Below are 144,179 nucleotides of genomic sequence, written 5' to 3'. Positions count from 1 at the left end.
CCTGCGGAAGGCTTGGCTGTGATTCTAGTGGTGAGTGCGGAACATGCGTACCCGTACGAATTGTTTTATTCCTGGGTGACATTTCCGGAAATGGACGCTAATTCGGGTGTCTATCATTCATACACTGCCTCGGCTGTACCGGCGGCTTATGCTCCGTACAGGGCACTGGAAGTACCTATCGATGCTTGGCAGCACGGAGTTTGGTTTGGTGGCGTCCTACCCCATTCTTTAACGGCTCCAAGGTTAGGTCCGTTGTCCATTGCGGGCACGGCCTGGCCCGCCTTGGGTGGATTTACTCCACATCCTAATCGCACCACTTGTAGTGTAGCTGACCTGCGGCGTCTTCATGAGGTCGCGGTTGGAGTGATTAGAGCGCTTGTTCATTACATTGGTCGTAATATTCATGGCGCAGCCCCCGCAGGTGCGCAGCTTCGGGCAGAACAGGCTGGTTTGAAAATCAGTCCTGTCTTGGTGAATTCCGTTATGGGCAGAAAGCCAGACAATAAGGATGATTTTCCTTACTGGCTTGCCGAGAAATTCGACCAGCTGGAGGCTGTGTTTCCTAATACGACTCCGAGTGAAAAACACCGGATTCTTACGCTTAGTTTACCGAAAGATTTAGCCCCGGAACTTGCTGACTGTGAGACATGGGGTAAGACTTTTGCAGCGGTTTACTCGAGGTGCTTTGGCACACCGACAGTGTCGAACCTGTCTGCGATCCTCAAACGTGTTCAAGATGATCACGGACCTGAGTCGGCGGTTGAGTTGGGTATGCGCCTGAACGGTTCATTTGAGACAGTTTGCAGTATTATCCTTGCCAATGTAAAAGGGGATGCTGTGAACTTTCAGGTGGCCAATGGTCTGGCGTTAATTCCCGATGCCGAGAAACCCCGTCAGCTGGCAAGAATTATTGTGGCGGCTTATAAAACGGTTGGCCGCAATTCTAAGGGTGCAAAGGTTTTTCTTGAAAAAGAAAAGAAGCAGCCCCAGGGACAGTCTTCGGAAACAGGTGGACAGCCCAAGTCCAAAAAACAAAATTGGCCTAAAAAGCAGAATCAGGGTAAGCAACAACAACAACAGACACAGGTTTCTAGTCCGGCGCCTTCACAACCTGCGCAGTCGGATAGAGTTTATGAATTGCGCGATCGCGCTACGATTAAATCGCCTGAGAGATATCAGGCATCTGACCAACGCTCTCCTCGTTCCTTTCAGGACTCATCGGCTCCGTCGACCGGTGGTGGAGGGGGCGGCAGGGGCAGGGGTGGGCAGCAAGGACGTGGCCAGCCCCGCACGCGAAGTGAAGGGGATCAGCGGGACGACTCTACGCCAAAGAGACCGCAGTTTGCCAAGAAGAAAGTCGCAGCCTTAACGGCGCATCGATATGCCCCAGATAGTGAGAACGCGGCTTCGGAATCTGACGTGGGCTCTGACCTTGCTGGACAGCGCGGCGGAGATTACCATAGTGAGAGAGGCCCTCCGTCCACTGTTGAAGGTGAAAGCGACTGAGACTTTTATTGTGATTGAAACAGCTGATACACGTGTTGCTCCCCCTGAAAGACTTTTTGAAATTGTCCTGTTAATTGAAGGTGACATGCAGCGAACTGTAAAAGGGGTATTTTGGGAGAATCTTTCGGATACGTATGACATTTTGCTTTCGGAGGCTGACTGGCCCCTACCTTTTGTTCTCGCAGCTCCGCGAGGGGAGGAGGTAATCCTCCCCAGTTTCGCGCACACTGTATCGAGAGTGGAAGCGCTGCATTTTGCAGAAGAGTGGGCTCTGGCGCTTGCGCCGGCTGTGTACCGAAATCAGTGTGGCTGGGATAAATTGTCCCCTAGCCATGAGATTCCTTTACGGTCACAGCCGCAGCCACAACCCCAGTATCCCATACGGCGTGAAGCTAAAGCTTCGGTTGCGGCTATCCTTGAACAATTGGAATATCAAGGTGTAATTGAAACGTGTGTGTCACCAATGAACAATCCCCTTTTTACTGTGAACAAGCCGGACGGTTCATATCGTCTGGTTTTGGATTACCGGCATTTGAACTCGCATTGCCGTAACTGTGCAGTACAGAATACTCACGGCTCTGCCCTAGTGAATAGTCTTGAGCGTAAACGGTTCAAAACCACGCTTGACATTTCCAATGGTTTTTATGCACATAGATTAGATGGTCTAAGTTCCCAATGGACCAGTTTTACGTGCGGCGGCGTACAAAAAAAGTTTAATCGACTCCCAATGGGATATAAAAATAGTCCTGGAGTGTTTTCCGCCCGCATAGTCTCTCTTTTAGAGAGTTTCGATCCAGTTGCATGTTCATATGTGGATGATATTTATCTCACAGACGACGAGCTTTGGGTGCATCTGTGTCGAGTAAACAGCATAATTTGTAACTTTGCAGACATGGGTTACAAGTTTAACTTTGCAAAATCGCACATTGCGGAGTACACAGTGTTGTTTCTAGGTTATGAACTTAACCATGAAGGAAAGGGATTGGCTCCTCAGTTCCTGGAGAAGTGCGCGCAGTTGCGCTCTCCGACAACGCTGAAAAAATTACAGTCTTTGCTGGGTTTTTTACATTTCGGGAGGACATACATTCCGGAATATGCCCAGCGTATCAAGCCTTTATATGCCTTGGTACAACCATCTTTTTCCAAATCATGCTGGCTGCCTGAGCATTCAGCCATTCTGCAGTCCTTGCAGGCTGATATGCTAGCTTCTGACTACTTACAGACTCGTGATAACCAGACCAACCTGGTGATAAGAATTATCCCTGGGACGGTGGGTTTCACGTACCTGACTTTTAATGAAGGGGATACTGTACCTATTGCTTACAAGTCACACTTGTACACTTCGGCTGAACTGCGTTTTTCCACTGTGGAGAAAGTTTTAACGGCTGTGCAGATGGCAATTCTTAAGGAACGTGCCCTGTCGCAGGGAAAGCGCATGTTGGTTGTCACCCCGTGTCCAGCCTTGGAGGCGGTCACGAAAGCCAGTGTACCGAATTCTAAAGCTTTGCACCCTCGGTGGATTCAGTGGGCTACATCCTTGACATCTCAGGATGTCACGTTTATTTTTGACGCCGCTTTACGGTCGCAGGAGTATTTACAGTATGAATTTGTTCATCCTGCTCCTTTAGCAATGCGGCCGTTGGAGGATTTCCATTGTATCATTTACACGGATGGTTCGGCGCAGGTTGCGCATGGCTCTAAACACGCCTACGTTTCCGCTTGCGCCATTGTGGTCGGTGCCATGGTGAACGATGAGTTCAAGTCCAGTGTTGTGCACACGCAAATGCTAGGGGACTGCACCGCACAGTTGGCAGAGCTTCGTGCTCTTATGCTTGCATTGGAGTACGCTGATCCTTGTGTGACGACTTTAATCGTAAGTGATTCTTACTACTGTGTCCAGTCTTACAATGAGAACTTGTTCTTTTGGATTCAGAATGATTTTCGTGATTCCAAGGGTAGCACAATAAAACATAAAATGATCTGGGTCCGAGTGGCGGAACTTAAAGAGAAACTGCCGCTCGTGTTTGTGATTCATACTCTCGGCCACCAGCGCGTGGGGGTCCACGCTGTTGGCAACTCGCTTGCTGATGAAGCAGCGAAGTCAGCGGTATCAAAATACTTAGTTGCAGCGGTCACGAGGTCCAAAAGCAAAATAGATGATGACATCTTGGCGGCTGTTGCTGCCACGGAGAAGGGAGGTAAATATCCTGCGGGGTTCCCTTCGAAGTACACATACCACTTAAGTCCCGATAAGGTTCCTTATGTGAAAATTCCTGAAGTTGGAGAGCGTCTAGTTCCCAACTCGGATCGCAGAGCTTCTCTGATTACAGCGGCTCATGAAGGTGTGGCGTCTGCGCATGCGGGCGTCTCAGCCACTGTATCTCAGCTACAACAGAGGTTCTGGTGGCGGGGGCTGTACAAACAGACGCGCGATTATGTCCTTATGTGTGACATTTGTCAGCAGATCAAGCCTTCTACTGCTGCGCGTCCGCCTCAGACACAGTTGTACATCTCTAATAAACCACTTGGTTGTGTTTATTTGGATCACTGCGGTCCTTTTTCTTCTGATACTGCGTATAAATACATCTTAGTAGCAGTTGACTCATGCACACGCTTTGTATGGGTATGGCCGCATCGAAGCGCTGATTCGCGAACTGTCATTAAGGATTTGCGTGTCTTTGTGGGAATCTTTGCTTGTGGTACTTTCCATTCGGACCAGGGTCCGGCTTTCGCCTCTAAGGCGTATAAGGATGCTATGGTTTCGTTGGGAGTACAGGTGAAGTTTTCAAGCCCCTACAGGCCTGAGGGCAATTCTGTAGTAGAAAGAATGAACCGCGACTTAAAGCAATCTTTGACAGCCCGTGTTATAGGCACTGGTAGAAACTGGCTGACCCACCTCTATGGCGTGCAGCGTGCGCTTAATAATCTCCCTAGAAGGTCTCTGGGTGGGCGGACCCCATACGAAATGCTCTTTGGTATCAAGATGTATGTACCTGACCTTGATGGGCCGGACTACAAGGCCCAGGCCGGGGCCTTTGACGTAGATGAACATTGCAATGTTTTACAGAATCTACAAAAGACCAGAGACAGTCTTGCAAAGGAACACTTGCCCTCCACGTCGGATGATGCGTTGCAGATCCCGGTAGTTGGCTGGCTACCCCAAGTTGGAGAACTGGTTCGAGAGAAGATCGATAACAAGAAAGAGTTTGGTCCCTCATATCGAGCACCAGTCCGAGTACTTGGAGTGAAGGGCACAAGAACAGTCATTTTACCACCACTTCCAGGTCGTAAAGAAAACAGATTTATTTCTATTGACAATGTCAAGAAACACAGGGTGGCCGATTCTTCATAGCATGACACCGGCTGTATCCTGTCCTTCCATGGTGAGGCACTCTGTGCTGGCTATTACATCTGGTGCAGATCAGGAGGTGTCCCTCGAGATGCCTGCCATGACTAGTCCTTTATTAAATACTATTCCTGTTACTAACATTGATGAGGTGACCTATGCAGATCCTGCTGATTTATCCATATCCGATTTACAAGCTCGTTTGGCTAACCAATCCAGATTCTCTTTTGACTCTGATTCGGAACTTTCAAAGAAACCATCGACTATTGCAAAATATGCCACGTTGTTTAAAAAACATTTTTTAATTCCACCTTGGACATACATTTGGCTGATACTATTTTTATTTCATCTTTTTATGTCGATTGGTTTTGTGTTTTACTTTTTCAGACTGATCGATGGCCATTATGTGAAAGAAAGAACAGGAATTCGGTACCTTAATGGAACATTGGCCCCTCTGTCCTCCTCACATTCAGTACACAGACTAAAGAGAGACTTACATTCAGTACAGATTACTGCTTGGCCAGTCCTTGATGGGATTGTGTGGGATGCGGTTAAGTTTCAGATACATGGCCCCACAGAAGTTATTAATGTTCCTAATGTGCTTAGAGTAAACATGGGAGATGTGATTAAGCAAAATGTTCGTTCTGATGACTGGGATCTTCAGGCTGTAGAAGCATTGTTCTCTGATTTGAAATATTATGCGGCCTTTGATGCTGAGGATTTGTACTTAGATTCTGTCAATTATGGTGATTTGTTTTGTTATCAACATTATGGGAATCATTTCTTACACAAGACAAGTTCCAGGAGGGTTCCTGTGAATTACACTCAGTGGGAACATTGCCCTACTCCCTTACAGGGGAGCTCAAGTACATTTCTGGGAAAATACTCTTATTTTACAGATTTTAATCAATCAAATCCTGAATCGTTTTATTTTAAAGTGAACCAGAAATTCATGCCCAAAGTTAGACTTACAGATACAAAATTGCTGTATTCAAAGTCCTTTTTAGATAGGTTATCTGTGGATGGCTATGAGTTATGGAAGGATGCTATTGACCTTAAATCGGTTTGGGGTACCAAAGATTGGCAGGTACAAGGCACTGAGGCTTTGCATCGTGCATGTCTCATCCCGAATCACATGTTGTTTTTAAATTCTACTGTTTCTCAAACAACGTGTTTTGGATTGGCTACATCTAAAAAATTAAATACCCCTACTATCCCTGACTTAGAAGAATATTCAGGTTGGAGTAATTTCACTACAATATCCATCAGTGGGATACAAGCGCTTTTGCAGAATTCCTCCTTTAATATTTCCCATTTTGATCCGGAGGGGTGGCTTTTGTGGCAAAGAAGCACTGATGCTTGCCAACGTAGGTTTTTGGGTTTATCTGAAGGTTTTACGCACATCAGGCCAGATCCCAGGTTCGAGACAGATCACACTGTTACCACTTATTCAGTAGGTAAATTGTGTCAGAACTGGTTACAACATTCCACTTTGGCTGCAGTTAAACTACATCTGTCCCAGTTGAATGAGAATATAGAGCTAAATGATTTGATAAAAGGCCCGACTAGGGGTAGATCTAAACGCTTTATTTATGCTGTATACAATGAAATTTGGAAATTTTCACAAGTTGAGGCAGCTAAACGCCTGAGAGCTATTGATCAAGCAAATTTGGAAAAGGTGCTTGCAGTGGTCGATAACAGTATTAACATGCTTTCTTCCAGAATTTACACATTGGATAATATTGTTTCTTCTGTTGTTGATATTGTACATGATGAAGTGTCCACGTTATACCATGGTCAAAATCAATTGCGTTCTGTAATGCAGTTTGCCTGGACTCTACAGACAATTAAGGCTGGTCGAGTTCCCTGGACCTCATTGAACGTTTCATCCCTTTTCGCCCCTTTTAATCTTACTGAAAAACAGCGCATGCTTTCAATGCGTGATGCATCATTTTCTATGTTACATATTGAGAAGCTAGAATCCTTGCCTTTTTCTGTTGCTGAAACCACTACTGCCACGTGGCTTATTCATGGTTTAATTACATTACCATTTCCTTTATATAAATTTACTAACTGTATGCGGTATATTGCTATAGGACGATATGAACCACTAGGCAATGCATTCCTACATGAGGCATGGTCATTACCATACACATACAGATGTCTGAAGGATGGGAAAGAAGTGAATCTTAATGGTGAGGAATGCACACAGTCACCTGACCATTCATTAATATGCAGACACATTCAGTTACACGGTTCTTGTAATCAGGACCGCCCAAATTTAGCATGTGTTTTAAAAGGCACGCCAGTTCCAGCAGTGGTTCCCACATTTACATTATTAGCTAATGGTAGTTATTTGCTTTTAAACAACGAATTATGTTGTGGTTTATTAATTGGTGTGGCATATGTGGTAACTGTATCAGAGCGTGTAGTGTGCTGCAAGAATGTTCTATACCCACCCACGCATGGTTCTTCAGATGTCTCCATCTGGCCACGGATTCCAACCTTGGAAGCAAAATTCAATGGTTTAAGCAGAATAAGGGCCCTTTTGTCTCAAAAACAAGTGACCCTGAGTTCGGCCCGGGAAACTTATGTCCTTCACATAGCCAACACCCGCACAGAGGTGCAGGCGCTTTTAAATACTGATTTGCCGTTTCATTTCTGCGAGCTGGTACACCAGATATTTAATGCTTCTTCAACGACTGGGCTGGCACATTTTTTCAAGTTAGTCAGCAGTGGCCTCGTGACTACGTTTGAAAAGGTTTTTGGTATCATTCCCAAGTTTTTCCACACTATTTTTTCGAGTTTGTTTGGTGGACTACCTGTGTTACTGGCTGTAGCCGCAGGCATTCTGTTGGTGTTTTTCTTCATAAAACATGGATGCCCATCCTGCGCAAGACGCCGTTCAACGCCTCCTGACACTGTGCCGTAATCGGATGCTCAATTACTATGGAACATTGCCGCTTGCAGCATTAAGCACGGCCTATAGATTGTCATTTCGGTTCACCGACTTCACGTGTGTCCAACCTGTGTTTCACTGCCTGAGCTGCGAGTTCGATTGGGCCATTGATTTGTGCCTATGCTTGAGGACTGCTCCTGACGTCGATTTTGATCAGCTAATGCGTCCCGTGGTGGCTCACGAGCTGATCTGTTCTGGCGAGAGAGTTATGGCCTTGGCAGCGATAAATGGAGTTCTGGGCCAATGGGAGATCTCTGCAGCGGCGGATGCCTTTCTGACACACAGCGATCTGATGAACCCACCGAGTTGTCCTCTGACGTTACAGGAGGATCCGATGCTGGAAGAGCACGTATGTTCTTTCCCATTGCTAAATTGGATTGCTGAACTATTTTTGGATGATGGCAGTGATTTCATGCTGGAGGCTGTGGCAACTTTCTTTGCATATACTTTCCAATAGTGAGATGCCTGGGAGAAATGCTTTGTTGTGAAATATGACTTTCCCCTCGCTGGAATGGAGGGATGAACTATGTTCAGCTGATGGAGAGTACAATCATGTGATGTCACTGGGGATAACGTCAATGTGGCACATGACTTTGGAAATCGGATACGTGCCTTGTTTTTTCTCTTACAAACATTTGAATTGATGAAACCTGGTCCTACGTTTCATATTTTTGAGACCTGATGGTTGACTTTTGGTTCAAAAGTTTTGTTTTTATTTTTTAGATTTGAGGCCACTGTAGGCATTCATACATATTCATTCATACATATTTTTAGCTTATTTTAGCTCAAGATTATTGAACTTTGCTTTCAATTGTTGTGTCTGATTTAGTATTGCCTTTTCCCTTATGTTTGACGGTGCTCGGACCAATGGGGGGGTGTCATATGGATACTTCATTACATATATTGCGTTAAGTTAGCATGAGTGTATTACATGTTTAAACAGCCGGTTTGCCTTCGGCTTCAGTTTTGCACACGACACATACTTGTTGTTGTAGCTTTCACCCTAGAAGCGATGAGGTGGTTTATTTGAGAATAATATGTTATTTCCATGCTATCAGCTTTGCCTGGTACACTTGGTACAACTGTCTGCACACTGAGAGCTGCACACTCTAAGATTAACCTAACACAAGGTTGCTGGGAGGCCTGATCCTCGCACCACATTAGACATAACACAAATAATGTTGATGCCAACATCTTGGGCTCTACGCGGGTTTAAGATAGAGTTACACGGAATGAACGTAGACACTTGGTGCTGCGCATGAAGAGAGCTGGTAGCTGTTGATGTGAACTGCTCCTACTGACATTGAGAGGTATGGGGCCGCCCTGCTAAAGCCCGAATGAGACCTTCATATATATAAAATAATATGCTAGATAGGGTGCGCGAAATATAGGTGCTATCGATTTCTATAGTTTTTGCATTAAACCATGCTAGCACCTTTTGCTTACTATGGATTAGTGACTATGCTGCTGACTCTGATTATTATAATCTGCATTTTGGTATTATACAAGATACTGCGTTTGAGAACTTTGCATTGAATAATAAATATTTCAAACTTGCATTTGTGTTCTTTGATTCTCAGTTTTGGTTTGAAATGATTATATAACGAAAGGGTGTTCATGTGTTCCACGATTCCTGAGGTATTCTAAAGATCATGTTCTGGTTTGTCTAAGACATGGTTCATTCCATAATGATCCATGAGACACTGTAGCTAGCTAGGTAAGGAGATTTCTGACACTGAGATGAGTTTTGGATCATCCTAACTCACTGAGGTTCTAGATCTCTATGCACAGTTCTGTGGGAGAACGGAAACCCTGCTACAGCATCAAACAAAGTAATGACCTTACGTGTATGGTAGGTGGTACCCCTTCCAGGAATAAACCCATGCTGATTGCTACTCACAAAGTTTCCTATTATTCTGGCGAACCTTGTTGCCAATGCCTTAGAATAAATGTTTGTGTCAGTTTTCATTAGCGTTATTGGCCTATATGATCCAGGCTTAGTGGCAGGCTTCCCCTTTTTTAAAATGATCACAATTTCCTCTCCCCCCATGACCCAGGAATAGATTCCCCTGTTTGGGCTAGCTGCATTGTTTTAGCCAGATCTTCTCCAAGTATTTCACAGAATGTTTTATAGAATTCAATAGGCAATTGGTCAGGGCCAGCTGATTTTCCTGAGGGTAGATTTGCTATAGCTGCTTTAATCTCTACTACGTCCAGAGGTTCTTCTAGCCCTTCTGCCTCCTCTTCCATCAACCTTTCCACTGGGATATTCTGCAAGTAATCGCTTATTTCCCCAGAATCTCTAAACTGCTTATCATCGTACAATACCTCGTAAAACTTCCTAAATACTTCCCGTATTTCGTCCGCATCTGAATGTAGTCGACCTGTTATGTCCCTATTTTCCCTTAGCATTCCTGATGCTGCTATTTGTCTAGTACGGATGGCTAATGTACGCCCTACTGTCTCACTAAACTCATGGCATCTCTCCCTTTTTACCATAAAACTCTTAGCTGCCTTATTCGCAATGTCTTCTTCTGCATCCATTTTTGCTTTCATAACCTTGGTAAGCGCATGATCCACTGAAACCCCTGCTAATAAACATTGATGCAACTCCTCCTCAGCATCAAGGGCTGCCTTAGCCAAATTACTATTCCTGAGCTGTTCCTGTTTACGCTTGAATGTATTAAAGCTGAGAGTCTCCCCATGTACACCTGCCTTAAAGGCATCCCACACCATCCCTGTTGCCACACTTCCTCTATTGATTACAAAGAAGTCTTTCATCCACTTTGACATATGTTGTATGTATTTATCATCCTGTAGAAGCCCTCTTTCAAAGGTCCATACCCTCAATTTTCTAGTCACTGTTGACACTTTCAAGGTTAAAATAAGGGGGTTATGATCACTGAAAATCCGTGGGAGCCTATCTATCTTTGAACAAGAGAGAAATGCGTTCGATACAAAGAAGTAGTCCAGCCTTACACAAATATGATGTGGAGCCGAATAATATGTAAACCCTTTTTTGTCTGATCTGGTTTTCCGCCAGACTTCTGAAAGAACATTATTCATTATTAAACTGGTTAAGGCTTGATGTACCCTTTTTTGTCTGCCGTGATATCTACCAAAGGAGACTACACCTAATCCATCCGCCCCATTAATATTAAAATCCCCAGCCATAATGATACAGGGGGCCCAAGTAGCAAGTTCCACATCTAGAAATTCTAGGATCTCTGGGTCATCCTCTGTAGATCCATACACCACCCCCAAGGTGGTCCACTCACCCTCAAGAAAACATTCAACAAGTGCCCACCTCCCCCACTGATCTTCCAGTTTCTTTTTAATTATCACATTCTTATTTCTTGATAGTATGGCTACCCCTCTATTTTTGGCACCCTGCCTAGAATATACTAACACTTCAAAACCCAGCTGCTCCAGTAAGGATAGCCGCGAGGCTATGATATGCGTTTCTTGCAAGAATATAAAATCTACATTCATCTGTTTTAACGTAATAGAGACCATTTGTCTTTTCTGGCGATCGTTCAGCCCACAGACATTCCAAGTTACTAGTCTAATGCCCATGGGAATTTTTACTAATTTTCCTGACTGAAAAATCCATAAAGAAATTTGGAAACGATTTTAAATCTAAGCTCTCTGTATTTGTATTTATTTTAAACATGTTGCCAATATCTCTTCCCCACCGCCCACTCTTCCACTCACCAAGGTCTCCTGTTTCACCCTTGTGTTTTCCTACTGTGCCGTGCCCTGTACCCCTTCCCTCCCTCCCTCTCCCCTTACAGCCTACCCCTAAGCACCCTCCCCCCATACCCGCAAATAGGTCCAACAGACCTATATCTGACAGCCAAGGTCCCGAGGTTATTTAATTTCCATTGATTTTATGTTTTCATGCTATGTAAATATTTTATTGTTACATTGTTTACTTATCTAATTATTTATTTCTGTTTAAGTTACTTATCTTTGTGTAAAGAAGGGAGATGTTGTGGTAATCTGGCTGCATTGCATCATTACGCTCTGTCATTGGAATCTAGAATGTTTCATGTGATTGCTGTTACTGGGTATTCTATGTTTCACAGTTTCTTGTGACTGCTACAGCTGTGACCGATAAATCTGAATCCTGAAGTATACATATCTAGTGATTTGATACTTCATTACACTGCCTCATTGTCAGCGAGAGGGCCAGCTCTCTGTTTTCTACCCATGATGCCATATGCCGTGAACCAGGCTACATGTGGCCCACGCAGTGGCAAAGTGGGAGAAAAAAAAGTAGGGGAACGGTGGGCGGAGAATCAGAGGGCGGGGAATAACCCAAGGATTGGATCAGTGGGCGGAGCCAGAGGTGTGGCCAGAATGCGCAAACATCCCAATTTTTAGTATTTTTTTGGCATTTCGCAGCCCAGTTTAATTAACCAATGGATACACATGATTATTTAAGTTTATAATGAGTTCTTGACATTAGAACACATTCACAAAGTGGGATATGCTCCTAATCACAGAATGTGCCAAAAATGATGAAGCACAAGCCATTTGTCGCCGAGCCATTGAGTTTGCCATCAGCACTTCTCCCTTTTTCCACAACAGCAGTTAAAACATGAATGGCAAAATATCCTAGTTTGTAAATGTTTTCTATATAATTATGGCTCTGCCATATTTGCCTCATAATGCAAGATCTGCTGCATGATCTGACCATTTAAACTAATAAATTGTTTATAGCTTAAACGTATCAAAAGTTAATAAAAAATGTGACATGTTTTGCAGCGGAGTGGATCGCTTATTGCAAAGGTTGACTGATCATCTTTCTCACTGTTGCATTTGTATGTCACACTGATACTAATAAGGCAACATTTTTCCAGAGACTGCGAGCATGTGTACACATGTTAAAATAATAAAATATCAGAAAATATACTGCATTACGCTGCAGCCTTTTTTTAATGCATAATTTAGTCACCACTGCTGCATAATTTTATCCTCCGTTGCTGCATAATTATTTCTAGTGGCGCCACAGAAAGCAACACATGTTAAAAGTGCTTGTGAATAAAGCAGAGAGACTGTGAAGTGTTTTAACTTAGTTTGGGGTGCGTGTAAATTCTGCATTGCCAATCCCTGATGAGTTGCAGCTACTACTTATGAAACAAGGCCAATGGAGGTACCTATGGGTGAGGCAGACTGGCCCCAAGGGCAGGGCTGGGCCAGGCTTAGCACTGGTGGTGCCCTGTGCATTAAGGTTTGTTATAACACCCCAATGACAACCTCTGCCATGGATTCCCTCACTACCACTCTTTAACAGTGCCCCTCAAGTCTCCATAAACACACTCTCTCTCAGATGCATTTAATTTGATTTACAGCACCACCAATACCAGTTTAGGTTGTCAGAGAACTTTACATCACACACATTACTCAGAGACAATAAATATGTGTGTAAATCACTGTATAGAAAATGTTACATAAGACTAAGGACTACAAGGTGTAGGAGTCACATGAAAACCATACTAGTAGGCCATAAAGTTTAATAGTGATTGGTCTGGAGAAATACAAACTCAGAATTTAAAACGTAATACCATGGTTGGGGGATCTCTTTAATAATCAGAATTGTTTCCTGCCCAAAAGAACACACTTTGCAACACTAGGATTATCAATGACTGGGTAAAAAACGTAATGATCTGATGTATAACTTGCAGTTTGTATACAGCTCTTAGATGAAAGTTAATAGCTCACTGTTCTATGTTAGGAATGTAACTTATAAACTGCAAGTAACAAAAGAATCTCTCTGACAAAAGCAGTAGCCCACTGACCTATTTACATTTTGTGCACTTTGTGATCTGGATGGTACGTGTTCTTTGCAGCAGGAACATTAACCCTCTGAGCTACCTTTCAATGCATCAAAAACGTCCACTAGACAAAATGATCTCTCTCTAGGAAGAACATTAAACACCAGAGCCATCATGACATTTTTATTGTTGCCAAAAATTGCTGGAGGCCAGGAAGGAGGCAGCAAGCGCTTTTAAAACCTTAATATACAATCATAATGCCCCCACTAAAAGTTAGCACCCTGTGTGGTCACACCTGTTGCACTGCCCTAGAACTGGCCCTTCTCAAGGGTCCTGTGACCACAGTGATAGAGTCACTGTTGTTCTGGCTGTGCTGCTTCATAGGCCTGCCCGCAAGACAGGATGTGAACTTCAGTATGGATTGTGGTGGACAAACCTTGAATGTTAACCCACACTTGCCACTGCTAGAGTCCAGCTGCTGGTGCTAAGACTCCAGGGCTTCTAAGGTCTGGCGAAGCCTTCTAAGGTCTCGCATGGGATTGTGCTCTCTCAGCAGAGTGGTCTGGTGGACTGATTATTAAGGCTGAACACGTTTCCCCAGTTCCAAATTCAGCAGCTCTGGCCGTAGTGCCACATCCTCTCCACCACTGAGCACAATACTGACCCACTGAGAAAAACTCACACTGCCTTCAACTACAACCCAATTGCTGCCAGCTATAAACACCTGGCTGCGACTCAATGTAAATGACACACTAGACAAGAGCAATATGCAGCCTACTAAAAAAAAGTAACCACATCCTGGAAAAAGCAAACACTCATAGGTAATTCAAAATTTAGCAAACCATGTGAAATGTAAGCAGGAACAACATGGTTTCCTTAACGCTTTTACACTCACTATTCAGAAATCAGTTAGTGTTTTTGCCTGAAAAAGTGAGGACATGACTACAGGGCCCTGAATGGACCCATTTCAATGTCCATTGCTTATATTATGACAAAACTGAAGCAGTATGGTAAAAAGACCACATCCCTGGATGCAGAGCCGCAGTACACATTTTGTTTTCCAATCCGCACTTTGCAGTACCTCCAGGATTGGTGTACTAGTTGCAAGCCCAGGGAAAACAAAGACAAGAAAAGAAAAATAGTGCATCACTGGCAAACTCTGTAAAAGTGACGCTAATGTGTTTGGGTGTGAATAAAATCAATCTGGCCAGTTTGCTACCACTCTGTCTTACTTTATTCAGTTATTTTTCATATTTTTAACCTTTTATTCCAGGTGCTGCACTTTGGAATTAAGATAGGACATGCCAAGCAAAAAAGTCTTTCTTTTTTGGATCCATTACACAGGGGAGCAAACAAATGAAAGGAGAGAAAAGAGAGTGAGAACCCCGTCTTGAAGTCACGGTTTTCAGTAAGAGAAGAACTGCTAGACCGAAAGAGAGGAAAGAGTGGGGGGGGGGGCAGCTGAAGCGGCAGAGCAGAAGTGGACACTGTATTTTTATTGGAAAAAGGAAAATACAGAGTCCTGTTACCCACCCTCGAACGAACGCCAGGAACGCCAAGCTTTATTTATAGGTGATAGTGATTTCTTGGGACGCATTTTCAAAATAAAAAAGTAAGGAACGGAATCCTTGGAATTGAAGAAGTAGGGGCACAGCGTGCCCTGACGATCCCGCCCACTTCGACCACTGGGCCCACAAACATGCCAGTGCAAATGTTTCCTTAATTAGGTGTCTTATCTCCAGTGGGCAGCCTCGCATGAGGCTGACTGGTTGTGCCTTTTTGTTAAATGGTGTACATCTGTTCAGTAGTTTTTTTTTTAGATATTAAAGGAACAAAATACATATATATCTGGGCGGAGCCTAACCACACATCCCATTGTGAAATATGATTGGCTGTCAGCACTTCATCCAAGAAGTGTTGGCAGCCATCCTGGGACCCATATACATGATAGCACCTCATTAAAAAGCATTGCGGTTAATAGAAGGTTTTAAGACTTTAGTTACATTATAAATCATTTGATTGAGTTTATTTACTTACTTACTTTGTTGATGGTACCATACTCATTTTAGGAATTGTGTTGTGTTCTGAGGTGATTTTACAATGTGAAAAAGCCTTCTGCTGGGATATCATGAATCATTTATGGGAGAAAACTATTTTCTCATGCTTATCCCACAGAGGTTTGGAAGGTGATCTATAAGTTAAACTGAAAGCATATTTTCCGGAAATTCACATTATCTTTCTCAGTCATGAGAGAATGAAGACTGACATTCTCAGTAAAACATGTACATCCAACAAGGGCAGAAACTGTCAGTTGATTCCTTTGTGTTCTACTGCAGCTTCCCAGAGTGTTCTAAAGAACAACTAGAGGGCTAACAGTCCTACTTATGACAAACGTATGGCACACCTGAAGCAATCTTGATTGGAATAAAGTGGTAAATCTTAAAACATTTATTTAAAAAGGAACAACATGAGGGGGTTCATTTTGCCATAGAAAGTATGATAAGTGCTGCATAAATAACAATTAGGGCACATTTTAAGGGACTTCTCATATCCTCTTCTATTTAATTACAAAATTCTGACATGCAGACTGAAACATGCACTTTCAATACCAGCAGCAGACTTCCCTGGTGAGCAGTAGCTTTACTATAGTGATCTAATAAGCAACTAGATTGCGAACATTATGAATTTATGGCAAATGTGTGACACATATAAATACCTTCTTGATGGAACCAAAGAAAAAATCTGAAAGTATTTCCTTCTGAGGAGATTGAAGTAAATGAGGAAATTAGGAAACTTCATAACAAACAAGTCTCCCAAGATGGCGATCAGAGACACAAGAGACCAAACGTAGCACAAATATCACCCAGATGCAGCCAAAGTATAGCCCAATGACAGAATGTCCCAGAGTGTTCTAAAGAAGAAGAATAGCGCTAACAGTCTTACTTATGACAAAAGTATGGCACACCTGAAGCATCTTGATTGGAATAAAGTGGTAACACTTAAAACATTTGCAACAGAACAAAATGAGGGGGTTCATTTTGCCATAAGAATTATGATCAGTGCTACAGAAAGAAACATTAGGGCACATTTTGACTTCCCAAATCCTCTTCTATTTCTTTAAAATATTCTGACATACAGACTGAAACATGCACTTTGAATACCAGCAGCAGACTTCCCTGGTGAGCAGTAGCTTTACTACAGTGATCTAATGAGCAACTAGAGTGCCAACATTCAGAATTTATGGCAAATGTGTGACACATCTGAATGCCTTCTTGATGGAAACAAAGTAAACAAGCATTGAAAATGCGATAGGTCTCTCCCTCATTTAATTTAAAGCAATGCTTTTTATAATTAGGTGGCTTTTTAGCTTTGCCTGTATTAGTGTTTTTCAAACTGTAATGCACATAACATGCATATGTATGCATATATGTATATGTATATCTGTGCATGCATTCATATTTGTATTTATATAGATATGCAGATTATATATATGTTTATATATGTATGTATATATATATATATATATTCACTGAAAAAACCATAGGTTTCACACCAGTTATAGTTATCTGGAAATTTTACTTGCATAAAACCATTGAAATTCCCACGTTATAGTTAGTTGGACTCACTATAACTTGCGAGTGCAATGCACTGCTGATGACGTCACATATTACAACACTCATGACATGGTCAGTGACATCACTCATGACATCACTGATGACACCATCCAGTGAATGTGTGTCTTTCTGAAAAATAAATATTAGTGACTAATGTTTAAATATTTAAATATATGTATTAGTGTTTTACTTTGTGTTTAAGTGGCTGCATGGGTTGGTGAGTAACTACATGTGTATGTATATGAGTTATTAGATTTTTTTTAGTATCAGTATGAGTGTCTGTATTGTTTAGTGTGGGTATTACTTACAACATTGATGCATGAGTGACTGATTCTCTTTTTGTATGTATTTTGAAGACTGCATATGTGCAGGACTGTATGGTGGAATAGTGTGTATATGTGTATGTTAGTGAGTGAATGACTGTCTCATTAGTGTCTTTATCAGTAACTACATATCTTTTAATCTAGAAAATCTGAATATTGATTCATATAAGTGAGTATATGTGAGAGTAAGCGATTGTAAGATTTCCTGTTTAAATAAGTATATGTTTCTATAAGTGATTGTTTAAGAGAATAAATATGTGTAAATTTCCATAGAAGTAAGGTGGTAGTGTATGTACAGCGCTCTATGCAAATAAATGGATGTTCAATAGTTTAGTTGCATGTGAGAGTATGTGTGTGAGTAACTTATGGGTGACTGTCGGTGTGTAACAGGATATATAGGTGTATCACTACATATGATGAGTGAGTATACGTATGAGTGATTATATAGAACTGTTGGGGAATAAGTGGATGTGTATATAGATGGTGAAATTACTGTATTTGTAAATTTAAGTTTCTATTTTTGAATATGTGTTTCAAGAGTTACATTACAGTGAAAGGAGGTCTGTCACTCTGTCACAAGGATGGTGTCATCAGTGATGTCATGAGTGATGTCACTGACCATGTCATGAGTGATGTAATATGTGACGTCATCAGCAGTGCATTGCACGTGCAGGTTATAGTGAGTCCAACTAACTATAACATGGGAATTTCAATGGTTTTATGCGAGTGAAATTTCCAGATAACTATAACTGGTGTGAAACCTATGTTTTTTTCAGTGAATTTATTAGGTTTTTTAAATGCTAATTCCTAACTATAACTGGTGTGAAACCTATGGTTTTGTCAGTGAATTTCAATGTTTTTTTAATAGCAAATCTCTATAGGTATGAAAAGTAATATTTTTTATAAAGAAATTTATATTGTACAATTATGTAATAATATTTTTTATATTTTAACTTTTTTTTTTTTTGCCCCGGAGCGCTCCCGGGGAGCGTACCGGGGAGAACCCCGGTCAGTGCACTTTTGCCGCGCGTACCGGGGAGCGTCCCGTTAGCGCTATTGCCGCAAACAAAAACAACATCGTGACGTTTCGCGCAGTCGCGTGATACGTCATATGATGAACTGCGTAAGCGCACCCGGAAGCACACAATCGCATACAATCACGCAACGTCTCGACGTGCTTATGCCGCGCCCCCCGGGGCGCGCCTACGGGGGGCGCCCCGGGGCGCGTAGCGTAATCGCGTCAGGTCATGTGATTGTAAAATAACACTTTTCATTGGTGCAGATCAGTTTTGGTTTCCAAACGATGAAAGTCTGGGCCATGTGACTTGAAAATAACACTTTTCATTGGTCCAGAACAGTTTTCTTTTCCAAATGATGAAAGCCCCCACCTTTTTTCCTTATTCTGACTTTGTCATCTGACTAAGGAAGACCTTTTAGGAGTTCTATCTCTACTCTTTACTAGTTTCAAATGGCTACATTAGCAGCAGCAGCTGGAGGATCTGCCCCACCACCACCACCACCACCATCTAAAAGACCACCAGAAGATTACATTGGTGGTCAAGAGGATGAGGAGGAGAATGATGAAGAGGAGGAACAGAGAAGGGAATTCCTGCCTGAAAATAAACAGCCCTACCAACCAAAAGAGCACTTTATTTGGGAGTTCTACAAAATCCCGAAAGGTTTTAAAAAAGTCAACGCTGCAAAGGTGACTTGTTTAATTTGTGGTGTTGAGTTGTCCAGGGGGAACCCTAACAAAAAGAATTCCTTCGGGAATCATACAATGATTCGAAACATGATGCGTTTGCATCCAAACAATTATTCTAAGGCAGAGTTAAGGGACCTCTGCAGTAAGCTACCCCCATCTTCGTCTAGACCCTCAACATCAAAACAACCCACTCCATCGGGTCCGTGGGCAAGAGACACATTGGCAACTATTCAACCTAAGTTTGTCAATTACAAAATCTTGTGCAAATATTGAAACAAGACACTTTGCTATGGTGAGCAAAGTATCGAACTTATCATGGTTGCTGGTGATGACCATAAGTGTCCAAGAAAACCCTAAATGTTCCTGATTTTTTTTTTGCTCCAGTTGAGCCATTTACAATTCCCTGTTTTTTGTTTCACCCCATGAAAAATACAAAAAAATATAAAAGTGTTCAGAAAAGCCAAAAAAAGTAAAAAAAATAAAAAAAATATAAAAAAATATAAAACAACAAAAAGAAAAAAAACAGTTCTTTTCAGAACTACCTCCAATTTATAAAAAATGCTGGATTTTTTGAAAACTCTATCATTCTTTTTTCCCCATGGTACGCTCCCCGGTCCGCTCCCCGGTGCACGTACCGGGTGCTCCCCCCGTGCAAATCGAAAAAACTATATATATTTTTTGCCCCGCGGGGCCCTTTTAATGGCCCCCACATCAAACCTAGGGGGTCAGGGGGGGTCTACTCTGCCCCCTTATGGGCATTTCCCCCTTTGTTTTTGCCACCTCTTGTGTCTTGATTTTACCGAGACACAAGATGGCGGCCGCTCCGGACTGTTTGGAATGTTTACAGACACCCGAGAGCCAATCAGCTTGCCGTGCGCAAGTCGCGTGGCGCGCCCGGTGCGCTCCCCGGGGCGCGTACCGGGGCGCGCTTATAGATATATATATTTTTTTTAACCTAAATTACTCAAAATCCACTGGAGCACATATCTTGAGACATAGCAAAGGCACATTGGGCTACCAGTCCCTACAATTTTGCCAAGTTTGGTGGAAATCCATTCAGCCGTTCGGGCTAAAAGTGAGGCCAACTGCCCTAGTGAAATTAACATGGGGAAAACACGTTTTGGGACCCCCCTTTTATCTCAGCTTGACAAATCCCCCCACATTTTCAGGGAAGGAGCGGAGCGGAGCAGAGCGGGCCACGAACTTTGAGAAGTTCGCAAAGATTTGTCCATATATATATATAAATGCATATGTATGTGCATATGTGTGCATGTTGAGAGATGTAGAGAGAGGTAGAGAGAGAGAGGTAGAGAGGTAGAGGTGTGGAGGTGTAGAGAAATATAGAGTAGAGACTGAGTAGTAGAGATTAGTATCGGAGTAGTAGGGAGTGAGTAGTGGAGAGTAGTAGAGAGTGAGTAGTAGAGTGAGTAGTAGGGAGTAGTAGAGAGTGAGTATTAGAGTGGGTAGTAGAGAGTAGTAGAGAGCAAGTAGTAGAGAGTGTGTAGTAGAGAGTGAGTAGTAGAGAGTGAATAGTAGAGAGTGAATAGTAGAGAGTAGTAGAGTGAGTAGTAGAGAGGGAGTAGTAGAGCAAGAGTAGTAGTGAGTGAGAAGTAGAGTAGTAGAGAGTGAATGATCGAGAGTAGTAGAGAGTAGTAAAGTGGGTAGTAGAGAGTAGTAGAGAGTGAGTAGTAGAGTGAGTAGTAGAGAGTAGTAGAGAGCAAGTAGTAGAGTCTGAGTAGTGGAGAGTGAGTAGTAGAGAGTGAGTAGTAGAGAGCAAGTAGTAGAGAGCGAGTAGTAGAGAGTGAGTAGTAGAGAGTGAGTAGTAGAGAGAAGTAGAGAGTGAGTAGTAGAGAGAGGGTAGTAGAGAGTAGTTGAGTGTGTAGTCAAGAGTGAGTAGAGTAGATAAGAGAGAGTAGTAGAGAGTGAGTTGAAGAGAGAGAGTAGTAGAGAGTGAGTAGTAGAGTAGTAGAGAGTGAGTGGTAGAGAGTAGTAGAGTGAGTAGTAGAGAGTGAGTAGAAGAGAGAGTATATGAGAGTAGTAGATAGTGAATAGTAGAGAGTGAGTAGTAGAGAGTAGTGGAGAGCGAGTAGTAGAGAGTAGTAGAGAGCAAGAAGTAGAGAGTGAGTAGTAGAGAGTGAGTAGTAGAGACTGAATAGTAGAGAGTGAGTTGTAGAGAGAGTAGTAGATAGTGAGTAGTAGAGAGTAGTAGAGTGAGTAGTAGAGAGTGAGTAGTAGAGAGAGAGAGTAGGAGAGAGTAGTAGAGAGTAGTTTGTCAGTGTCAGTCAGTCAGTGTCAGTCAGTGTCAGTCAGTCAGTATTGGTCAATCAGTCAGTGTCAATCAGTGTCAGTCAATCCGTGTCAGTCAGTGTCAATCAGTCAGCGTCAGTCAATCAGTGTCACTCAGTGTCAATAAGTCAGTGTCAGTCAGTCAGTGTCAGCCAGAGCAGCTCTGCCGACCTGTTTTTCTAGCTTTAAAGGAGCTCTGCTGACCTGCTTCTCTGGCTCTAAAGCAGCTCTGCTGGCTGACCTGCTTATCTTGCTCTAAAGCAGCTCTGCTGACCTGGTTCTCTGGCTCTACAACAGCTCTGCTGCCCTGGTTCTCTGCCTCTAAAGCAGCTCTGCTGACCCTGTTCATGGTTCTCTGGTTCAGGGCAGCTCTGCTGACCTGGTTCTCTCCCTTTAGAGCAGCTCTGCCAACCTGGTTCTCTCCCTCTAAAGTAGCTCTACTGACATGGTTTATCTGGCTCTACAGAAGCTCTGCTGACCTGGTTCTCTGGCTCTAGAGTAGCTCTGCTGACCAGGTCCTATGGCTCTGAAGCAGCTCTGCTGACCTGGTTTCTATGGCTCTAGAGAAGCTCTAATTACCAGGTTCTCTGGCTCTAAAGCAGCTCTGCTGACCTGGTCCTCTCCTGCTAAAGCAGCTCTGCTGACCTGGTTTCTCTAGCTCTAGAGTAGCTCTGCTGACCTGGTTCTCTGGCTCTAAAGCAGATCTGCTGACCTGGTTCTCTCCCTCTAAAGCAGATCTGCTGACCTGGTTCCCTGCCTCTAGAGCAACTCTGCTGACCTGGTTCTCTGGCTCTGAAGCAGCTCTGCTGACCTGGGTCTATGACTCTAAAGCTGCTCTGCTAACCTGGTTCTCTGGCTCTAAAGCAGCTCTGCTGACCTGGTTCTCTGGCTCTAAATCAGTTCTGCTTACCTGGTTCTCTGCCTCTAGAGCAGCTCTGCTGACCTGGTTCTATGGCTCTAAAGCAGCTCTGCTGACCTGGTGCTTTGGCTCTAAAGCAGTTCTGCTGACCTGGTTCTCTTCCTCTAAAGCAGCTCTGTTGACCTGGGTCGCTGGTTCTAGAGCATCTCTGCTGACCTGCTTCCTAGGCTCAAGAACAGCTCTGCTGACCTGATTCTCTGGCTCTACAACGGCTCTGCTGACCTGGTTTTTCTGGCTCTACAGTAGCTCTTCTCAACTGGTTCTCTGCACTCACGATGCACATACCCGACTTCATAAAAATATATTTAAAAATTATATAAGTTTATTATAAGTACAAATATATTATTTTTATGAATACCTTAGATAATCTCTTGCCCTAATATGTATAATAATTAAAACAATGTGCGGGAATCGCACACCCAGCACGCCCCAGCACGTACATGACATCACGCGGGACCCGCCACCGTGCAAGCGTCTCGTACCGTAAAGCGCATGTGTCATGAATGAGCGGGAGCAGGAGTCACGGACTGGTCGCATACCAATCACGCACATCACGTAGCATTTAATGTACATAGTGTAACTGAAAAACACGTAGCCGTTGCACACTGTACGCGGATCCTTCACGACTTTTCAGAAATGACGGCTAGAATCTGCGCACCCACCGTGATGTGTGCGCTTTGAGTGCGCGACCCCGAAAATAAATTGGGAATTTGTTTTTTGTTAAAGAAAATATTATAAATATATTAAAATAAAAAATGAAAACAAAAAAATGAATCAATATTTCAGTTTGAATTTTTTTTTGCAATTTTCAGAAAAATATATAATGTGATTTATTGAATAAAATATTAATAAATAAACAGTTACAAAACTGTAGAAAATCAGTACAAAAAATAGGTATAACTACTTTCTCACTTAATAATTATCATTTGAAAAACCTTTGATATTCACTGCAAAAAAACATAGGTTTCAGAGATGTTATAGTTAGAAATTAGCATTTAAAAAAGCTTTGAAATTTACTGAAAAAACATAGGTTTCAGAGACGTTATAGTTAGAAATTAGCATTTAAAAAAAACTAGAAATTCACAGAAAAAACCATAGGTTTTAGACGTGTTTAAGAAATTCCTCTGTTATAGTTAGTTCTGCTAACTATAACTCGCGCGCCCGCAATACACTGCTGATGATGTCATATATTGCATCATTCATGACATGGTCAGTAGCATCACTGATGACATCTCAAATGACATCACTGATGACATCACCGACGTGACAATCTGATACACCTCATCATACATTATTATAACCTTTCATCACTCACTGTAAAATACAGAGTACCATATTTGAAACCATTGACACACCAATACCAGTTACTACATACCCACTCACTGATTTCTAAGTCTACACACACAAATATCCATTCAACAACAGAATCATTTATACATGCAGTCACTAATTATTAGAACACTATCAAAATGCACTTTTACACATTTATAGACATTGACACATATGCAGTCATCCTACTCACTCATGAAAGATCTTAATCAAACTTACATTTACTCTCTTACACAATAATCCAACAACACCTCATTTATTCAAACACATAGTAACTCAAAGTTAATATGTTAAAAAATCACCATTACAATTATACACTCATTCATATAGTTACTCTCACAATCACTGACTCTTAGTATATACCTATTTATATACACCAACTCTCACATACAATGCCTTTTATTTTTTTACTTTGTTGAAGATGTACAACTAAAACATATATTCGCTCACCAACACACAAATAAATTTACTCAGTCACCAAAACAACTGTTTTCACATGCACTCTTAAACCTATACACCTAGTCAATCAATCATTCACACATCTATGCATAGAGTTACACACACCCCATCCAACCACACACAAACTCAGTGTCCCATACAAATACTCACCCAACTAATCAATAACTAATATACACACTCATGCAGTTAGAGACCATGTTATACAACAACAGAGACAGTGATGCACACATTCACATAGTTTAGGTACTAATCCATGTATTAAGTGATACACTTTTAATTACTCACTTAAACAGACAGTCAGACAGCTTTCATTTCAATTCAATAATGCTTTATTCGACTTCATATTGCAAAATCATAAAAGCACAGATTAAAAAAATTAAAAGAATCTTAACGAGATTAAAAGTTATTGTATAAAAAACAGGTGATAAATTCATTAACTGATTGAAATATACTGTGAACGAGCTTGTAGCCTCTATAATAGAGAAAAGACATCATATCCAGGTTTACACGTTCAATTCAAATATAAGATGGTATATATTCACTACATGCAACCACTCACATTGTGTTCCGGATAAGGGGCATCATAATCAGGCTTACATGTTCGGTACAAATATGGAATAGTGTATATTCGCTGCTTACAACCGTTCACATTGTACTCCGGAACCTAAAAGCTAACTTTAAAAAAGAGGAAACTGCCTTGATACAATTTCAGTCTCCAATTGTTGTAATTTTAAAAATGCGACCCTGCACCTGTTTAGCCCCCAACTTTTAAAGATAGGAATCAGAAACCTTTTCTTGGAACCAAGTAAAATTTGCAAAACAGAGGGCTGTGCATGTTAGTTTGGTGGGATATATGATCTGATGGGCACTTAGGCAGATCCTTTGACCAGTCATTGATTTCTGGGAAAGTTATCAGTCTATAGAAGGAGTCAGTATGGAAGCGTGCCAATAGCATCCGCGAATAGCTACTTGGTTCAAGTAACAAATAGGTTTGAAAACCCTCACAGGTGGTCATCAGCTGATTTTCCATGACTGAGCGTTTCACCTTTTTTCGGAAAGCCACCTTTTATTCTCCAGATATTCCAAGGCCACCTTTTTAAATGTATTTCTAGATACTGATTCCATACTTGTTGGTGTTTCAAAGTATTCGTGGTGTCCGATCTTATGCATCGTGTTTTTAATATACATGATCCATTTTATATTCGCAACTCTATCTAGGTTAAGGCAGTCTTTAATTATGTCTGTATTTAGGCCTGTCTCTGGTGTAACCCATATTTTGTGCCACATCAGTAAGGGGGAAATTTTTATGGTTTCAGTAATGTGAGTTAAACCCAGATCAATATGGCAGCTGTAAGTAGCCGTGGATCTAGGTACTGCTAATAAGTAACGGGCGAAGTAATTTTCGCATACTTGTATCAATTCCACATTTCAATCCCCCAAATTTCTGCTCCATAAGTACCGGTAGAAATGCACTTAGCTTTATAAATCTCCAGCAGTTCTGACTCAGGTCTCCCACCCAATTTCTTAGAGAAATATATCACAGCTCCTATTGCCCTGGAGAAGATTAATTTTTTCTCGCTGTCATAGCCGCCTGCCAGGTTCCATTCCTATCAAAGTTAATTCCTAGATAGGAAAATGTATTGGTACTCTCGATCTTGTTCTTATCTAGGAAAATATCACAGGTGCTCTTTGTCCTGCTTCTACAGGTCATAGAATAGGTCTTTGTAACATTTACTTTTAACGCTCTATCTTTCATGTATGCTGCAACTGTTTTCACATACACTCTTAAACCTATACACCCAGTCAAAATTCAAATTCAAAATACTTTATTCGGTTTACTTTTTCAGAAACCATAAAAGTTATATATTAAAAATACAATACGAAAACATGATAAAACACAGAAAAGATCGTCACCCTAAGACGAAACATTAACAGAGAATTAATTTCTTCATAGTAGTGATTTGGATGGCATCACATTATCATGTTAAAAAGAACATTAAAAGCGCGATTTCCAGTTAAAAGTCTAGGCTTTTTCTACATTTCATTGCACATTTTAGAAAACCGGCCACAAAAGGGATACAATTATGGTTCAGCGGTTGCAGATAAAAAAGAGCTGGACGTACTTGCCTAAAATTTAACTTTTTTAAAATAGGTTTTAAATAAAGGGATCTGGGCATTTCATAATATTTACAGAGGAACATAAAGTGGAGCAGATCCTGAGGAGACTTATTGTCGCAGCCACAGGATGCTAACACTTTACCTTTATGACTTCCCTTTAGTACTACAAGTAACAGATGAAAAAGATTTAGTCTAAACCTGGTGAGTAGGAATCGCTCAAGTGCAGATATTGGCAGAGTCAAATATGGTTCCATATCTGGGGAGGTTTTAAGCATCAGGTGTAACCGGACACTAGGCTTCAACAATTCTTTCTCCTCCCTATCCATAGTTTTGTTGAGAAGAAAAGAGTGTTTTACGAGCGTTATATCCTTTCTGGTTATACCTTCAGGTTTTATGAATAAATCTAGACGTCCCAGATCACTAAAACAGGTTATTAGATACTTAATCCAGGGATTTTGGTCCTGTGGTCTAAGTTTAAAATATCCCTCATAAGATTATGTGTAAGACCTAGGTGCTTGTTGAGCCAACATTGAAGCCAAAAAGTCAACGGGCGTAAGCCAGGGTATCACTTATGTAGGACAAACCAGTTTCTTCATGGACTGACAAATTCGCTGTTCCCGTAGGAACGCTCAATAATTGTTTTAAAAAGTTATTTTTAGTCACCTGAAGGCCTACAAGGCCAGTGTATCCCCAGATGTCACTCCCTTAGCTGGCTATAGATAAACTTTTGGTTCGATATATTTTTAACAATGCTACTACTGGTCGATTGTCCATTTTTCTGGCAAATCCGAAAAGTGCTGCATTTGCCCTAGTGAATATGCCCCTTTTTTTTATTTAAAAGTGCTACCCAGTTTAGCCAGTGATCTAAAAGAACACCCAAATAGGAGGAAGTTGAAAAGTTGGGCACTTTAGAACCATTCACCACAAAGGTGTACTTCCTATTGGAACTCGACCCCACCTGCATCACATAGGCTTTGGTTTTATTAATGGCCAGATCTCGCTTGGTCATAAATCCGGTAATGGTGTCAAGTAGGGTTTGTAGACCCTTGGGGGTGCTGGCGAAGAGGACTGCATCGTCCGCATAAAGCAGAACGAGCAGACCTCTCCGTCCCAAATAAAGGTAATCGGCACCTGTGTCCAGTAGGACTCCTTCTAGGTTGTTAATGTATAAGTTAAAAAGAAAGGGTGCTAAATTGCACCCTTGTCGTACCCCCCTTTCTGTGTTAAAATTCCTGGATACCTTCAGGTCTTTTGTATATCTGATATTGGCCTTAGTATCTCTGTGAAGGTCCCTTAGGAAGTCCACCAGGGATCGCTCCACCCCCATGGCCTCCATGGACTGCCACAACTTTATTTATTTATTTATTTTAAGAACTTGTAAAGCGCGACTGTCACCATTACAGGCATCCTGGCGCTAGTAGAATCCAAACCCAGATAGAGACAGAAGCAGTAGAGCAAACCAGTGAAGAGAGGTTAGCCAGGGAAAAGCCAGGTTTTTACCTTTTTCCTAAACTGCAAAAGTTCATTAGTGGCCCTAATCTCGAGGGGGAGAGTGTTCCAGAGTCTGGCGGCAGTCACCTGAAAGGATCTACCACCAGCTCTGACCTTCCTAAATCTAGGAACGACTACCAGTTTAGCATCCGATGAACGAAGGTGTCTGGAGGGAGTGTACCAGACAAACTTGGACCTTAAAGGGGCTGGACCGCATCCGTGGAGAGCCCTGAACACTATACAGAGGGCTTTAAATTGAATCCTCTGTCTAAGAGGAAGCCAATGTAATTTTGCCAGGGCGAAAGGTCCATGAGATCTCCTAGGCAGTCCCAACGCCAATTTCGCCGCCGCAGATTGGACCCTTTGGAGTCTGTCCAGTAGATACTCAGGGGACCCGAGCAGGAGGGCGTTACAGTAGTCCAACCTGCTCAGGATGGTACATCTAACCACTTGGGCCTGGGGGGGTAAGAGGGGCAGAACCTTCCTGAGTGAGCGAAGGATGGCAAAACAGCCGGCCGATGTTTTCTGTACGTGAGTGTCCATACTGAGCCAGTGGTTCAGCATGACTCCTAGGTTGCGGACAGAGTCCGCAGGCCGAACGATGGAGCTGGATTCCGGGGGCCAGAAATTGTTGGGAAACGGTTGAGGGATCCTTGTTCCAGCACTGAAGAGCACTTCAGTTTTCCCGGCATTAAACTGAAGCGAGTTTGCCTTTAACCAGCTTGCCGTGGTCCTTAAGCAGTTATGAAGGACCTCCACAGAGATGGACTCCTCTCCTTCCAAGGAGAGGATCATCTGCGACACAGTCAAAGGCCGAGGAAAGATCCATGAAGGCCATGTAGATGGTCCCAGGGCGGGCGATGGTGTATTTACCTAACATCAGATAGAGGTTAAGGCATTGGGCCATTGTCGAGTGACCTGGGCGGAACCCGTACTGGATGTCCGAGATTATCTTGTGCTCCTCAGCCCAGGTACTCAGTCTCTTTAAGATGGCTCCCCCTATAACCTTTGCTACTGAATCAATAAGTCAAATCGGCCTGTAGTTCACCACACAGTTACGGTCCCCTTTCTTATAAACTGGTACTATTGTGGAGACTCACCAGGATATTGGGCATCCTTCCTTGGCCGCTGCGTTACCCATTGCGGTCAAGTTCAGGGCCCAGAAAGAGGGATTAGATTTAAAAAGGTACTGTGGAATGCCATCCCGACCAGGGCCCTTTTTATTTGTAAGTAGATTTATAGCCACCTCTATTTCCTTCGAAAAAAACATCTCTACTTCGCTCCCTAGTTTCTTAACAGGTGTGACTGGCAGGGTAGACGTGTTCTTAAATATAGAAGCAAAATGGGACACCCATTCTTCCTCTGTTATATTGGAGCCCACTACTCTAACTCCTTCCGCATAAAAAGGTGAATGGTTGATTATGCTTCAAAATCTACTGCTATTAGATAGAGTCAGGGGGTATAAAAGCTTCCTCCATAAAGCTTCTTTTATTTCCATTTTACTTTTAGCCAGTACATTTTTATAAGTCTTCCGCAAGGTTCTGATCTGGGAGCTGTCTCTAGGCGTGGTTTTTAAACCTGCCTTTAATTCTCTTGCCGATTTTGAACATAAGTGGCAAAACCATCTTGGGTCTTTAGGTGGACCGGGATTAGCTGGAACTGATACCAAGCCTTCTACTTTAATAGCAATGCCCTCAAAGGATTTTAATATTCCTGGAGCCATGGAATCTCCATTAAGGCAGCAGGAAAATGCTGCTGCACAGGTAGCCTTTAATATATCATGGATGGAATTATTTGGCTCCATCTAATACATCGCCCTCCATCAGATGGTTTTAAGGTGTCACCCCTTTGCACTTGTCCCTTTTTTTCCATATGCTCCCTCCTAGTGTTACACAGACAGGGTTATGATCACTCTGTGCGGTTGGGATTATAGAGAAACCCTGGAGTAGGGGTACAATGGATCTGGACAGGAGGATGTGGTCAATGAACGAACCGCAGCCTCTACCTTTAAACGTAGGGTGGCTTTGTTTGCTGAGTGGTGGAGCAAAGTTTAGGGCAGAGAAAAGATCCAGCTCAATGAGCATCGCATTGAGGGCATTACCTTGTCTTGTGTGCTCAAAGTGAAGTCCTGTTATCATTGGGCAACCCATAGATCCCATGATAGTCAACTTGGGGTCACCACAATGATGAACATTAAAATCTCCTACAATAAGCAGGTTATTAATTTGAAGGCCGCAGCCCTGTTATATAAAAGTACTAGCAGCCCATCCCGACGTTGTCCGGGTATGAATTGCTGCCGGCCAGTAGTATATTGTTTTGTAGGATTTCGTTTTGATAGCATTTCTTATCTGTGACAGGCCTGTGAAACGCTCCGATTCACAGTGCACTGCTGATGCACTTAAGAGTGTGCGTTCAGCAGTGTGTGAACTCGAGTTTCCATAATTTATTTTTCCTTTCAATATTATATAGCACGAACTCGACAACACGGCATGAGCACAATTTACATTACAGAAGAACACATTCATTTGTGGTAGGCAAGGGGGAGACAAAGCGATTTTCCTGGAATCACAGGATGTTGAGCTGATGCCGAGATTCAAATGTAGTTCCCCAGCTCTAAAGTTCGCAATTCTAGAACTTATGGCGGGACGTGTGTCTAAAAGTGTTTGTCGGTGCTGGCCATCAATGAGGGAGACCTGTGCATTTTTCAAATGGGTGGTGAAAAAATATGAGTATGTTGCTGGAGATGTGGGCCGCCGTGCCACTAATGTACTTACCGGGGTGGGGGGGGGGGGGGTAAACACCCATTATTTTGAACTTTCTTTCCGCATACCATCACTCTGCATACTTTCATTACGAAAGTACCATGACTCCACAATGCCATTATAACGCATGGCACTACATTTTAAATGCGTTTACCACGCATACATTTACAACGAAATTCGTTGTAAATGCATGAATGGTAAAAACATGTTTTTTTATGTTTGGATAAGGTAAATATGGGTATAGGGGTATATGTTTTGGGGCACTGAGGTATATGTGTTGGAGTTTTTGGGTCTTTTAAGTGTTCGTATATAGTTTTGGGTTATGGAGTACAGGGGTAGTTTTAGGGTTTAGGGATAGGTATGGGTTTTGGGGTATAGGGGTATTTTTAGGGTTCAGGGATAGGTTTGGGTTTTGGGGTACAGGGGTATTTTTAGGGTTCAGGGGTAGTTTGGGTTTTGGGGTACAGGGGTTTTTAAGGGTTCAGGGCTAGGTTTGGTATACAGGGGTATTTTAGGGTTCAGGGGTAGGTTTGGGGTTTGGGGTACAGGGGTATTTTTAGGGTTCAGGGCTAGGTTTGGGATTTGGGGTACAGGGGTATTTTTAGGGTTCAGGGTAGGTTTGGGTTTTGAGGTACCGGGATATTGATAGGGTTTAGGGATAGGTTTAGGGTTTGGGGTACAGGGTATATTTATAGGGCTAAGATGGGTTAGTGTTTAAGGGTGTTAGGGTATTTTAAGGAGTAAAGGTGCGTTATGATTATGGGGTGCAGGGGTATTTAAAGGTAGCAGGGTGGAATTAGTTTTTAGGGTGTAAAGGGGAGCGCGGGGCAAGCACACCCTGAGCTGGAATGTACAGAACCTGGGAAGAAAAAACAATGAAATATTGGGTACAACGCTTGCTTTTCTTTCCACAATCCCACGCCCCACTCACGCCCACGCCCCCAGCACACAATATGAGACATGGCATGAAAGGCGGAACGTACCACACGCATCTAGCGTTTGTCACGCCCCAGGACACGCCCACAGCACAACTGAGACATGCCCACAAGGGACTACTTTGCTGGCACGGTTCTTTTACATTGTAAATGTATATGGTGGGCGCCTGCATAGCCTATGTCCTTCTGCTGCAAATGCCCTTTCCAACGCTGTATTGGGTGTTGTGATTGGTGTTGTTGTTCCTGAGATTACCCGCTTCAAAGATTTGGGCTCTCTCTTTATTATATTAGCATAGATTCAACTTAGTGATCCCACAGCTCTCATCTTTATGGGTAGCATTCTAAAAATGTATCACATAAAGGGTACTGTCTTTGTGTCCCAAGGAGATGACCTGAATATTTCTGTTATCGGAGGGAATGGCCCTAATATTACATCTAAGTGCCAACGATACAAAAATTGCCAATCCACCCCTGGCCCTTCCACTGGTGGCTTTGAGCCCTGGGACAAAGAGGCGTTTAAAACCCTCCAGTGCAAAATTACTATTAGAAAGCCAAGTCTCTTGTGGACATATTAGGGAGAAGTTAATAACAAACTTCACCCACAAGTGGTCAGTATCCTTTCCTGCCAACCCCGCAATGTTCAATGAAATTACATTGTCTACAATTCCCCTTAATACCAGAAGAGGCCACCCCAAGGGGGGCAGACAGAACTATTTCAGTGGAGTTAATTTCTTGGAGCCTCAACCGCTATAACGGAGACTTGGTAATCTTGTTTGTCTCCCACTGGTACTGGTACTGGCTCCGACCCTGGGCTTTTAACCTTGGAACAATTGTTTTTTGATAAAACATTTCTATTATAAAGAGTGGGGATTACATTTGTGCCACACAGTCAATCACAGTCGTTAAGACCAGAGAGTGCTGCAGATCTATTAGACCCCGCGAGGAGCTGGGTAAACCCATATCCGCCCCTGGATGGTTCATTTGGTTGTCTCACCCATGGTCGACCCAATCCCTGTTGTATTCTATGGTGAGATGTCCTGTTGTTTTGCCACCCGTTCCATGTGTCCAATCGTGCTCGGTTTGGTGCCCCATAGAAAAAACCTAAAGGTAAAATCTCAATACCCGAGCCCAAATACCCCCCACCGCACACTACTCCCCCAGTATCCTTTCTACTGGGGCAGGGCTGTTGAAATTGATCACAATACAATCTCCGTTTTTAGATTTTATTAACCTGCCCAGCCAAGACACCTGTCGTACCATTATAACGTTATTCCCTACCGTATTTCCTTCTGTAGTGTTACAAGACAGCCAATGAACAACCATATTTTTTAGTTGGCTGTAGTCCTCTTTAACTCCCTCGTTGAGGGGTGGTACATTGCCTAGCACTAACACCTACAGGGTGGATTCGGGGGGTAGGTCAATAACTGGAAGAATGGGCGTGGAATTGATGGTTTTATCCTGATTTCTTGCCCCCTCGATCTGTGCAGGTAAGAGTGTGGAGAAGGGGGTGTTCTGTCTACGGTGTTTACTACTTTCCTCTACAGTAGCTTGTTTGCCTAGGACCCCCAATAAGTTATTAATTTTTAAGATCCTCAGCTTACTGACTACACTAGATGTAGTCAAACAAGAGGCATATGGAGGAATGTTGGCCTGTTTGCTTGGGTCAGTAGGGGCACCCCCAGTCTGTAGGCTAGGACTTAAATTCACCAACATGTGAGTGTTTTCTGCAGTTGTCTTATACAGGTTTCCATTTTCTCGTTAATTATCTTAAGTCTCTCAATAAGTGGAAGCATTAATGATTTAAGCAGCTGTTCTCCTTGAGATACAGTGCAAACCGCGTCGCGGGGACAGCTACAGCGGGAATAAGAGACTGAGGGATGGTACTGTATATAGATTTAGGTGGTACAGGCAAACATATGACAGGTGTATTAAATGTTACGGTTAATTTGGATGTGATGGTCTTCGCCAATTTATTTGTTAAGTTGGATATTTTTGGTTTTCTACCTAGTTGACGGCCCCCTCCCCTCTTTCTTTTACCCGTTTGTTTGGGATATATAGCTGGGTTTTTTGGTGTATCAACAGCCTGAACAGTCTTGGTAGTTAGAGCAATGGGATAGAAGTCCTCAGAAGATAGGCTGCTACATGATGAAATATTCACAGAGGAGATGGGGATACATCCATCTAAACCATTGCTTGGGGATCTTGAGCTGGATACACTACGTCTTCCGCTGTCAGAATAGTCTGGTGTAACAGCGTTCCGTATTTCACCCATGGAAGATCGCTTAGAGCTCAAAAGTTCCAGGAATAGCCGCTTCTCTGTGAGGGCTATCTCCCGCTCTAACACAACAGCAGCTCCAGTGATAAAGTTGTCTAGAGTTCCAGTAATACTCCTTCCTCCATTATACTAGTTGCGCTCTTTCTCTTCTTCCCTGGATGATGGGCCATTTCTGTCGGGATGTCAATGAGAAACGCTGACTGGTTTGAATCAGGATACACTCTAGGACACACAAATAAGTTGTACCAAACAAGGGTGATTATCCAGATCCCCCTCGTATAGTCTTAATGGCTTAAAGGTGCAAGTTGGGGGGGTAGCCCTGACCGGCCTCGTCTGGCCCCGGATGGTCACAGACTGCCCAACCCTTGTGCCGGGCTTCTCCCGGCCCACTCCCGTGAAGCGGTTATTACAGTCGATTTTATAGAGAGGTAGGAGTCATCTAATGGGCCTCAGATGAGAGGGCGCAGGTCTCCTGGGACACGTAGTCCTCACAGGGAAATATCGGCATTGCGGGCTCCCACTGGTGCACCCGTTACAGTGTCCAACGTGATCCTCGGAGAATCAGGGCTGTTATGCAGTCAGCAGATTTGGCAGCACCTAGTCTATCAACCATTCATGCATCTATGCATATAGTCACACACAGCCCATCCAACCACACACAAACTCAGTGTCCCATACAAATACTCACCCAACTAATCAATAACTAATATACACACTCATGTAGTTAGTGACCAACTGATGCAGCATGTTATACAACAACAGAGACAGTGATGCACACATTCACATAGTTTAGTTACTAATCCATGGATTAGGTGAGACACGTTTCATTACTCATTTAAACAGACAGTCAGACAGCCACTAAATCCTCCATCCAGACAGTTATATACCCACTCAATCTTCAATACAGATTGGTGTATATATATATAATACATATTTAAATTTCAAACTTAACCACATTCACTGGATGATGTCATCAATGATGTCATTTGAGATGTCATCACTGATGTCATCAGAGATGTCACTGACCATGTCATGAATGATGCAATATTTGACATCATCAGAAGTGCATTGCGAGCGCGCGAGTGATAGTTAGCAGAACTAACTATAACAGAGGAATTTCTATGGTTTTTACGAGTAAAATGGCCAGCTAACTATAACATCCCTTAAACCTATGTTTTTTCTTTGAATAGAGACATATATGTATATATATATATATATATATATATATATATATATATATATATATATATATATATATATATATATATATATATATATATATATATATATATATATATATATATATATATATGCTTCAAAAGCTCGCCTCAGCCACAACTTTACCACAGACTTGTAATAAGACGAGGTAGACCCAATTTTGTGCTGATTTTAATTTATTTTACGAGTGCCACCAGCCATCACGACGTGTTTTGGCGGATCCCTGCCTTGATCACATGACAACAATGTTGTGAGACACACCTCTATTTAAAGTGACTGTGCATTATTAAACATAAAAAAATAGTTATCATTTTTCCTGTTATCTCTGTTCAACATTTGTTTAAAATGTAATTAACAATTGTTGTATACTAGTAAAATACAAATAAAATACCTGTAAAATATACATAAAATACATTTGTGATTTTGTTGTATTTGCTTAAATGCCGTTGCAAACAAACGCAATAATGATTGTCTAATACATTATTTCATTGTATCGAATTGTCTGTAATATACTTTTCAAGTGTGAAAATTATATTTCTACACAACTAGAATATGTTTAAACAATAAATAGTTATAAGGCGTAATTACATATTTCTATGTACAGAGTATTTTCCAGGATGCTTATATATATGTAAATATTCTTGTACTATGTGTGTCCCCAGAATCCCCTTATTTAAAATACCCTAGTGTATGTTTTGAAAAAGTGCATGAGTGAAGTGTAAAGTGTCACTATGTGACGCCATTTCTTTCTATATTGATTTGTATCAATTGTTGCAAACTATTCAACAACTCCAAATTTAGTATCCACACATTTGTTTTTAAGAGATAGTTTGTTAGTGGGTGACTTTGATGTTGGTTTTATGACTTTTCTTACCATGAATGATTCCCACAATAAATTACTCCATTTTCAAGTCTTGACATGGCAATAATTAATTCATTCTTAAATATGTTGCAATCATCATAAAATACCCTCATAAAAAAATCTTAAAAATCCCATCTTCAAAAGGTTTGTTGTAAAAAAACTTGATTATACATTTATAGATAAAACTTTACAATGTATAAAAGTGCCATCTTCTTGTATGTAAAAATTAATGTCATGATTGTACTTGATGTATATAGCAGCTAAATATTAGGAACAGGTATTGTTGATTAAAGGATGACGTATTGTAGTTATTGTCTCATAATTGACCGCTGGCTCAGTGCCATGTATCTTTGTTTTCATAGTTGTAAGCCTAGTTTAAGACAGATAATCCAAATAGGTATATAGATCCTAACTCATCTTTAATCCATTTGGTTGCTTGGTGTCTAATATTAATATGTAGTGGGTCTCTAACCGTCTAAGTAAGGCCTCCCTATCCCCACCTCTTCTATGTATTGGGATGGTGTATATGAGAAATTATCTCACATCCTTTGGTTTACCCCAGTGAGTTTCCTGAAAGTGCCGTGCTACTGGGTAACTTGGGTCATTGTTGTTGATCACCTGATGTGTTGTAGCACTCTTTTGTGGCCTGGTAATTTGGTACTTCCTACGTACAGTAGATTACAACTGCACTGTAGGACGCAGACCACATATTCACTTCTGCAAGTAAGATGATATCTAATTGTCTGGGGTTTTGAACCAAATGCTGTCATGTAGGTGGTTTTATTGACACCATGTGAGCAGGCTTTGCAACTCGGACATTTATAAAATCCCTTTCGGGCCAATGACCATCCTGTGTTATCTTTATATTCCGGACTGCTTCTTACCAGGATATCGGCCATGGATGTGGCCTTCCTGTATGTTATTGTCGGATGTTGAGGGGTCATCTTTTATTATGTGCCAATTGTGTTGTATGATTTTACGCAATTCCCTATGCTGTCAGCTATAGGTGATTATAACTTTGGGAATATCAGCTGATGTCTCTGTGTTTCCATTCACATTGTCTTGAGTAGTATCTACAGTCTTAAGTAGGCCTGCCCTTGACTGCAATCTTGATTTTCTGATGGCTGTGTCAATGGTTTTGGCACTATAACCACGATGCAAGAACCGTATCTTACTTTCTTGTTGGTGTTTATATAGTTCCCCCTCATCACTGCATATTCTGCGCAGCCTGAGCATCTCCCCATAGGGGATACTATGTATGAGGTGTCGGGTGTGCACTCGTTGCATGTAGCAACGTATTGTCAGCAGTTTCTTTTCTGTATAAAGTTGTGTTAATCCGTGCTTTATCAATATTTTCTTGTACGTCCAGGAAGGATACCTGATGACTACTAATATGTGATGTGAATTTTAAGTTTACATTGTTTTCATTTATGCATTTTATGAAAGCTTCTGCTTCTTCTAATGTACCTTTCCAAACAATTATCAAGTCATCAATGTATCTTAGCCAGGATACTATTTTGTCCCTGCAAGTGTTATGGTATTGCTTTCTGAGGACCAGCTCCTCCCACCATCCCATAAAGAGACAGGCATAACTGGGGAAGAAGCTGGCCCCCATGGCTACTCCCTGTACCTGACGAAACATTTGTTTATTGAAAAGAAAGAAATTGTGTTCTAAACAAAAGATTAACATGTCCATAAGCATTTTGTTGTGTTGAGTGTATTCAATGGGCCTTTTGGCGAGGAAGAATTCTACCACCCTTAATCCATCTGAATTCTTAATACATGTATATAGCGAAGAGACGTCGAGAGTTATTAAGTGGTAACCCTCTTGCCACTCAAATTTTCCAATTTTTAATAAAAAGTCTCCGGTGTCTCTCACATATGATCCTAGTCCTCGCACATGTTCCTGCAAGAAGAAGTCTATGTATTAAGACAAGTTCTCCAGGGGGCCGTCACATGCTGCAATAATTGGTCTGCCTGGAGGCTTATCCTTGTCCTTTTGTACCACAGAGCAGATGGGGATACACCCATCTAAACCATTGCTTGGGGACCTTGAGCTGGACACACTACATCTCCGGCAGTCAGAATAGTCTTCCGTATTTCACCCATGGAAGATCGCTTAGAGCCCAAAAGTTCCAGGAATAGCCGCTTCTCTGTGAGGGCTATCTCCCGCTCTAACACAACAGCAGCTCTAGTGATAAAGTTGTCTAGAGTTCCAGTAATACTCCCCCCTTTATACTAGTTGCGGTCTTTCTCTCCTTCCCTGGATGATGGGCCATTTCTGTCGAGATGTCATACATATTTAAATTTCAAACGTAACCACATTCACTGGACGATGTCATCAATGTTGTCATTTTAGATGTCATCACTGATGTCATCAGAGATGTCACCGACCATGTCATGAATGATGCAATATGTGACATCATCAGAAGTGCATTGCGAGTGCGCGAGTGATAGTTAGCAGAACTAACTATAACAGAGGAATTTCTATGGTTTTTACGAGTAAAATGGCCAGCTAACTATAACACCCCTTAAACCTATGTTTTTTTCTGTGAAAATACACTGAAAAAAACATAGGTTTTCATTTTCAGTTAGTTAGGAATTAGCATTTAAAAAACCTTTCAAATTCACTGAAAAAACATAGGTTTCAGGGCTGTTATAATTAGCTCAACATTTCTTTCGTACTCAACCACTGAAATTCCTCAGTTGTAGTTAGTTCTGCTAACTATAACTTGCGCGCCCGCAATCCACTACTGATGATGCCACATATTACATCATTCATGACATGGTCAGTGACATCCCTGATGACATCACTGATGACATCTCAAATTTCATCACAGATGACACCACTGATCACATCATCCAGTGAATGTGATTTGGTTTGTTATTTAAATATGTATTATATTACCTACTGGCGGTCGCCAGTAGGTAGTTATAGTTAGGACCTAGTTTCCATAGGAAATCCTCAACATTCTATTTGGAATAACTTGGGCCCTGGTTGAAGAATCTTAGCAAATTTCTCAAAGAAGATGGCTCGGTCCGCTGCGCTCCTTCCCTAAAAGTTTGGGGGGGATTGGTCAAGTGGGGGCTGAGATAAAAGGGGGGTCCCAAAACGTGTTTTCTCCATGTTATTTTCCATAGGACCTTTAGACTCGGCTACAGGTCGAACGGGTGAATGGATTTATAAGAAATTTGGCAAAACTGTACAGTCCGGCTCGCAGATTACGCTTTTTTTAGAATGGTGTAAATCCGTTCAGTAGTTGCTGAGGAAATTAAAGTTAAAGTCAATTATATATCACACATGCGCGCACCCAAACGGCTGCGCGCGCGAGCGGAATTTTGCTGCGTGACGTCTGTTAACGTTCGATTCGAAGGAAATCAGGAAGTGTTGACCGCCATTTTGTCATTGCGAGTAAATATATTGTTGATTTCAAAGCGTTGGAATATGGAAAGGGGAGAAGGTAGAGATTGTTTTGCTGCGTAGGTTTTCTCAGGGTGTGCAGTAAGGCCCTTAAAGGCAAAAATATATATATATATATTTTTTTTAAGTTGCGTGGTGCGCGCACTCGGTCGCGCACACCTTTTTACTAGAGTGTGAAAATGGAGATACATCAGTAGTTTGAGTGCTTAGATATAAGGTGGCTCTGAAAAGAGCCCTTGTGTTAATTGAGTGTTTTCTGCATTTATAAGTAAGTACCGATGCAGAGCCTGATGTTGCAGAGGAAGATTCTGTTTCCCTCATTCATGAAATGAACACCGTCTCTCCTATAGACGTCTTGCATGTGGTATCGCAAGTTGTTGTGGTAAATAGAACCCATGCTATAATCTCTGAGGAACGCAGAAACAGATTTATTTACATGTCTCCTTGCTTTCTCAAATTGTGCACAATGTTGATTGGACCAATTCCATTTCTGTCTTTGGCATATATTGGAATATACCAAGGCAGATCAAGGAAAAAGTGTCATCAATTGTCGAAAGGTGTCTTTTAGAAGCATTTCCAGACCTACCCCAGTGATTGTGCCTAGATCGTTCCCACCACAGTGCACAATTATAAGGTCTGGTTCTGGGAGATGCATAAAAGTTTTCACCAATGGAATCAATTGGTGACATTTCAATCCTCTTTTGGAAGTCCATGTTATGTATACATTTGGTAAGCTGAGGTTGCAAATTTGTCTGCTTACTGCATATTTTTCACTGCAGTGAATATAACTGTGTCCTATTAGCCAGACCTTCATTTTCAAGGGATTTGTAGTCGTCCTCCGATCGGTTCTGGAAGTGGAATGGTAGTTAGAAGTTGAAATTCTAAATAAAGAAAAAGGAAGAGGCTGGGTGTGGTTTAAAAAATAAAAATGATTGGTTGATTGTAAGAAGTGGAGATTGAACAGTACGTTGCATGTTAATGTTTATGTTAAACGAAAAGTACTATTGGGTGTGAAAAAAAAGACATGTAACAGAGCTGTGGATTGGCAGGTGTTTCTGGAGGGAAAACAGTGTTGTTACTTTGCTGTAGAACGTTGAGATATGAACTTTTGACCTGTGCCTTCAGCCAGGTGCAGAATGAGGTGTTACCATGGAAACAGCCAGAGATGGCAGTGGGTGATGGGTGACTTTTATGTGACATTGAAAATATTGTGAGGGAGAACCAACTGAAATGTAAATGCTTAAGTTACGCGCTCCGCATTGCTTCCGGGAAGCTGCGCTTCGCGCCTCGCGCACCGGAGCACTTCCGGGTACGTTAACGCGGCGCGTCATATGACGGATTACGCAACAATGCGATACGTCGTTGGGGCTCCACCGGAACTGATCGAATTGGTAGTCTACAGTGTTTCTGGATGTTTCAGACTGAAGCTGGCGTCAGCATGAGAGCACCCCGTGGCTACGTCGTGGCCATTCCGCGAGCAATCATGGCAGTCGCTCCCCACCGGAAGTCTGCAGGAGTCGGGGGCCTCGGTGACTCTTGTAGAATCTTCAAGGCTGAGGGGACGCTTTTGGGAATGGGGCTCATGCCCTAGCAGTCAAGCGTCCGAGTTCCAGGGTTGCCCAGACCCATCCTTGCAGGCCAGGCCCAAGTCTGTGGAGCCGACCGCCATTTCCTGAGCTCCGTGGCAGCTGCCTGTCGCTGTATCGGAAGAGTGGGTGCAATTCAGCCGGATGGCGGGTGAGACGGTGTAATAGCAAGAGCAGGCGTAATTCAGCTGGCCGAGCGAGGCACTGTGCCGCAGGAGCAGGCGGAACTCAGCTGGCCGAGTGAAGCGCTGGGGTGTAGCTAAGAAACCTCCACCTGGTGAGGTGGGAGAGGCTCGTTCGCGCCGCCTCTCCCTTCCAGTGCACCCCACGCCGTCTCCTGGCGCAGGTATATGTGATGGTCGGACCAGGGCACCGCAGGACGTGTCTTCAGGTCAAACGGATTGTGGGACAAGGTCCAGAATGGAAGAGGCATCAAAAGGCAAGAAGTTCGGCCTGACCCCGGGAGCCGGCCGCCTATGTCGGGGGGATCTCAGGCCATACCAGGGGAACAAGACTTGGGGAGGGGGCAGGAGCCAAGCGCCCCCTCCGAGTCTGCGTATCTTGGACCCTGAAGTATGGCACTCAACATTCAGAACTTATGACATTTGTGCAAGGCAGGGACATCGAAGCCTCTCAGGGACCAAGTATATCCAGCGTCCTTCCTACAGAAGGTGGTGGGGGTGGCGGCATTAGCAAGGCATCCCCCCACACAACTTGTCGGACCCTGAAGTATGGCTCTCAACATCCAGAACTTATGACATTTGTGCAAGGCAGGGACATCGAAGCCTCTCAGGGACCAAGCATATCCAGAGTCCTTCCTACAGAAGGTGGTGGGGGTGGCGGCATTAGCAAGGCATCCCCCCACACAACTTGTCGGACATGACCTCTGGATGTACTGGGTGTTCAATTTCAGAATTGAAACTACTAAGAAGCAATTAGAAGTGTTGTTTTCATGTTGCAGTAGGCTGCCATGTAAATAGTTATTTAATAAAAACGTTTTATCCTGTTACTTTGCTGGTGTGTTGTATATATTTATAATATTTGCATAGTGTTTGTCGTTATTTTGGGCGGGGTGGGCGGCGGAGCCGAGCTGTCTTGCAGCTATCATGGCGTCGAGCTCGGTTCCTCTCTCTAGTTTCATGTTTTTTCTAACGATTTATATGTTATAGTTTGCTAGCACGATACAGCGGATAGTCCGCATTTTATATATATGTCCTTTTTATTAGGGGGGGTCCTCCGGTGGAGTCGGACGATCTACCTCTAATAAACGGTCTGGGTTGAACCAACTACCAACAAACGGGGCAGAGATAGGCATGACGGGTTACAAAGGGGACAAAAGTGTGCACTACCTATCCTTCACTATCTGCAAAAACTAAACAGAGTATTGCGACTTTATGCTTATTTGTGAACAGAGAATGACCCAAAGAGAACCAATTTCGAACAATCATAGGCTATTGGTAGTGGGCAGAGAGGCCATGACACAGAAAATGGCTGTTACTTACGTGCATGATGGGGCCTAAAAGGGACTAGATGGCGTGGCTACTGTTTCGCGACTTTCACTTTACTTTTAACAATGGCTGTGGTGAACATAAATGAACGCCGCTTATGTATACCTAATTTTAGTCATTTTCCACAAAAAAGCTTTTAATATTTGCTATTAAAAAACCAAAGAAAATCACTGAAAAAACCATAGGTTATAGACCATATATAGTTAAATATCTGAAGTCCATCTCTGCACTCGATGGAGATGCAGGTCGTCGATCAGAAGATGTGCTGGCCACCTCTAATGGTAATAGAGTGGCCAGGGCTCTTGTCGTTGCCTCTGCAAATTGCAGAGGGTGCACTTGTTTGACATGCCGCACCATGGTATGTATGGAAAAGGAATATTTTTTTGCTGGATTTCTTCTTGAGAGAACCAAGTCACATATCGTGCAGGTTACTTTTGGTGCATTCACTTTCTTTTGATCTTCAGGATAAGTGAAAAATTGCCAGATGAAAGATTTTTTTTTTTTTATTAAAGGTAGTCGATCATTTTGGTCAGATTCGGAAGATGAATGAGATACGGTAGCCATTTCACCAAAGTCTTCCGAAAGATGTAGGACGTTGTTCTCTCTTGAGAGTAGAAAAGATAGTGAGGGAAGTGGGTGGAGTGCTGCGTGTAGATTCCAGAATTGAAACTATTAAGAACCAATTGAAAGTGTTGTTTTCATGTTGCAGTAGGCTGCCATGTAAATAGTTATTTAATAAAACGTTTTACCCTGTTACTTTGCTGGTGTGTTGTGTATCTTTATAATATTTGTCGTTATTTTGGGTGGGGTGGGCGGCGGAGCCGAGCTGTCTTGCAGCCATCATGGCGTCGAGCTCGGTTCCTCTCACTAGTTTCATATTTCTCATGAGGGGTTGTTCCTAATTTTTCTATTTTAGCGAGGTCAAAAAAAGATCTCATCAGTGGCCTACTGATTTTGCTCGATTCCTTTTGTTTTTTCTAACGATTTATATGTTATAGTTTGCTAGCACGATACAGCGGCTAGTCCGCATTTTATATATATGTCCTTTTTATTAGGGGTGTCCTCCGGTGGAGTCGGACGATCTACCTCTAATAAACGGTCCGGGTTGAACCAACTACCATCCTGATTTTGAATATCTTCTGAGCTGGATTTAAGCACACAATTGTTAAAGTATGAAACGTTTTATATTTCTAAAAAAAATACTAAGGTGTGTACATCCGGTAACGCACGAAAGTTTAAAAAGACATTCGGCTCCATTTACTGAAAAGTTTCATAAGAATAAAAAAGAAGTCTAGGTACAGTCTCTTTGACGTACTATAAGTTCTTTGAGGGGTGTATGAAGAAATTCAATAAGTTCAAATCGCAAGGTTTTTACGAAATATATAGGCCGGTGCGCGCACTCGGTCGCGCACGAAAGCCTGGAAATGCGATATCCATTTTATTGACAACTGTTGCCGAGAGTGCGCACACCGGGTCGCGCACGAAAGTTTAGTAAGGCTATTTTTATTTACAGACAAATTTTAATGTGTTTAAAAAAAGGCAAGGTACAGACTTTCGAATTCTGTATTGCTTTACAAGGAGTGTCTATGCAACTTGAACAGTAAAGAAAACGGCTTGTTTTCGAAAAAAATATTGCCAGAACTTTATTGCCAAAAGTATAGGTTGCATACACGACATTTTTCTGAATTAGCATTTTAAAAACCAATGAAATTCACAGAAAAAACCATAGGTTTTACACACGTTATAGTTAGGAAGTAGCATTTAAAAAACCTATGAAATTCACTGAAAAAACCATAGGTTTGACACATGTTATGGTTAGCTGGAAATTTTACTGACATAAAACCAATGAAATTCCACGTTATAGTTAGTTGGACTCACTATAACTTGCGCGTGCAATGCACTGCTGATGACGTCACATATTACATCACTCATGACATGGTCAGTGACATCACTCATGACATCACTGATGACACCATCCAGTGAATATGTGTCTTTCTGAAAAATAAATATTAGTGAGTAATGTTTAAATATTTAAATATATATATTAGTGTTTCACTTTGTGTATAAGTGGCTACATGTGTTGGTAAGTAGCTACATGCGTATGTATATGGGTTATTAGATGTTTCTCTTAGTATCAGTATGAGTGTCTATATGGTTTGGTGGGGGGATTACTTAGCACATAGATGCATGAGTGACTGACTCTCTGTTTGTATGTGTTCTGAAGACAGCATATGTGCAGGAGTGTATGGGTGGATGAGTGTGTATATGTGTTTGTTAGTGAGTGAATGACTGTCTCACTAGTGTCTTTATCAGTAACGACATATGTTTTAATCTAGTATATGTGAATATTGATGTATATAAGTGAGTATATGTGAGAGTAAGAGATTGAAAGAGTTCCTGTTTAAATAAGTATGTGTTTCTATAAGTGATTGTTTAAGAGAATAAATATGTGTAATTGTCAATAGAAGTAAGGTGGAAGTGTGTGTATAACTCTATATTCAAATAAATGGATGTTCAATAGTTTATTTGCACGTGTGAGTATGTGTGTGAGTAACTTTTCGATGATTGTCGGTGTGTAACAGGATGTATAGGTGTATCACTTCATATGATGAGTGAGTATATGTATGAGTGGATGTGTATATAGATGGTGGAATTACTGAATTACTTGTTGTAACTGATATGGGTATCTGCATTTTTTTTTAAATTTCAGTTTCTATTTTTGAATATGTGTTTCAAGGGTTACATTACAGTGAAAGGAGGTCTGTCACTATGTCACAAGGATGGTGTCATCAGTGATGTCATGAGTGATGTCACTGACCATGTCATAAGTGATGTAATATGTGACGTCATCAGCAGTGCATTGCACGCGCAAGTTATAGTGAGTCCAACTAACTATAACGTGGAATTTCATTGGTTTTATGTCAGTAAAATTTCCAGCTAACTATAACATGTGTCAAACCTATGGTTTTTTTCAGTGAATATATATATATATAGCAATTTGCATTGAAGAATGAGTGGATATATAAACATATATATCTGGATGGATGATTTAGTAGCAGTGTGATTGACTGTTTACTTGACTAATTTACAGTGTCTCACTAACTATATCGGATAGTGACTCAACCGTGTTGAATAGCTGTATCAATTTGTTAGTTTTTGTGTATAACATGCTGCACCAGTTGGTTACTAGCTATATGAACGTCTATATTAGTTATTGATTACTTAACTGAGTATTCGTCTGGGAGAGTGAATCTGTGTGTGGTTTTTTAGGGGGTATGACTGCCCAAAGATGTGTTATAAGTTCATTCAGTAAGTATACGAGGTTAAGACTACATGTTAAAACAGTTGTTTGGGTGAGTGAATATCTTTATGGGTGTGGTGATGAGCAGATCTATCTCTCAATGGTACACGTCCAACAAACTAGAAACATAAAAGGCAGTGTATGTGACAGTTGTTGCACATAAATAAGTATACATGAGACTCAGTAATTGTATGAGTGACTGTATGGATAACTGAATACTTGTAATAGTGATTTTATAACACACTGAGTATGAGTTACTGTCTACATGAATAAATGAAGTGGTGTTTGTATAAATGTGTAGTTGAGTAAATATAAGTATGATCCATTGTTTGCATAAGTGAGTAGGATGACTGCATAAGTGAATAGGATGTGTACTTGCGTGTAATGTCGATATAGGTGTATAAGTATATTTGATAGTGTTGCATTGATCATTGACAGCATGTTTGAGTGAATGTATAGGTAAGTGATTAGATGAATGTGTAGATCTAGGAATCACTGAGTGGGTTTTTAGAAACGTGTATTGGTGTGTCAATGGATTCAAATATGGTACTCTGTATTTTACAGTGAGTGATGAAAGGTTATGGTAGTGTATGATGAGATGTCATCAGTGATGTCATCAGTGATGTCACTGACTATGTCATGAATGATGTAATATGTGACATCATCGTCAGTGGATTGCGGGTGCGCTAGTTATAGTTAGCAGAACTAACAAAGAAAGAGGAATTTCAATGGTTTTGTACGAGTGAAATGTCCAGTTAACTATAACAGCCCTGAAACCTATGTTTTTTTTCAGTAAATATATATTACCTACTGGCGGTCGCCAGTAGGTATATATAGTTAGGATTTTTTTCCTATGGGATTTTTGAAAATTCTATGTCGAATAACTTTGGCGTTTGTGGACGGAATTGGCTGAAATTGTCAGGAAAATTGCACATTTTGTTTCTGAGCAGCCCCTGAAAATTTGGAGGAGTTTCGTCAAGGGGGGGCCAAGAAAAAAGGGGGGGTCCCAAAACGCGTTTTTTAACATTGAGTTTTCCATAGGGCGGTTGGACTCACTTTTAGCTCGAACGGCTGAATGGATTTACACGAAACTTGGCAAAATTGTAGATACGGTTTGCCTGACGCGCCTTTGCTATGTCTCAATATATGTGCTCCAGTGGATTTTGAGAAATTAACATTTTAAAAAACAGATATATCTGTGACAGCGCTCCGGTTAGCGCTCCGGTTCGCTTACCTGACACGTAACGGAACTTCACGAAGCGAAGCTGATTGGCTCTCGGGTGTCTGTAAACATTCTAAGCAGTCCGGAGCGGCCGCCATCTTGTGTCTCGGTAGGATCGAGAAACAATAGGTGGCCAAAACAAAGTGGGAAATGAGCGTAAGGGGGCAGAGTACATCCTCCCTGACCCCCTAGGTTTGATGAGGGGGCTTTAAAAGGGCCTCGCAAGGTTAAAAAATAATAATTTTTATATCGTTTTTTTGCGGGGGGAGCGCTCGTTACGCGCACCGGGAAGTGTCCGGGAAGCGTAATATTGGGAAAATAGGATGAAAGAATGTTCAAATATTGCATGTTTATTGATTGCTATTTTTGTTTTTTTTATTTATTTTATTTAAGTACCAACATGTAGGTATCAATGCAGAGTCTAAAAATAAAAATACATTGTTTCCTTTGTAGATATCTTGCAGATTGTTTCAGAAGTTATTGAGGTATATGGAATTCATAGCGTAGTCTGTCAGGAAAGCAGAAACACCATGGAGGCAGGAGTTGATAAAGAGATGTTAAATCCACATTCGAGATGATATGGTGGAAGAAAGGAAGTAACTATGAGCAAACTTAAAGTTGCACTGTATATTTAAAGTCTGATTTTACATTAAAATCAATTTGCTACCAGTTTAAAAAATACATATAAAAATGAATATTGTCTCAAACAATTTTTGAATTATTATATATAAATTTATTATTCTGATTTATTTTCAAAATTAAAAAGGAACGTCTAATAATTCTTGGTCAGATTTTGACTCATTTTCAATTAACAAATCCACAGCTTCAACACATTGCAGAAGTTCTATGTCCATTGATTGATCAAAGAATTCTGAATCATTTTCTTTGTCTTGGTTGCATTCTGCAATTTCCACGTTATTTTTCTGCTCTCCTTCCATTTCTATGCTGTAAAATGAATTTTAAAAAAATATATCAGTACAGATAGGGCACTGTTGGGTTTAAGTACAGACAGGTAGTTTGGTTTTTTAAACAGTGATTTTTTTCTTTGGGCAGTGTATGGTATCAAACTGGAAGTAGAAATATGAAAACATTTATGAAATAAACTCTAAGTCAATCCTTAATTATACAAGACAAGTCTAACTCCATCCATAACTAAAACAGAGAAGTCTATTTTATTCTATAAGTATTACAGAGGGATAGTATTTAACTATCAGAAAATGTTTTCCTAATTAGCTTACAGTACAGAACATACTTCAGTTTTTAAAATAACATCTTACCTTTCAAATAGAACTTCAAGTTATCAGTTGAAATGTACTTAATATGTACTTCAAGAAGTAGTAGTCAAAATGGCTGTGTTTCTCTCTCTTTCTTTATATATATTCAGGTACATAACCAATCAAATGTCATGAAATAGTAGAAGATATTGAAAGTAGCATTTTCATTGGTTGTCAATTCTAACACTTCATAAGTGTTTAGGTTAGGTAATTTACCTCAGGATATTTAATCAGACTTACAGCATAATTTTCACTATGAAATTCCATCAAATTTGGGGAAATGGTAGGGACTGCTATGTAGTAGGGGCTATTCTATATTTGATGAAAGTGTCTGTAGTGGTTTTTCTGTAAATTACTTTCCCACCTTTTTTAATCGAAACGCTTACCGGTGCGCTCCCCGGTACGCGAACCGGCAGCGTTACGGGAGTCCTCCATTTTGTGTATTGGTAGAATTAAGACATGAGATGGAGGACAAACAATGTACGGAATGGATAGAAGGGGGCACGGTAGACACTTTGTGACCCTCTAGGTTTTCGGAGGGAGGATTAGGATGCTGATACATGCAAAAATTAAGAAAAACATTTTTTTTAAATTTCGCGGGGGGAGCGCTCGGTACGCGCACCGGTAAGCTAACCGGGGAGCGTACTTTAGTGAAGAAAAAAAAAAGAATACATTTTACATCTTTTGATATTTGCTATTGAAAAACCATTGAAATTCACTGAAAAAACCATAGGTTATAGACCATATATAGTTTGGAATTAGCATTTACAAAACCTTGAAAATTCACTGAAAAAACCATAGGTTATAGACCATATATAGTTAGGGATTAGCAATTACAAAACCTTATTTTACTTGCACAAAACCATTGAAATTCGCATATATAGTTAGTTGCACTAATTATATATCGCGCACCCGCAATCCACTGCTGATGATGTCACATATTACATCATTCATGACATGGTCAGTGACATCACTGATGACATCACTGATGACATCTCAAATGACATCACTTATGACAACATCCAGTGAGTGTATGTTTCTGTAAAGTTAACTGAGTGGATGTATAAGTGTCTGGATGAAGGATTTAGTAGGTGCCTGACTGTACAAGTAACCCAATCCCCGTAATCTCCAGAAAAAATGGCAATGATTAAGGCATGGATGGCCATTAACTTAAAATACCACAATTTACATTGCCAAATTATGTTAAACCCTAAATTAATAGAGAACAAAGGGGTGGCGGGGGGGGTTATTTCTGTAAACCAAATAATATCAACAGCATTTCAGTGTAAAGTGAGTGTACTACAGACAGTGACGCAGTTCAGGAATCGGGGATAGTGTGTATAGGTGTGATAGTAGCTCTTCCCCTGCATTGAGTCCTCCTGGTGACTTGGTTTGGAGGTCGATAATATATCGTGACTCCAAACGTCTAAGTCGCCGTTTAAGATCTCCACCCCTGATATCTTGAGGGATGCAATCTAAGCTGAAGAAGCTCAGTTGTGTCCTATCGCTGTTGTGGTGACTCGCAAAATGCCGGGCCATCGGATAATTTTCATCTTTGTTAGCAATGGCCCGTTGATGCTCTAAGATCCTAAGCTTAACTGCTTTCGTGGTGCTTCCTACGTACATCCGTCCGCAGGGGCACTTCAGGCAGTATACCACATAAGTGGTTGAACAGGTGATGAACTTATTAATTTTGATCCTAGATTCCCTATGTGGCACCTGATAGCTCAATACCCTCTGGCTGTTACTGCAGGCCTTGCATTTCCCGCATGGTTACGAGCCATGCATTGTCTGCAGTTCTCCTTTTGACTTACCCTTCTGTAGGTGGCTAGTGACCAGCCTATCTTTTAGTGATCTCAATCTTCTAAAAGTTATCAAGGGATGTTGTTGTAGGTCCTTCCCAATTACATTGTCAGATTGGAGGATCCCCCAATTTTTGACCATGATGGCTCTCACTTTGTTTGCTGCCACTGAATAGTTGGTGATAAGTCTTATAATGCCACTCCCACCTTTGGGAATGTCCACCTTTTTGTCTTGTAGGAGGGTATGTCTGTCGACTTGCTCTGCCTTCTTCTCAGCTTGTTTGAGGGTAAATGCAGAGTAGCCGCGAGATTTAAAGCGTCTCACGCTTTGTTGTGCGGCCTCTGCGTAATCTCTCTCCAGAGAACTGTTGCGCTTGATCCTCAACAGTTCCCCGTAGGGGATGCTCTTAACCAGGGAGGTCGGATGGCTGCTGCGTCCGTGGAGGACAGAGTTACCCGCCGTCTCTTTTCTGTAGAGGGCGGTCTGGATTGTGCCCGATTCAACGAAAACCCTGAGATCTAAATAGTTAACCTCTCTCTTACTCATTGTACAGGTGAAGTGCAGGTTAAGGTCATTTTGATTAAGAATCCTAATGTACTCTAGTGCTGAGAGTTCAGACCCCCTCCAGATAAGGAAGAGGTCATCAATATACCTCCTCCAGCATATCACATTGTCCACCCAAGGGGTTTTGTCGTCTGCCCAGGCCACCTGCTTCTCCCACCAGCCCACGAAAAGGTTCGCGTAGCCACCAGCCTCGCACCTTACACGGAATGTCCAACCACGAAAAGACGAGCGTAGGATCAGATTTGGTGCTAATTTATTTGGGGGAAACACCACCAGCCGCCATCACAACGGGTTTCGGCAGATCCCTGCCTTGATCACATGACAACATTGATGTGTACCACCTCCATTTTTAAAGTGACAGTGCATTCATAGACATGGAAAACATACCATAATCATGTATAGTAAGGGATCAAATGCTTTTTTCCTTTTTCCTTCTTCTCACACCACAAAGTTCATATTTTAAGTATAAATACATTATATAAAGGGAAAGATGAGTTTTTCTAACATGATACTTTATGGCCATGTAATTTTCCAACAATGTGTGAATTGATTATCTGTAAACCAACTGATCTTGACAATTTCTTGCTCAAATGCATAGAAGCTCTTTGATGCCCCATAATGTTCGTTTCCATGCTAATGTAAACAATTGAAAGTGATAATGTGGAACCCAAATATTTCCCAAATGAGAAAATAGTAAAGTGCAAAATGTGTTCGAACTATAGCTACCTCGCTTTACTTCTAGATGTGCAAATTTACAAACTAAAAAGTGCTGTAGTGCCTGTTGAAAGTATATTTAAACTTATTACACTCCTTCCTAAATTTAAATGGCCTTTGACTTTAAGTTTTACCACTATCGCAGGATTATGTGCAAAAGAACAGAGTGTGGAAATTGCCTCTTGGTTTCCTATATTGGATGTTTCAACTAGAAAAATACAAATTGATAAATGATTCCCATAATTATAAATATGATATTTTCTAAAATCAATCATTAGTACTTTTTAAATAAATACATACAATAAAAATCACATAAATATAATTCATTCATCATAAAAATTTCCGTAAAAACTAGCAATATTAAAAGTACTCATAGTAAATAAAATATTGCATTCAGTATATCATGATTTTCAAAGTGCAAAAGTGGTTGTAAGGCGTAAATATTTCCTATTTCAAATTTGTATTAGTCATTGTAATTCATTGGATTTAAACCAAGCAAAAGAAAGGAAAGGAACTCTTCTTAGTGCAACGTAATATATTTAGGTTAGCTATCAAAAATAGGGAACAGGGATTTTTATTTTAGGTATGTATAAAAGTCCTCGCTCATATTAAGCCCATTTGGCTGTTTTGTGTCGAGCTGTAATATGTAGTGGGTTTCCAGACGTCTAAATTTCCCTTCCTTGTCACTTCCTCTTCTTTGAATTGGGACAGTGTCAGTGACATAATACTTCAATTCTTTTGGATTCCCACCATGATGTTCCTTGAAGTGACGTGCTACCAGGTAATTCGGGTCATTGTTGGTTATGGCCCTAATAAGTTGTAGCACCCTTTTATGTGCTGCCAACTTAGTGCTCCCAACATACATTAAGCTGCAACTATATTCTAGTACATATACTACAAATTCACTTCTACAGGTCAGATGGTACTTTATCATTTGCGGTTTTACACTAAAGGCTGTCAGTGTAATGGTTTCCAGGATGGTTCCGCTGTAGCGTCAGGGATCTGGAGAATAGTCCTCAGCCTTCCCCTACGGCCTTCCGACTCTATCAGACTCTAGAGTATGGAATGGCACGCCAGGGGAAAACAGGGAAACAAAACAAGGAAAGGCGGGGAAAATAACAGGTCTTGACTGTGGACTTCAGTGTGGACTCTTGATGCAGAAGACAGGCTGTAAGGGAAGGAACAGATTACTATCTATGCCTGGTTACAAAAAGTGTATATGCACAATGCCTACTTATATACATAAACAGCACCTACCACAGCTAATCATATGGACCTTGAAATATTGCTGGTGGGTAGAAATTTGGTGTTCGTTTTCTGTTCACAACAAGACAAAAATATAGTAAGTACTCTATCCCACTCTATGCTAACATGTGAAGGTAAGTGGTTTGGAATTCTCACCCCGCTATTCTATGGAGAAACCTTGAAGAACAACCAATTTCTATTTCAAGGTGAGATGCGTTTGTGCGAGCCTCTCCTTTGAAGTATGTACAAGGTTAAAATCTGCCAGACGATATCACAATTAGTCATCTACCACAGTAACCACACAACATTTATATAGAGAGGCAGCGCAACACGCTGTTACCATGATTCTTAGTAGCTGTGCCTTGAAACACACCACACACTGGTCCACGCAAGTGCCCCAAACAATAGTATTCCAAAATGCCAAAGGGAAGGCTGGTGGGGTGATTCACCCAACGGGAGACAGCTCCGGCCAGTGAACCCAGAGACAGACGCTGCAGGCAGCGCCCGGCCAGGTGGTGGGAAAAGACCCGGCCGCCGGGCTGAGCACCAGGAGAAGGGAAAACCTGGAATGGAAGTACCCGGCCGGATGGCGGGGAAAACCCGGCCGCCGGGCAGAGTACCAGGAGAAGGAAAATTTGGAATGTCTGTGCCCGGCCGGATGGCGGGGAAATATGAACGGAACAATGAAATAAGGAAAACAAACACGAATTACACCAAACGTGTTTGTACGGACTCCCAAGTAGGTAACAGAATACGCTGACACCAGATTGAAGAGCGTCAGCGCGGAGGTGTAATCAAACGAGGAAGGCCACAGATTACAGCAGAACAGAACGCCTTAACGGAGGGGGCGGAGAACCAAAAACAGGAAACAACTGACCAAAGATCGTAAGTCAGGCAAATCCTACGGGGACAGAACACTCGGAAGAGAGGGCTAGACGCTAGAACGCAAGCGGTGTTCCGTTGGTGTGATGCGTCCTATATAGTGCTCAGGCAATTGGAACTTCTTCGCGAGTGGGACAACGGGGCATGACAGCCAGGAATGAAGTTTTGTTGCACCCGTAATGACAGGCCTTAGAGTTCGAACATTTAAAAAATCCCTTCCTGGCAGTAAGCCACCCGGCTTCTTCCTTGTATTCTAGACTGATTTTAACCAGTGTACCGCCATGGAGATAGATTTCCTATATGTTATCAAAGGGAAATCTGGGAGCCACCTGCCTATAATAGGATTGTCTTTGACAATGAGCCAATTGTGCAGGATAATCTTGCGCAATTCCTTCTGTTGTCTACTATAGGTCAAAGTTAGTCTAGGTGGGTCTCAAGGGACTGCCAAATATTTCTCTAGGGTGTTCTGGGACAGTACCCTGTTCTGTAACAGATCCTCCCTTGCCATGAGCCTAGACTTTTTGATAGCTATATCTACGATTTTGGCACTATATCCTCATTCAATAAAGCGCAATTTACTTTCCTGTTGGTGTTTTTCTAAATCCACCTTACTGCTACATATCCTCCGCAATCTAAGCATCTTCCTATAGGGGATGCTCTGTATTAAGTGCGGAGAGTGTGCACTTGTTGCATGAAGCAAAGTGTTGCCTGCAGTTTCCTTACGAAAAAGGATGTATCAATGTTACTGTTGTTTATGGTAACCTTAACATCTAAAAAAGGGACACTGTGGTTACTTATACAGGACGTAAATTTCAAATTCACATCATTATTATTGATACATTCAATAAAATCCTCTGCTTCATTCACTGTCCCGTTCCAGATAATAATTAGGTCATCTATATATCTTAAACAAGACACCACCTTTTCTTTGTATGTGTCTTGATATTGCTTTCTGAGGACCAGCTCCTCCCACCAGCCCATAAACATACAGGCGTAACTGGGGGAGAAGCTGGCCCCCATCGGAACACCTTGAACCTGTCGGAACGCTTGTTTTTGAAAAAGAAAAAGGTTATTTTCTAAACAGAAAGTCAACATGTCCATCAACATTCTATCATGTTGGGTGAATTCAATGGGTCTCCCTGATAAAAAATATTCTACAGCTTTCAGACCGTCACAATTCTTTATACAGATGTATAGAGAAGATACGTCTAAGGTAATGAGTTGATAACCTTCTTGCCACTTTACCTTACTAATTTTGCATATAAAGTCACTTGTATCTTTAACATAAGATTCCAAGCCTTGAACATGCTCTTGTAGGAAAAAGTCTATATATTTAGATAAGTTCTCTAATGGTCCATCGCAGGCTTCTATAATTGGCCTGCCAGGCGGCTTCTCCTTGTTTTTATGAATCTTTGGTATAAAGTAGGCTTAGACTTAGAAAATGCTTTATTCGGTTTCAATTTTTTTAAAACCATAAAAGCAGCAATTCATTTGAAAATATACAAACATGCTTCAATTAAGAACAGCTAATACATTTTCTTTTCTTTAATATACCTTTTAAAAAACCCAACATGATTCCATAACAATACTCATCATTCAATGACTGTACAAATAGAAGGGCCGGTCGGCATTGCTGCCATAAACCCTGCCTCAAGAGAGGTTTAATCCATCTGGCCCGTTCAAATTGAGTAATATTTACAAAAGAAAATCACATGTAATAATGATTGATTTGATAGATTATCACATGGAAATTTGAAAAGAATTCTGGACCAGTCATTAGTGTTCGGGAATGAGACCAGGCGAAAAAAAGAATCAAATCTAAACCTGGTCAGAATGCACCTGTCATACCCCCTTATACACCATGCAAGATAGGGCTGGATAGTGACAGAAGTCAAAATAAGTTGATGTTTCATCACTGAGTTTTTACTTATCTCCAGTCCCAGTCGTAATTGATCAAAATGGTTCATACACAATGCCTTAAGATCTTTTCTAGAAATATTGAGTAAGGAATCAGGTTTACTAAAACATTCTGGTCTACCCAGGTCATTAGAAAGGTTACAGATGTAATTCAACCATAGGATCTTTCTTGCCTGATGCAAGCCCATAGCATCTTTGATTATGTCCAGGTTCAATCCTAGATCAGGTGACGTCCAGGCTTTATGCCATAATAGCATCGGTTGGATTTTTATAACATCCGTAACATAGCGAATGCCCAATTCGCTATGAAAATTAAAAACAGAAATACTTTGGAGAACTGCTAAAATAAATCTTAAAAAAGCATTCTCTATTAATTGGATTGGTCTGACGTCGCTGAATCCCCAAACTCCTGCTCCATATATGGCCACACTGATACACTTAGCTTGATAAATTTTAAGTAAAATTTCCGGTGGCCTCTTACCCATCTTTTTAGCGAACAACATCAAAGCCGTTGTTGACCTCTTAAATAGGAAGGCCCTGTTCTTAATTGCAGGTCCCCAGGAACATGAGTCCTCTAGTAAAATCCTGAGATAGGAAGAGGTTTTTGTGGGTTCAATTTTGTCTTCCCCAGCTACTAGAGTACAGGACCTACTCTTACCCTTACCACATGACATGATATATGTTTTTTTTACAATAAGCATCAAACCCCTATTCTCCATAAAATCAAGATAAGTGCTCACGGCCTTCTGGAGACCGAGATGGGTTCTAGCCATTACGACTGCATCATCTGCATATAAATGAGAGACAATATTAGCGTGATATCGGCGAATCTCTCACTTTGGCCACCAATGTCTCCTCCATTTCGTTAGTGTATAGACTGAAGAGGAACGGGGCAAGTACGCAGCCTTGTCTTACTCCTTTTTTTACATTAAAAGGGTTGGCACATTCTCCTTTTAACCCAAACCTCACCTTGGCAGAAGCCCCCGCATATAGTTGTCTCAAAAATAATATAAGGGGTGTCTCTACTTTTAATCCTTCTAGGATCTGCCATAGTCTACTGTGGTCCACGAAGTTGAAAGCTGCAGTGAGGTCAACAAACACCGCAAATACATTGCCTTGCTTGGTTTGAGTATATTTTCCATGTATCATAATAAAATTTAAAACCTGCTCTACAGTACCCCTCCCCTCCCTGAATCCATATTGAACCGGGCTTAGGAACTTATTATCTTCTGCCCATTGCTGTAATCTGTTCAATTCTCTACCTGCTACTTTCATAAGGGAGTCGAACAGGGAGATAGGTCTGTAGCTTGCCGGGTATTCCCGGTCGCCTTTTTTAAAGACAGGAATAATTATGGATTCCGACCATGATTCAATAAAACCCCTTTCACAGCTAGCATTCAATACTCGTGTCAATAGTGGGGACCATAACTCATGCTTATACTTATACAGGTCAATCCGAGTCCCGTCCGGTCCTTGAGCCTTATCTCCTTTACTCTTTTTTATCGCCGTTCGAACTTCCCCATGCGTAAATAGGATACCGATTGGCACAAAATTAATATGGTCATTTTATACTACTTGGTTGTTTGCTTCAGCGAAGTCTTTATCCCGCAAACCATAGACAGAGGAAAGAAAGTTGACCCAGGTATTTTCGCTTATTGCCACCACGATCCTTGCTTCCCCGCAATTCGAGAAAAAAGGGGCCTTCACTGCCTCCCAAAATAATGAGCAATCCCTCCATAGGGATACTTCATACAAATTTGTCCAGGGCTGCTCCTTGATATCTTTCTTGCGCTTATTACTTGCTAAGCTATAGGCCTTCCTAAGCCCTCTAATTTCCTCGTAACCCATTACTGGTTTATGAAGGGCGGCTTTTAGTAGTGAGTATGCTTTTGTGCAATGCGAATCAAACCAACCTTTTTTTAAAATATTTTGGTTCCTACATGGGCGTTTTAAAATATTTTGTATTATCCCAGTTATTTGGGAAAAGGCACTTAGTAGCTCGCAGGAGGAAATATCATCCTTTAAACACTCACCTATTGGGATTTTTGCCTGCAGCAATATTTTAGAACTCAAGGTCTCAGGATCACTCTTGGCCCAACATATTGAGTATCCATTCTGTCGACCCAGCACACAACCTTGAGTCCAGGCTAAACTCTGAACCACTGAGCCTATGCCTTTATCAGGCAAGAAGATAGTAACGCTTTGAGGCAGATGATCACTAATCCCAATTGGGTGGGTAATAAACTTCTCCAGCCATGTTGCATAACAATTGGGAAAATTGATATAATCAATCAGTGTACTGTAGCCACGACCTACAAATGTAGGACTAAAATCAATAGGTGGACCACATAACACATCAGCAAAGCCAAGATTGTGCATTACCATGACTTCATTTAAACTTTCTCCCACTGTTGAGTGTATAAAGTGCGGCACTTGGCCTATGTCCTCTTCATCTCGGTCCCCAAAACCGCACGAGGACTGTGTACAAACATTAATAATAAAATCCCCACCCCATATTAAAAGAGAGTCCTTCCCCGGTATTACACTTAGCCTCTTAATTTCCTCATTAAGCCCAGATAATACATCACAGAAAATACCCCTATTCATATTATTGTAAAAGTTGATAACAACAATCTCCCCTGCAGGTGAAATATCAACAACAACAATTTGATAGTAACTGGTTGATTTTAACATTTTTATCCTCAACACTTCCAGCAGATTAGAAATGTACAGGCAAATCCCCCCCTTGTTTCTCCCATGAGTAGAGCGACATTAAGGAATATGGTAGGTTTTAAAACCATTGATATGTATTTCTTCTATCAACCAGGTCTCCTGTAAACATAGGATATCAAAATCCTTAATAAAATAAATCAATCTGGGTTGTCGACCTTGGAATGGAGCCCGGAAATATTCCAATACATTAACTCACCTGTCCCCCAGCATACTTATTATGGGACCCTGTGGCCCTTACTCTCCCCTCCCCATTTTTGCCCTTCCTATGCTCTATTGTGGCACTTATACTTCTATCCTTACATTCTACTATTACCGGGTCAGATCCCACTTGCTTACTCACTGGGGGGTCATATCCCACAATGTCATGTCCTATTGTTGAAATATCTCTCATTTTGAATATACTTGGGTAATTAGATGTTTTTACGCTATCTTTAGGGAGCAGGGGGGATGTGACTGCAGGAGGGATCCCAGGTTGTACCATATCATCTGTTTCCATAATGTCTACTACTGATACCCCAGCACCATCACCATGGGGGACTTCAAAACTTTAACTATTAACAGGTATTCGGGCAGCCTTGTTCGACATTTGTCAATCCACTTCCTCCAATGAATACAGTGGGCCAAACCCGTTTGAGACTTGTAAATCATACCTCGTATCGTTACTGTAGGAGCTATAATGACAACCCATCAGAGCTACATTATGATTAACAGGCAGTTTGGGCTGGTAGGAAAAAACCAGGGTCAGCACATTTATCCCTATATATATATATATATATATATATATTACCTACTGGCCAGTAGGTAGTTATAGTTAGGATTATTTTCAATAGAAAATCTCAACATTCTATTGTGAATAACTTTGGCGCCGGTTGAGGAATCTGCCTGAAAATTTCCTCAAATTTGCCTTGCAGCGCCCCGGTCCTTTCCTGAAAGTTTGGGGGGGATTTGTCAAGCAGGGCCGAGAAAAAAGGGGGGTCCCAAAATGTGTTTTCCCCATGTTAATTTCCGAAGGGCGGTCGACCTCACTTTTAGCCCGAACGGCCGAATGGATTTCCACCAAACTTGGCAAAATTTGTAGAGACTGGTAGCCCGATGTGCCTTTGCTATGTCTCAAGATATGTGCTCCAGTGGATTTTGAGTAATTTTTGATTCAAAACAATATATATATCTATAAGCGCGCTCCGGTACGCGCTCCGGGGCGCGAACCAGCGCGCTATGCGAGTTCGCGCACGGAATGCTGATTGGCTCTCGGGTGACTGTAAACATTCCAAACAGTCCGGAGCGGCCGCCATCTTGTGTCTCGATAGGATCGAGATACAAGAGGTGGCAAAAACAAAGGGGTAAATGACCAAAAGGGGGGCAGGGTAGACCCCCCTGACTCCCTAGGTTTGATGTGGGGGCCATAAAAGAGCCCCGCGGGGCAAAACATTTTTTTTTTCCGATTTTCGTGGGGGGAGCGCCCGGTTCGCAAACCGGGGACCGTACCGGGAAGCGTACCATGGGGAAAAAGAATGACAGTTTTTAAAAAAAGTAGCTGTTTTAAAAAAATGTTCTTTTTGTTGTTTTATTTTTGGTGCCAATGTAAAGACTAAAATTTAATGCACACCGTCTTCTCTGTAGATATCTTGCATGTTGTTACAGAAGTTATTGTGGTATATGGAATCCATACCATAGTCTGTCAGGAAAGCAGAAACAGATGCTTTAAGCACTCCCTGAGAAGTCCTAGGGGATCATGGGTAGTCTATCCTGCTCCCTTATGATGAAAAAGAGATGTAAAATACACATTGGAGATAATATAGTGGGAGAAAGGTAGTAACTATAAGCAAACTTACTATGTAACACAAAAAAAGTTGCACAGTATACTATAAGTCTCACTTTATATTATAATCATTTTGGTAATATTTCATGAATTACATATGGTAATGAATAATGTCTAAAATCATTTTTAATTATTAAATATAAATTTATTGTTGTGATTTTTCAAAATTTAAAAGAACTTCTAACATTAGATCATCTGGAATGTCCTCATTTTGATTCAATGATTCTATTGTTTCAACAATGTCAAGTAATTGTTGGTCCAGAGACTGATCCATAAAGTCCAAGTCATCCATATCTTCCTCAGGATCGTTCTCAACAACAACTTCGAAAGAAATATTAATTTTCTCTTGTTTTCCTTCAATTTTCTTGCTGTAAATTGCATAAAAAATAACTATATCAGTAGAGTTAGGGTATGGTTGGGTTTAAGTTCAGACAGGTACTTCTAAGTTTTTAACAGTGAAGTAATTTTTGGGCAGTGTATGGTTTCAGGCAGGAAGTAGAACTATTAAAAAATGCATGTGATGAAGCCTAAGAAAATTCATAATTATACCAGAGAAGCCTAACTCAATCCATAATTATAACAGAGAAGTCTATCTCAATCTCTAACTCTTACAGAGAGACAGTATATACCTATCAGAAAACGTTTTCCCAAATTAAATTAAAGTGCACAACATAGTTCCCCTTCCAAATTAACAACTTACCTTTTTCAAAGTAGTTGAAGTTTTCTGTGAAAATTCTTTCAATATGTACCTCAGGTAGTATTAGTCAAAATGGCTGTGTTTCCCTGTCATTTTTCATATATATTCATGTACTTAACCAATCAAATGTCAGCACATAAAAGTACAAAATGTAAGTAACATTTTAATTGGTTGTAAATTCCAACACTTTCATATGTGTTTTTGTCATGTAATTTACCTCAGGATATTTAGACAGGGCTACAGCCTAAATGGCTCAATGGAATACCACCAAATTTGGGAAAATGGTAGGGACTGCTATGTAGTAGGGCCTATTCTATATTTGGTGAAAGTGTCTCCAGTGGTTTTCATGTAAATTAACTTCCCACATTTTTTAGGGAGTGCCCACCGGTTCGCGCTCCGGGGTGCGCCGGAATACTGCGCATACCGGTGAGTGCGCCGGTACGCGCACCGGGAGCGCTCCAGGGCAAAAACATTTTTTTAAAAACAAAAAATATGTATATACATAAAAAAAAACTATTACATAAATATAGAATGTAGGATTCATTTTATAAAATATTACATTTCATAGCTATAGAAATCTGCTATTCAAAAACCTTTGTAATTCACTGAAAAAAACATAGGTTTCACACCAGTTATAGTTAGGAATTAGCATTTTAAAAACCTATGAAATTCACTGAAAAAACCATAGGTTTCACACCAGTTATAGTTAGCTGGAAAGTTTACTGACATAAAACCATTGAAATTCCACGTTATAGTTAGTTGGACTCACTATAACTTGCGCGCCTGCAATGCACTGCTGATGACGTCACATATTACATCACTCATGACATGGTCAGTGACATCACTCATGACATCACTGATGACACCATCCTTGTGACAGAGTAAAAGACCTCCTTTCAGTGTAATGTAACCCTTGAAACACATATTTAAAAATAGAAACTAAAATTTTCATATAAATAGAGATACCCATACCAGTTACAACAACCAATTCAGTAATACCACCATCTATATACACATCCACTCATTCACCAACAGTTCTATATAGTCACTCATACATATACTCACTCATCATATGTAGTAATACACCTATACATCCTGTTACACACCGACAGTCATCCAAAAGTTACTCACACACATACTCACACATGCAAATAAACTATTGAACATCCATTTATTTGCATATACAACTATACACACACTACTACTTTACTTCTAAGGAAACTTCCACATACTTACTCTCTTAAACAAACACTTATAGAAACACATACTTATTTAAACAGGAACTCTTACAATCTCTCACTCTCACATATACTCACTTATAAACATCAATACTCGCATATACTAGATTAAAACATATGTTGTTACTGATAAAGACACTAGTGAGACAGGCATTCACTCACTAACACACACATATACACACTCATCCACCCGTACAATCCTACACATATGCTGTCTTCAAAACACATACAAACAGTGAGTCAGTCATTGATGCATCTATGTGCTAAGTAATACCCCCACCAAACAATACAGACACTCATACTGATACTAAATAAAAACATCTAATAACCCATATACACACACATGTAGGTACTTACCAACCCATGCAGCCACTTAGACACAAAGTGAAACACTGATACTTATATTTAAATATTTAAAAATTACTTGCTAATATATGTATTCACTAAGATATACTTAATAAGCCAGTTAACCAATCATTTTTTTTAAAACATCCATTTAAGACACTTATTTAAAAATGTATTCTTCCATCGACCTTTACAAATACATGTATAAAACATATTTATTTTACAGAAAGACACACATTCACTGGATGGTGTCATCAGTGATGTCATGAGTGATGTCACTGACCATGTCATGAGTGATGTAATATGTGACATCATCAGCAGTGCATTGCAGGCGCGCAAGTTATAGTGAGTCCAACTAACTATAACGTGGAATTTCAATGGTTTTATGTCAGTAAAATTTCCAGCTAACTATAACTGGTGTGCAACCTATGGTTTTTTCAGTGAATATATATATATATATATATATATATATATATATATATATATATATATATATATATATATATATATATATATATATATATATATTTTTTTTTATTTTTTTACCAAGCACACTTCCTCACGATGAAGGACGGCACCGACTGCGTGAGTTTACTCAAGATTGAAGTTTATTTTTCAAAGCTGCTGAAAAGACGCGTTTCGGCGGAAGCCTCCGCCTTGCTCACTTCACCTACTCAAATGTGATAACAAAACATATATACCTCTTAACAAACACAGTTGCCTCACTGTGATTGGTATCTAGTTACTCTGGTAACACATTGTATGGTCATGTGATAAAGCAACAGACATAGAAAAGTTCCTATTGAGCAAATGTACATTTTTAGATAAGGAAATACAATCTGCCATAGCAATTCTAAAGCATAAACTTTCTTGGCATTGCATATCAAATAAACAGAATAATTGCATGTATGTCTATTTAAGAAAATTAAAGTGTTGGCTTTGCAGATACATGGCATTATCCGTAAACAACAACCCGGGTGAAAACCAGCAAGGAGTCATATCACAATTAATACAATAACCAACCGGAAATTCAGGGCACTCTATATTATACCCTGTGAATATAATCAAACATAGTCCTGGTTACACGGCTTCTAGAGCATGTGCGTAATTCTCTCAATATAACAATGATATTCTTATGCAAATAAAAATGGGTCATTACATGAATGACAGAAATACTCTCTTTCACCATCATGAGTTTCATTAACCATGTTTAAGGGAAAAACACAAAGGTTGCTACACGAGCCTCGTCTCCAAGTGGATTAATATATGTGTGTCTTACATGAAGTATGAACCATGATCATACGCATATTTGGAATTAGCATCATATCATGCCTAGATGTGTACATCTATTTTAAGGACCCCAAAGTTTCACCCGGATTGTTTAACACCTTTACTGCTAAGGCAATATTTTACTGCTCATTTAATTTCCATTGAAATCAATGAAAAGTGCCTGACGAGTTACCCTTGTCATTAGCAGCCAAGAGGTTAAAACCCTGACGTTACCAAACTAGATAGGTGCCACATTGCTTAAAATAATTAAACACAAGTTACAGAGGAAACAAAGTATTTACACAAGTGATGGTGTAGGTGTATCACAAGCGGGAAGAGGAAAACTGCTAGAGTATGCTGCAATAGTTTATAAATGTACTGTTAATGCTTCATCGGCATTAAGCCCATTCGGAATCTTAGAATCCAACAAGATGATGTATCTTGATTCTTGATTCCAGACGTCTAAGGGCAAGTCTGCGATTCCCCCCTCTGATACTTTTTGCAACGTTGTCGATGACAAAGTATGTCGTTACTGATAAAGACACTAGTGAGACAGGCATTCACTCACTAACACACACATATACACACTCATCCACCCTTACAATCCTACACATATGCTGTCTTCAAAACACATACAAACAGTGAGTCAGTCATTGATGCATCTATGTGCTAAGTAATACCCCCACCAAACCATACAAACACTCATACTGATACTAAATAAAAACATCTAATAACCCATATACACACACATGTAGGTACTTACCAACCCATGCAGCCACTTATACACAAAGTGAAACACTGATACTTATATTTAAATATTTAAAAATTACTTGCTAATATATGTATTCACTAAGATATACTTAATAAGCCAGTTAACCAATCATTTTTTTAAAACATCCATTTAAGACACTTATTTAAAAATGTATTCTTCCATCGACCTTTACAAATACATATATAAAACATATTTATTTTACAGAAAGACACACATTCACTGGATGGTGTCATCAGTGATGTCATGAGTGATGTCACTGACCATGTCATGAGTGATGTAATATGTGACATCATCAGCAGTGCATTGCAGGCGACACACCTAAAAAAAAGCAAAACCCAAAATAGAACATTTTAAAAGTCTGTAAATATAAGGAAATGGAGGCGAAAAAATAAGTTGAAATGCTTATCTTGGTACGCATACAGCAAAGAGCAAAAGGAGTCCAGCATGGACGATTGCTGGCCTCAGTTGTAGCACAGGCAGCCCCTGGCTAAAAGGGAGCATGCATTTATGTTGTGAGATTAAAAATTTAGCAATTATTTAGACATAGTCTCCGCTACCAGTAGTAATTCAGTGGGTTTCATAGAAGTCAAAAGATTAAGAACCGCTTGTATAGGTTACTGCTCAGTGATACTGACCAAGGCTGTCTGCACTTACTCAAAAAACTAACAAGCCAGAGCCTACCAGGCAAACACAATAACAAGAGGAATATATTTCTGTATGCTATGTAAGACATATCTGGATGGAATATATGTATGTAAGGAATGGATGAATGCGCACTATCCTCTGCGCTTACTTTTTAACACAAAAATGCCTAACCAGAGCATTGAACCACATCGGAGCCTTGCCCACAGCATCAAACTCAGCCAATCTGTACTAAACCTCAGCAACATGCTGCTTCAAGCACTCATGCAGGCTGCTCTCGGCAGAGCGAACAAGGTATACAAACTCCTGCCTACAACCCTTCAAACACAACATGCTGGGGAATGCAACTAATTGGATCAGGAAAGAGCTCACGAGCCAACTCCAGGTCTGGACAATAGGCAATATACAACTGATAGTAACACATGATATTGAGGTTAAAGTATAATCAAAGTCTAAAGTGTAATCAAATATAGAATAAAGAGAATTGGATTTTTATAATGCAACCACCCCTTTCAAATATCAGTGCCACTCCATTGTTCTTGTTCATCTTTGAAGTGTTTTTGATATATTAGCAAAGTCGTCATTGATATATAATTGAAAATGTAAGAATTCCCATAATGAATCCTTGCACTTTTATTTATTCTCTGTGTTTTGAACATTGGACAAGAGGCTTATAAGAATACTAGCAGCCCGTCCCGACGTTGTCCGGGTATGAATTGCTGCCGGCCAGTAGTATATTGTTTTGTAGGATTTCGTTTTGATAGCATTTCTTATCTGTGACAGGCCTGTGAAATGCTCCGATTCACAGTGCACTGCTGATGCACTTAAGAGTGCGCGTTCAGCAGTGTGTGAACTCGTGTTTCCCTACTTTATTTTTCCTTGCAATATTATATAGCGCGAACTCGACAACATGTCATGAGCACAATTTACATTACAGAAGAAAATATTCATTTGTGGTAGGCAAGGGGGAGACAAAGCGATTTGCCTGGAATCACAGGATGTTGAGCTGATGACGAGATTCGAACGTAGTTCCCCAGCTCTAAAGTTCGCAATTCTAGAACTTGTGGCGGGAGGTGTGTCTAAAAGTGTATGTCGGTGCTGGCCATCAATGAGGGAGACCTGTGCATTTTTCAAATGGGTGGTGAAAAAATATGAGTATGTTGCTGGAGATGTGGGCCACTAATGTACTTACCGGGGTGGGGGGGTAAAACACCCATTATCTTGAACTTTCTTTCCGCATACCATCACTTTGCATACTTTTATTACGAAAGTACCATTACTCCACAATGCCATTATAACGCATGGCACTACATTTTAAATGCGTTTACCAGACATACATTTACAAAGAAATTTGTTGTAAATGCATGAATGGTAAAAGCATGTTTTTTTTATGTTTGGATAAGGTAAATATGGGTATAGGGGTATATGTTTTGGGGTACTGAGGTATATGTGTTGGGGTTTTTGGGTCTTCTAAGGGTTCAGATATAGTTTTGGGTTATGGGGTACAGGGGTAGTTTTAGGGTTTAGGGATAGGTATGGGTTTTGGGGTACAGGGCTATTTTTAGGGTTCAGGGCTAGGATTGGGTTTTGAGGTACACGGATATTTTTAGAGTTCAGGGGTAGTTTGGGTTTTGGGGTACAGGGTTTTAAGGGTTCAGGGCTAGGTTTGGGGTGCAGGGGTATTTTAGGGTTCAGGGGTAGGTTTAGTTTTGGGGTACAAGGGTATTTTTAGGGTTCAGGGGTAGGTTTGGGTTTTGAGGTACCGGGGTATTGATAGGGTTTAGGGATACGTTTGGGTTTTGGGGTACAGGGTATATTTATAGGGCTAAGATGGGTTAGTGTTTAAGGGTGTTAGGGTATTTTAAGGAGTAAAGGTGGGTTCTGATTATGGGGTGCAGGGGTATTTAAAAGGTGCAGGTTGGAATTAGTTATTAGTTTTTAGGGTGTAAATGGGAGCGCGGGGCAAGCACACCCCGAGCTGGAATGTACAGAACCTGGGAAGAAAAAACAATGAAATATTGGGCACTACGCTTGCTTTTTTTTCCATAATCCCACGCCCCGCTCACGCCCATGCCCAAGCACACAATATGGGACATGGCATGAAGGGCAGAACGTACCACACGCATCCAGCGTTTGTCACGCCCCAGCACACGCCCACAGCACAACGCAGACACGCCCACAAGGGACTACTTTGCTGGCACGGTTCTTTTACATTTTGAATGTATATGGTGGGCTTCTGCATAACCTATGTCCTTCTGCTGCAACTGCCCTTTCCAACGCTGTATTGGGTGTTGTGATTGGTGCTGTGGATCCTAAGATTACCTGCCTCAAAGGTTTGGGCTCTCTCTTTATTATATTAGCATAGATACAGGTAAGGTGCAGGTATTTTCTCTTCCTACGATAATTTATTCATGACACACACCCAGCTTTTCTTTAATTTGACACATTGAATACTTTACGTAAGAAATGTATTCATTTCACCCATCTGTTCTTCAATTCAAATCACTTTATATACGTTTTCGTTTCACATGATATATTAAACTATGAATGCATTATCTAAATAAATTGAAACATTTAAATGTAGTTTTTTGAGTTTAGGACAATCCAAGCGTGATTTTATGATTATATTTAAGAAACAATATGTGACTCACAAAAAAAACCAACCTAAAAGCATTCAGAAATATACATTTACAAACAATAAGCCTCTGGCAAATTAAATATGCTTCACAATCGTTTTTGTGCATTGGGAGCCTTTCTGTGCATGTTGTTATGCACCATGATTTTCACTCCCCAAGGATTACAGCATTATATTTATGGAAATTACAACTTTTGTAGTCCACCTCTATGTGTTCGCACTTATACTGTACAATATGATAGTCTTCTTTGCTACCATTCCCCAACATAGGATGGCAGAAGCGTCTTGAAATACTGGGCATGAGGTGCAGTTCATCTGGTGTGATTTTTTTTCCGTTGAATGTCATGTTACCTTCTGGTTCCTTTGAATGGAAATGCAACACATTGGACAATAGAGTTTCTACATAGAACAGATAAGCTTTAATCAGTCTCTGGCGAACATTGTTAGATGCCTCGTCCGCTGAATTCTTGATTCCCTTCACTTTTGGTCAAAATCAAATCATCTCTGACCTGGAAGCATCTGCAAATATGGGCAAGCATATGTGGGACGTCCGCTGGATGAGTGGCAGGATAGCCTACCTTACGAGATCTACATGACCCTTAAAGTTTTACTGGCACCCCGAGTGAGGTTGTTTGAGGTAAGGGAATGGAATTGTCTGCTCAGAATCCCTGAGGTCTCAGCAGAAAGAACATGCTGCAACAAACACCGGCCATTGTGCCATCTGTCTGTTAATGAGTTCATGCATATCCATTATTGCTAAGAAAACTAGGGCCCGGATTTTCAAAGCCTTGCTGTCCTTGCGTCATGCAAGGACAAGGCCAAGGTTTCAGTAAGATTAAAAAAGCCATGCAAGGGGCGGTTTGCACCAACTTCTGTAACTTTGTAAAGAGATTCAACACAATGACTTGCACTGCTTGCATTACAATTCATTGGGGTAGGGGTTCCCTGGGGGAGAATGGGCGTTCCCATGCATTCACCCATAGAATTTGGCACAATCCCAGATATACCAAAGGCAGTAAACCTGGGATTGTGCCAAAAACCTGCAACTTAATAGAGAGGCATAACAAGGAGAAATGTATTAATTTCTCCTTTTTCCTTCCTCTTTGTATGTGTGATGCATCCTGCATTCCGCACAAAAAGAGGGAATTGCCCCTAAGGATTGTTTTTGTGGAGGAAGATTTGTGTACAATATACCAGCGCTAGCAGGGAGGACCAGAAGTGCCCCATATCTTAGCACATATGGTGCATTACTGCTCTTTCAGGGCCTCATTTACAAAGAATGATGCAGCACTGCACCACAAGTCATGTTGCCGCACCGAGCTGTGTCATTTTGAAAGCACCGAGAAGCATTGCAGTAACAAAAATATGACGTATCATGTGCTTTCCCCTGCAATGGTGCACAATTGGCTTCCATGTGCTTGCCCAGGCACCCTTGCGTCATGTTGTAAGGGGGCCTGTAGTGTGGGGGTGATTGCTTTTGTGCAGGAAGGGACACTTTCCTGCACAAAACAATCATTGATGGCATTTTCCTCTTTCTATGCGTGCTGCAGAATGCAGCACACATAGAAAGAGGAAGGAACAAGAACAAATAAAAGTAAAAGCCACTCCCACCCCACTCCTGGGAATGTGTCAGGTTCCATGAATGTTGATTGGGAACACCCACAGCAACTCCCATGGAATGCCCCTTTCACGCAGAGCTATGTTTGAAAGAGTCCCATAATTACAAGGCCATTAAAAATCACACAGGGTCCCCACATAGCCGTATAAATATGGACAGGCACAGTCTGCCACTGGTGCATCAAAAAAAGGGATGCAACAGCTTTTTTTCCTTTAACAGCATTTTATATAGCGCAAACTAGACCTGAAGGTATCAGAGCGTTTTACACGAGCCCCAGTTGCGTTACATGAGGACACATTCATTTTTGTTAGCCACAGGGAGATTAAATGATTTGCCCAGAATCACAGGATGTTGAGCTTCTTTGCAGAGACTCGAACCCAGTTCCCCAGATTCGAGGTCCACCGCCCTAGCCGTAAGGCCAACAACTCTCAGGAGTTGGCCTAGCTATGAGATCATCAGTTTTGCAGAATTGCTTGTTGCCTAGCATTGCATGAAAAATAGTATAAGTGTCCTGAATTGTCGAGACCACGTAAGTCATTGAAAGCTGAATCTCGAATAGCTGCATTTTCTTAGGATTCTTGTTGCACAAAATGCAATACAAGTACTGACTAGAATTGTCACATAGGGGCCGATTAGGATGGTGGTGAATCTGCATCCTCCGGGCCGGCGGAAGCCACCGCCCGCCTGGAAGATGCGGATTCACCGCCGCGGACATTTGAAATACCCACCGCCACATTAGGATGGCGGTGGGATCAGCGGTGGACGGCAAGTCCGTCCGTCGCTGATTCGCAGTGTATGCAGGCAAATATGGTGGCGGCGTCTGCAAGACACTGCCAGCCATATTAGGATGCCGGCTGAAACGTGTTTTTCCACGGCGGCTTCTCTGCCGTGGAAAAGCATGTGGTCTTTTGTGTTTGGGGGCCTGTTGCAGGCCCCTAGGGTGTCGGGGGTGGGGGTGCACATGGGGGGTACCTATGGTACTCCTCTGCATTTACATGCACAAAGCGGTGCCTGCCGCTTTGTGCATGTAAATGCAAAGCATTCATTTTCAACCTTGCAGCGGGTGCTGCTTCAAGCAGCACCCGCTGCAAGGTTAAAGATATGGGATGTGACCGCAAGGGTGGCGGTCACATCCTTATTGGTATGGAGGGACCGCCGCTGCCCCTTTTGGATTGCAGCACAAAACCTTTTCATGTCTATGATGTCCTTACTGATCTACAGATCTTCAGGATCAAACCCCCATCTAAAGTAGACTATCAGCAGAAAGTCCTGAAATAACAGGCGGAAGTACAGACTGTATTGGAAAGGGTACCAAAACTAGATGTACTGCTAAAATGTGTCTCAAACTGCAAATACAGCAATCATAGCTTTCTGTATGGTAGATTGAAAACCCTTGAAAATAGGCCCTGATAAGAGTGGGTTAGCTTGCTAGCCGCAGTCATCGCTCAGTGACTTAAAAGCAGTTTCAGAGCCTATAACTATGGTAAAATTAGGAAAATACTGCTATATTCCAATTCTTCGCTGCCTACTCAAATCAGACAAAAGAGATAAAGGCAGAATGCTATTGTCTATAATTGTAACTATCCTCTCAAAAACTTCTACAGGTGTGGAGATTCTGCATTCTGCTTCGTTGTTCATACTTTTTCTGTCAGATTCCATTTTGGCTTCCGCGCCGCATTTCCTTATCCAATCCCTTAGTAAAGAGGAGTATTTCACTTCTTGTGCTGCAGCTCATTGAATTCTTTTCGTAGCTCTCCACCTACCGTTAGGTAGCTCTCCTGTGTGCAGCCCAGTCAACTAAAGTAGAAGCTTTTGCTTCAGGGAATTATTTTATGTATACCAAAATTGAGAGTGTGTATTCAAAGACGAAAATTGTAGTATTTTCAGCACTCATAAGTTGATGTTTGGGGAAAAAGTGACATCATTTCCAAAATCTATTTAAAGTAGATATTTGAGTGCTAAACTTTGTGGCTTGGGGAGACACATTACTCATATCATGCCTTAGGTACATGGGGCATTGCATGAATGTAGGATATTACCCATATAGAGGAATTGAAAGGGGCGAAGCCTTTTTTACATTACCACGGGTGACCTTGCCTGATGCACTGAGGTGATGATTCCTGGTAATATTGCATGCAGTGGTTTCAAACGTAATCATGTCCGACACGGTCACTACTACAATACTAATAATAGTAGCTCTATATGAATTTCATTGAGCATGAATAGCTCATATCACAGAAAAGGTTGGACAGACCCCTGACTTATTGTATATTTCCAAATATTCACTGCATATATTTATTGAGTGATTGGCTCCTCCATGCCTCCCCTAGGGAGCCGAAAGGGTGAGGAATTGAGGGGCCATGCCTATACCTTCAACATCATGGCTTTCTGATAAATTATAATTAATCCTAGCTCTGGTAATTATCATAGCATATTTTAGGATATATTTGACCAACATTTAAACCAAAGGAAAGAGTGGTGAGGCTGAGGAAAAACAGAACTCTCAAACTTGATTCAAGCTTTAGCACTTCAATGGCCAGGTATGCAGGCACAAAAAATAGAATATGTTTTAGTGCCCCCCCCTGAGCACACCTCCATATTTTTCTACCCACTCTCCTTCACAATTGACGACAATTAATGGCTATAGTCTTGTATCCAACCTGAGTTCCAGGATAAACCAGAGATAATTGATTCCAACCAATATATATCAGGCCATGAATAAGAAAATGTCTCTTGAGGAGGTGTTTAACACCGTCGCTGTTAGTGATATTTAGCTCCGGTGCTGACTTGTTGGAAATCCCATTGTTCATGACGAGCTCAGCTCATCATCAGCACAGCTCCACTGTACCTCATGACGAACTGAGCTCGTCATGAGCATCGAAGGGGTTATAAGGAGATGTCACTGGCTTAGACTGCGGAGCCAAGTTGGGTTTCAGGGATATGCAGATTAGATGGGTGAGGTAACTAGACTGATTACTCAAATCTGAAGGAGCTTTCAGGCGACTTCAAATCTCTGAGGCATGTGTTATTAACAAAGTTGTGCACCCCTGTAAACAGCCAGTCCTGTCCCCGTAACTCGAAGCTAGGACGGGCATCTCTTTAACGAAACTACATCACATTTCAGTAACAGCACAAATATGCAGTTTGCACCCAAAACCCATCTACCTCTACAAATATCCATTCCCTGTATTCTTGCTTTTTACCCTGTGCAGCCCTTTGCTCTATACAAATACCACATAAATGCTCAGCTTACACCAACAGACCTGTGGATATCAATCATTTGCCAATCTGCTTGGTTTTGTTCAGCTCACAGCGAATGAACAGACAATATAGGGATGCACTGTCTCTGCCACAGTTTTTCTTTGTGCCTGAAATGGTTTGGTGCTCCAAATGTTTTCAACCTTTGGGCTATTGGTTTAAGGATTCATCTCTAAACCTGTAGCAAACATCTTCTTAAATTCTTCTTAGTTTTCTATTTCAGTTTTTCCCCTTTTCCAAATTTAAGTGTTCTACCTTCCCTTTTGGTACCACCGAGATGGATCTGATCAACTTTGACACTCTCGCCAGGGCTGAGCTGCCTAAGCTTTGCAAAGAGAAGGGGATAAAGGTGGACAAGAAGGCTACCACACTGGATCTCCAGATAGCCATAAGAGCCTTTGAGGATGTATAGAGGTTGCAGACCAGCCCAGAGGATGATGACCCAGAGAAGGTCGATGTAAACTTGAGTGATGAGGAGATAGAGGAACCCAGACATGGGTCCTAAGCTGCAAGGAGAGCACAGCCCACATAGAGTGTATGCCCAGGAGGCCGGAACTGGGGAGGGTGCAAGGTTTCTGCACAGAACCTGTCCAGAGAGGAGCTGGAGGACAGACAGATAAAGAGGAAGCTCACACTGCAGTTGTCCAAGGTGAAGCTAGAAGCAGTAGAGCAATGAGCTGAGGCAGTAAGATCTTTCGGCAGGGAGGGGGCTGAGGCAAAGAGAGCTTTAGCAAGAGAGAGAATACCCTTGAAAGCAAGGAGGATGGCCCTTAAGCTCTGTCTCAAGGAGATGGACATCAGCGCCACACAGGCAGATTCCAGCATTATTTGTGGCAGCATTACCACAGTGTTCACTAGAGAAAGGAAGGTCCCTGTCCCACAGAATCTGGTGTCAAACTTTGTTGTGGGGATGACATAGACTAGTTTAAGGCTGGTAAGGTTGCACTGGAAATTAATAGGGTCACTGAAGAAGATTGAGGGAGCACAGCCTCTCAAGGCATATTCCCAATTTAGGGATGAATGTCCTGTTAGCGTTAGGGTTAGGAAAAGGGGAAAGGCTGAAGTATTGTCTTGTGAAAGAGACCTTGATCAGGGAATATGGGATGAGAGATGCTTACGTTCAGAGAGATTGAGCACTCAATTAGTTCCTGGTTCAGCCCAGTGGTGCTGGTACCCAAGACGGCCCATCAGGCGATGCCCCAGAATTCAGATTTTGTGTGGACTGCAGGGTGCTCAACTCAGTCACCAAAATTGATGCTAACCTCATCCCCAGAGATGATGAGCTAATACATCGGTTAAGGACTGTCAAGTTTATGAGTACCTTTGACTTGACTTCTGAGTATTGGCAGATAGCCCTAACCCAGAGGGCCACTTATTTTTTAAGGTAATGCCATTTGGATAGAAGACTGCAGCTGCCACCTTCCAGAGGATGGTGAACCAGGCCTTAGCGGGAATGGAGGCCTTCATTGCTGGTAATCTTGATAACATATCTGTCTTCAGTAAAAGTTTGGAGGGCCACCTCTTTCCCCTGCAGGAAGCACTTCAGGCTCTGCAGTGTGTAGCCCTAACTATCAAGGCAGACTTAGGACACCTTGTAGGTGTGGGTAGGGTGCACCACCTCTAGGTCAAAGTAGACAGTATCTTTGCCTGGGAGGATCCCAAAACACAGAAAGAAGTGAGGACCTCCATTGGCCTCACTGGTTATTACAGGAGGTTTGTCAAGGGATATAGCACCATTGTTGTCCCATTACTGAGATGACTACAAAGAAGCAGGCCAAGAAGGTGATCTGGACAGCGGCCTGTCAGTCAGCCTTTGACACCCTTAAACAGGCCAGGTAACAGCCCCTGAGCTGAGGCCCCCTGATATTTCTTAGGAATTAATTGTACAAACTGATGCAGCGGAGCATGGCACAGGGGCAGTCCTATCACAGTACATGAGGAGGGCCAGGAACAATATGTAGCTTTCATCTCTAGGATTCTACTTCACAGGAAATAGAGGTGAATTGGTATTGAAATGATAGCCTTAGCTGTGGTCTGGGCACTGAAGAAGCTGAGACCATACTTGTTTGGGACTACCTTTCTAGTTCGGACAGACCACAGACCTCTCAGATAGCTCGTGCAGATAAGAGGAGTGAATTTAAAACTGTTGACAATGCCTATCTCCCCACAGGAAATGGATGTCAGTGTAACACCATCCTGGGTCAGACCACTCGAAATGCTGATGGCCTGTCCATGTTCCTCCACCTTAGTGATGAGAACTGCCAGGGATACGGTAATTATCCCCATTTTCTTCCGGGGATGACACATGTTAGAACTGCCAGCCAAGAAGCCTCCATGTACAAAATGGGGACTCACTCTTCAGTACACTCCTGGACCTGTGGATACTACAGAAGGACTGCTGTGCTGCTTTGCTGCCAGATGGACTGCCCCTCTGCTGCCCTGTTGCCTGCTATCTTGCTTGTTGAGAAGGAAGACTGAACCTGCAGCCGTCCTCTCAGGTTGAAGTGACTCCAAGGGTCAGCAGACTGACCTCTTGTCTTGAGCTCCAGGGAAATAACAAGCTCCAGAGGCTTCCTTCAGCTGCCCAGATGACCTGCATGCTGGACCTGCAACTGGACCTGCAGTTGGACCTGGTGGCTGAGCCCTGCTTGCTCCTGAAAGTGTGAATTCCTGACCCCCAGGTGGTGCCCCGCAGGTCCTGAACCCTTGTTTTGTCCTCAGTTCAGTTCCTCTCCCACGAAAAGGAGAAATCCTGAAGTTTTAGGCTATTTGGAAATGCGAACGGACCTTCTCACACCAAAATCTTGCCTCCCGTGCTGCCTGCCAATGGAAAATTCCAGCGAACCCGACTCTATTTGCCACATTGACCACCAAAAATGCCCCGAAGCACAAAATCTGCACTGTGTGATATAGCTTCGATCACTCTCAGTGACTGCCAAACACCTATGGCCTCCTCCCTTCCATTGCTTCAATGCAAACTCTGCTCCCTGTGGAAGATGAGAACACTGTGTCCCAGGGAGCAGCTAGTGCCCCTGACAAAGGCCATGCATCCACCTGCCGAGCGGACAGTAAGTCCATCACTAGCAGCCAAGAGTATAGTTCAAGCAGGACACCAGGATACGCTGAAGTCCAGCAAGACCACAAGGTGGCAAACAAGCCCCAAGCAGGAGTGCACCAGCTCAGGCCCAAGCTGTACAGCGTGCTCAACCACACCCAACAACCTCCAATAAAGTACACCACCTCAACCTGCAGCAGCCGTGGAAAATAACACAGACCTGCTGAAGTTACGTGTGCTTAGCCATTCGTGCCACTGGAAGAGCGACGGGGATACTACGAAAGGCACAGTGCTCCATGGTGCGTGAAGATTTGGGGTGAGCAGTACTTATGTTGAAGGAAGTGACCCTTAGGGGCGTCCTGGGTTACTTATAACCATCTGCTATGCCTTCCAAAGTAATGAAGAGTCGGTCTGACAGTAGTGAATACAAACTCCACATTTATTAGCAATACTCGGCAGAGGAATCCAATCTGACTTGCAGCCTAAGATGTCTGTTGAGGGACTGATCTCCCCAGCAGTTTACAACACCTAATGAATTTTCCCAAGAGCCTCCAACCATGCCCACAGTGGAAAGTTACCGACCTGGACCGAACATGAACAAAGAGGGACCAGAGGGATGAGCTACCACCTGCCAGATGGGTACATGCTAACGGCAACTCAAGGTTACCGTGCTGAGCCTCAGCGTCTTCTAACATGGGAACAGGACTACACACTTGGATAGGTATGGGAGGGCAGAATGCCCATTCATTAGTAAGTTGGGAAACAGCCTTGAACAAAAGTAAAAAAATAAAAACAAAATACAGTCTTCTGCTGAGACAAGCAATACGAGAAATGAGGCCTAGTTCAGGCACAGTCTAAGCAGCCTGATGGGAATACGCAATACAAAATGGAGTCACACTCGCTAACTAAAGCCTGCACATTACGGGGATAACTCAGTGGGTTGTATAATGTGAATACAAATGGCGTCTATTTAGCAACACACTTCTAACCTAATATAGCATGAAACAAGTGCATTGCAGGAATGGGAATTTTAAACCTAACAGACCCTCCTTTTAGTATGGTTGGCTAAATGATTTATTAAGGCTAGCCGGTAGGGTCTTTACAATTCCAAGTGGGGAGAACGAAAATGCATAGTCACTCATGTTACAAGGGAGAATAAAGCAACACACTTAGTATTAAAATCCACTTAGTACTCAAAAATGCCCTCATCTATGAGCATCATATCCTGGATATCCTGGATCATCACAGTAGAGACCTTGTTATCACACCCTGACAATCTAGGGGTAGGGGTGAGCCTGCTCACCAAATAGGTGCAACATGCTGGAAGGCATTTTATACATAGGCAACATGTAAAGATGACACCTGCGATTGCTACTATGCAAGTAATATCTTCCAACCACATTATGTCAGAAGACTTCAGAGCCACCCTTGGAGGGACCATGAACCATTATCCTGATGGATATCTGAGGCAAGTTTGTATACTCTATGTATAGCGGAGTACACATTAGGGGCATTATCAGGAATGTACATACAACAGCTGCTGCAGATGACGCAGCAGGCTCCATCCCTAACAGCTAAAATGACGTCTAAAACCATCCGATTTTGAAGAGCAATGAACCTTGTAGCCTGAAGCTCGACTGTAATATTATTTAGTATACCTGCAGTAGTATTAATAACTCCTTCAAATACTTCAACAACTCGACAAATATTACGACTATTGAACATGGGGCCCCAGAAAGGCAGAATACCCTTCATTATGTCAGTAAATTGCTGTAGGGAGGTATCTGTCTGATCAATATCATCTGGATTGACAACTCTCTTAACTCGATGAAAATAGAAATCCCAAAGCTGTAGTCTATGACCCTTGTGATGATTAGACGGTGCAATGTAAACGGGAAGTAAGAGGAAAGAGATATAACACCGACCAGACCATCCCCTGGGAAGCCTTGTATAAGCCTGTTCCCCACAGATGAAGTATACATTTAGAGGTGTAAGCAAATGTGAGCTACAAGAGTGTTCGATTGGTATGTGTAGGTATACCTGCTCTGTCCTACAGAAACGTTCCCTGAGCATTCAACACAGAAACTAGCTGTTGCATTGATCACAGGGACGGGCATGGCTTTGTCTTCAGCGACATTTTCTTCCAGGAAACATTTAAATTATTCAGTAACATTAAAGACTTGGAAATCCAACATTTAATTTTGTCACTAAGTGACATTCTCATTAGCTTTAAAAACGTTCATCCAAGCTTCCGGATGCAGGGTACCCTCCTTGCCAAACACCCCAAGACCTTGGTGTACCACTATATATTCCAACACTGCTTCGAAATCAGACTGCACCAATTTCATTGCGTCAGCATGATAGTGCATGTATACCATTGAAAGCAACTGGAACCATGCCTCACAACTACCCAGGTATGACAGGGGCAATGACACCAGCAAATAATTTGTGTGCATAACGGAGGAAAGTAACCCACACACCCAACAATTTGTGTCATTAGTGGTTCTGTGTACGTGATGAAGCATCTGTAGAAAAGCCTTCTCAGTGTAAGTCTGTCTAGGTCTCTCTTCATGTGGAGCCAGTGTAACAAATAGGTGCTCAGGTGGATCCGGGGTAGTCCCTATCAAAGTGTGCAAAGTATGTTGTTCTTCTAAATACCAGACCACCCCAAATAGTGTGAGCGTTACTATGAGGATGACTACTACCATTACTACCCCTCACCCAGTAGACCAACTAAACCACACAGGCCATTCTGCTTAAGTGGAGGTGCCACCAGGGGATGTTCCTCCTTCATGACTGCATGCCAAATGGGTACATAGAAGGAAACCTTAGTCATTGGAGCCACAAAAATACAACCAACCAGAAGGGTTCAAGTCACCCAGCATCTGCCTAGAGCCTCACCGGTAGGCTCCTGTTGTTCATCAACAACGGTGTAATGAAGCACTTCCACAGGGGAGCTGTGCGATTGCAGCCCTTGCTGAAAAACAAATCCTCTTCTCTCAGGACAGGGCACCTTTCTTCCTTGGAAGAAATGCTCAGCTTATCCTGTCTAGTATCCAGGTCAGTGCACCAATCTCTGTTCCCTATTCTTATCACCAGTAGCTTAGACAGTATAACTACAACCTGGTCCTTCCCTAACTCCTAGACTGCCCCTCTGATGTATTTTCCTTTCGTTGAGGGCGCAGGTTGTACCGGGTTGCTCCAGGCGCTGTCTCATCAACAAAAAGGGGTAGAATCTCAGGGTTAGGTGGGCATTGAGACTCGGATTCTGGTGTATTAGAAACAGGATTATCCGGGGCAGCCCTTATTTCTGGTGGGACCACCTCCAACAAAGCTGCCTCACTTTCTTTGTCCATCTGCGCCACCTCAGATGGGCATCAGAGAAGGGAACGAAGCAGGGCACCCACTCTCCTCTTCCTGGTCAGCAATGCCTTTGATGACCCACCGATCATGCAGAAGGGGAACAACATCGACATCCAAAACATTCTAACTTACTTAAACAAGGCATCCTAATATATGACACTTACGCTGTCCCCAACGGACAAGTATAACTCAATCAAAAATAATAAAAGGAAAAATAAACAAGAGAAAAATTGTTTAAAAAAACCCCAAAATGGTCTGAAAACCACCCACTGCAGTCCAGAGACTGTAACAAGTTCAAGAAGACAGGCTCTAGCCCCAGACCTTTTCGAGAGAAGACCAAATTACCAGTTGGCCTGGAAGATTGTTCGCAAACACTCTGTGTCTTTAAAAAAAAATCCACAAACCCACCAACTTCAAGCCCAAACAGCCCAAAAGACTGTACCAAGACACAGCCAGTCGGCTCGTGCCGTTCAAGCAAGGCAGTATGAAAACTGGATCAAGACAGTCAGGAAACTGTATAAAAAAACAGCACAGAGGCCTGTGCCGTTCAAGAATGGTGCAATTTTTCCAAGAATCAAATCACTCACCTGGTGCACTCAGGTCGAGTCAAATTATTCTCCACTGCCGACTCTTCGGACCCAGCAGTAAACGCCAAGGTTTCGCCTTCTCAGGACCCCAAACGGTGACCACTAGACAAGGAGTCGCCCAATCAGATGGGCGGGGCAGCTGTGAGAACCAAGCTCGATCCTGTGGGGTACCTCAATCTGCCTGACCGACCGGATGCATCCACGACCCTGCAACCCATTTGCGGGTGAGTTGGTTTACTTTGCTGGGTTAAACAAAAATAGTGGGACTGTGCTGTTCCTTTGCGGGGTCCCTGTTCAGGTGCCAACTGAAGGAAGTGGCCCTTAGGGGCAACCCAGGTTACTTAGAACCACCTGCTCTGCCTTCCCTAGTAATGAAGAGTTGGTCAGACAGAAGAGAAGTCAAACTATATATTTATTAGCAATACTCTGCAGAGGAGTTCAATCTGACCTGCACACTAAGATGTCTGGTGAGAGACTGACCCCCTAACAGTCTACAATACGTAATGAATCTTCCCAAGAGCCTCCAACCATGCCCACAGTGGAAAGTAACTGGCCTGGGCCGAACATGAACAAAGAGGGCACAGAGGGATGAGCTACCACCTGCCAGATGGGTGCGTGCTATCGGCAACTCAAGATTACTGTGCTGAGCCTCAGCGTCTCCTAAAATGGGAGCAGAACTACACACCTGGATAGATATGTGAGAACAGAATGGCCCATTCATTAGTAAGCCGAGAAACAGCCTAGAACAAAAGAGAAAATTATAATGAAATACAGTGTTCCGCTGAGGCAAGAAATACGAGTAATCAGGCCTTGTTCAGGCACAGTCTAAGCAGCCTAAAAGGGATTACAAAATACAAAATGGAGTCACACTCACTAACTGAAGCCTGTACATTACAGGGATAACTCAGTGGGTTGCATAATGTGAATACAAATGGCTTCTATTTAGCCACACACTGCTAACGTAATATAGCATAAAACAAGTGCATTGCAGGAATGGGAATTTCAAACCTAACAATGCTTATTTGACTTATTGTTGTTACAATTGTTGTCTATCATTAGAGTGGTGGAGTGACCTCTTCACAAGCTCGCAGAATGTTTGTGTGCTGCTGAGGTCAAATGAGATCAAAACGAGATGTTCTGCTGAGTGCTGTTACTTTTTGGGTGGATCCCCAATGGACTCAAGGGGAGGCCATGCAATACTCCATCAGTGTGCAGCAACTCTGTGGAATTTTGCGGAGTTTTTCGGTAACTACTGAATTCCACAGAGTAAAACTGCGAGCTCCATCAAGGCTGACTTCTGAATCCCCAAAATTTTAATAAAACTACTCTTAACTGATTTGTACAGTAGCAAGAGGAAACCACAACCACATGGAAGCGCGAATGATATACTAAAAATAAAGGTATCTGTAAAATAAATTGCTGCTAAATAAACACGACAAAACTAAATGTCAATAGAAAACAATTGAAAATAGATAATTATACATATTTCCTTTTCTTTGGTGAAAAACAGTAATAAATCTTAGATGTTGTAAACTTTTACAAAAATATATAAAATGGAAAAAGTTAAAACATATTCAAAATAAAGAGATAATTAAATGTATTAATCTAGAGTAGTTAATTATATATAAAATTGAAAAGTGCTTGTACGAATGTTTAAAAAATACATTTGTTAAAATACATATTTTAGTTTCAAACCTATTCTTTAAAAATAGTACAAAACAGTAGGTAAAATGTGACACATAATGTAGTTTAGAAAAATAAAAAGTAAAAATATAAACATTATAAAAATTTGAACACAAATAAAACATTTTTTGAAAAATAAGGACAGAGAAGGGCAGTAAGGCACAAATAACTGCACCACCCAGTATAGTCACTCATAAGTCACAACTCGTGTACTGCCCATCTTAAACGACCAGCTTCCACATGGTCAAAAATTAAATACAAGTTTAACAAAAAGATGAGAGGCAATACAATTTTAAGATACATTTAAGTGTAAATGATATTCCAGTCACTGTTTTCTGTGAGAGCAGAACAATTCTTTATTTAGTTTCAATTGCATTGCCTCTCTTCTTTCTGTTAAACATGTTTTAAATAATGACTGTTAAAAAATGTTATAAACAATATTTAAAAAACTGAAAATTAAAAAGGAAAAGTATAAAAATGTAATAATGGTTGTCAAACTAAATATTGCTACTCAACAAATAAAATTAATGTTACCAAAAAAAAGTCAAATTAAAAAATATGCAATAACTCTAGAGTCAAAACTAAATTGGAGAAAGGGTTTAGCTTTCAAGGGGTAACATTTGCTAGTTTCACTCCACTATAAGCTATGTTAGGGAAAGTGTTGGTTTTTGGGAGGGGGTAGATTTACTATTCAATCTAAGCTACGGTCTTTGACGTTCATGTAACTTTGTGTGTTATTACTTGAAATTACTGCAAATACAAATTCATAGGTTTCCCTAAATGATAATCTTAAATTCATCCTTGCATCAATATTTGATTCAAGGATAAATTAGGTAAAGGAATCACACACTACAGCCACTTGCGTTTTGTTGTTACTGTGCTTTTGCAATAAATTCTTATTGCAAATTGCATCATTCACAGTAAATGTTCATTAATAATGGTGCATAATTAAGCAAAGTGGCATAATTAGGAAGCTTTGGGTAACAATCATAACGCAAAACACCTGAAATTATGCAAATCATGCCGCTGTACTTTAAATTTCACCCAGTCCTAATGTAAGTGTTAGGCAAAACACTTTCTTGAGCCTTTTGGTGAATCGCCCTATGGGCCCACTTGTGAATTTTCCGGAGGTATGGTGTCAGACCTTGAAGCCTTACTTGACGCACACTCTCAAATTTCCATTTTTGGGGATTTCAATTTTCATTTTGATGATCTATCCTGAAAATACTCAGCTACTTATTTCAACTTATGTCCAATTGTGGGTTTGGACAGCTAGTAAATTCTCCTACCCATTCTATGGGTCGTAGTTTGGATGGGATGTTTACCAATCATGGTGAATTGGATATTCAGGATGTCCAACCCCTTGGCTGGGTAGATCTTTGGGTGATTCTCTTTAAAGTCCTTTGTTCCCGCTCTACATATGGGACCGGCTCGATCCCCCCAAAACATATGTCCTGCAGAAATCCAAGTAAGCTGACCTTGGAAATCCTGGAACAGGCTCTTGAATCTGCTAGTGCCAGACAGGATAGCTCATTTGCATATGTCTTTGAAGGCTTCCAAGCTTGGGCTATCACAGCTTTGGATATTGTAGCACTTCTACAAATTATGACTGCAACCAGATGTAAGCCAACTGCTCCCTGGTTTTCAGTAGAAGTTAAGTCCCTTAGGCAGGAATGCCATAGAAAGGTGCTGAAAATGAAAGCTAAGTCCTGTCTTATGGAAAAAGAAAAGCATAAAGCCCTTCTCTTGGGTGATAAGCAGCCCATTGTGTGAATTAAAGCAACCTTTAATATAGAAAAGATTAGAGCTGCCAATAATGTTTCTACGCCGTTGTTTAAAATAATGAAGGAGCTGTCCGATCCGCCCTCCCAGTGTTCATTTAATCCATCCCAAATATTCTGTGAGAAGGTAAATTTTTACTTTTGGGATAAAATCAGTGACAGGTCCTCCGCTAAGGTGAAGGAGCATTACCACACTGCTTTTTTTGCAGTGACACAAAGGAAAAATAAAATGATAATAACTCGCAATATTATCATTTTATTTTCTCCTACTTCTGCCCTCTTTGCGTTAGGGAGTGGGGATAGGGGAGGAGTGGTAGCACCCTCCTAATGTGTGCAATGACTGCTTCACCGGCCCTCTCGGGCCACCCAAAACTGTCTTGCACACTGTGCATGTTCTGCTTTACAGCCTACGTGGAGGGTATGCCCAGGCCCCCAGCCAGTGTCTGAGCACCGAAACACATCACTCAGACCTATCACAATGCTGCTAAGGCAGTGTTTTAATGGTCTGACTTGTCGCCTGGGTGTGCTTCTGGTAAGGCCAAGCGAGGGAGGAGTCAAAGGCGAGGAAGCGGCGAGAAGGTATGTTTTTTTTTTTATTCTGTCTTGCCACTCCAACCACCGTCCCCTAACTCCCGCATCCTCCCCCCTCCTGCCCCCACACCCCTACCTCTGACCAGTGTCAGCCGCTGCTGGATAAAATCCTCAAACAATTTTCAGACTTCAATGCTCCTCTTCTGATAACTCTGCTACCTGCTCCCAAGAGAATCTTCTCTCTATAGTTCCTCCAATTTATGTTCAACAAACCAAGGATTTTTTGTTGAGTCTTAAATCTGGCTCTCTTGGTGACCCTTATATGCCTAAAAATCTACAAGTAGCTTTGGATCCTATTGCTAAGTTCCTGCAGAAGTTGTTTAAAATTGCAATGTGGTGTTTTTCCTATGGCCTGAAAGCAAGCATTTGTCACTCCAATTCTTAATAAACCAAATACTGTCCCTGGCGACATGTAAAATCTGTTCTCCATCACTCAGCGGCTAGCCCCTGCTAAAATTTTAAACAAGTTACTTAACCAAGAATTGGTTACATATATTGATAATCATGGTGTCCTCGACCCATCTCTGAATAGGTTTCGGGCTTGTCACAGCACCAAGACTGCTCTCACTGCAGCAGATGATAGTATGAGCCACCAGGTCGATAAGGGTGGGGCAACTATCCTGGTAATGCTTGATCTGTCTGCAGCATTCAAAACCATCTCACCAGTACAGATGGAACAATGGCTGCAGTGTGCTGGTTTGGCAGGACTTACTTGCACCTTATCTACTCTTTTTTGACCAACCGAGTACAGACTATCCACTATGCTGGCTTTAAGGCAGAGGCATTCAGCCTTCCTTGTGGGGTGCCTCAGAGCTTCTCCTTAAGCCCCACATTATTTGACCTTGGCTGAATTGGTGCACTTAATCAGGTTTCAAGTACTATCATACAATGAAGATGCTCAATTTATTATCTCCATCTGCAGTAACCTGACCACAGTGGTGAAGAGGTTCAGCAGATGTATGTCTAGCATTATCCCCTGAATGAGAGGCAACTCTTTGAAGTTAAATGTAGACACAACTGAGGTTCTTCTGGTTGGGTCTCGGAAACCTATATGGTGGCCGAAAGCCTGTGGATCTCTCCTGACTCTAGGAAAGGCAGCAACAAATCATGCTGTCATATTTGATGATATTTTGAGCTTTGACACACAGGTCAGTGATACTACTAGTACTTGTTTTTCATCATAACGATTTGAAAAATCTTTGATTATAAACCTGGCAGAGTTGCACTAATCAGTAATCATTGCCTTAGTCACCTCCCAGCTTGATTATTGTAACGCACTGTACCTCAATATTAACAGATCTTCCCTGAATAAACTTCAGGTTGTACAGCATATGGCTACCCAACTCATTCTAAATATCCCCAAGATGTTCTCAGTTAGAGACGGTATCTGCTCTCTTCATTGGCTTCTAGTTAGGAAGCGAGATTTCCTTCAAGGCTCTGTGTACTGTTTTCTCGGCATTGCATAAGATGGGTCCTGGCCAATTGCATGCTCTATTTCGTTGTTAGGCAGAACAAAAGAGAGGGGTCCTACACTAGCAAAGGTACAGGACACTGAATAGACTATAGTCTTACAGATTATTTCCCTTTGGGTTGTAATCATACCATATACATCAATACTCAGACAATTGCCACTCACCACACAATCATGCACTGGCCAATTAATCCAAAAATATAAATGTTCATTTTCCAATATTTCAAACAAACGGGGAAAATCAGATTGTTAAAAAATTACAAGATATTAATGCACTGTTCCACAATATTCTCCTCCAAGTTTTACAAATGCTAAAAAAATCAATTCATAGCATATTACACTGCAAAGGGGACAGATCATCAGCAGAAGTTTGCTGATGATGATCTGTCCCCTCTGGTTCTGATCTGGGTTTTTAGCATTTGTAAAACTTGGAGGAGAATATTGTGGAACAGTGCTTTGATATCTTGTATTTTTTAACAATCTGATTTTAACTGGTTTTTGAAATATTGGAAAATAAACATTTATATTTTTGGATTAATAGACTAGTGCATGATTATGTGGTGAGTGGCAATGGTCTGAGTATTGATGTATATGGTATGATTACAACCCAAAGGGAAATAATCTTTAAGACTGGTCTATTTTGTTGTTACACACATAGTTGGTCTCTCAGAGCTGCTCACCTTCAAAAATGTATGATGCCCAGATTTAGAAGGGACGATGGTCAGGGTGTTTATTCAGTTGCCACTGACAAGCTGTGGAATGCTCTGCCCATTTATATTTCTGAAGCAGACTACCTTATGACGTAAAAAAAAACACTTGAAAACTTGGCTTCTCTCACTATAGTTAACTATCTTCTTTGGTTTGACTCCGTTGATTAGTCTATTTTGCAAAAGCCCTTTGGTCCCTGAGGGTTTTAGTGTGCTTTGTCAGGCTATATCATATCCAGTCATATCATTGGAGAAAGCATTATACTTCAAGGGGATTTCCTTTACAATTCCCATTCTAACCTTAGCCACACTGTGACAAGCATTGGACAATGAGTAGGGTACATATACTATTCATTCTCCAATCAAATCTAATTTGGGGAAACCATTCAACCTTCTCAGGGTTGGATATACTACTCCCCCTCCAATATATGCTACAATGGGATAAGTGTTAGACACTAATGTGGGTAGATTTTGTATTCTTACTCCAATCTAAGCTACAATAGGGAGATCTATGAATGTTGAGAGGGTTAGATCTGAGCAAAATTGGGGAAGGTGTTGGGCTTTGAGTGGGCAAGAGTTATATTCCTAATCCAATGTAAGCTACATTGTGAAAGACATTGATAGGGTTAGATATACTACTCCCATGCCAAAATATAAGCTGCAGTGGTGAAGGAGTTATACATTGAGGGAGTTTTTTCTCCTATTCATACTCCAATGTAATCTACATTGGAGAAGGTGCTGGAGGATGAAGGAGTACATTTACTATTCCCACTCCAATCTAAGCTTCATTGCAGATAGATTAGAATTTTGTGTAAGGCAGCATAGCTATACCCACTCCAATGTGCTCTACCTAGAGGAAAGCATTAGGCATTGATGAGGTCTGTTTACTATTCTTCTCTAATGTAACTTATGTTGGAGAAACCACTGGATATTCAAAGGGGCAGATATACTATTCCCACTCCAATCCTAACTACTTTAGGGAAAAGGTTATACACTGAGGGGGCAAGAATTACTTTTCAAACACTGAGGAAAGTGTTGGACATTGAAAGGATGAGAAATACTATCCCCACTCTAATCTAAGCTACATTAAGGAAAGTGTTAGACATTGTGGGGGGTTCTATTTTGTATTCCCACTCCAATTTAACCTACAGTGCAGAAAGTTTTGGACATTGATGAAATAGATATACTATTCCTACTCCAATCTAAATCATATTGTTGAAAGCGTTCAATGTTGAAGGGGGTATATATAGTACTACCACTAAAATGTAAGCTACACTGGGGAAAAGTTTGGACAATGAGGAGGGAAAATTTACTATTGACACTCAAATCTAAGCTACACTCAGGAAAGCATTGAAATTTGAAGGCATGAAATTTACTATTTCTACGCCAATAGAAACCACAATAAAAAAAGTATATCAAATGTACAAAATCTATTAAAACTAAAAAAATATAGGTAATAAATAATGAAAAAATTAATAAAATACACTGTATTAGAGAACATTTAATATTATTAAAAATGGTTTCAAAGTTCCAAATGTTTGTATGCATATAGTTATTGCAAACATTATTGAACTAAACAAATAAATGCATAAAATAATGTGTAATCATTTAAAAAAGACTGCAAACAAATAATGTAAATAGAAACATACAGAATATTTATAAAAATATCAAATTCATAAAAATGTTTTATGTTTTTCATCAAAATATGTATTATCATTTTTTTGGGGGGAAATTAGGCAGTCAAAATTACAACTCCGCACTTCATTGAAGCACATATTAGATATAGTGAATACCAAATTCAGTTCACTGTTATGTACATAGCCTATGACATTTAATATGTTTCCATTGTTCTGAGGGTATCCATATTACATGACATTTTTCATGAACCTTGTTGCCCCTCTGATCATTAATTACTTCTGTCCTGTAAAAATGCAATGTAAGCTCTCACCATTGTGCAATACAGGGTCGATTTGTTTTCTGCCAATAGGGAGCAACTCATAATCTTGAATTCGTGATAACAGTATTTACAAATTCTCTATATTTTTAGGAGCCTTATGTGGGGGTGGGTAAGTGTGGCTGGTATGGGCTATTGCTCAGGCAATAGAAGATCCCTCAGTGAGTTAGTGTCACTTTCACCACATCATCCCCTATCAAGTGTTTGATCCACTGATGGTGTAAATGTATAAGTCACACCTCAATATACATTGCACAACCTCAGGGAAGAGGGTTAGGGTTTTGATTAATGGATAGAACAGGTAGATTGGGAAACATGAGACAAATACAAAAACTAGAGAACAATATTCATCAGATCGATGAACAGCACATCATCATCATCAAATCTGTTGTGGAAGGGAATGAAGGAATGAAAATTCAATTATATGTATTGTAAGTAAGACTTCAGCTTCCGAGACCCACGTTCTTATGTATATATATTACCTACTGGCGGTCGCCAGTAGGTATATATAGTTAGGATTTTTTTGAATAGGGATTTCTGAAAATTCTATGTTGAATAACTTTGGCGTTGATGGACGGAATTGGCTGAAATTTTCAGGAAAATGGCCCATTTTGTTTCTGAGCGTCCCCTGAAAGATTGGGGGGGTTTCGTCAAGCGGGGGGCGAGAAAAAAGGGGGTCCCAAAATGTGTTTTTAACATTGAGTTTTCCATAGGGCGGTTGGACTCACTTTTAGCCCGAACGGCTGAATGGATTTCCACCAAACTTGGCAAAATTGTAGGGACTGGTACCCCGATGTGCCTTTGCTATGTCTCAAGATATATGCTCCAGTGGTTTTTCCGAAAATTAACTTTGAAAAATATATATTGGGCTACATTGGGCTATATATATATGTTAGAGCCCAAATGTAGCCCAATGTAGCCCAATGTAGCCCAAAGATGGCCACCAGAGACAAAAAAAACAAATGTAGCCCAAATATCAGCCAGATGTAGCCCAACTATAGCCCAATGACAGAATGTCCCAGAGTGTCCTAAAGAACAACTAGAGCGCTAACGGTCTTACTTATGACAAGTATGGCACACCTGAAGTCATCTTGATTGGAATAAAGTGTTAACACTTAAAACATTTAATTTGCAAAGGAACAAAATGAGGGGGGTTCATTTTGCCATAGAAATTATGATTATTGCTGAAGAAAGAAAAATTAGGGCACATTTTGAGTGACTTCTCAAATCCTCTTATATTTCATTAAAAAAAATTCTGATATGCAGTCTCCCAAGATGGCCACCAGAGACAAAAGAGCCCAAATATCAGCCAGATGTAGCCCAACTATAGCCCAATGACAGAATGTCCCAGAGTGTTCTAAAGAACAACTAGAACGCTAACAGTCTTACTTATGACAAAAGTATGGCACACCTGAAGTCATCTTGATTGGAATAAAGTGGTAACACTTAATACATTTAATTTGAAAAGGAACAAAATGAGGGGTTTCATTTTTCCATAGAAATTATATATATATATATATATATATATATATATATATATATATATATATTCACTGAAAAAACCATAGGTTTCACACCAGTTATAGTTAGGAATTAGCATTTAAAAAACCTATTAAATTCACTGAAAAAACCATAGGTTTCACACCAGTTATAGTTAGCTGGAAATTTTACTGATATAAAACCATTGAAATTCCCACGTTATAGTTAGTCGGACTCACTATAACTTGCGCGTGCAATGCACTGCTGATGACATCACATATTACATCACTCATGACATGGTCAGTGACATCACTCATGACATCACTGATGACACCATCCAGTGAATATGTGTCTTTCTGAAAAATAAATATTAGTGAGTTATGTTTAAATATTTAAATACATATATTAGTGTTTCACTTTGTGTATAAGTGACTACATGTGTTGATAAGTAGCTACATGCGTATGTATATGGGTTATTTGATATTTTTATTAGTATCACTATGAGTGTCTATATGGTTTGGTGGGGGTATTACTTAGCACATAGATGCATGAGTGACTGACTCTTTGTTTGTATGTGTTTTGAAGACAGCATATGTACAGGACTGTATGGGTGGATTAGTGTCTATATGTGTTTGTTAGTGAGTGAATGACTGTCTCACTAGTGTCTTTATCAGTAACTACATATGTTTTAATCTAGTATATATGAATATTGATGTATATAAGTGAGTATATGTGAGAGTAAGAGATTGTAAGATTTCCTGTTTAAATAAGTATGTGTTTCTATAAGTGATTGTTTAAGAGAATAAATATGTGTAATTTTCAATAAAAGTAAGGTGGAAGTGTGTGTATAACTCTATATTCAAATAAATGGTTGTTCAATAGTTTATTTGCACGTGTGAATATGTGTGTGAGTAACTTTTGGATGAATGTCGGTGTGTAACAGGATGTATAGGTGTATCTCTTCATATGATGAGTGAGTATATGTATGAGTGACTATATAGAACTGTTGGTGAATGAGTGGATGTGTATATAGATAGTGGAAGTACAGAATTGCTTGTTGTAACTGATATAGGTATGTCCATTTTTTAAAAATTTCAGTTTCTATTTTTGAATATGTGTCTCAAGGGTTACTTTACACTGAGAGGAGGTCTGTGACTGTGTCACAAGGATGGTGTCATCAGTGATGTCATGAGTGATGTCACTGACCATGTCATGAGTGATGTAATATGTGATGTCATCAGCAGTGCATTGCACGCGCAAGTTATAGTGAGTCCGACTAACTATAACGTGGGAATTTCAATGGTTTTATATCAGTAAAATTTCCAGCTAACTATAACTGGTGTGAAACCTATGGTTTTTTCAGTGAATTTAATAGGTTTTTTAAATGCTAATTCCTAACTATAACTGGTGTGAAACCTATGGTTTTTTCAGTGAATTTCAAAGGTTTTTTTAATGCTAATTCCTAACTATAAGTTTCACTTTATAAATAAGACTGTTAGCACTCTAGTTGTTCTTTTTAACACTCTGGTACATTTTCTCATTGGGCTACAGTTGGGCTACATCTAGTTGAATTTTGGGCTACATTTTCAATTTTTGATCTCTGGTGGCCATCTTTGGGCTACATTGGGCTACTTTGGGCTACATTTGGGCTACATTTTGGCTCTAACATATATTAAGCCCAATGTAGCACAATACATATTTTTCTAAAGTTAATGTTTTTTACAAACCACTTCAGAATAGAGCTACCTGTCCCTACAATTTTCCCAATTTTTTTTTTAAAAATTATTTTGGGGAGCGCTCCCGGAGCGCGCCCCGGGGAGCGCCCCGAAAAGCGTATTTTTACAAAGCGCCCCGGGGCGCGCTCCGGGGAGCGTCCCGTGTGCGCTGCTATAGATATATATATTTTTTTGAACCTAAATTACTCAAAATCCACTGGAGCACATATCTTGAGACATAGCAAAGGCACATCGGGCTACCAGTCCCTACAATTTTGCCAAGTTTGGTGGAAATCCATTCAGCCGTTCGGGCTAAAAGTGAAATCGACCGCCCTATGGAAATTAACATGGGGAAAACGCGTTTTGGGACCCCCCTTTTATCTCGGCCCCCGCTTGACGAATCCCCCCCAAACTTTCAGGGAAGGACCGGACCGCCATGAGACCATTTTCCTGAAAATTTCAGACAGATTCGTCAACCGGCGCCAAAGTTATTCAAAATAGAATGTTGAGATTTAACATTGAAAAAAATCCTAACTATAACCACCTACTGGCGACCGCCAGTAGGTAATATATATATATATATATATATATATATATATATATATATATATACATATATATATATATATATATATATATATATATGTATATATATATATATGTATATATATATATATATTCACTGAAAAAACCATAGGTTTCACACCAGTTATAGTTAGGAATTAGCATTTAAAAAACCTATTAAATTCACTGAAAAAACCATAGGTTTCACACCAGTTATAGTTAGCTGGAAATTTTACTGATATAAAACCATTGAAATTCCCACGTTATAGTTAGTCGGACTCACTATAACTTGCGCGTGCAATGCACTGCTGATGACGTCACATATTACATCACTCATGACATGGTCAGTGACATCACTCATGACATCACTGATGACACCATCCAGTGAATATGTGTCTTTCTGAAAAATAAATATTAGTGAGTTATGTTTAAATATTTAAATACATATATTAGTGTTTCACTTTGTGTATAAGTGGCTACATGTGTTGATAAGTAGCTACATGCGTATGTATATGGGTTATTTGATATTTTTATTAGTATTAGTATGAGTGTCTATATGGTTTGGTGGAGGTATTACTTAGCACATAGATGCATGAGTGACTGACTCTTTGTTTGTATGTGTTTTGAAGACAGCATATGTACAGGACTGTATGGGTGGATGAGTGTCTATATGTGTTTGTTAGTGAGTGAATGACTGTCTCACTAGTGTCTTTATCAGTAACTACATATGTTTTAATCTAGTATATATGAATATTGATGTATATAACTGAGTATATGTGAGAGTAAGAGATTGTAAGATTTCCTGTTTAAATAAGTATGTGTTTCTATAAGTGATTGTTTAAGAGAATAAATATGTGTAATTTTCAATAGAAGTAAGGTGGAAGTGTGTGTATAACTCTATTTTCAAATAAATGGTTGTTCAATAGTTTATTTGCACGTGTGAATATGTGTGTGAGTAACTTTTGGATGAATGTCGGTGTGTAACAGAATGTATAGGTGTATCTCTTCATATGATGAGTGAGTATATGTATGAGTGACTATATAGAACTGTTGGTGAATGAGTGGATGAGTATATAGATAGTGGAAGTACAGAATTGCTTGTTGTAACTGATATAGGTATGTCCATTTTTTAAAAATTTCAGTTTCTATTTTTGAATATGTGTCTCAAGGGTTACTTTACACTGAGAGGAGGTCTGTCACTATGTCACAAGGATGGTGTCATCAGTGATGTCATGAGTGATGTCACTGACCATGTCATGAGTGATGTAATATGTGACGTCATCAGCAGTGCATTGCACGCGCAAGTTATAGTGAGTCCGACTAACTATAACGTGGGAATTTCAATGGTTTTATATCAGTAAAATTTCCAGCTAACTATAACTGGTGTGAAACCTATGGTTTTTTCAGTGAATTTAATAGGTTTTTTAAATGCTAATTCCTAACTATAACTGGTGTGAAACCTATGGTTTTTTCAGTGAATTTCAAAGGTTTTTTAAATGCTAATTCCTAACTATAACTGGTGTGAAACCTATGGTTTTTTCAGTGTATTTCATAGGTTTTTTAAATGCTAATTCCTTTGTATATCGAGTTTCTAACCTTTTTTTTTTTTACAATTTGCTGTTTTTTTTAAGTATTCATTTTTTTTATAATTTTTTTTTTTTGCGCTCTGGGTGCGCGCTCGGGGAAGCTTTCAGCTAAGCTCTCCTGTAAGCTTCTCCGTGCGCTCATCTGAAAGCGCACCCAGAGCGCAACTGTCGTTCGTCAAAAAAAAATATGAATGAAAAGTTAATAATAATGCAAAACATTTCGTACCATACAAATAAAATTTGTTTTTTTTAATATGGAAAATGATTATGCATTTCTATTAAAGATTGATGACGTCACTTCGGCGCGCAACGTACGTGCCCTCGGAAGCGCATACGTGCGCGGCGCCTAAACGCACGCAAAAGCGCCTACGATCGCGCCACGTGTGCGCCCCGGAAGCGCCTACGATCGCGCTGCGTAAACGCACCCGGAAGTGCACCCGAGCGCGCATCGTAAGCGCGTCAGGTCATGTGACCCTAAAATAACACTTTTCATTGGTTGCTAACAGTTTTTTTTTACAATGAATGAAATCCCCACCCATTTCCTTCACTTCTTCTTTCACTTTTGTGACTGAAAGACCTGCCTTTTTTGCTGCTCCATATTCCTGGATTCATCATGGCTGCCAGATCATCCAGCAGTGAAGATGACTTCATTGATGAAGAGCCACCTACCCCAAAGGTGAAGGGACATTTCATTTGGAAATTCTTTAAATTCCCAGCAGACCAGAAGAAGGTGAATGCACCAAAAGTAGAGTGCAGGATCTGCAAAAAGGTCCTGTCACGGGGTAACCCCCAAAAAAAATACTCTTTTGGCAACTTCACTATGATTCGCCATGTGGAGACCAGGCACCCCCAGAATTTTGCCCGAGAAAGTGTCAGGGCTCTGGCACAGGAGGTTCCCAGAGGTGGGGCCTCTACATCAACAGGAGGAGCAACTTCTTCTGGAAGAGAACAATCTCAGGGGCAGGTGGCAAACATCCAACCTGCATTCAACCATGGGGTCGTCAGATGCAGATACTGCAATCAACTCCTCACCTATGGGGAGCAAAGTGTCCTGCTCATGGTTCGGGCATTAGAGAACCATCACTGCCCTTCCCACCCCTAATTTTTTTCTTTTCTTTTTGCTCCTGTTGAGCAGTTTCTATTCCCTGTTTTTGTTCCTCTTCAGTTAAAAGAAGAAAACCAAAAGTTCTTTTCAGAACTACCTCCAATTCTCATCAAAGAGCTATAATCTTAAAAAATGAAGAGTAAGTGAAATATAGTGCATTGATAATTGAAAGGAGAATGAGTAAGAAAGAACAGAAAGGTATGAGAGGTGAAAGGAAGTGAAGTAGGAGGACTGAAAGAAGGTGAGTGTTAGAAAAGAAATTTATGACACAGTGAATAAACTGGAGGCCTCATTTCTGAAAAGTGACGCATCGCTACGTGAAAATAGCGATGCGTCACTTATCTGGACGCACTCCTTATGACATTCCACATATGTCATATTTAATATATGACTAATCAATTCGCAAGGAGTTACAGATATGTCAGTATTTCTGACATATCTCTAAACACAAAAGTAACGCATTGCAGGAGTGCGTCACAAAAGTGACGCAACTCCAGTAATGTGTCCTTTCACATGGAAAAAGCACCATGTGAAAGGTTTGCTGTGAAGCAGGCGCAAGATTTTGGCGCAACTGCATCCTAAAAGTGACGCACTGCGTCATTATTACCAAGCTTTTTGCAAGGAACACCCCCTCTGCATGCATTATACCTGACACTATTTTTTAAAAAGTGACGCATCTAGGTACATGGGTCACTTTTTAAAACTCTGCGCCATATTGTATCTGCATCAGGTATAATGTATGCAGAGGGGGCAATCCCTCGCAAAAAGCTTGGTAATAACAACGTACTGAAATCTATGAGATTTCCCTGCGTCACTTTTAGGATGCTATTGCGTCAAAATTTTGCGCCGGCCTCGCATCACTTTTATGTTTACACATATGTCAGAAATACTGACGTATCTGTAACTCCTTGCAACATGATTCGTCATACATTAAATATGACACATCTGGAATGTCATAAGGACTGTGTACAGAAAAGTGACGCATCACACCAGCAGTGTAATAAAATGTGCCTCGTTGCACTATATTTAAAGGATGCAACAGCATCCTAAAAGTGACGCAGTGAAATCTCAAACATTTCACTGCGTCGCTATTACAAAGCTTTTTGTGGGGGAACACCCCCTCTGCATGCATTATACCTCACGCAGATATAATGTGGCGCTTGATTTTAAAAAGTGACCCATCTACCTAGATACCTCACTTTTTAAATATAACGCAACGCAACACATTTTTTTACACTACTGGTGCAATGCGTCACTTTTCTGTGCGCACTCCTTATGACATTCCAAGTAACGCATTGCTGGAGTGCGTCACAAAAGTGACGCAACTCCAGTAATGTGTCCTTTCAAATGGGGAAAGCAGCATATGAAAGGTCTTGCCTCAGTCTAACACCTGCTGTAAAGCAGGCACAAGATTTTGACGCAACAGCATCCTAAAACTGACGCAGTGAAATCTCAAAGATTTCACTGCGTCGCTATTACAAAGCTTTTTGCGGGAGAACACCCCCTCTGCATACATTATACCTGACGCTATTTTTAAAAAGTGACGCATCTAGGTACATGGGTCACTTTTTAAAACTCTGCGCCATATTGTATCTGCAACATGATTCGTCATACATTAAATATGACACATCTGGAACGTCATAAGGAGTGCGCACAGAAAAGTGACGCATAACACCAGCAGTGTAATAAAATGTACCTCGTTGCACTATATTTAAAAAGTGACGCATCTAGATAGATGCGTCACTTTTTAAATATTGCATAACAATGCGCATTTTTTTACACCGCTGGTGCGTCACAAAAATTGATGCACAGGAAGCGCAAAACTAACAGCGCAAGGCCTTCATAAATATAGTCCTGGATTTAGGGGGTCACAGGGGGTCTACTCTTCCCCCTTATGATCCAATCAGCTTCCTGCGCGCAATTCGCGTGTCGCGCCTGGAGCGCACTCCCGTGCGCGCACGGGAGAGCGCATATCCCCGCGCAAAACGAAAAAAATTTTTTAATGCCCTGCAGGACCCTATTTTAGTCCCTACATCAAACCTAGGGGGTCAGAGGGGGTCTACTCTTCCCCCTTATGGTCATTTGCCCCTTTTTTTTTCAAACCCCTTGTGTCTCGATTTTACCGAGACACAAGATGGCGGCCGCTCCGCACTGTTTAGAATGTTTACAGACAACTGAGATCCAATCAGCTTCCTGCGCGCAAGTCGCGTGTCGCGCCTGGAGCGCACTCCCGTGCGCGCACGGGAGCGCGGCTATAGATACATATATTTTTTTGAACCTAAATTACTCAAAATCCACTGGAGCACATATCTTGAGACATAGCAAAGGCACATCGGGCTACCAGTCCCTACAATTTTGCCAAGTTTGGTGGAAATCCATTCAGCCGTTCGGGCTAAAAGTGAAATCGACCGCCCTATGGAAATTAACATGGGGAAAACGCGTTTTGGGACCCCCCTTTTATCTCGGCCCCCGCTTGACGAATCCCCCCCAAACTTTCAGGGAAGGACCGGACCGCCATGAGACCATTTTCCTGAAAATTTCAGGCAGATTCGTCAACCGGCGCCAAAGTTATTCAAAATAGAATGTTGAGATTTAACATTGAAAATTATCCTAACTATAACTACCTACTGGCGACCGCCAGTAGGTAATATATATATGTATATATATATATATATATATATATATATATATATATATATATTACCTACTGGCGGTCGCCAGTAGGTATATATAGTTAGGATTTTTTCCCTATGGGATTTCTGAAAATTCTATGCCTAATAACTTTGGCGTTTGTGGACGGAATTGGCTGAAATTTTCAGGAAAATGGAACATTTTGTTTCTGAGCAGCCCTTGAAAATTTGGGGGGGTTTTGTGGAGGGGGGGCCGAGAAAAAAGGGGGGTCCCAAAACGCCTTTTTCCCATGTTAATTTCCATAGGGCGGTTGGACTCACTTTTAGCCCGAACGGCTGAATGGATTTTCACGAAACTTGGCAAAATTGTAGGGACTGTTAGCCCGATGTGCCTTTGCTAGGTCTCAATATATGTGCTCCAGTGGATTTTGAGAAATTAACGTTTGAATCAAGATATATATCTGTAACAGCGCTCCGGGCAGCGATCCGGTTAGCGAACCTTTCGCGTATCGGAACTTTGCGATGCGAAGCTGATTGGCCCTCCGGTGTCTGTCAACATTCTAAACAGTCCGGAGCGGCCGCCATCTTGTCTCTCGGTAGGATCGAGAGACAAGAGGAGGCCAAAACAAAGGGGGAAATTGCCATAAGGGGGCATAGTAGATCCTCGTTGACCCCCTAGGTTTTATGTGGAGGTTTTAAAAGGGCCTAGGAGGGTCCCAAAAAAAAAAATTAAAAATTTTTTTTTTGCGTGGTAAGCGCCAAGTTCGCGAACCGGAAAGCGTTCTGGGCAGCGAACTTTATGGATAAAAGAATGAAAGACTTTTCTAATACTGTATGTTAATTATTTGTTGGTTTTGTTGATTTTTTTTTAATATTTTTATTTTTTCAGCAATTTTTTATTGTTGTGATTGTGTTTCAAAATTTAGTAACATTTCTTACATTTAACTACTTTATGAATTACATATAAAAATGATTAAAGACTCAAACAATTTTTTAATATTACATATAATTTTATTTTTCGGATTGTTTTTCGAAATTTACTAGAACGTCTAGCATTTCACTGTCTGATATGTGTTCTTGTTCAGTGAACATAAGTTCAAACATTTGACCGTCATCATAATGAAGTAAATGATCCACTGATTCCACACATTGAACTAATTCATGGTCCCGTGATTGATCCATGAAATCAGAGTCATCATTGTCCTCAATTTCTTTTTCTGTGTTGGTCTCCAGAACAATTTCGAAGGAAACATTCTGCTCACCTTCCATTTTATTGCTGTAATTTGCATAAAAAATAAATATATCAGTAGAGATAGGGCACTGTTGGGTTTAAGTTCAGACAGGCATTTGTGAGTTTATACCAGAGAAGTAATCTATGGGCACTGTATGGTTTCAGGCGTGAAGTAGTACTATTAAAAAGTGCCTGTGAAGAAGCCTAAGTAAATTCATAATTATACCACAGAAACCTAAATCAGTCCATAATTATAATAAAGAAGCCTTTCTCAATGTCTAACTCTTACAGAGGGATAGTATATAACTATCTGAAAAAGTTTACCATATTTACTTATAGTGCACAATATACTTCAGTTTTAAAAATAACAACTTACCTTTAGAAACAAGTTGATGTTATTATTGATATTCTAAATGATATATACAACAACAAGTAGTAGTCAAAATGGCTGTGTTTCCTTCTCTCCCTTTATATATATACAGGTATATAACCAATCAAATGTCAGGTAATAAAAGTAGAAAATGAAAGTAACATTTTCATTGGTTGTCAATTCCAACACTTCAGATGTGTTTTGTGAAGTAATTTACCTCACGGTATTTGGAGAGGTCTACAGGCTAAATGGCTAAATGAAATTTCAATGAAATTTGTGAGAATGGAAGGGATTGTTATGTAGTATGAGCTAATGTATATTTGGTGAGAGTGTCTCTAGTCGTTTTTCTGTAAATTACTTTCCCACCTTTTTTTTGGACCGCTTTCCGGGAAGCGGCCCGGTTAGCGAACCTTAAGCGTCACGGGAATCCACCATTTTGTGTTTCGGTCGCATTAAGATACAAGATGGAGGGCAAATAATGTTTAGAATGGGTAGAAGGGGTCATGGTAGACTTATCTTGACCCCCTAGGTTTTCTGAGCATGGCTGAGGAGGCTTATATGTGCGGAAAAAAACACTTTTTTAAAAAAAATTCCGCGAGGTTAGCTTTCGGTTAGCGAACCGGGTAGCGCTCCGGGGAGCGAATTTTGTGGAAAATTAGTGAAAAAAGTTAGAGAAAAATAATAATTGTGAGTGATCAGATGTAGGGTAGCTCTGAGAAGAGCTTTTGGGTTTATGGTACATTTAGGTACTTATAAGTAGGTACCAATGCACAGTCTTAAATTCAGAATGAAAATTCTGTTGCCCTCATCTGAGAAGTGAACTCCATCTCCTCTGTAGATATCTTGCATGTAGTAACGCAAGTTATTGTTGTAAAGAGAGCCCATTCCATGGTCTCTCATGTAAGCTGAAACAGATTTGTTTACATGCTTCCTCGCTTTCTCAATTTGTGGACAAAATTGGTTGGACCACCTCCATTTCTGTCTTTGGCATATATTGGAATATACCAAGGCAGTTTTAGGAAAAAGTGCCATTAATTGCTCAAAGGTGTCCTTTAAAAGCATTTCCAGACCTACCCCTGTCAAAGTGCCCAAATCATTACCTCCACAGTGCACTATTAACAGGTCAGGTTTTGGCAAATGCATAAAGGTTTTCACCAATGGTATCAATTGGTGACATTTTAATCCTCTTTGGCCCAACCACTTAATTTCCACATCTTGTAAATTGAGGTTATGTAAATGTCTGCTCTCAGCATACCTTTGAGCCCAGTGGATGTAACTATGTCCAAGAATCCAGACCTTAAACATGGTGGGTGAAGGTTGGGCTGCAGTCAGATGAAGTGTGGTAATGAAAGGGCAGTTGAAACAGTAGGAGTTTCTAAAGAAAAAAAATTGTGGATTTACAATGCTAATGATTCATTAGCAGTGATTGGTGCATTTCCATTTCTGAAAACAGAAAGTTAGGGTGCATGGATGTGTTCCTTGAAAGATGTAATTTGAATGGTCAAGGAAGAAACATTTAATGAAAGATTGCACTGGATACGCAGGTGCACTGAGAGTTCAGAGTTCAATTGAAACATTGTTGTGTGAATTTGCAAACATGAGAGGTCTTCCAGGAGGTGGTTGCTATGGAAACAAGGCAGACAGGGCAGAGGGGGGAAGGGTTTTGATTTGAAAAAAGTGAGGGAAGAGGAATGATTGGCTAATATGAGAGATATGTGAAAAGAATATCTGTATTTCTGTGCTTTCAATAGCTGCAGCCTTTGGAGTGCATCCTTTTTCTTCTGCTGAAGACAATTTGGTGTATTTCTGAGACTGTTTTCAAAACTCAAAAAATATTTGCTAAGGTGAGAAAAGATTTATTTAATTTAGATAGAGAATAGTATGATTTAAGGAGAAAATGATGAAAAAAGCTGTGTTTACAAAATGTGGTTTTGTCTCTAGTGATATACTAATAGAATTAGTTTCATAGAGGAATTGTAATTGCATATTTGGTGTAACATTCTGGCATGCAGTAACACAAGATATTGTGATACATGGAGCCCATTTCATGGTCTGTTATGTAAGCTGAAACAGATATGTTGCATTTAAAAACGATTTAAGAAATCAATTACATTTCTGGATATGTACTGCTAGAGCTTCATAGGTTGTTTTGGGCCATATTTATAAGGTATTTGAGTGTCTAAGATGTTATGTTCGCCTTTTAAAATGTAAAGTGTTCCTCATGGGGCAAGTGTCTTGTAAATACGCTCCCACTTGTGCTTTGCAAATTTAGATTTTGATTATGGGAGTTACCTAGCCATATTAATAGTGTCCCAAAAATGGTGCTAGGGAATTGCAGAAAACACTTTCATGTGTCTCAAGGACATTTTTAGTCATTTCTTCATGAATGCAGGTATACAATTGATTTATATGCTGTGTTTAAAAACGAATTTTGAAATGAATTAAATTTCAGGATATGTACTGTTAGAGCTTCATAGGTTGTTTGGGGTCATATTTAGAAGGCATTTTAGTGTCTTTGATGTTATTTTTCCCTTTTTAAATGGAAAGCGTTCCTCATGGGGCCCTGAGCAGTTCTTAGCCATGTTATTTAATTGGAAGTGGATAACATGGCTAAGAGCATTTGCTGGAAAATGCATGAATATCGCTGACTTTTCTGTTATATTCATGCATTGCGGCAGTTTTTTTTCACATTGCTTCATGGGTTGTTTGGGTTCATATTTAGAAGGCATTTTAGTGTCTTTGATGTTATTTTTCCCTTTTTAAATGGAAAGCGTTCCTCATGGGGCCCTGAGTAGTTCTTAGCCATGTTATTTAATAGGAAGTGGATAACATGGCTAAGAGCATTTGCTGGAAAATGCATGAATATCGCTGATTTTTCTGCTATATTCATGCATTGTGGCCGTTTTTTTTCACATTGCTTCATAGGTTGTTTGGGTTCATATTTAGAAGGCATTTTAGTGTCTTTGATGTTATTTTTCCATTTTTAAATGGAAAGCGTTCCTCATGGGGCCCTGAGCAGTTCTTAGCCATGTTATTTTATTGGAAGTGGATAACATGGCTAAGAGCATTTGCTGGAAAATGCATGAATATCGCTGACTTTTCTGCTATATTCATGCATTGTGGCAGTTTTTTTTCACATTGCTTCATGGGTTGTTTGGGTTCATATTTAGAAGGCATTTTAGTGTCTTTGATGTTATTTTTCCCTTTTTAAATGGAAAGCGTTCCTCATGGGGCCCTGAGCAGTTCTTAGCCATGTTATTTAATAGGAAGTGGATAACATGGCTAAGAGCATTTGCTGGAAAATGCATGAATATCGCTGACTTTTCTGCGATATTCATGCATTGCGGCCTTTTTTTATCACATTTGCAAGCACTTCCTAGCCATGTTATCCAATGGGAGGTGGATAACATGGCTAAAAGCATTTGCTTCAAAGGTTGTTTGGGGTTATACACCATTTTTGGGAAATTATTAACATGCCTATCTAACTCCCATAATCAAAATCTAAATTTGCCAACCGCAGGTGGGAGTGTATTTACAATAAATTTGCACCATGAAGAACGTAAAATAGCATACTAGATACTCAAATAACTTATAAATGTGGCCCAAAACATCTTATGAAGCACTAGTAGTGCATATTTCTAGAAATGTATTGGTTTTCATTTAATGATTTACTTCATTGGTAGGTCTTCACATGTTTTTTTACCTTGGTTTTTTTCAGTGAAAATCTTATCTGCAACCATGTGTTGGCCTCACCTCAAATAAACAAAACAGGTGATGGACTGAATGTGGATCAATGACACACATTCACCCCAGTCTAAAGATCAGGGCCTAAACAAATCTTTAGATAGGCTACATCTTATCGTCATCCTGAATTAATGATCTAAAATATTAGGGAGTGATTTATGAGTGTTGTATGCCTGTTTTGTACCATTGAGTGTCATTTTTGTGATGCAGTGCTGGTGGAAAATATTTGCTATGTTAAATAATTAGTATGGCATTAAGTTTTAGATGACTGTTATTTATTTACTGTTTGGTAATAGTGGTTAATAACATTTTATATTATATTTTTCCACAGGTTCAACTGCAGATTCTTTCATAGTTTGGTAAATGCCTTCCAGAAGTCGAATACGAAAGGCTAGAAAACGTCAAAGACAGCAGGATGATGTTTTATTGCAGCAGTCCTCTTCCCCAAATACTTGTCAAAACACCAAGAAAGGTCCGGGTAAGAGCACGAAATCATTCTTAAGAAATATTTGTAGTAAAAAAAATTTTGCTCAAAAAAATGTTTCAGTTCACAAAAAGAAAAATAATTTAAATGGAAAGGAGAGACCCATCACAAATGTTACTGGTAGAGGAAGAGATAACTCTGTGCATGATAGTAGAAGGAAACAACAGTTTAGGGACATTCGAACTCGGATGTTCCGTAATAGGATATTAGTTAATTTATTGAAAAATATTAAAAAGAAAGGCCAACAGAAAGCGGCATTTTATAGGAAGAAGAAAAATGTAGAGAAAATTATTGATCATGCTTTTGAAATTAAGCGAAAGTTGTTTATTTTGGTAATCAATAGAATTAGGAAACTAAGCAAGGTAATTTCTGATTTCAAAACAAAAAGTAGATGGAAGAGAGTAGTAAATCGTACTAACTTTTGTGAAGTTTTTTCCGGAGAATGGATGCATAGTTCAAGTTCTGAGGCATTTTTTAATGAGGAGACTTATTTTCAGGATAATGATTTGGTGCATGCAGTTGACATCAGTGGTCGAGCTTATGAAGTGAAGGATGGTTGTCCAGTTGAAAAAGAACAACTTGTGACAACAGAGACAGAAGAGGCGCTAAGTGATGAGGTTTTAGGAAGACGTCCTAAGGGTCCTGTGTACATTTGGAAGTGTAGTTCTATTTGCAGTGTGCGACAGGTTTCCATCAATTTGCTTTGTGATTTTATACGGACATTTAATAAGAAAAGTTTGAAGCAGAAAATGAAGTTGTTGCAAGATTTAGATCCTTGCAGAGTGAGACAAATGACAGGTTTCCGTGGTCATTCGCTGGCTTGTCTTTCCAGGAGAGTATGCCAGAGTGTTTTTCATCATTTCAGGATGCTAGCAGTGCATCATAATAAAGTGAGAAAATTAGTGAGAATGTTGTATTATGCTAAGAGTCCAGCAATTATGCTTAAACAGTTATGTGCTGCTCTTTTGCATGGTTCTGAAATAGATGTGAAGAATCTTTGTGAAGAAATTGAGTTTTGTTACTTTGGTAGTAAAGATGAGAATGTTCAAATTGACCCTGAAGTAGAGGGTAATGTGGAAGATAATGTACAGGTTTCCAGTACAGATAATTTTCAGAAGGAAATTGCCACGTTTCAGATGAAATCAAGTGAGAGGCCTAATTTCACTTGTGTATGTTGTCGACGCACTTATTATAAGAATCAGACTAAGGTAGTTGATTTATATGCAAAAAGTGAAAGGGAAAATAATAGTGAATGGAAGGATTTAGCCACATACTTGATGGTAGAAAATTATTTTGATTTGGGATCGGATCAACGTGTGTGTACTTATTGTTGTAATAAATTAAACCAAAACCAGATGCCTGCTAGGGCAGTTCATAATAATCTGGAATTGGTTGAGATTCCTTCTGAATTGAAGGATTTAAATACTTATGAATCTATTTTGATTCAAAGTATCCATCCCTTTCAGGCTATTGTAAGAATGGAGCCAAAGACAGGGAAGTTGCCTCCAGCAGATTTACAGAGAGGATTAAAGGGAAGAGTTGTTTATTTGCCTCTAGATTTGAAGAAAAACATTAACACAATTGGAATAGAAAAAGTGGAAGAGGAACCTCTGGTTATCTTGGTTAATGGGGTTCCGACAAAGAATAAGAAAATATGGCAAGATTTAGTGGATGTTAGGAAAGTCAAAAAGGCAACAGTGTATTTGAAGAAAAATAATAAGTACTATAAGAATGTATATGTTGCAGAAGAGGAAGTAAGTGATGAAGAGGATAGCGATTTGTGTGTAGGCCAAATTGAGAAAGTAGAGGCCTCTAAAAGTGAAGAAATATATGAACATTATAGTGTTCATCCTTTGCATTCCAAGGAAGTCATGGGGAATGCAATTGAGTTGTTTCAAATGAAACAAGCCAAAGGGAGTCCCATTAGTGTTTGGGAGGAAAGTTTGGAAGCTCGGTGTTTCCCACAGCTATTTCCCACAGGTCAAGGAGGAAGATATGATGAGCGACCTCATCAAATTCCTGCGTCTGAATACCGGACTTTACGATTGTATGCAGAAGATCCTAGGTTTCGGCAATGCATTCCCTATTTGTTTCATCTCCTGTTTGAAAGCGATCTGTCTGGACTGTCATATGCAGTGAACCACATCTTAAAAAGTGGTATACACATGCGAAACATCTCAGCAAGTGACTTTATGCATAAAGTCAATGTCCAAGACAGTATTTTGGATTCTCACTTAATTAATCTCATGGCGTGTCAGCGTGGTACTAATGAGTACTGGTACCGTCGTCATGGTGATTTAAAATGTATGCTGAGGAACTTAGGAACTCCAACATGGTTCCTCACTCTGAGCTGTGCCGAGTATGGCTGGGAAGACTTACTTGAATTTCTACGAGAGGCAAATGGAAATATTGAAAACATTGAATTCAAGACACCTGGAGAACTGTGTTCTTTGGATCCTGTGAATGTATGCAGGTACTTCAATCATAGATTTGAAGCTATGATGTCTTTCATCACAAATAAAAAGAATCCACCTCTTGGAGAGGTGTTGGATTTCTTCTGGAGAAAGGAGTACCAAGCAAGAGGTGCCCCTCATATACATATGTTGCTGTGGATCAAGGATGCACCTAAATTTGGAACAGATCCGGATGACTTAGTGATGAATTTCATCGAACAGTATTCTACGTGTGCTGTTCCAAACGCAACGGAGAAGAAAAGTCTAAGAGAACAAGTTCTACGTTTCCAAAGCCATCGTTGTGGAAAGTACTGTCGTCGTAAATTCAGAAACAAGGACAAGTTTTACACCAAATGTCGTTTCAACTTTCCACGACCGGTGATTTCTAAAGGAAGAGTGAACAGTTTGATGTCTTCGCTGCGACATAATGTGACGAGGAAATCACCCAAGAATACATACAATTTGAAAAGGAATGAAGAGTCCAAGTATATCAATGACTACAACCCAGTGATTTTGTCCATGTGGAATGCCAACATGGATATACAGTTTGTGGCTGACAACTGTATGGCTGTGGCTCGGTATGTGACATCTTACATCACCAAAAAAGAAAAGACCGAACTGAAGGATATGTGGGAGGACATTTCCCATGAAAAGAGCCTCAGCAAGAAGTTGTACAGTTTCAGTCTGAAGATGTTGTCGCATCGAGAAATCGGAGCTTACGAATGTTCTGATCGATTGTCTTCAGCAAGTCTCTATGCCAAATCCAGGAGTCTCGTTTGGGCGAGTCTTGGTCTTGCTGCAACGCGAAATCGAGTTCTAAAACCTGTTCGGGAAATTGAGTATTTGGCAGAAAAGGAACCAAACAGTACCGACATTTTGAAGACCAACATGTTGGATACATATTATCCAAATCGAAGCAGTCACCTTGAGAATGTTTGTCTATATGAGGTTCTCCAAAATTATATATTCAAGAGGAACATCAAAGAAGATATTGAGAAAGGAGTGTATGCTGTAATTGGAAGTGAGGGATGCCTGGTCAAGCAAAGAAAATGCCAATTAGTAAACCATCGAAAATTGAGTGGCGAATCTCCAGAAAAAAAGGAGTTTTTCTATTTAGCACTTTTGCAACTTTTCAAGCCTTGGCGTGCAGAAGAGGAACTGCTTGGAGATTTCCTCTGTTACGAAGACTCTTTCAATGCAGCCAAGGAGTCCATAGAATGTCCTGCTTTTTCTAGATATCAAGAAATGCTAACTTTGGAAATTGAGCAGGAAGCAACGATTGCAGCCGAGATTGCCAGAGACAGTTCTCAGGACAGTCAGAGTTCTGTTTCATTGAGTCAAGATCCACTTGGAGGACCTATTATCGAAAATGAAGCTGCCACTGCTATGAATGAAGTAGAAAGAGCCATGGCACATGCTCAGGAGGATTCAGTTAACTTACAAGACTTGGAAAAACAACTCAACGTTGAGCAGAGGAAAATATATGATGAAGTTACCAAGGAAATTGAGCACGGATTAAGTCATGAGAAGAAAGAGTGCTCATGTACATCGTTGAAGCCTGTCCGACTGTACGTGAGTGGAGAAGCGGGAACTGGAAAAAGTTTCCTCATTAAAGCAATCTCTTGTTATTTGCAGGAAAGGACTGAGTCATCGCTGTCTTGTGTTGTCACCGCTCCTACTGGACTGGCAGCACATAATATTAAAGGTATTACTTTGCATCGTCTACTGATGCTGCCGGTGGAGCATGACAACAAATTACAATACAACAAGTTATCTGGAGATGCTTGCTGTGAAGTTTCAAGAGTCTTGAGGAAAATGAAACTACTTATCATTGACGAAGTAAGCATGGTTTCCAATGTCATGCTTGCCTTTGTGCATTTGAGAATGCAAGAAGTACTTAAAACTGAATATGATGTCTTATTTGGTGGGAAACACATCATTGTTTTCGGAGATCTTCTACAGCTGACACCAGTAAAAGGTCAACCTGTGTTCAAAATACTCACGCATGAAGATACCAGGAAGTGCCTAGGGAGCATTGGCAACGTCAATATATGGTTAAACTTCAATTATGCAGAACTGCATCAAAATATGCGTCAGGCAAAGGATGAAGATTACAAGAATATTCTACAAGATATTAGAATTGGAAAAGTGACCGAGCATGGGAAAGAAGCTTTAAATGCACGATTACTGTCAAATTTATATCCCAAACAAGAGATTGTGCCTGAGAATATTTTTCAGAAAATTACTGCGAAGAAATCCGGGATATGTCTCATGCCAACTCTTGCAGAATGTGCCATCTTCAACAACAAAATGTTGAATTTAGAAAAGCAAGAGATTGTGAAACTTGAAGCTATCGACAAATTAGAGCATATGGGATCAACTATTATTTTGTCAGACAATTTGAAATCAAAATTGGATTCATTAGAGAAGACTATATCTAAGACAGCGGGTTTTGAAAAGACTCTGAATGTGTGTTTAAATTGCCGAATCATTTTGAGACGGAATTTACATGTAGAAAGAGGTCTGGTAAATGGATCAATGGGTAATGTTGTTGATTTTGAGAAATACAGAAATAGAGATGGAATAGAATTCTTAAGAATTAAATTTGATGGCATTGAGGAAGTACAGAGAATTGCTCGTTGTTCTGCTAGGTTTTTGCTTGTTAAAGACTTATATGTTCGCCGTAAACAGTTTCCTGTTTGCTTGGCATATGCGGTGACAATCCATAAATCGCAAGGTTTAAGTGTAGACTGTGCATTGGTGAATATTGGCAGTTCTGTGTTCAAGGAGGGTATGGCATATGTGGCATTGTCACGAGTTAGAACTTTATCGGGATTGTACTTAATTGACTGTGATGTCACAAATATTTGTGCGGATCTAGATTGTGTTAAGGAATACAATAGGTTAAGAAGAGAGTATGCGCCACATTTGCCTCAATATCCTTTGTTTGAGAAACGTGTGTTAGGCCGGAAACGTAGAAATAGCAGTAATAGTAGGGAGGTTGTTGCAAAAAGACTAAAAGTCAATGAACCGAAAATTGTTAGCAGAAAGAAAGTGGATTCTGTTGAAGATGTTGTCGGTTTTCAATTTGAAAACAGTTCTGGTGTCAACTGCTATGCAAATGTAGTGGTTAATGTTCTCTTTTCACTAGAGAGTTTAAAAGAACAGATTGTGTTCAATTCAGAACAAAGTTTATGCTGCTTGTTGAATTCTGTGTTAGAGAAATGTAGCACTGATCGAAGAAAAGTAGAAAGTGTGTCTGAAGTTCGTTATCTGTTAGATGAATGTTCAGGTCAAACAGACTTCTCTGAAAATAATCAGCAAGATTGTCAGGAGTTTTTAATGTATATGCTTGATATATTGCAAGATGAGGGTGTAGATGTAGATCAACTGTTTGGGCTTTCTTATCAATGGCAGCATGACTGCGAGAACTGTATGGTATCAAGTACTACTAGTGTAGACTCAGAAAGATTTATATATTTAACTTTGCCAGACAGTAAATCAGTGTCCTTTAATAAGCTAGTAAATGCAGCGGATCACAACATGGAGTGTAGCCAATGTAAATGTGATATGATGTCAACATTATTTATACGTAGATATGGCCAGTATGTCATTTTAATGATGCAACGATGTAGGCCTGATGGATCAAAATTGTCAACTTTAATAAAAAAATTTGTGGCTTCTCAACTGTCAATATCAGGGAGGACTTTTGTTACTGTAGCAATTATCTATCACGATGGTCCATCAACAACATCAGGACATTATACAGCTTACTTAAAGTCTGGAAACGGCTGGTCATTCTGTAATGATTCTGTTGTAACTTTCAAAAAAAAATTGCCGTTTGACCTTAAAAATTCTTACCTGGTGTTTTTAAAACCAAAATTTTAAGTAGAGGGAATGTAAGTCTGCAATGCTGTCTCGATTAAAAATCCAACTATATAAACCTGATGCAAGTAAGTCTGCTTCATAGTAAGCAGTATCAGTGTCATAGGAAAAGGAGAACATGAGTACAAAGAAGAGTAAGATATTAGTAGTCCAGGATTGTGAAAATAATCTCAAATATTTTATTTTTGAAAGTTGCGAAAATAGAAAATGTCGGGATTTGATTGGAAGAATTACAAGACTTGCGAATCGCGGCAACATGATTTGGCCTAGTGGAAACATGTGATATAATGAGAGAAGTTTTTTTTCTATGTAACATATTTCACGTATCGATGGAGGTTTTCTTTCAGAAAGTGGCGGGCTGAAAATATTTAAAGCACAACAGAGTGGATGCTGTTCATAGGAGATCGTTCGACGTCATTGAAAGTAAGTTAATTTTAAGGAGTTTTGAAATCAGATTTCTTAGGTTGTATGGGTTTTTTAAACACAGTCATTTTGATTGTGTTTTTTTTTCCCCGCTGTTGCATGATGAATACCTTCAAGTCACTGATTTAAGTGAAATTTGATACATTCTGAGAACAGCAAAAATAAACCATTTAACATGTATAATTAATGTTATGCTTTTTGTACTTATGATATACATTTAGAAATGTGTGGTACATATGGGTAAGCTGAGTTCTGTAAATATCAATTTTAATGCTTAGAGTGCTGTACTTCTGAGTAGTGTTTTTTTTTTTAAAAAAAAGAGGCCTCACCTCAAAGAAAGCTCTTGAAAGCACACATCTTATTTGCATCCTAAAACAATCATTTACAATGTTAGACACAATTTCATGATGGCTTTACATCTTTTTTGCGCTGCTATTGCATCACTACTGTGAGGCATTAGCAGTGCAAGAAAAACATCATGTTCCAAAATAGGCTCCAGTTCAGCAACATCAAGATACAGTTTCTTTCGAATATATATCTTTAGGATTGTGTAGGGGACGTAGAGAAGCAGAGACTTCTGTAAATGTCAAAGTTGTTGAAAAACTGTTTGTTTTTGAACCTTTTCCCTTGTCTTTTCTAATTTTTAAAAACATGTTTTAATATTTTTTGAAATGTTTGTTCTTTGTTTTACAGATTGAAAGTATTAAAAAATATTTTAAAAAGGTAACAAGAATTATAAGGTAAATGTTTTCCACTCTTTTTACCTGCAATGCACTGCTGATGATGTCATTGACACTATCTCTCATTTACTCTCTCTAGCTGTCTTTCTTTTTACATTATTCTCTGTTTACTTCCCTTATACTAACTCCTCTTTTTTTTAAAAAAATATTTTTTTAGTTCGCTTAAGGTTCGCGAACCGGTCAGCGAACTTGAAGCGAACCAAAAGAAATAGAGCTTGCCAGAGTGATAAACATTCTAGCAATTTTGTTTGAAAGGGGAGGTAGTTCTGAAAAGAACTGTTTTTTTTTGTTTTTCTTGTTTTATATTTTTTTTTTTTTTTTTGAACATTTTTTGATTTTTTTGTATTTTTAGAACTGTTTTATGTTTTTTTTGTGTTTTTTATGGAGGGGAGACAACAAAAAACAGGCTTTCAAAACGGCTCAACTGGAGCAAAAAAAAAAAATTACTTTTTGGGTGCTTTAGGGCATTTATGATTTTCAAATGCAATGTTCATCAGGTTGACACTCATGTTGCCATATGACAACATAGCACCACAGTAAATGCAAGTTAACTTCATGTGCTGGAAGTTGGGTTGGATGTTTGGCACAGTCTCTTGTGCCTCTCTTCCCGTCAAAGACAATGTGGATGTAGATCTTGCCACAGGAGTTGCCGTCGGATTGTCTTCAAGATCCCTTAATTCAGCCCGGCTGTAGTTATTGGGATGCCACCTGCTCATGTGACGATGCATTGTATAGTTCCCCATACTGTACTTCTTTTCTGTGCCTCTCGACAATCTGTAGTCACAGATGAGGCAGGTGGCATATTTTGCATTTACTTTCTTAGATCCAGGAGGGATGCTGAAAAACTGCCAGATGAAACTGGTTTTTCGTTTAGAAACCCGGGGCAACTCTTCGACAAATTGTGGTTCCTCTCTGTCCTCTTCTTCTTGCTCATCTTCCTCTTCTCTGTTAGTCAAAATTTGACTAGGTGGTCCTCTCTTCTTATGAGGAGGTGGAGGTGGTGGTGGGGGTGCACCAGCTGCAGCAAGAATGGAAGCCATTGTGGAACTTCAGATAAATGGTCTTTCTCTCACCAAGATGAAAGTCAGAGTGAGGAAATAAGGAGGGGTTTACATGATTTTTGGAAAACAAAAGTTCTGAGCCAATGAAAAGTGTTATTTTTAGGTCACATGACCTAGTCATACATCATTTGGAAACCAAAAGTGAAATGAACCAATGAGAAGTTTGATAAACAAGTCACATGACCTGTTCCGCTTACGTTACGCGGCGCGCGCCGCGTCCCAGATCGCTTCCGGTTCGCGGTCCGGAGCACTTCCGGGAGCGCTAACGCGACGCGTCATTAGACGCATTACGCGATAACGTGATACGTCGCGCTTCCGCGACGCGTCACTGTTCCGCTAACGTAACGTTGACCGGTTCGCGGACTAGATCGCGGCATCAAGATGAGCTAACGGAAAGCTTCCCGGTTCGCGAACTAGAAGCGAAGAAAAAAATATTAAAAAAAAAATTATCAATAAACATCTAAATATATTTTGGGATTTAAAGAATAATACATTTTACAGCTACAGATGTTAGCTTTTAAAAAACCAATGAAATTCACCGAAAAAACCATAGGTTATAGACCATATATAGTTAGAAATTTGCATTTAAAAAACCATTGAAATTCAATGAAAAAACCATAGGTTATAGACCATATATAGTTAGGGATTAGCATTTACAAAACCTTATTTTACTCACACAAAACCATTGAAATTCCATATATAGTTAGTTGCACTAACTATATATCGCGCACCCGCAATCCACTGCTGATGATGTCACATATTACATCATTCATGACATGGTCAGTGACATCACTGATGACATCACTGATGACATCTCAAATGACATCACTGATGACATCACTGATGACATCTCATTTGACATTACTGATCACATCACTGATGATATCATTCATGTGATAATACGATGAACCTCTTCAGACTCTAATATAACCTTAGATACAATCAGTGTAAACAGACACTCACAGACTGTCACTCATCCATGGAGTTACTCACACACCTAGTGAGTCATGCAAAGAATCAATCACACCTCCATTTCCTCAACTATACAGTTATACAAACTTTACTTATTCAAACATATACTAACACATATTTACTCTCTTATACAATCCCTGATACAAGTTCACAATGATCCATACAGCCACTCACACATTCACTGGCTCTTATGCACAGTTATTTATATATGTCAACTCTCACATGTACTGTGTTTTACATATGTACTTACTTTGACATGTAGCACTGAGATATCCATTCACTCACCAATACACTCATGCACACAGTCAACCGCCCATACAGCTGTTTCCACATGCACTTTTGAAACCATACATCTAGTGAATCAACTGCTCACACATCTATGCACAGAGTCACACACCTCCCAGCCACCCACACACACACTCAGTCTCCCATACAAATATTTGGGCAACCAATCAATAACCCATATAGTTACTCATATAGCTACTTATCAACACATGCAGCAGTTTACAGAACAACAGACATAATGATGCACAAATTAAGACAGTTTAGTCACTAACCCATGCACTCAGTGAAACACATTTAATCACTCACTCATACAGTCAGTCATGCACCTACTAAATCCTTCATCCAGACACTTATACATCCACTCATTCTTCAATATGTAAGACATATTTTAACTTTACAGAAACATACAGTCACTGGATGTTGTCATCAGTGATGTCATCAGTGATGTCATCAGTGATGTCACTGACCATGTCATGAATGATGTAATATGTGACATCATCAGCAGTGGATTGTGGGTGCGCGATATATAGTTAGTGCAACTAACTATATATGGAATTTCAATGGTTTTGTGTGAGTAAAATAAGGTTTTGTAAATGCTAATCCCTAACTATATATGGTCTATAACCTATGGTTTTTTCATTGAATATATATATATATATATATATATATATATATATATATATATATATATATATATATATATATATATATATATATATATATATATATATATATATATATATATATATATATATATATATATCTGCAGCAGCCACTACTGGTTCTCGTGAAAATCAGAACCCTCCAGGCAATAGGAGACGGACCACAGACTGGATACACAGATGGTTTTATTTCAAGGGTTGAAAAGAGCGAGGGCAAGACGCGTTTCGGGCTTCCAAAGCCCTTGTTTACATGCATCGATTCAACGTCATTTTTTCAGTTTTATAATGCAGTGCAAGCCCGCCTCCCCGCCACTTCACACTCTGGTCACATGATCATAGAAATAAACAAAAGAATTTGAATTATACATGATCAAATTATTATACATATTAATATGAAGGTGCATTTGCAACAAAATATAAATAAATGTTATTTGCTAATAGCTAATTGTTCACACATTTTTTTTAGGTATAAAAATTGCATTAATTTTATTTACTCTTCTGGGATAAATCCCAATACAGGCAGTGGCCAATGTGCTAAATTACGCAACGGACACGGAACATTGTAAACAGATATAATTTCCTTTCCTTGGTGGTTTGGGATGAATCCCTGTGCAAATAATAGCGAATGCCTATGCGGGCAATAGCAGATGTGCAAAATCACGCAATAGGAATGGAACGTTTGGGATAAATCCCTGTGCAAATAATGGCAAATGCCTGTGCAAACATAGCAAATGTGCAAAATTACGCAATTAATATGGAACAATTAAATTGATGCCATTTTCCTTTTTTTCGTGCAAATATTAAAAATGTCCAAAGTTTCGCGACCTGTAAACAGTGGAGGAACGGGATAAGTGGTGAAAGTGCAATTACTAATGTGTCATTGAATCGCAGTCTGCAATTCATGGAGTTATTAAAGTGCATAAATGCGGATTGAGGGAAAAATAAGACAGAAAAGGGGAAACAAAGTGCTGTGAGTGTATGATGATAAAATTCTGTGTATACAATGCATGTATGCTAATCTAGACTTTAAGGGAAATTAGCATTTTTCTCCTTCACCTTTAGTCTGATGAAAACCATACATAAAACCTATTAATACCAGTGTAAATATATCATCATATAAAAAGATATAGCAAAAGACACCAAATATATAAATAAGTGCTAAAAATTCTCACATCTAAGGTACATAAATAAATACCTAAAAAACAGTGAAAATATGTACATAGTGAAAGAAGCAGAGCAATATATAGGAAAGTGGCTGACAAGGAACTTGACCAGCCACTTTGATTACATTATACGAACAAGATGTTTATAAGGTGATGAATGTCAAAACAGATCACCACCCTAGATCACAGGGAACCTGACTTATCTAGGGGGCTAATGAGGTGCTGACAGGAAGCCAAATTTCGTTATATTTATTACAGCTAGTAGATATTTAGAGTGAGTGATTATAAAAAGTGGCGTAGATCCTCGGTATTGTTAAGACCATTCGGCCATTTGCTGTCGAATTCGAGATCAGGCTCGACTCTAATCGCCTCAATTTGAGCTCCCTGTTGCCTCCTCTTCTTGGTTTTGGGACAGAAGCTATCACATAGTAAGAGAGACAATTAAGGTCTTTATTATGTGTACTCTCAAAATGGCAAGCCACCCGATATGCCTGGTCACTATGAAGGATAGCTCTAATATGCTGCAGTATCCTGATGTGCACTTGCTGTTTTGTACTGCCAATATAGTTGAGGCCACATATATATATATATATATATATATATATATATATATATATATATATATATATATATATATATATATATATATATATATATATATATATATATATATATATATATATATAACCTACTGGCGGTCACCAGTAGGGATATATAGTTAGGATTTTTTTAATAGGGATATCTGAAAATTCTATGTTGAATAATTTTGGCGTTGATGGGCGGAATTGGCTGAAATTTTCAGGAAAATGGCACATTTTGTTTGTGAGTGTCCCCTGAAAGTTTGGGGGGGTTTCGTCAAGCGGGGGCTGAGAAAAAAGGGGGGTCCCAAAAGATGTTTTTAACATTGAGTTTTCCATAGGGCGGTTGGACTCACTTTTAGCTCGAACGGCTGAATGGATGTCTATGAAACTTGGCAAAATTGTAGAGACTGTTTGCCCGATGTGCCTTTGCTAGGTCTCAAGATATGTGCTCCAGTGGATTTTGAGAAATTAACGTTCCAAAAAATATATATATCTGTGACAGCGTCCCGGTTAGTGCCCCGGTTCGCGTACCAGACGTGTAACGGAACTTCGCGAAGAGAAGCGAATTGGCTCTCCGGTGACTGTCAACATTCTAAACAGTCCAGAGTGGCCGCCATCTTGTCTCTCGGTAGGATCGAGAGACAAGAGGTGGAAATAAATGAAGGGGGAAATGAATGAAAGGGGGCAAGGTAGACCCCTCCTGACCCCCTAGGATTGATATGGCGATTTTCCTCGAACCGGGTAGCTCACCGGTAGCGTAACGGGAGTCCGCCATCTTGTGTTTCGGATGAATTTAGTCACAAGACGGAGGATAAACAATGTTGGGAATGGGTATAAGGGGGCACGGGAGACATATCCTTACCCCCTAGGTTTTCTGAGGGTGGCTGAGGAGGCCCATATATGTAAAAAAAAACAGCCTTTTTTTTCAAATTTTTGCACGGTTAGCGCCCGGTCCGCGCACCGGGTAGCGTTCTGGAAAGCGTAACAAGGGGAAAACCAAGGGAAACAGTAAAATAATATTGGTGGGTTATCCTGGAGGTGACGCACCTCAGCAACGCTATAATTGATTGAATGCCACCTCTGCATGTGGCGGTGCATAGTATAGTTTCCAAAACTATACTTTTTGTCTGTGCCTCGGGACAGAACTGCATCGCAATGAGGCTTGTCACCAGCCGGGCATTGACCTTTTTTTGCCCTCGAGGGTAAGAAAAAAATTGCCATATAAAATGGTCTAAGCGGTGGGATTGACGGGGCTCTTCACGCAAGAACTGCCTCGGCTCTACCTCCTCTTCCTCTTCTTCTTCCTCTTCCTCTGGGTTTGGAAGGAACTTTGCAGGTGGTCCTTCCTTCCTAGGTGGTTGTGGTGGTGGTGGGGGTCCACCAGCTGCAGCTACTACAGATGCCATGGCTGAACAAGCAGAAACAGGTCTTCCTCTCACAAAGATGAAAGTCAGAGTGAGGAAAAAAGGTGGGGGCTTTCATCATTTGGGGAAAAAAATGTTCTAAACCAATAAAAAGTGTTATTTTCAGGTCACATGACCTGTTACGCTTACGTTACGCGTCCCACTCCACGCCCAGAGCGCTTCCGGGGTGCTGCGCTTCGCGCCTCGGGTCGCGCTCCGGAGCACTTCCGAGTGCGATAACGTGGCGCATCATAAGACGCATTACGCGGCAACGCGATACGTCGCGCTTATGTGACGCGTCACGATGTTGTTTTCGAATGCGGCAGTTGCGCTAACGGAACGTTTCCCGGTGCGCGGATCGGGTCGCGGCACCAAATTGAGCTAACGGGAAGCCATCCGGTGCACGGACCGGTAGCAAAAAAAAATAAAAAAATTTATATACATAAAAAAATTATATTAAATACACAAAAAATATATTTTTCCTTTAAAAGAAGAATACATTTTACAGCTTTTGATATTTGCAATTAAAAAACCATTGAAATTCACTGAAAAAACCATAGGTTATAGACCATATATAGTTAGGAATTAGCATTTACAAAACCTTGAAAATTCACTGAAAAAACCATAGTTTATAGACCATATATAATTAGGAATTAGCATTTACAAAACCTTATTTTACTCACACAAAACCATTGAAATTCGCATTTATAGTTAGTTGCACTAACTATATATCGCGCACCCGCAATCCACTGCTGATGATGTCACATATTACATCTTTCATGACATGGTCAGTGACATCACTGATGACATCACTGATGACATCTCAAATCACTGATGACATCTCAAATGACATCACTGATGACATCACTGATGACATCTCAAATGACATCACTGATGACATCTCAAATGACATCACTGATGACATCACTGATGACATCTCATTTGACATTACTGATCACATCACTGATGATATCATTCATGTGATAATACGATGAACCTCTTCAGACTCTAATATAACCTTAGATACAATCAGTGTAAACAGACACTCACAGACTGTCACTCATCCATGGAGTTACTCACACACCTAGTGAGTCATGCAAAGAATCAATCACACCTCCATTTCCTCAACTATACAGTTATACACACCTTACTTATTCAAACACATACTAACACATATTTACTCTCTTATACAATCCCTGATACAAGTTCACAATGATCCATACAGCCACTCACACATTCACTGGCTCTTATGCACAGTTACTTATATATGTCAACTCTCACATGTACTGTGTTTTACATATGTACTTACTTTGACATGTAGCACTGAGATATTCATTCACTCACCAATACACTCAGTCAACCGCCCATACAGCTGTTTCCACATGCACTTTTGAACCCATACATCTAGTGAATCAACTGCTCACACATCTATGCACAGAGTCATACACCTCCCAGCCACCCACACACACACTTAGTCCCCCATACAAATACTTGGGCAACCAATTAATAACCCATATAGTTACTCATATAGCTACTGATCAACACATGCAGCAGTTTACAGAACAACAGACATAATGATGCACAAATTAAGACAGTTTAGTCACTAACCCATGCACTCAGTGAGACACATTTAATCACTCACTCATACAGTCAGTCATGCACCTACTAAATCCTTCATCCAGACACTTATACATCCACTCATTCATCAATATGTAAGACATATTTTAACTTTACAGAAACATACAGTCACTGGATGTTGTCATCAGTGATGTCATCAGTGATGTCATTTGAGATGTCATCAGTGATGTCATCAGTGATGTCACTGACCATGTCATGAATTCTGTAATATGTGACATCATCAGCAGTGGTTTTTTCAGTGAATATATATATAAATGTTATGTCCGCTAGGTTTAAAAAATACCAATGTATGGAGGCATGAACTCATACAGGTCTGAAAATTATGATTGTTAAAAGTAAAATGATATTGTATAATTGCCAAATTGGGTGGTCCATCCGCATTCTTCCCCAAATGTCCGTCTCCTTTTGTGCCTGGCTGAACCGGTCCGGTAGGGTAAGCAGTAGTATTATGGAGCTTTTGTCTTTCATGTAGGAGTAGAAAAGGCCTGCGGATTGTAAAAAAGAGATGATAGTGTGGAGTCAAGGAGAAGAACAGAAGGTTACCTTTCTGAGTACTATACCAAGACTAAGAGGTAGAGCAAGAGCATAGGCTCGAGCAATCATTCATTATGACTTATGTGCGATCAAATGAGAAATGAGAGCGGTTTTACAACCAATACTAGACAAGTAGCTGCATGTACTTAGCTGATCTATTGCACACTTAGCCGAGTGTGTACATCATGTGATAATGTGACATCACACGTCTGTCTCCAATTTCAACAGGCTCCCCCAAAAACAACCACATAATAGAAGAGTTTCACATTTGAGCAGCATCTCTCCAGTACACAGAGCTGAGTATGCTGCTTAGAGTCATCATCATGTTGGTTTCCCTTTGAAGTTGATACATTCCTTCTTCTGGCTGTTGAGGTTGTCCTGTCCTGAGTCTTTCCTGATTCTGAGCAATGAATCAGTCTGAGTCCCTCCCGATCCAAATAGGATTAAAAGAGATAGATCTATAGTGCACTGCTAATCGTGAATGAGAACAGAAAACACATTTTTGTATTTTATGTAGATTTGTGTTTGTTAAGTAAACTGACTGGTCTGGTCTCTGATGAATTAGAAAACAGCAGGAGTGAACCATGCAAGTAAACCTTGTACAGTTTAAAAGGTCCAATCACCTTCAGAGAAAATCATTCATCAGGCCCCAAACATTGCAATTCATTCAAATACAGTATAAAAATTAGTTGACCACCCTTTCACATTGCCTGCCACCACATGAATCATCAATCGTCACTCATAATTACTCAAAGATATTTCACTCATTGTTGCACTAGCTACATTTTTTAATACAACCTCAATGGTACACAATTGTATCTCCTATTTTGATGGATGCAACACAGTGGCAGTTTGGGAAATCAAATTATTTTACTGAGCCAGACCAGCCTAGGGGATGAAAAAAAAAGTATAAGCAAGGGATGGAGCAGGCATTGCCTCAAATGTCCTTGAATGAAATGGGGAGGCTTCTCCATTCCACACTGGTCCAACTTCAATCCAGTCATATTTGTGGCAAAAATGGTGGGGCTCCATAACTCAGACACAAAAGCATAAAATATTCCTCTAGTTATATCCATTTTTTCTTTTTTGGAAAAGCAGTTTGACAATAAATAATTAAAAAGTTCAATTGTGGCCTACTCAGTCACGGAAGTAGAGTCCAACCTCAAACTCCGGTGGTTCACCCAGAAGTCGTTCAGCTAACACATTTGAATCTGACCATTCACCATCATCCTTCTCCTCATCCACCTACTGTGGTATTTGAGGAACAGTGTAATTGTGTGGTACAAGGCATTGGCTCATTTTGATCATGGTGAATCTCTCCACGTTTTGAGGTGAGACACTGGTCCTGCCTGTGATAACTATGCTAGCTGTACTGAACACATGTTCATCAGACACCCTGGCTACCAGACAACAGCGATACTTTATTGCCAGCCTGCTGAGCTCTGGCCAATGGTGCATCTTCCCATACAAATAGAAAAATGAGTTTTAATCTGCGTAGACCTTTTCGGCTCATCTAGGTTGTCTTTGAACATCCTGTGAGTGGTCATTGATGCTGCCACTTGCTCAAATTCTTTTACCTTTGCCTCTGTACTTGACATAAGCCCTGCTCCTTGAAACCAAGCAAATGCAGAGGGTTGGTCAGATTATTCTGTTCCTGTTGTTGTTATTGACAGTGTTCTTGTTGCTGGTGTTGGCTTCTGTGAGACAACAGAACTGCCCTCCCTGGTAGTTGAAGGCTGCACCCCAGAAACGTCTGCCTGTGACTCTGATTTTTAACCATTCCTCTTCTAGGTATCTTGCATGTGTAAAAATCTATGTCCTGTATAATAAAAACTTCTATTTATGAAAAGGAATGAAAGTGGGTATTAATTTTTTGCACCATGGATCAAGTATTGCGGCACAGGTGTACTCTTTGGATGGCACAATATCTCTTTGTGTCCTTGGATTAAACTCTCAACCAAGCCAGGTATTTTTTGCTGCTGCCATTCCCTCCTGCAATCCTTTGTGAAACCTTTTTTTAACTGGCTCTGTAGCAGATAGAACAATTGGATAGCTTGCTCATCGTACTGTCCTCCTTGCTGACTTCCCATGTGAAAACCTTAAAAGGAAGTAGAATCTATGTCAAGCATTTGACTAGGCCCGATTTGTCCACCTCCAGGGTCATGCTTTTTCGAGTTGCATTCCGCTTCTCTTTGAATGACATGGTCATTGATCAATTCATACTGCTTAAATAGACTTTGTACCATGCAATAGGTTGAGGTCCAATATGTTTGCACCTCCTGTGTGAGGGCTTTAACTGGTACTCTATTAGCAGACTGAATGATCCTCAACTGCTTCCGGGCTTTTAAAGATTCCGTCAATCAGTATCAATCAACAGGATTGATAAAGCACAGCTAATCACCTGTAAGGTTCTGACTGAAATGATTGCAGATTCTTCCACTCTGGCTCTCCAACCGACCCCTGCCCCCACCACGTCTTCAACAAGGCCGACTCCACCATCGCACCCCAACTCCGGGACGTCATCAATACCTCCTTCAACACTGCTACCTTCCCGGAGAGCTGGAAGCATGCCGAGCTCAGCGCCCTACTAAAGAAATCAACAGCGGACCCCACTGACCTCAAAAACTTCTGCCCCATCTCGCTCCTCCCTTTTCCTGCCAAAGTCATCGAGAAGATCGCCAACAGACAGCTTGCTGCCTTCCTCGAGACTAGAGGGACGAAGGTTTTTGAATCAGTAAAAGGGTGCACTGCCAGTTCATACGCATATAGTTTCAGAAAACAAGAATTTCTTAGGTGCTATACGGCGAGTGGACAAACCCAAACCACTCCTATGAGTAAAGACACTACTCCTGTCAGATAAAAAGGTTTGCCGTAGCACTCTGTGAAGTAAAAGACGTTTTGTACAATGACAATATACAAGCACATCCCAGAAAACCAATTGGCAGAAGTGAACAAAGTTCCACAAGATGATTAAATCTTGGAGTCTTTAATGAAGATTACAGCCAGCTGACACGTGTTTCATCGCCTTCGCGATTCCTCAGGGCTGAAACAAACAAATAAGTAGCATATAGCATATTCTTTTGAACAGATAAATTACCATACCAGACCATGCTGTCTGGGTATTGTAGACATAAAGTAAATGCTTCCTCCAGCAGTGAACATACAGTGATTTGTTCAGGCTCGTTTTTTCTAGTGCTACCACAACACATCCGTGTCGAATAAGGTGTCTATAGTCGATATTATATAAAGACGTGAGTGTACGTGATAGTGGCTGTGAGGGGTTTGTGTAGGGGGAGATAATTGCTGCCTGTATGTGTTCAATGATCCCAATGACACATAGTGACACAAAACCTGTTGCGAGAGTGTCCTGACCGTGTGCGGCTCTTACATCCTTCATGCCAAACTTGTGATATAGTGCAAAGTTGTGTCATTGAGAAGACATACCTAGACGGCCGTGTCAACATCCGAAGGTCTGTAACATTGTTGAGAGAAAATAAAATGGAGAGATCTCATCACTAACTGAGTTTCAGTGATGTTTGGACAAGATATCACCATAGTGAGACTAGCTCAAAGTTGTATGCAAGTTGACTCACCGCTTGGCTGGTGATAATTCCAACCCAGCCGGGACTTCCCCTAGTGGCACTGGTGTGAGTGCGTCCAGATGCGGTGAGAGTCCTTATGTCTGTGACACAATCAAGGTAAAATGTGTCACTACAGATATGCAGTATCGCCATCGTCCATTGGTGGCTCTAGGCAGAAATGCCTATGCAAGAAATGTCACAGAATTCCCTCACTAGAGTTCTATTAATATATAAGCATGCGGTGGAATTCCCTATCCAATAATATTGCCAAAATTTACTCATTATCAGCTGCAATTCTGTTCCATACGTCGAGTGTTGTAAGTTAATCTATACACGGTAATTCATTTCGACTTACATATATTTAAAGGCATATGCGTATAGGTCGGGCTCGGAAATCACTCGGTGTCTGTCACCAAAATATCGAACTTTCTGTGGTCAGAGAGCGTGCTGCTAAAAAGAGAGTAAAGCTTACATCAGTAGCTACTATGTTAAGTAACCCTTGCGTAATAATGTCTATCAGAGGTTGATCGCTATCTTACCAGTATCAGTTCTTTAGTAAGAAAACCTGGTGCGGTTCCAAGTGTATTTCGTATCAAGCTATTGGAAATAAGTGAAAGCGGGATTTAGAAAGCTAGCTCGTAGTTAACGAATGCTCAGGTTAGGCGTACACATTTGTATTGGTGTACGTATTACACCCGCTTACCCGTGTGCGGCATTTCCACGAAGCGGACAGCGAGTGCAGCTCTTCCGGGCCCGGTTCCGTGTATGGACATGTGACCGCGTACCCGCCTACCTATAAGCGCGTCATAAGCGTGAGGCGTTCCCTACACTGCCAGTGCAATTGAGAGTAAAAGGGTCGGCCATCTTTGCACGACAATATATTGTTATATCTCTACCTGATATATGGGGTATTCTGTTGAGATTACGTTTATTTAGTAGAGACGAATAATGTGAGATGTGGATAAAAATTGTCTAATTCGACGTGAATATATTACTGTCAGTAAGTGATCAGTAATTCGCCAAAATGACGTTCACAATACTCTAGGTAATGCATACAGAATTGAGTGTATGTCTTATCTTATGGGATTCCACTCCTTTTCATGCTTAATCCATGCTCCCCAGTGCAAAGTGACATTCCATTTCTAATATTGTGTACCCTAGTGCATTATGCACCGTGATTTAAAATATATACAAAATCGCTTTTATCCTCTATGTGAGAAAGGCCCAATCATACTGTGACTGCCTATCACAATACAATCAGTACATTATCATAGTCCATGTTTAGGTGTTTACATCAGTATTGTCGGTACGGGAGACACATCCCAGCATTTAGGAAAGACTTTGAATCAAAAACATTCCTACATAAGTTTCCACATATACAGTTCTGCAACATTGGTGATTCTTTTGACCATCATAAATAAATGCAACATAATAATCTCTATGTTCAGTCACCCAAAAAGTATTGCATCTCATGGTCATAATTCAATCCCAACTTTACAGATTTCAAACGATTTTACTGATTCAAAAACCTTCGTCCCTCTAATCTATTTGCAGTCTAGGGTAGCCGCCACGCATTTCCTTTACCCAAAGTAGATCTCTAGTATACCATTGCTAGATACACTAGGCAACGCCAAGATGGATCGCACCAAAATGGCAGAAGAGTTGTTTGAGAACTTAGCAAAGGGCATGTCCACTCAAACTGCTTCCACCAGTACCAATCCCCCTCGCATTGAGGGCCTCAGAGATAAATTCATTAAACTAGAACGCTTAAAGAAGCTAGAAAATTCAAAATGGTGGGATGGGGCAACTCTTAAACAGTATCTGAGGTTAAAGCGTGTCCCTAGAGGTCTGAGAGGCCAAATTTTTCCCACCTATGATGACCTAGACGCCGACCTCATGATTAAATGGGAAGAATCTCTCTCTAACAACTCTGTCACGTTAATGGAAATACTCATTGGTTTTGTGTCACTATGTGTCATTGGGATCATTGAACACATACAGGCAGCAATTATCTCCCCCTACACAAACCCCTCACAACCACTATCACGTACACTCACGTCTTTATATAATATCGACTATAGACACCTTATTCGACACGGATGTGTTGTGGTAGCACTAGAAAAAACGAGCCTGAACAAATCACTGTATGTTCACTGCTGGAGGAAGCATTTACTTTATGTCTACAATACCCAGACAGCATGGTCTGGTATGGTAATTTATCTGTTCAAAAGAATATGCTATATGCTACTTATTTGTTTGTTTCAGCCCTGAGGAATCGCGAAGGCGATGAAACACGTGTCGGCTGGCTGTAATCTTCATTAAAGACTCCAAGATTTAATCATCTTGTGGAACTTTGTTCACTTCTGCCAATTGGTTTTCTGGGATGTGCTTGTATATTGTCATTGTACAAAACATCTTTTACTTCACAGAGTGCTACGGCAAACCTTTTGCCTTCCTCGAGACGAACGGATCCCTCGACCCCTCGCAGTCCGGTTTCAGAGCCAACCACAGCACCGAGACCGCCCTCATCGCAGCCACCGACGACATCCGAGCCCTGATCGACAACGGGGAAACAGCGGCACTCATCCTCCTGGACCTCTCCGCAGCATTCGACACTGTCTGCCACCGCACCCTAGTCCAACGCCTCAGCAACACCGGCATCCAAGAGAAAGCACTGCAGTGGATCATCTCGTTCCTCGTCGGAAGAACACAGAGAGTCCGCCTCCCCCCGTTTCGATACGAGGCCACCGAAGTCATCTGCGGCGTCCCGCAGGGATCTTCACTCAGCCCCACCCTCTTCAACATCTACATGAGACCTCTCGCTGCCATCGCACGCCAACACAACCTCAACATCATCTACGCCGACGACACCCAGCTGATCCTCTCCCTCACCAGAGACCCCGACACGCCAGAACCAGCCTCCACGAAGGGATGAAAGATGTCACCGAGTGGATGAAGAACAGCCACCTGAAACTGAACTCAGACAAGACAGAAGTCCTCATCCTGGGACCATCACCCCCCGCCTGGGACGACTCATGGTAGCCCCCAGCCCTGGGCACCACCCCCAAGCCAACAGACCATGCACGCAACCTGGGCTTCTTCCTGGACTCCTCCCTCTCGATGACCAGACAAGTCAACGCCGTCTCCTCATCATGCTTTCACACCCTTCGCAAGATCTTCCGATGGATCCAGACCGAAACCAGGAAGACGGTCACCCAGGCCCTCGTCACCAGCCGACTGGACTACGGAAACACCCCCTACGCCGGAACCACAGCCAAGCTACAGAAAAAACTCCAATGCATCCAGAACGCCTCCGCCCGACTCATCCTGGACATACCCCGACGCAGCCACATCTCCAGCCACCTGATGGACCTGCACTGGCTCCCCGTCAAAAAGAGGATCAGGTTCAGGCTCCTCACCCACGCACACAAGTCTTTCCACGACCTGGGCCCCAAGTACCTCAACGACCGCCTGACCTTCTACATGCCCACCCGCCAGCTATGGTCTACCAGCCTCGCCCTCGCCACCGTACCACACATCCGAAGAGCCACCATTCGGAGGCAGATCCTTCTCCTACCTGGCGGCCAAGACATGGAACTCCCTCCCCATCCACCTTCGGCTGACCAAGGACCACCTCGCCTTCAGGAGACAACTCAAGACCTGGCTGTTCGAGCAGTAGCGGACCCCTTCCCCCAAGCACCTGGAGACCCTTCCGGGTGAGTAGCGCGCTATACAAGTGTTATGATTGATTGATTGATTGCAGGTGGTCAGTATGATGTTGACTCGGTTAATTCTTTTTAGAAAATCCCGCAAAATCACATTGATGTATCCACCAAACACAGGACCCTATAGTAACCACCATCTACAATGGTCCTAATTATATTACAGGCATTTTTCTTGGCAATAAATCCTGAAACTTCTAGTTTGCAGCCATTCAAACAACTTGAGGTCTTCCCAGATGTTCACATCTGTATGAGATGTCTTCATGGTGAACATGGCTACTGTTGCATGCCACTGAAAGCACTCAAATGTTTTTTCAGTAGTGAGACCTGTAGACAGCTATTGCCACACCCTACAAGAGAAATCCAGTGTGCAGTGATACACATGCAATCAATAGCTTGACAACTGGTGCGCATATCAGTTGTCAGACGGATAGTGTGAAGAGCACTTTGCTGCAAAGCTTGTCCAAATAATTGCAGTGCATCGTGATGGAGCACTGGAACAGCAACTCTGGCAAAATAGGACCTACCTAGAACCTTGCATTTCAGGCAGATGCCCACTTAAAATTTGAAAAGTCCTGCTCCTTCCACAAACAAAAAATGGACGATGTCCTGTGCTAACAGTTAATAGGGCCCCTTCTGCCCTAAACATGCCTATAATATTAGCATGATTTTTTTTTCTTTTCTGGTGCCACTGATGCAGGTGAGTTCCTGAGAGAAGAACTAGGAAGTGGTAGACTCAATGTGCATCTTGGTGTAGTCACTGTATGCTGCAGTGTCTCTACCTGACTCTTGTGCCATTTCGAGTTTGCTGAGGATGGTGATACTGGCACACTGCTGGGGCCATTGCTGCTTTATGGAAAGCTGCCACCAACTTCTTCCTCATCGCCTTCACCTCCCACCATAATCAAATTTGATTCCTTTCTCTCATCACCACCACCACCAGAAGCATGTTTTTGAAGGTGTGCCTCCCATCGGATTGCGTCATGTCTCAAACTGGGGAGTAAAACATTTTTAATAGGGCTACTGTTGCCACTGCCAATGCGAGAAGAATTAGAGGTAGGTGGTGTATCAATGATTTCCTCTCTGTAGTGCATACTTTGACTGAGGCAGTGGTGGTTGCAGGTCTCAGTGAGGGCCTTACAAATATGGAAGGTGGCAGTGGTGGTGGTACAGTGTCACGTCCCTTAGAGCAGATTGAACAGGAAGGGTAATGTAGGTTTCCTCTGAGCCAGCTTCCATGACAATGAATGGTTCATACTCCTCATCCCCTTTCATAGTTTTGAGGTTTTCAGGAACTTTTCTTTTACCTTGTCTATACTGGTGGGTCTCGGACTCCGCCGGGGTCCAATTCATGTCCAGATCATCAGAAGGAGGGCTTGGAGGAGATGCTGGGTACCCTTCCTTTTTCTTACTGGAGATATAGAAGCCAATTTGGTTCAGGAAGAGGTACATCTTGCTCAGCAGGCAGCTCAACCTTCTGTTCTACTCCTACTTTAGGAAGATGTACTATTGCTGGCTGTGGCTCCTGTTATCCACTTTGCTCAGTTTCCTGCGACAATTGACCACTAATTTGTGGCTGAGACACATCCAGTTCTGAATCACGGCTTATCACCATGATTGCAGTGTCTGCCTTGCTGAGAAACATGTCCTTGGGCTTAATTTGGGTGGAGCTGCTCCCAGCTTGCTCCTCAGAGGGTGGTGCGGCAGGCATACATCTCCTGAAAAAGATTTGGGACGGAACATGAGTGGTGAAAATCAGCATCTTCTTCTCCTTAGTGGCCACTTTTCTGGCAGCACCTTTCTTCGGGGCGATCTTGAAGCTCTGTCCGTGGGCAGTGGCACTTAGCTGCATAAGCAGAAGGGACCAGAAGACTCAAATGTTGTGGTCATGACACTTTATGGTTGGCTTCTATCTGGCAATACTGTGATGTATGGCTCTTGTGCATCTAAAAGCAAACAAGCAAGAAATACAATTAGTGAAACACTGCATTTTTGTATTTTGAATTACTCATAGTGTAGATAAGTTAGTGTGGTTACTTTTTTCCTAAATAGTTAACAACAATAATGTATCTATTCCAAATTCACACAACACCGCCATAACATAATATTACATTTTCAATCAAGTTAACAACATACATATGTAACTGTTTGCTTTACATACATCTAAGGGGAGATACCTGTGGCAGTCAGTGAGGTGCAGGGGAAAATGGAATAACCCTTCAAAAATGAATGGTGGTGTGCACCTATGGCAGGCAGGGGGGTCATGGGAAAATTGAATCATCCTTAAAAAATGAATGCTGAATCACAGCTGTGCACTTCAGGACACAGGTTGTCCGGGGAAAAATAAGTAATGACATTCCGCACAAATGAATGCTGGTGTTCAAAATTAAAAGATTAAAACAATTAAAATAAAAAAACAATTAATAGGTGGTGTACTAGCGGACTATGAGAAACCAATTGCAAATTAAGGAGGTGCAGGCGAAAATGGAAAAAATGCATATAATATTAAACAGTGTTCATATACAACTATAATGATCCCCAAGCATATTAAGGGGTCGATTCCGAATCGGGAAACTAATCCGTACGACGATTCAAATTCGTAGCCCTTTCCCTATGAATCGTACAAATCCGTCTGAATGGCGTAGTTCGATCCGTAGGACAAAAATACAACTGAATCTTTGCGAACAGTACGGAAATCAAGGGAAAGTACGTACGATACGGACACTCACGGTGAACCGTATGAATCGTAAACATGCTGTACGACCCGACAAGTACGATCCGGACCGGATAACGAGAACGCGATTCGTACGGAAATCGTTGTATGAGCAATTCGTACGGAAAGCCACACAATCACATACACACCGTACCCCTGCAATCATGGGGTTATGCACCGTACCCCTATGCACTGTACCCCTATGCACCGTACACCTATGCAACGTACCCCTATGCACCGTACCCCTACGCATCGTACACCTATGCAATGGACCCCTATGCTCCATACCCCTACGCACCGTACCCCTAAGCACCATACCCCTGCAATATGGGGTATACTCGCGTACCCCGGGAGGTCCGTTTCGTATTCGGTTCGAGTCAAAATCTGATTTTACGGATGTTTTGATCTCCCGTGGAAAAAGAGTTGTATGGAGTGCTGATGTGACGAATCGTACTTGCTGGGTCAGAAAAAGCTGCTTCAATCCATACGGTTGTCTCGTACTGCGTGTTCCGAATGCGATTCATACAGATTTTTAAGTAGTATGGTCTTTCATACGATTCCTACGGAGACACGCTTTGGGTTCGCATCGTACTTTATCGTACGTACAAGGACGTTTAAGGTGTACTATTCGTACGGGAAATATGCTCCATACGGCTATTCGTAGGGGATTTTACCAAATCGGAATCAGCCCCTAAACTGATATCAGGGAAAAGTAAAAATAAAGAAGCAATACAAAAAGGCATAACCAGGGCTGGACTGTCTACCAGGCCTTTCTAATTCAAGAATGGAAAACCAAATGGCTTTAAAGTATGCTTTAAAACAATTTGTTTCACTTTTTTCACTTAGAAGCAAATGCAGGTCCCCATCAACATGAATCAGCCCCCACAGCAGAATAATCGGGCCTCAGTTTGGCAGCCGACTAAAACGCCCAGTAGCCAGTTTGGCCCTGGGCATAACCCTCTCCCATCAATCTCCTTAGAGAAAAGCTTTGACAACTGGAAAAAAAGGATTAACATAGTGGTTGGCTGCACAAAATGGCCACTGGCCACATGGTGAAACAACAAGAAAGGAGGAATGGACAACAAAGCACACATGCAGGCCTAAGGCAAAATCACACTGGCTGGCTGCAAAAAATGGCCTCCAGCCATATCTTCAACCAACAACAACAAGAAAAGAGGCACGGACACAACAAAGAACATATGCAGATCTATGGCAAAGGCACGCTGGTTGCCTACACAAATTGGCCACTGGCCGCATGGTCAAACAACAACAAGTGAGGAGGCATGGTGGACATAACAAAGAACACATGCAGGCCTATAGAAAGAGCACACTGTCTGACTGCAATAAATGACTGATGGCCAAACAACAACAACAAGCAAGGTGGTATGGACTGTACACAGAACATATGTAGCACTATGACAATAGCTCACTGGCTGGCTACACAAATGGTCACCAGCCACATAGTCAAACAACAAGCAAGGAGGGATGGAAAACGAGTAGCACATGTAGGCCTATGGACTCTGACTACATAAAATTGCTCCCAGTCACATGGCATGGAGAAAACAGACAAATTGTAGACTATGGCAAACAGACACACACACTGGCAAGGCAAAGTAGACATGATAACTGTTGTATATAGAAAGAAGACTCCAAATCCGGTAAGGTTGCAGGTAAGCAGTTTAATACAGCAGACAGAAAAGTAACAGGACCGTAACCTCATCTGGCCAGGTAGTAACTGCCACAGAATGGAATGGCAGACAGTGACACAGAGAGAACTATGCAAGCAGTCTAGAAGGTTGGAGCCAGAGCATGCAGGGAGAGGACAGATAGGGAAAAGCTATGTACAACACATCTCCCTCCTTTGGGAACAAAATGAAAACAAGGGAAAGAAAGAGCAAAATAACAATAACAGCTGTTAATGAACATAGTCACTCAAGTAAGCTGGAGGATGACGGGAACGTGGACACCTTGAGGAGACATTGGAAGAAGAAACACCAGAGGTAGTATCAGAACACTCATGCATATCATCACACGCAGATGAAGGAGCATCGCCACCACCCACCTCCCCCCGTACAGCAGGTGAGTCACGCGACTCGGAGTCTTGTCGAGCAGACAACATATAGCCACTGCAGCCTGTCTCAGAAGGAATAAGATCGGAATCATGGGTATTGGAGACCTCCTTCTGATATAAGGCAACCCTTCTGTAGTTCCACTTAGCACCATTCTCAAGAAGAACAAAATGGGGAAAAGCTTTCTTAACCCGGAAGGGACCAGTGAACTTAGAAAGGCCCTTGGAGCAGCGACCCGGCTTAACCTTGACCAAATCGCCAGTGGAGATGGGAAGAGGGGAAATATTTGAAGGGGAAGAAAGCTTGTTATCATCCCTCAACCAGGAAGGAGTTAGCTTGGACACAGGGGAACGCCCTCGCATCAGTTCAAAAGGGGATTTTCCAGCCTGCCCATGGGGTGTTGAGCGGTAAGCCCAAACCAGCTCTTGTACACGCTCATCAGAAAAACACCCGCTAGCAACTGACATCTGTATAACACCCTTGACTAGTCGGTTGACCCTTTCACACAGACCATTGCTTTCGGGATTATAAAGACAGGTGCGGTGATGAGATATACCACATTCACGCAAGAAACAAGCCATTTTGGTAGAGGTGAGCTGGGTGCCGTTATCTGTAATGAGAACTGAAGGGTAACCCTCATTCACAAAAACAGACTTGAGGAAAAGAATGGTGGAGTCAGTTGTAATCTCCTTCATGAAACGTACAGTCAACCACTTTGAGAAACAGTCAACAACAACCACCGCAAAACGTTGATTTACGGGCAATTCGCACATAGGGCCAATGAAATCTAAACATATTGTGTGCCAAGGCAAGCTTTTAAAGGAAATGCTGCCAACAGATTGAGAACCAATGACCTTGAGACGCTTCTCTCCTTCCACGCACAAGGAGCATTTGACAACACAATCCACAGCATCACTGTTGATTGAGGGCCACCAGAAATTTTCTTTTACACGCCGCTGAGTAAAAGTTTGACCCAAATGGCCCTCATGAGCTAAACCAAGAATCCTGCCCCTCAAAGAGCTTGGAGGAACATAACGATCACCCCTCATGAGAACATTTTTCCCACACACAGACAACTCATTGACAACCTTAAGAAAGGGTCTGACAGCTGGTTCCAAGGCACTTTCTCTTCTCGCCCCCTTGAGAACAAGATCAACTACAGCTTTCAAAACATGATCATCATCCATGCCTTTGGACCACTCCTCAGCTGAAAAGGAACTCTCACACAAAGACACGACATCATGTAAGGAGGCAACAGCCTTGTCATCACCCTGTTCACACAAGGAATCCCCGGGGTTGGGAAAAGAAACCGGGAGACGCGATAAACAGTCGGCTTGTACATTCCTCCAGCCGTGAACAAATTCAACTTCAAACTGGTAATCCTGAAGGCGAGAAGCTAACCTGGCCAGCCTAGGGGAGCCCTTGCCTGTACCACCAGGTGCCAAAACATTTACTAGGGGTTTGTGATCCGTGCGAAGAACAAACCGAGAACCCCATAGATATGTTCTAAAGTAGTTAACGCCCCATGCAGCCGCAAGAGCCTCTCGCTCGATAACAGAATAGTTGACCTCAGAGGTCGACAGAGGCCTCGAGGCAAAAGCGACAGTTTTCTCACCACACTTATGTTTCTGGAGGAGAACAGCTCCGAGACCAACACCACTGGCATCAACCATCAAAATAGAAGGACGTCTAATGTCAAAGGGTGTGAGAACACCTGAAGACTTAAGTTCAGTTTTGATACAGTTAAAGCAAGACTCTTGCTCACTCGTCCAAGAGAACTTGACCCCTTTCTTTAGTAAAACTCTTAAGGGAGCAGTCTTTGAGGAAAAATCTTTGATAAACTTAGAATAAAACTCAATTAGCCCCATGAAGGACCTGAGTTGTTCTTTATCTACAGGAGGAGGAGCCAGCTCTATCGCTTCTAAGAGATTTTTCTTAGGCCTTACACCCTCAGCAGAGAGACAGAAACCCAGATATTCAACCTCTTCAACCAAGAACGCACACTTCTCTCGGCGCAACGTGAGACCCGCATCCACAATTCTACCTAAGGCATTGCGTAAAACATCATTGTGCTCCTCCAAGGTATTGCCAAAGATGAGAATGTCATCTTGGAAGAAGATAATTTTATCTAGCCCCTTGAACACTTCAGAAACCATGCGCTGGAAAACACTGGCAGCAGAGATTAGACCAAACGGTAAGCGAGTAAACTGGAAAGTTCCCTCACCCGTGATAAAAGCTGTAAGATGCTTTGAGGCATCATCCAGACGAATCTGGTGATAGGCATGCTTGAGGTCTAGCTTGCTGAAAAACCTAGCTCCCTTAAGGGTGGAAACTAATTCGCCTATTAGGTAAAGGGAATACATCGGCCACCACACATCTGTTCAAGGAGCGTAGATCCACACAGAAACGAATCTTGTTGTCAGGTTTGAGCGAGATGACAACAGGAGAAACCCATGGGGAGGCTTCAATCGGTTCGATAATACCCCCCTGTAACATCTCATCTAAAACAGCCTTGACCTCAGCCCGCAAGGCAAAAGGAACACGCCGCGCTTTGTGCTGTACGGGAATACTGCCCTCTTTTAACAGTATCCTGTGTGTGTACCCCTGTAGCTCACCCAGTTCCTCACGAAAAACCTGACTGTGACTGGCAAGTATGTCATCCACGTAACAATCATCCACAACAAGAACGGGATCATCAGCTCTGGGATTGACAATAATGTGTAGATCGTACTGGTGAGAACGACCCAGTATTGCGGGACCATCCACAGACACATAAATCTTGCCCTGGGTTGACCTGTTCTTGAAAACAATCATTGCATTGAAGTAACCAAGGAGGTTAATTTTTTCCCCTTGGTAACCGGATGGAAAGATGTCACAGACCTCCAAATGTTTGTTACCCCAAACCTCATACAACATAGACGAGGGAATGATAGTCCACTTGGACCCAGTGTCAACCATCAAGTCAACGTTTTTTCCATCAACTAAGAACTTTGCTTTAATAATACGCTCCCTCTTCTCATCACACGCGCACACTGAATCATACAAAATCAGTATTTTGTTAACATCACGCTTCAGTTCATTGTAATCACACACCACAGTAACCCTCTGATTGGCTCTATTCTTACACACTTTTGCAAAGTGGCCTATTTTACCACATTTTAAACATTCTTTGTTATTAGCGAAACAAAATTTTGCATCAGAAGAATGAGAATAACTCCCACATCTAGAGCACATTTTAGACACAAACTTGTTACTAGGTTGCGACTGTGATCTACTGAATGGCTGTTGAGACATATTTTTCTTTTGTAATACATAACCTTTCTTTCTGACAATCGCAACAGCAGCAGCTTCATCATCACTGATATCGCTATTAGTTAATTTATAAGATACTTCCGCAACCTTGGTATCCGAACTAGATTTTGATAACTCTTTAATACATTTTTCGCTCTCCTCGACCACCTTAGCAAGTTCGATTGCTACCTTCAGAGTAGGGTTCTTAGCGGCCCACAAGCGCTCCTGAATTTTTCTATTGTTGACCTGTACCACCAACTGATCCCTAATATGCTCGTCAGCCATTTGACCGAAGTTGCATTTGACTGACAACTCACGAAGGCGAGCAACAAAGTCATCAATACTTTCGCCCTCAAGTTGTTTATTTTTGTAAAACCTATAACGTTGAAGAATTAGGTTTTCTTCCCTTCCAAATCTGTTCTCCAGTCTGGCAATGGCCTCTTCAAATTCATCCAAAGGTTGTGACGTGGCGGAAAGAACTTGAGGTAAATATTTAAAAAGTCTTTGCCCTTCCTTGCCTAATGTGGTCATCAGGATGGCCTTCTTACGTTTGGCAGAGAAGCCCTCACCATCCAAGGCTTCAATGTAGTCATTAAACATAATGACCCAGTCTTCCCAAGGAGTGGAAGGATTGCCAGGTTCAGTTAGAAACTGAGGAGGAAGAGCGATGTTTATAGATTGCGCCATTACAGACCAGCAGCCAAAACAATATGAATACCAAGCACAGGGAGTTCAGTGTCGCAACGAAAGTACAATTCTTTTGAACTTTGACCAGTAAAAAGATTCAGCGCTGCACTTCCTAGCGTTAGGAGTAATCACCAAATGTTAATAAATAACGTATCATTCTTATGAACTTTGACCAGTAAAAAGATTCAGCGCTGCACTTCCTAGCGTTAGGAGTAATCACCAAATGTTAATGAATAACGTGCTTACTTGTGTGGAAACCTTGCGTGCCAACGACTTTAACTTGAAATGAACCACTCGAGCGAACTGCTCGCATCGGACTGATGAACTGCACAGAGCGGACTGAGGAAGTAAACAAAGATGGCCGCCAGCGTATGTCGTCACGAAGGTCACGTTAATGACCTTGCGTAGACAGCACGCAGCAACCGGAGGTCCGTGCAGTAGTGCGCAGTCAATGCGCGAGACTCAGCTCGAGACTCCGCTCGTGGAAGCAGATCCAGCAAGACCGTTGCTATGGCCACGCGGGACACACACAAGTGACGTTCAACTCCGTTGCTACGCACCTCAGGCTTGTGACGCTGTGGGTAGCAACCACGGAGGCAAAGAACAAAAACGCTGTTTTAGGAAGTTGAATCCATAAAATCTCGACATCAGACGGTTGCAGAAGGAGAAGACATCGAGAACTCAAAGCGCTGACACTCGTGGATTCGTCGAGGAACGGATCGCTGTTGTAGGATAATCTTTTCTTAGGCTGTAGCAAAAATTTGGCCAGATGCTCCCATCCTGAAGTCGCCAAAATGTTGTATATAGAAAGAAGACTCCAAATCCGGTAAGGTTGCAGGTAAGCAGTTTAATACAGCAGACAGAAAAGTAACAGGACCGTAACCTCATCTGGCCAGGTAGTAACTGCCACAGAATGGAATGGCAGACAGTGACACAGAGAGAACTATGCAAGCAGTCTAGAAGGTTGGAGCCAGAGCATGCAGGGAGAGGACAGATAGGGAAAAGCTATGTACAACAATAACACTTAATAAAACACTACCATTTATTCAGCAATGCCAAAAACTAAAATTAAGTGAGCTATGAAACATTTACAACAACGCACATACTCCCAAGGCTTCGAAAATTAACCCACAAAATAACACTTTCTGTAGAAAAAAAAATAAAATATAAATAAAAACACCTTTTTAATTTAATCCAATGCCATATCTGCCCTAAAGGATGTTTTAAACAACAAATACCACAGAAACAGTTGTTGTATGTACCCCTGACTAGTACTGGGCCTACTGGCTCAATGGCCCCTGGGCAGACTAGGTCACAAAGAAAAACAAATGAACAGTGTAAATGTTACAAACATGGAGAAAATGTGCTGAACTGTGCATAATTTTTACATACAAAAGATAAAAAATTAAATGCAATAAATAATAAATGGGCCCCTATTGAATCTCCAGGTCACCCAACACAATAAAATGTAAAAATCAAATAAAAGTACACATAAATATTTGCGCATGCTCTCTATCAAACAAACAACACCCTTACACAAACTTTTTTCAACTTACTTGTGATATCACAAACGAAAGTCCTTAAATAAATATATATATATTACCTACTGGCGGTCGCCAGTAGGTAGTTATAGTTAGGACCTAGTTTCCATAGGAAATCCTCAACATTCTATTTGGAATAACTTTGGCCCTGGTTGAAGAATCTTAGCGAATTTCTCAAAGAAGATGGCTCGGTCCGCTGCGCTCCTTCCCTAAAAGTTTGGGGGGGATTGGTCAAGTGGGGGCTGAGATAAAAGGGGGGTCCCAAAACGTGTTTTCTCCATGTTATTTTCCATAGGACCTTTAGACTCGGCTACAGGTCGAACGGGTGAATGGATTTATAAGAAATTTGGCAAAACTGTACAGTCCGGCTCGCAGATTACGCTTTTTTTGGAATGGTGTAAATCCGTTCAGTAGTTGCTGAGGAAATTAAAGTTAAAGTCAATTATATATCTATACGCGCGCACGGGTGCGCGCACTCAAGCGGCTGCGCGCGCGAGCGGAATTTTGCTGCGTGACGTCTGTTAACGTTCGATTCGAAGGAAATCAGGAAGTGTTGACCGCCATTTTACCATTACGAGTAAATATATTGTTGATTTCAAAGCGTTGGAACATGGAAAGGGGAGAAGGTAGAGATTGTTTTGCTGCGTAGGTTTTCTCAGGGTGTAAAGGCGAAAATATATATATATATATTTTTTTTTAAAAGTTGCGTGGTGCGTGCACTCGGTCGCGCACACCTTTATACAAGAGTGTGAAAATGGAGATAAATCAGAAGTTTGAGTGCTTAGATATAAGGTGGCTCTGAAAAGAGCCATTGTGTTAATTGAGTGTTTTCTGCATTTATAAGTAAGTACCGATGCAGAGCCTGATGTTGCAGAGGAAGATTCTGTTTCCCTCATTCGTGAAATGAACACCGTCTCTCCTATAGACGTCTTGCATGTGGTATCGTAAGTTGTTGTGGTAAATAGAACCCATGCTATAATCTCTGAGGAACGCAGAAACAGATTTATTTACATGTCTCCTTGCTTTCTCAAATTGTGCACAATGTTGATTGGACCAATTCCATTTCTGTCTTTGGCATATATTGGAATATACCAAGGCAGATCGAGGAAAAAGTGTCATCAATTGTCGAAAGGTGTCTTTTAGAAGCATTTCCAGACCTACCCCAGTGATTGTGCCTAGATCGTTCCCACCACAGTGCACAATTATAAGGTCTGGTTCTGGGAGATGCATAAAAGTTTTCACCAATGAAATCAATTGGTGACATTTCAATCCTCTTTTGGAAATCCATGTTATGTGTACATTTGGTAAGCTGAGGTTGCAAATTCGTCTGCTTACTGCATATTTTTCACTCCAGTGAATATAACTGTGTCCTATTAGCCAGACCTTCATTTTCAAGGGGTTTGTAGTCGTCCTCCGATCGGTTCTGGAAGTGGAATGGTAGTTAGAAGTTGAAATTCTAAATAAAGAAAAAGGAAGAGGCTGGGTGTGGTTTAAAAAATAAAAATGATTGGTTGATTGTAAGAAGTGGAGATTGAACAGTACGTTGCATGTTAATGTTTATGTTAAACGAAAAGTACTATTGGGTGTGAAAAAAAAAGACATGTGTGTCTATATGGTTTGGTGGGGGTACATACGCATGTAGCTACTTACCAACACATGTAGCCACTTATACACAAAGTGAAACACTAATATATATATTTAAAAATTTAAACATTACTCACTAATATTTATTTTTCAGAAAGACACATATTCACTGGATGGTGTCATCAGTGATGTCATGAGTGATGTCACTGACCATGTCATGAGTGATGTAATATGTGACGTCATCAGCAGTGCATTGCACGCGCAAGTTATAGTGAGTCCAACTAACTATAACGTGGAATTTCATTGGTTTTATATCAGTAAAATGTCCAGCTAACTATAACATGTGTCAAACCTATGGTTTTTTCAGTGAATATATATATATATATATATACAGCAGACAAAGAGAGTGCTCCTTCTACCTTAAAATCCAAAGAAAAGTGACCAGGGAATAGTCATTTTCCCCCCACGCTATCCAGCACTTTCCCTACTGTTTCACTTGCTGGAGTGGGAATAGTAATTTTTACCCCAATGCTATCCAGCACTTTCCCCATTGTTGCACTCACTGGAGTCGGCATAGTAATTTTTACCCTTACGCTATACAACGCTTTCCCTACTGTTGCACTCACTGGAGTGGGAATAGTAATTTTTAACCCCTACGCTATCCGGCGCTGTCCCCACTGTTGCACTCATTGGAGTGGAAATAGTCATTTTTACCCCTTCGCTATCCAACGCTTTCCCTACTGTTGCTCTCACTGGAGTGAGAATTGCAATTTTTACCCCTACGCTATTCAGCACTTTCCCTACTGTTGCACTCTATGGAGTGGCAATAGAAAATGTTACCCCTACACTATCCAACGCTTTCCCTAATGTTGCACTGTATGGGGTAAGTATATATATTAATTTATATGCATATGTTTGATTTATTTTAACATTTTATGTATTAGTTATTATGTTTAAATATCTTTTAATATTTTAACTATATTTCTTTTAATTATATGTATTATTTACATTATTATTAAAACATTAAAAATACGATATTTTTAACTTCAATATTTTTGACAACTATATATTTTTTTCGATATTTTTGTACTTACCTTTATGTAGATTGGACTTCAATATTTTTGTGTTCTCTATTTCTGTGGCGATATTTTTGCAGGTCGATTTTCTGTTTGTCGATATTTTGTCACACATTCACTTGTGGGTATACTATAAAATGAAAGATAACACAATATTGGCGGTAGGGGCCTGTGATCAGGTCGCGGATCGACCAGACAATCCCAACATGGCGGCCGCAATGACGGCAAGCGTAAGTGAAGGTAGCAATCCTCCTGTGAGAGAAGGGAACGGCAGAAAAGGGGCAGAAATGTGGGAGGACACTCTTGTGAGGTCAACGTACGCGGAGTGTGAAGGAAGACCTGAGGACGCGACGGAGACACAGGAGAGTACGGAGGAGCACACTGGAACCAAGGATCCTGAAGGAGAGCCGGAGGTCGGAGAGGACGTTGTGAAGCTGCTAGCAACTCGAGGAAACAGACCCAGGAGCAACACGAGTGGGTCCAGCCCTTTCCCAGATGAAGAAGAGGCTTTCGCTCCTAAACCCAGGGCTCAGGAGGATTGTGGGTTCAGGCAGAGGCACCTCTATCTTTTGTTTACGGGTGGTGGGCAGGACTAACGGGCACCCAAGTGTAATTGGGCACAGTCTTCCCTCACTAAGGCATGAGGCACATTAGGAACGGTGAAGGGTGCACTTAACCTTCCCCCTCTACCCACCATCAGATTTCCAATACCCTTACCCCTACCTATGCTTATCTCTGTTTCCGGTACCTTTGAGAGGAGAGGAAGTGTCGATCTCAGGAGCAGGATGAGAACCCGAGAGTATCATGGACCCACCTGTTGACCCAGCCTATAGGTAAACTCACGACAAGAGAATCCACAACATTGCTGTCTAATCTTCCTCTTTTGGGTTTCCACATTACATGGACTGTGACTGGTGTAGCTAATAAAATATTCACAAAAGCTACTCTGGGTCATGTGTTTCTAGGAAAAGTGTCATACTCAGAGCCTCAATAAGAGAAGTAAATTATAGAGCAGCTTGATCATGGCCATTCTCCTGTTCTGACTGTTTGAGTATGAGCAAGTAAAATAAAGCCTTTTCAACAAACATGTGGTGAATAATCGCTTACTTGGGCCTGCAATCTTCACAGTAGAGTAGCAAAAAGTGGTTCTCTTACTCTTACATACCACAATATATATTTAAGAGGAGAGGCAAAGATTACCAACAAAGCAGACAACAGCAACAGACTAGTACAGGCAGGCGGAAGTTGGCTACAGAAACATGGAATATAGAAAAAAGTGATAATGTAGGGATAACAAGAAAATAACAAACATTTGATGGAGGAGTTGAGAAAAAAGAGACAGCATAAAAAATAAACATGGCAATTTAATTTTAATAGTGGAAATAGTAAAAGTTATGGAAATAAGAAGAACAGGATTTAACGGGGCCTGCTGAACCATCAGCACCGGTGCTTGTGGTTCCACTATGCCACAGCAATGATGGTGGCAGCCCCTTCACCCGGCGTAGATGCCTTCTAGCCCTTGGGTGTTTGTGATAAGAAACAAAGGTGATAAAAAATACATTAGTGGTACAGCTAATCTATCCAAAAATATTTTGGCAGACAGATGCGGTAGCATTGTACTTTTCTAAATGAGATTGCTTCCAGTAATAATATTGCGTTGACCTATTTATATTTCTTAAACCTAAGTCCTATTCCTACTTTCCTAAACCTCACCTACATTTGAAACTACTAATTCAGTGCAATGAATGATTTCTGCTTCTCAACCCCTTTGATTGGCAACCTCAGTCCTCCTTTTTAATGCATGAATACATACTATACATCATTGGGATATTGGGACTGTATGAGCTACATAAAGAAATGCACAAAGAATGCTAACTCACAGATTTTACTACCACTATCTTAGTGACATGACCAATAGATTCTGCATTAATTCTTAAATACTCAGACCAAGCGAGCTCCAATAAGTTCGATTAGGTAACATAAAAAAACTGGTTTGCTCAAGCTCTATCACATCTTATTTCTAATGTAAACTTAAAAAGCCAAAGAGTGTGACCAGCATGCTATTTGAGAATAAAAATTTGCATTTTAGAAAACAAACAATAAATAATTCCTTACCAAGCCCGGGAACTTCCCTGTCTGGCAGTATGGCCAAGCATTTTATCAGCTGCTCTGTTGTACCCTGACCCCAGTGATCCAGCGCACACACTTGCCACCCTCCCCCACTGCATCCGATGCTCCCTCAGGGTGTACCCACTGGCCGGCCTGTTGACAGCATGGACAGGGTTTGCACCGCAAATAAAAACAAGTGCACTCACCTCCATCTCTAAAAAAATGGGATAGGACCATACCCCTTGACGGCAACAATGATTGCAAGGTGTGCAGCTTGTTGCAGCCACACTACCACGCTGATTGCTGCTGGTTACATTCACATGGCGCTGGGGTGGGAAAAAAGAAGAAAAAGAAATCAGCAAAGCAGAAAGCAAGAACTGAGGGAAATAGAAAGAGAAATCAAAAAAACTACAAAAAATCACTGAAAAAGTCATGAAAGACAAAAAAAGTAATGTACACAAACACAAAGAGACACACTAAAAATAAAGTTAAAATGAGGGGTGGTTGAGTGGGATGGGGGATGATTGGAGTAGATTTTAATCAGATTGGAAAGTCAGGCCCAGCACGATGCACAGAACAGGAAGCCGGTACAAGAAAAGGAGCACACCCGTGCAGACTATGTGGTGTCATTCGCCCTGATTTTTCAGCAAGGAATGCTCTACTGGCCTGAAAAGGCAACACAAATGGGCTGACGCGCATTCCTCTGCACGTTTGTGGACTTCCATTTGAATCTGTCGGAGTTTTTTTGGAAAGTTATGGAATTTGCGGAGCACAACTCCTCTACCTCCACCCAGGCCTAGTGTTTAGTTTGGCCTTACATGTTAGTACCCAATATCTCAACTTTCTTAATCATACCATAGCATATTCAAATCAACTCAGGCAGGTAATAAGTCAGGTTGAGTCCAAGGTTGCGATCATGATGCACCAGTTAATTCCATGTAGGACACAAACTTCCTTTTGCACCCAATATGGAATTTCTAGTTGGCTTGGAACAATTTAGCAGGAGTTTGCACTTGTGATTCATGGCGGATTGACTTGACACAAATTCGGGTGCAAATTGTGGAAACTCCGGGGCATATTTATGAACGGGGTTGCTTAGCACTTCCACCACTCAATGTGGTGCATGCACCATGCAAGTCCATATTATGATTTATGCAGCCACACAAAGCCACCTTGCTTGGCCCTTAGTGTGGTATCATAAATCCTGAGTCATGCAACACAGTGCTAATTGCTGTGTTGCATTGCATTACGGTGCCCTGGGAGGGCATTCCATAGGCATTGTGTGGGTGTTTCCTCACAACTCCCATGGTTTTTGATGCGTTCCCAGATATACCATTGCAGGTAGACCTGGGAATGTGCAAAAATTATACGCCTTCTCGGGTGAGGCATAACAAGGAGACATATCTTTATTTCTACTCATTAGTTCCTCTTTCTATGTGTGCTGCAAAGAAGAATATGACTCTCAGGATTGTTTTTACTCAGTAAGGTGCCCCTTCCTGCACAAAAGCAATCCTGCATTCAACAGAGCTGTCCTTTCACCATGGTGAAAGGATTTTTGCATTTGCGCTAGGCAGTCAAAATGGTGCCATTGCAGGGACAATAGAAGAAATGCACTGTATTCTTTTAAATATGTCACATTTCTGCCCTTTTCCTGTCGCGCAGTGCAGCCCAGCAAGGTGGCTTGCGGCGTGACATTCTCATAAATATGCCCCTCTTGTTTTTGCAGGTACAAATTAAGAATAGCATTCATTAGTTCATTGTTATTCTTCAATTTTTGGAGAACTGGTTTCAAATTGGACATCCTTTCATTTGCAAACCCTACTCCTTATGAAATTTACATGTGCTCATTTTACAGCATCAAAATACGGACCCATTGTGGGATAGGTCTCAAAGTGTATACACCACCAAAAATACCTCGAGTATTTAAAAAAAAAATGTAATTGGATATGAATAAAATCAACCCCTCTTTGTAGTTAAAATATATTGATTGGTAGTGTGTAGGGGCCACATGTATCTAAAAATGTTGCAATCGCAAACAATGCAAATCGGTTATTTTGACCATTGGCTAATGGAAAATAGCCTTTCAAAATGTATGAAAGACTTTGGAGTCACAATTTTAGGTAATCGCAAAAATAGCAATTACCTAAAATTGAGATTACAGATAGGGAATCGTAATGTGCGATTCCCTTTTCCACATGTTCTAGCATTTTCCAAATGCAAACTGTGTATTTAGGAAAATGTTATTTCCATCGACTCAAGTCTATGGTAACCATGTGCAAATTTTGAAAACAAATGCACAAAATGCATTTTTCAAAGTGCAATGTAGCGCACATGGACTCTAAATGTGTACATTCATTTTTTTGGGGCGCTTCAGGGAGGCCTTAGGCCCCAGGGTAACCTTGGATCTGATTAACCTCATTTGCGATAACCAATTAGGTAATCACAAATTAACTAATGCAGGACCATTCGGAAAGAATGAAGTAGTATTACCTAATGGCGATCACCTATTTTGCGAATCTCTATTTGGAATATTAAGGAATTGCTAAATCTGTGGTAATTCCTTAAATGCATAACATTTTGTGATTACCAACTCGCGATTCGGTAAAAATCGCTTTTTGGTAATTGCAAAATGTTTTTGGGATACATGTGGGCCTAAGTGTTGTAGGAGAGGTAAATGGTCTAAATATCGATTCCAAAATATCGAGTAACCTAAATATCGAGTCCAAAATATAGAATGGACAAAATATTGACTGGGCAGAATATAGACATCCAAAATATCATTTTGAAAGTAAGTGATGTAATATCGAATTTAAAAATATAGACAGTCAAAATATCGAAGTACATAATATAGGTTATTAAAAATATCGGCTTTTTAATAATATCGAATTTTTTAAGTGTTTTGTAGGTTAGTATATGTGTGAAAAGTGTATATTTATTTGTAATTTATTGTAAGTAATTAATTTTATGTTATTTAGTTTTTGCGTAATTTAATTCTGTAGCGGGTTGTGGGTTTATAGGGGAATAGGGTGGGAAGTGATTTCATTATAATTAATTAAATATGTTAATTAAATAATTAGTATATATTTTGAATAAATTGTCAATTAATTTTTTAACTGTAATTAATTATTTGTTAATAGATAATTTTTTTTTATAAATTGATTAATTAATAATTATGTGAGTAATATTATTTTATTTTCTGTAGCGGGATGAGGGTCTATAGGAGAATAGGGTGGGAAGTAATTTAATTATAATTAATTAAATATGTTAATTAATTATTTGGTATTTATTTTGAATACATTGGTAATTATTTTTTAATTGCTAATTAAAGAATTGTTAATTGATAAATAATTTTTATTAATTGATTAATTGATAATTATGTGAATAATATGATTTTATTTTTTGTAGTGCGTTATGGGTTTATAGGGGAATAGGGTGGGAAGTAATTTAATTATAATTAATTAAACATGTTAATTAATTAATTAGTATTTATTTCGAATAAATTGTTAATTAATTTTGACTTAGTAATTAATTAATTCTGAATTGCTAATTAAAATGT

The sequence above is a fragment of the Lissotriton vulgaris genome, chromosome 5 (assembly GCF_964263255.1).
Source record: "Lissotriton vulgaris chromosome 5, aLisVul1.2, whole genome shotgun sequence".
In the NCBI taxonomy this organism is placed as follows: Eukaryota; Metazoa; Chordata; class Amphibia; order Caudata; family Salamandridae; genus Lissotriton; species Lissotriton vulgaris.
Note: the sequence above shows the minus strand (reverse complement) of the source record.